The sequence below is a fragment of the Schistocerca piceifrons genome, chromosome 3 (assembly GCF_021461385.2).
Source record: "Schistocerca piceifrons isolate TAMUIC-IGC-003096 chromosome 3, iqSchPice1.1, whole genome shotgun sequence".
Classification (NCBI taxonomy): domain Eukaryota; kingdom Metazoa; phylum Arthropoda; class Insecta; order Orthoptera; family Acrididae; genus Schistocerca; species Schistocerca piceifrons.
In genome coordinates this window covers 127,486,612-127,630,790 of record NC_060140.1, presented here as the reverse complement: position 1 = coordinate 127,630,790, position 144,179 = coordinate 127,486,612, and positions in this window count along the sequence as shown.

The following is a 144,179-nucleotide window of genomic DNA, read 5'->3' as shown; positions in this document are numbered from 1 at the left end:
AATCATTTTGGAATTTGTTTTGATCTTCTGATGACTTTATTAGTCGCTAAACGACAGCGTCATCCGCAAACAACCTAAGACGGCTGCTGAGATTATCTAGGTAAGGAACAGCAAAGGGCCTGTAACACTACCTAGTAGAGCGCCAGAAGTCACTTCTCTTTTACTCGGTCAGTTACTACTAACTGTGACCTCTCTGATAGGAAATCACAAATCCAATCACAAAGCTGAGACGATATTCCATAAGCATGCAATTTCACTACAAGCCGCTTTTTTGGTACAGCGTCAAAAGTCTCCCGGACATCCAGAAATACGGAATCGATATGAAATTCCTTATCAATAGCACTCAACATTCCATGCGAATGAAGAGCTAGTTGTGTATCAGAAGAACGATGTTTTCTAAACCCAAGTTGACGGTTTGTCAGTGGACTGTTTTTTTCGAGGTAATACATAAATTCGAACACAATATATGTTCCAAAATCCTGCTTCATATCGACGTTAACGATATGACCCTGTGATTAAGTGGATTACTCCTATACCTTTCTTGAATATTGGTGTGACCTGTACAACTTTCCAATCTTTAGGTGCGGTTCTTCCGTCAAGCGAACAGTAGTATATAAGTATGGAACTAATGCATCAGACTACTCTGAAAGGAACCTAATTGGTATACAGTCTGGACCAGAAGACTTGCCTATATTAAGTGACTTATGTTGCATCACTACTCCGAGGATATTCACTTCTACGTTACTCATGTTGGCAGCTGTTCTCGATTCGAATTCTGGAATATTTACTTCGTCTTCTTTTGTGACGGCATTTCGGAAGGCTGTGTTTAATAACTCTGCTTTGGCAGCAATGTTTTCGATAGTATCTCCATTGCTATCACGCAGAGAAAGCATTGATTGTTTCTTGCCGCTAATATAATTCACGTATGATCAGAATCTCTTTGGATTTTCTGCCAGTTTCGGAACAAAGTTTCATTGAGAAAACTGTTATAAGCATCTCGTACTGAAGTCCGCGCTAAATTTCTAGCTTCTGTGCAAGATCGCCAATCTTGGGGATTTTGCATCTGTTTAAATTTGTCATTTTTGTTTCGTTGTTTCTGCAAGTGTGTTCTAACCCGTTTTGTGTACCAAGGAGGATCAGCTCCTTCGTTTGTTTATTTTTGTGGTATAAATCTCTCAGTTGCTGCCGATACTATTTCTGGTCTACACTTACATTATTAATTTGGAAGGAGTGGAGATTGTCTCTCAGGAAGGTGGCAAGTGAATTTCTATCTGCTTTTTTTGAATAGGTATACTCCTCGTTTACTTTTGGAGGATTTGGGGCTTACAATATTCAGTCTCGCTCGACAGCCCTGTGTTCATTAATCCTTGTATCCGTTTTGATGCTCGTTATTAACTTAGGATTATTTGTTGCTAAGAGGTCAAGTCTGTTTTTACAACCTCATAAACTAACTGCTCGAAATAATTTTCAGAGAAAGTGTTTACCACAATTTCGGATGATGTTTTATGCGTAATTCCGGAATTAAATATTTATTTTTGCCAACATACCGAGGGTAAATTAAAGTAACCACCAATTATAATTGTATGAGTCGGGTACGTGTTTGAACTCAAACACAAGTTTTCTTTGAGCCTTTCAGCAACTATATTGTCTGATTTGGAAGGTCGGTAAAAGGATCCAATTATTATTTTATTCCGGTTGCCAACAATGACCTCTGCCCATACTAACTGACAGGAACTATCTGCCTCAATTTCGCGACAAGATAAACTACTTCTTACAGCAAAAAACGCGACGCCGCCAACGGTATTTAGCATATCCTTTCGGAACACCGTTAGGTTCTTCGCAAAAATTTCGGCTGAGCTTTCAGAGCCTATAATGATGCTTGCACTCTATTAGCGCTTGGAGCTCTGGAGCTCTGGTACTTTCCCAACACAGCAACGACAGTTTAGAACTGTTGTACCGTTGGTTCCTGTATCTACGTATCTACGCTCTTCCTGTGTTCGGCCTGCACCCTTTGTGACTGAAGCCCTTATTGTGTTTCCCGAGACCCTCTAACCTAAAAAACTTCCCAGTGCACGCCACATAGCCCCTGCTACTAGTGTAGCCGCCTCCTGCGTATAGTGGACACCTGACCTGTTCAGCGGAACCCGAAACCCAACCACCCTTTGGCGCAAGTCGAGGAATCTGCAGCTTACACGGTCGCAGAATCGTCTGAGTCTCTGATTCAGACCCTCCACTCGACTCTGTACCAGAGGTCCGCAATCGATCCTGTCGACTGTCTTGCATATGGTCAGCTCTGCCTTCATCTTGCAAGCAAGACTTTACCACTTCTGTTAGCCGCTCGAAATCCAGAGAGAATCTCTTCTGATCCAAAGTGATACACATAATTGGTACCGACGTGAGCAACCACCTGCTTTTGGCTTCACCCTGTGCTCTTCATGGTATTTGGGAACACGTTTTCCACATCTCGATTGACTACACCCAGCATGCACACGGAGTGGACACTTGCTTTCGTACCCTTCTTCGCAGCCATGTCCCTAAGGGACCTCATGATGCGCCTAACATTGTAGCTCCCAACGGTCAATAATTCCAACCCACTGTGATTGTCTGGATCTTGCAGGTTGAGGAGTTTCACCTGAAACAGGACAGGTGACAGCGTCTGGCTCAGCAACATTGTCAGCCACAGACAGCACCTGGAACCATTTTGTTTGGGAAACCGGGGAGGTTGTACGTGCGGCCGCTCGGAAGTCTTTCGCCGCCTGCTACGCTCCCGGGCGACCTCCCATTCGACCACAGGTGAGGAGTGAACCTCTGTGCGAGCAGTAACTGGACTGGCCTTTGGTGAGGAGCTATCCGAGGACTCGCCGGCCCATAACAGTGGTGCCCATAGACTGCTGCCTCAAGCTGTGTAAACGAATACATCACAGCCTGAAGCTGAGAGCGAAGTGTCACCAACTCGTCTCGCATCCGCTCACAACAATCGCAGTCCCTGTCCATACTAAAGACCGTGGAAAACTAAACTATGCAGGTAAACGGACTATCGGCACGCGCTGAGCAACTCTACTCTAGAACCTGGCGAAAACGTAGGATCTGTGTTTAATAAATTAGGCTAATACGCAGAGATTCAGAAACCTAACTTTCGAAGCACTCAGGTGAAACTAAATTATTCGCCACTGATTAGCAACTTGTAGTATGTCACAAAATCGGTTTACTTTTCCGACGCAAACGAAAACGCGAGAACTGAGGCACTTATATATTAAATTTACCCGCAGAAACTCAAGAGAGAACTATTAAAGCACACGGATGTTATAATAAAATTCGGTCCTTGTGAGGAACTCGTAAATGTCACAGTATCGGTTACTCCCTGTTGCTGCTTGTGTTTCGGCCGGCTACTGCTGCCTAAGTAGATATCATTGTATTTTCGTTATTTGTCGGAGAAAAATTGTCTGCCTTTCGTGCTGCAAGTGTAACGAACCTAAGACAATTTACTGACTGATTCTCAGTCACGAAAATCTGTGCACATATTTTGTGGTTCGCTGCTACGGATTTTGAAGTGCCATTCTGACTCTTGTAATTCGTGTTGGCGTCTGCGTCGATATTCTGTTTTATCATTTAAACCTTGGGGCTTACTGTGTATTATGTCCTAATCTTAGTGTTCAATCTAGTTCAGAAAGCACTGTGTATCTTTGAACAGATCGACGCACCAATGCATTGCCATTCCGCCAGATCTTTCTGTGGAATCTTGAATTTTTGGGTCCATCGAGGATGTGTAATAATTGTAAGGCTAATTTATCATTTTATATCATTTCTTGAGGTAGTAATATGTTAGTGTGGTTTCAATTGCTTGTTTAAAATACCTGTGGTTTGATTGTGATTTGATTACTGCTTGGATGCAGTGTGCAGTGACAATCTGTTAATGTGTTTTGGTTAATTTGATGTTTTTTTTTATCCAATATCGTTCTAAGTTCAAATGGTTCAAATGGCTCTGAGCACTATGGGACTTAACTTCCGTGGTCATCAGTCCCCTAGAACTTAGAACTACTTAAACCTCACTAACCTAAGGACATCACACACATCCATGCCCGAGGCAGGATTCGAACCTGCGACCGTAGCGGTCACGCGGTTCCACCAGACTGAAGCACCTTCAACCGCACGGCCACACCGGCCGGTCTCGTTCTAAGTGCACTGCCTTAGGTTTATTAGGATAGGATTATTTATTTAAGGAGCTTAAGCTGCAGAGCGTTTCTTTTTTTTTTTTTTTTTTTTTTTAGTATTGGGGCGAGCGATTTATTGGACCGTGATTTCATACGATTTGTTGTACCCCTGAGCCTGGGTTGTGGTTTTGACCTACGCCTTCGGCCCCTTGCTTGTCTTTCTTACTTAGTAGCCTCTAACGTTCCTGTATGCTCCAGGTACATCCAATAACACCTACCTGTTTTGAAGTTAATGCTGTTTAAGGTAGTGTGTGTGAGACAAAGTCCGTCTGAGAGTTGTACTCGTATACCTCACGCTATTGGTTGGGCTAACAATTGGTGGTAAAGCGTGACAACTGGCAGTCGTCCAAGTGGCCTGTTGTGTACGGTGTTCGTCTCTGCAACTGGTTGACGCCTGGAGCTCATATATAAGGTACACTATGTGATCAAAAGTAACCGGACGCCCCCAAAACATACGTGTTTCACATTAGGTGCATTGTGCTGCCATCTACTGCCAGGTAATCTATATAAGCGACATCAGTAGTAATTAGGCATAGTGAGGGAGGAGAATTGGGGGGGACCCAGGATTCGAGAACAGTAAGCAGGTTCGGGTGAATATGGGTTGGTAGTTATGCAGAGGAAGCGGGACTTAATTAAACGTTGTTACATACGTTGTTTATGCAAAGTGTATCATAAGTGACAGCTAAAACAGAAACGGGTGAAATATACGATAATAGAGGCAATACTCTTTTAGTAAACTCTGGCACACAAACAAGCTGTAAATCCCAACTCACTGGACTCAGATTTCACGGTCACCAACACGCTTTTCGGAGTCTCCCTTTAGCAAAATATCTCATTCAGTATGTAATTAGGGGTATGTTGGATCGTTTCATTGTGTCACACAAATTCTTCCATGAATACGTGATGAATTAGTTTGGTCTCTACGATTCAGCGACTGCCGGACTTTCCTGCCTGTAGTCATCTCGAAAGTGTCGGGAAGACCACTAGCGCTGAAACAATTAAAGGACTCGAGCAGTGGAATGTACTGTCTTGGCAAAATCTACGAGCTGATCTGGGGATGTTTGAATGAACTCAACGCAGAGACGACTGCAGTATTGCGTTGGAAATATTTGAAGTGCAACACCTGCTTTAATACTCAACATGCTGAGATTCAGCTGCATTCTTTGTTAAGGTAGGCCATGAGTGAAACATGAACTCACTTATAGGACCCTTTCAAAAATGATGGGTCTCAGATGTATGAGTACTATCTGACACCATATTTCCTACTAAAATTCGTAGCGGTTCGTTGCGACCCTTGAGTAGAGTGTGCTGCCAACGACTTATTACTGAAAAGTTTCAGCTTCTATTATCTGTTTCACCTGACACATTTCTTGTTATTAATTATGGCGTACCCCGTACAAGAAAGATCTATTACCTGTCATATGACCATAAATACTTTCATGATGCACGGTACCGGGCTGATGACGTTCTTTAAGAGCTTTTACAGACAAATCCGATACGTTAATGTCAGTAAGTAAGAGAAATGTATTAAACTGCAGTAAATGATTTTTGTAACCTCCATGTGAAACAAATATTTTACAAAATTTAAACGAGGACACAATAAAGGCCTGGCGATTGGTATTCGCAGAGGAAGTGTTACAAATGAAGAATGTCATGGTGCGTACGGCTTCAAGAGCTTGTTGCTTATTTGAAATGTAGATTTCTGTACAAGCGTTAGTGCGTGACTCCGTACTGTGCGTTATGCTACTACGTTCTAGTGCTGTGCTACGCTAGTCGTCACTGAATATCTGGTAGTAACTGTTCGAGCTGTGGCGGCTCATTTCACCTTCCCACAATCAATAGCTTCTAGCTGGCGTCTCACCAGGGGCGTGTATTAGCATCTTGTGCAGTTATCAGTGCCCCGGCTAAGTTTTAAAAGTGGCGCTAGATCGGTGTCGGGAGAGACTTTCATACAGCGCAGTGCAAGCAGTTTATGAATCGTCTTCGCGCAGCATGGAGCTGGGGCCGGCGGCAGTGCTTGGAGAAACGGAATCGAGGTGCGGATCGGCACGACGCTTTCCCGCGTCGTCCTTCACTCTTCTTCGCCAGGACAAGGTAGAAGGCAAACGATTCTGTTCGTGTCTGATTGTGCACTGATTTCTCGCTCCTCAAGCTGTTTATGCACACCTTCATGTTTATATTCATTGCGTCGTCATGCATGAGTTCGTTATTTGACTCTATGCGATTGTAGAACCAATTTATTGGCCTTTCTGCTGCGTGTGTTTTTCGAGATCACTTGTATTAATTTGCTGCTAGGGTTCTCTCTAAAAATGTACCGTGGTTGTTGTTATGGAGTTTTATGTTATTATGTAATGTGCGCAGCTTACACACATAATTACAGCAGGGCCCTGTGAATTATCTAGTTTCTTAACATTTTGCGTTTGTTTCTAAGATTGTTTTACGCGGGATAATAAATTACTTCTGAATTTTAATATTTGTTTTCACTATGTTTCAGAAGGCCAACGGCCTTGCCGCAGTGGTCACACCTGTCCCCGTCGGATGTTAAGCGCTGCCGGGCTGGGCTAGCACTTGGATGGGTGTCCATCCGTTCTGCCGAGCGCTGTTAGCAAGCGGGATGCAGTCAGCCCTTGTGAGGCAAACTGAAGAGCTACTTGATTGAGAAGTAGCGGCTCCGTATCGTAAACTGACATGCGGCCGGGAGAGCGGTGTGCTGACCACATGCCCCTCCGTATCCTCATCCAGTGATGCAAGTGGGCTGAGGATGACACGGCGGCCAGTTCGGGCGGAATTTAGTTTAGTTTTATGTTTTAGTAGCTGGTGTGCTCTCGGGTATTATTATTAAGTTTTGTGTGTTATGACATTCAACTAATGGTAAAACCTCACCGAGTTGTGATTTATATTCCTTCCTGGAAGAATTTACAGCTGCCTTTGAGTGATTCTTTTTTACACATTACATTTTTAGCAAGGCTTATTTACTAGGACATATGACCTTACTCGAAAGGTTTTGGAAGTGCAGCAGTGGTTAAGCAACTACTTTCGGTTGTAGTGTAATTCACAGGGACATTTTATGTTTGATGCTTGTTGACAGCTACAACTAAGTTACCGGAAGAGCGGTCAATGTGGGCTGCTTCATGCCGCGTGGATCTGGCATGGTTGCGGCTGTGTTGATGGCTATCAAGCATGTCCTAGCGCGGCTTGCTATTGGTTTGCAGTCGCATGTCCTAACTGTCTCTGCGCGAGCCTTATTTTATCTGACTTGCACTGTAAATGCAATTTTGCTGTCTGTCAATGGGTCTTTATATGATTAATTGGCTTGACACAGGAAACTTTCCCTTCAATGTTATTGTTCTGCTTAACCTTGTTCTTATTTTATTTTAAATTATTTGGTGTAAACCTTGTGTGTAGAACGTAAAGGCGAATTGTTATATCTTGTTAACTAGTTAATATTTACCTTTATGCGGTCTGGCTGGCAGAAATTTATGTATAGCACAGTTTCAATTGTTTTCTTTTTTATCTAAGTCTTTTTTAAATTCCAGTATTGTTAAAGTCTTATTTTCTTGCATCTTGTTTAAGGCCATTAATCGGGTAACTGTGTTATTCACCATTTTTAACGCTTTTCAAGTGATTAAGTTAATATGGCAAATTAACATGGAATTTTCGTACCTGTTTTTCTTAAACGGGACCTGTTGTTAGTAAAAAACATAAATGTTTGTTGCAAACGGTAAATGATGTTAGTTAAATGGACTTAGCCCTTCCATATCATTTTCCTGGTCATGGTGATCCCGAACACGGCTAATATTTGACCACAAGCTACAAACGCCCTTGCCACGCCCCGTTTTGGGCACTAACTTCTTAGCGTACAATGCGTCCACCATCTCTTGAGTTCTGGTTTCCATCTGGTAGAGTGCCACTCTGACGTAGAGCATTTCTCAAGCGCTTATAACAACAACTGTTGTGGCTTGCTTCTTGACATCTTATACACAGAGAGTATGAAATCTTTTCAGTGCCTTAGTATTCCCATTCGAAGTTCCTATTGAACTGGGCAATGTAACAGCCGAAGCACAGACGTATTGATTTTTTCTTCCCTAAGAATTACACTTTTAGCAGCAGTTTTCTACACAATTTCAATAGGCTGTTTCGAAAGTTAGATGCTCAGTAGTTCTTTTTATTTTTTCAGCATTCCTCTGTTATTTGTTGGAAATACCCTGTCAGTCCCAAAAGTTTCGAATATGGATTAATAAAACAAAGAGGAAATTTCAGATGATTGTTTTAATGCTGGGGATGCTGTAGACAGTCCCCCTTCCGCGCTCCCCCCCCCCCCCTCCCCGCCCCACGTCACCCACCTCCTCATTTGAGTAGAACGCACAGAACGTTTACAGAATCGTGTGACACTGTCAGAAGAGTCCTCCTTCGTGATGTTGCTCTTCTCAATTGTCAAACTGATTTGGATGTTGCTGATGTCGTCAAAGCATTCACCCTTTATGTGTATTTGTGAGTTTCACCGTTTTGTGGTATTTCTGTCTTGATAACACCTGGTCTCGTCACACGTGATGAAGTTTGCACCCACTTCACTCTTCTTCACGACTTTGTGGAGAATACATTGAACATTGGAGAATCTATTGAACACTTTATGCAGATATTTTACGCCGTTGCGATTTGTAACAGAACAACGCTGACACAATACGGCTGCACGTCCGCTACATAAAACTGCCTTGTCAAAGCTGTCTGCTCGAATACACATCTGTTGTTTACAGCTGTCGCTTCAAGCTCAAAAATGTTCAAATGTGTATGAAATCTTATGGGACTTAACTGTTAAGGTCATCAGTCCCTAAGCGTACGCACCACTTAACCTAAGTTATCCTAAGGACAAACACATACACCCATGCCTGAGGAAGGTCTCGAACCTCCGCCGGGACCATCCGCACAGTCCATGACTGCATCGCTTCAAGTTGCTACCACAGTTGCGGAGATTCTGTTGCTTGTACTCCAGGAATAAAATTAGTTTCGGAATTTTTTTGAAGAACAGTGTATTCCAATCTCTGTGTTCGCCTAGGGCTTTTATCGTTTTCACTTCCGTCAAAGGTAGGAAGGACAATTGGGTTTTACGAACCGTCGACATCGAGGACACTAAAGACGTAGCTCACGCTCAGATTGTATTAAGCATGTGGAGGGAAATCGCCCGTGCGATTTCAAAGGAACCATCCCGGCATTTACCTGGAGCGATCTAGGGAAAACACTAGAAACCTAAATCTGGACGACCGGAAGCAGGTTTGAATCTTCGTCCTTCCGAATGCAGGTGTCGGCAATACCCTCTACCCTCAAATCCCATGTATTCATGACAATAACCATGAACGTATCCCTTGATATCTTAACGCAAGTGCTATTATCCTGTCCCCTCGTCTTGTCAATGAATGTTTTCCTCATGTTCCTCGCCTCAACTATTTTGCGGAGAATCTGTATCTTATCAGTCCACCCAATATTCAACATCATTCTTCTCTTTACCGATTTTCGGACAATCTGTGATTCACCTTCATACGATGTTGTGTTCCATACGTACACTGTCAGAAATTTCTTCCTCTAAGGCATATGTTTGATACTATTGGACTTCATTTGTTCAGAAATGTCCTACTGGCATGTACTAGTCTTCTTTTTCAGTTTGTGTCCTCCGTTTTGATTAGGAAGTACCAGAATTTGTACACGTCGTCTACAGCGTCTCCCTCAGTTTTTCTGTACTCACCATTTCTTACGTATTTGTTCGAATCAGTCTCTATTCACAATGTGTGTTAATTAGGCTGACCATTTCGACAGTTTCTACACTTCTTCCTCACTTCAAGTACTGTCATTAAAGGATCTGTATTTTTATCGCTTTCGAACCACTATTAAGTGCTGACAGAGGATGCAGTTTCATTATTTTTTTACTGTCGTTTCTACCATATTAAATCTAGCAGAAGACCTTCCAAATTAGTGACAACACATGGTTCTCCTATGCAGAGACTGGACATGAAAATTTTATTATCTCAGTACTGTATAATCCTATGCATTTATTACACGTAAGGTGTCAAACTAAATACAGGTTTTAAATTTTATTTCTAGATCTCTACATACACACGGACAGTAGCTCTAGTAAATGATTTCGTATTGTTGTGCCATTTGCTTCTCTGTGGTACCGCTACAGTGTTTTGAGACACTGAATAATATGTATTTATACGTTTTATGCCCGTGGAGATGTGTCTGAGAGGTGCAACTGAGCGCTAGAGAAGAACTACTACCTACAGTGCTGCATACGGTTCAGATGTCCTTGCAGAACTGCCGTGTAACCAGTTTAATTTGGTACCCCATAATTGGGACATATATGGGCCCAGTGTCGGCGCCACACAACCCCGTCTGCCCCTGCCTGCTGCTCTGAGCTGTCACTCTGGAGGTAATTAATGCGCTGCTGGGCACACCCAATCCGCCGACCGCAATGTAATTACCGCCAAACAGCTCGGGACCTACAGGAAGGAACAAAGTAATACACTTCCCTGTGTTTCCAGCAAGCCATATCGCGGACTAACGCGTTTATTTCGGGTCTAAAAGTGAAACTGGATTAACGATGATTCAGTTGATAATGGTTGATTAATCTAGTGTTTCATGATCAGTCTCTTACAGCAGCTTCCGCTCTGTTGCCGTCGACGATTGACGATGTTCCCTGCGCAGTCCGAACAACATCTCTCCTAAAATACACACCCTTCGGTTGACAGTGCCTTTCTCAAGGAACATTAATTTTCAGTAACAATTCAGTGAATTTTGATTGGCAATGTTTCTTATGCTAATGCATTTTAATTGGGAGTTTTTCTCTCAGTTGCGAATGGGTAACGTTTAGTTTTCAGGGCCCCCCTTCGTGGTGCTGTTTCTTTTTTGCCCCATAACAAGCATAAGACAGCTTTCACGAGAACTGGATGGCACAGAGTTCTTATTTTTCTTAATTTGATTCTGAATGAGATGAGACTATCACACAGACATCGACAGTTATCGTTCATAAAACTGGTGCAGGTGCATCTATATTCTTTTACATAGAAATACGATATTATTTTAGTCAATGGGAGAGCTCAATTGCTTGTGCGGAAAACTTGATATTTTATAGATAAATAAAAGAATCTACAAACATTTCATTACACTCCGGAAGCGCTATTTATTTAGTTTTTTTTATAATAACTTTAGGCAGTGTATTATAAAGTGTTGACCAGTCAGAGTCAGATTTATATTTATGATCCCTTCTTGCTATGCCATTAAACAAAATTTAATACTGGTCTACTAACTTTGCGTTGATGCCTTCGATAAGAGACAATAGCACACTTCTACATAAAGGCCTTACAGATTAATGTTATTAGAACAGTGTCCAACTTTTATGCTGAACTTTCCTATGCACTTGAGAAATTTATTCCCAGTAAAATTTGTACTGTTCTGAATATATTAACGAATGTTCATTGGTTCACTCATTGGGAAGCGGCTTTTTAGCAACATTGCATGGAAGAATATTTTTTACAAATGATCAGCTGGTTTTATTTACTAACGTATATGTTTCATTCCTGTACGTACGTTGACGAGCTCAGAAATGATACAACTTTATGGAACTGTTTATCTTTAAACACCTAGTAAGAAATAATTTCCTTTCCAAACTTCCGATACAGTACCCAGTACATCTATATCGCCACCGATCACTTGAATTACTACCACTCTAGTCGCAAGTTAAATTCCCTAATCTCCTGGAAAGCGAACAGATCAGTACCTGGCATGATTTCTCAGAAGGGAAAGAAGTTACACCAAAGACAAAAAAGGCCTTTGCATGCGAACTGTATTGCGGCGGAACCTTCAACTGATATTTAATTTGGTATCCCTTCTAGAGTCATGTGTGTCAGATGAGGAATTGGTCAGGGTCCAGAATCGGAGTAACCCGCAATTGTAATCGGCGTGTGTTGCATACATGGCGCAAAGCCTCGACCGCGCGGACTCCAGCCGTTCGCATGCTCGCTCGAGCCCGGATCTTGTCTTCAGCTCTTTGGATAAATTTAAAATTTTTTCCATTTCCAAACTTTCCGTGTTTGTCCCTGAGCATACCTTCGGACACTCCGCTCGCCAGTTAGGCTGACAGATGGTATTTCTCGAGTGCCCATATGCCGTGAAACTCCTTATTCACATTGAGCGTTTTTCGTGATCGCTTTCATCTCACTGAGCGAGAAAGGCGGAAATCCTTATGCATCGCCTGGGCCCATAAACACAGATAATGGACTGTTGATGACTGGAAACATGTTTCCTGGTCGCAAGAATCTAGTTTAAATTAAGTTATGCCAATGAGGTGGACGTGTACGAGTATGGAGACAACCTTATGAATCCATGAACCCTGCATGTCAGCAGGGGACTGTTCAAACTGGTAGAGGCTCCGTAATGGTTTGGGGCGTGTGCAGGTGGAGTGATATGGGACCCCTGGTACCTCTAGGTACGACTCTGAGAGGTGACGCGTACGTAAACATCCTGCCTGATCACTTGCATCCATTCACGTCCATTGTGCATTCCGACGGACTTGGGCAATTCCAGACAAAGCGACACCCACACGTCCAGAACTGCCACGCAGCGGCTCCAAGAAATCTCTTCTGAGTTTAAACTCTTACGCTGGCCACGAAACTCCCAAGATATGAACATTGTTGAGCATAACTGTGAAGCCTTCCAACTCGCTGTTCGGAAGAGATCTCCAGCCCTTAGTACTCTTACGGATTTATGGATAGCCCTGTAGAATTCATGGTGCCAATTCCATCCAGTACTACTTCAGACATTAGTCGAGTCCATGCTACGTCGTGTTGTGGCGCTTCGTGCTCGCAGGGGCCCTACACGACAGTAGGCAGATGTACCAGTTTCTTTGACTATTCCACGCCCGGGTTCCCGGGTTCGATTCCTGGCTGGGTCAGGGATTTTCTCTGCCTCGCGATGACTGGGTGTTGTGTGCTGTCCTTAGGTTAGATAGGTTTAAGTAATTCTAGGGGACTGATGACCATCGATGTTAAGTCCCATAGTGCTCAGAGCCTGAAGAAGTTTGACTATTCAGTGTATATTGCACTCCTAGAAGACGCACAAGATGCTGACATCTACATCTGATGTCTTTACCTGGCTGTTAAAGTACATAAATTTCCTAATAATGTTCAAATAAATATCATTTATAAATTTTTCAAATGTTACACATCTTCTAAGACTGAAAGGTAATAAAGCAAACTAGTCCTTGTACAATATCATATTTCCAAATATGCCTTTTACCGATTTTTAGTCATTGCAAGGAACACGGAAGGAGGTCACTAGTTGCATACTAGTCTTACACATGATGTGAACCAATGTAAGATACATATTATATAGCAGGAAGAAGAAATGTATCATCGATGATCAGAAGGCACTCAGGAGACCTGTATCAGGACCTTCTGTTGCCTCTTTGCTGACAGCAACTATGATGACTGTAAATATCATCAGTGATTGCAACATTGATTCACGCCTCAACAAGTACGTACACCTGGCGAAAAACTGCAACCGTTTGAACGAGGTCTTGTGGGGGTGCGGAAAGCTGCATGGACGCATCGACGGATTTCTGCACATCCTGGGCACAGTGTATCGGTGATGTGTTACCGACTGCAGCAGGGGCATGGAGAACTTTCCCACATCTACAGATCAGGTTCTGGACGTCTGCGTAGTACAGGCGAACGTCAACATCGGCTCTTTATGCGAGCAGCGGTGGCCGACCGAACGTCATACATGACGGAAATTCGGGCATATATTGCGCCTACTTCGTCACCAAGGACAATGCTGCAGGACTAAGATCACGTGTGACCCTCCGACACCGCTACTCTGGTGTCGTTGAATAGTCGAGTGGAAGGTGGAATCGGGCTCTGTCGTCTTCTGTGATGAACGAGGGTTCAGTCTGTGTGCGAGTGATGGGCGTACACGTGGAAGCGTAGACCCACCGGCCTAACCGTGAGTGCATGCGCTCACAACGCACCACGCCCCACCCTCATGGTGTGAGGGGCCATCGGTTATAACTCGCCGTAACTTTGGTATTTCTGCAGGGTAACCGGTGCGCGCTACATTGCACGGGTTGTTATCCCCGTGTTACTGTCATTTCTTGGACAGGATGGTGATGCGCTTCTTCAGCAAGACAACAAAGGTCATCACACGGCGCCCTCTGCTACGTAATGTGCTGCTCGTGGTGTATAACAACAGCCTTGGCCACCAAGAACACCAGGCCTCTCTCCATGGTGAAGTGAGGACTTTGCCGTTCATCAGAGCCTGTGCGAACCACTGCCGAATTGCAACAAGGAATGCAAGATACTTGGCAAATTCTTTGCAGTATGTCATTCGGCACCTTTCTGATCTTTACTATGCGAGGATACACACTTCAGTTGCCTCCAGAAGGGGCTATACTGTGTGTTCAAGCAACTGTTGGGCGCCCTTTTCTGTGACATGTGGTTTTAATTTGATCTGAATTTGTTATCACACACTCCTACAAGGTGAACTACCTGTCACATCAATTTTTAATAAAATAACCTCACTCTTACGGGCGCTACATTTTTGCTCTGGCCGTTTACACGTACATGATACAATGAGTGCGACAAAAGTGATGGGGTATTTCCTAATATCGTGGCGCGGCAACTCGACGTGGCGTGGAAGTCCACTGCAGAAATGTTTAGCCAAGCTGTCACTACAGCCGTTCATAAATGCGAAAGTGTTACCGGCGCAAGATCTTGTGCACGAACCGATCTGTTCTATTATTTCCCATAAATATTCGATGGGTTTCATGTCGGGTGATCTGGCTGGCCAAATCTTTCACTCGAATTGTCTAGGATGCTTTTGAAACCAATCGCAAACAGCTATGGCCTGGTGACGTGTCGCATTGTCACCCAGAAAACCTCCGTCGTTGTCGTGGTATATGAATTCCACGAATGGCTGAACATAGCCATTTTAGGTCAATGATCGGTTCAGTTGGATCAGTGGACACAATACACTCAAACACGGCTCACACAGTTATGAAGCTACCACCACCTTGTACAGTGCCTTGTTGATAGCTTGTGTCTTGGCTTTTTGGCGTCTGCGCCACATTCGAATACCACCATCAGCTCTTACCAACCGAAATGGGGACAGCTGACTTGGCCTCGGTTTTCGAATCTTCTAGGGTCCAATCGATATGTTCCCGAGCCCAGGAGAAGAACATCAGCCAATGTCCTTCTTTTGGAAAGGGCACTCCACGTCGGCCGTCTACTGCCATAGCGCATTAACGCAAAATTTTGCCACACTGTCCAACGGGTAAGCTCTGAAACGTCCTCTTACAAAATTTACAAATTAGTGTGCTGGTGAACTTCTACGTTATTTGATACAGAGACAGCTGAGTAAAACTAAACGTACTCAGACATTTCTCTCTTTACTTATTCTGCTCATCAATAAACTGACACACAATATTCTTAGCGCAACGCAATCTGACTTTCAATAATCCCTACAAAAGAATGGCCCTGACTAACAATAACCTATACCTTTCATGAATCAATCACCTCACAAAAATCTTCGTTACTCGAACTACTGCAATACATCGAGCGCCAATACTACCAGATTCTAACTACGGAAGGCACTAACTACTGATAGGCATAGTTTTAGCATATGAAAGATTTTGGTAGAGAACAAACAATGTATTTACCTTAATAATGTTCAAAAGTCATCATATATATATCTATCAAGTCATCATATCCATCTTTACAAATTTACTTTTTCTGGCGGACCAAAGTCCAGGTCGTCCTCTCAAAACTCTCACACCTCTCTCTCCGCATCCATCACTCCTCGCGGCTCACCTCTAACTGCGCAACGTTACACGCCGTTCACATCCATCTGCCCAACACTACACTAGCGAATATTCCAACAACGCGAACCAGCCACAGAATGCACACAGCACAGTCAGTGATTTTCATACAGAGCGCCACGTGGCGTTACCAACATAAAAACCTAAACAGCCTACTTACAGCTCGTCGTACTTACCATACTGATTTCTGCGGTTATTTCATGCAGTGTTTTGTGGCGGTGTTCGTAGCGACAAACACTTGGGTGTGGAAATGGCTTACGAAGTCACCGCCACACTTTTAATAGCGGGCCGACCGGTCCGCTGGAACAGTGAACAGAAAGATGAAAGCCCAAACACTCAGATTAAATAAAAGTCGGTACTTATCTTTATTCACTAAGATACAGAAACAAGGTCGTGAACTCCGTGTCTACGGAAATCTGTCTAGTTCGAGTCGGAGCGGCTAGGTCAGCGTCGGCTGACGACAAACAACAACTCTGCTGCGATGAACACACAACTGACTAACAAGTACACAATTCGGTGGCGAGTATACAACTGAGCGGCGAATACAGAACTGTCCTAGCGCTCGCGACTCCAGCGCTTAAGAAGCCAGAAGCCAGCGGTGGCGCGCGCAGACTTGCGGCGATTTGCTGTCTCGCTGGCGCTGCTTGTGCGGACGGCGTCCGGACTTTGATACTGCCAACCTTTTGGCAGCGGGCTCGGGTGGCATTACTGGCTAGGACATAACACAGTGGTGATTGATTTTTGCAGTGACTACTCTACGTAAACGTCACTGCTTTCGGTCGTTAAGTGAAAGCCACTGGTGAGAGATAATGCAAGAAATTTGGTACTCTCGGCACACCTATGGCTCTGTGGATCTCGAAATATTGAATTCCCCAACGATTTCCGATATGGAATGCCCCACCGTTCTAGCTCCAAATACTATTGTTCGTTCAAAGTCTGTTTATTCCCATCTTGAGACCATAATTACGTCGGAAACCTTTCCACATGTATCACCTGAGTACAAATGACAGCGACAGTGCACTGCCCTTTTACACCTTGTGTACGCCTACTTCCGCCATCTGTATAAGTCGATATCGCTATCCCATGACTTCTGTCACATCAGTGTATACCTCACTGCATCATAGTAACAAGCAGGTTAAGACATATAACTGAATACCGAACTTAAAATTTTTTAGTCAAACGAATCAGCGATACCTACATTAGTTTACCAGAGACTTGAAAAATTTGCTAATAGTTTTCATACAGGTGACTAGCCCTTTTTGTGGTAAATGACGTACGTATTATAAACATTATTGAATATAATACGTTAAATATGTAACAACGTGACCCTGGGGAATCTGGCTCGATGCATTGGGGTGGGGCACTTATTGCAATATGCTGACCCAGCTTTGCGCCACGGCACTCACTGGGTATCGTCGTATGTCTTCCACGCAGTGTCCGGACTGTTAACGTATCCAGGGACACTTAGCACATAGAATACGTGACTTCCGCTACAGCAGCCACACAAGAAACCAATTTTTGATACGAATAAACACTGGCAGTCTAGCCAAGCTGGCAAATATTAAAGCAGCGGGTCTAGAGTCGTCATATTCGCACTCGCCGCCTTTATATCGCAAGCGCTCTGCCGTCATCCTGTCAGTACTCCCTGCCTAGAGGATCTGCCACCTGATGACCCGAGGGTCAAACTAAGGCCCTCTTAACCACAGAGCCACTGAGGCACTCGACAGCGCCAGTCTCAGTCAACCAGGATTTATTCCCTTAATACTGTAGTGTTTTTGTTTATGCCAGGTAAAGATTCGGTTGTGGTACTAGGGAACAGCACAAGCTGTGTAAGCTGCCAGGTCATGTGTCCATGTGCACCGAATCACACAACGTACTGTGGTGAATATTCCGGTAAAGAGTGTGTTGCGCCAGACGGTGCAGGGAACATGCTTGGAAAAACATTGAAGGCAGTAGGTAGTAGGGATGATTAGTCCAATGTAGATAGTAGGTGATTAAAGAGATAATTGGTGAAAACAGTGTTGATACATGAAATACAAATATAATAATTCTCCACGGGTCTACACTAGAAAATCTGTGGTTTGATGTACACCGAGAGTGTGAGTCCTCTGAGGAGCTTTTCTCTACCTTTCCGTTTCTGTGTTGCAGTCATTATGTTGTTACGCTGCTGGGAGAACATACGCAAGTGAGCATCATAATTGACATTAAAATCATCGCTTCAATTGATACAGACTTTTTTGAAAAGACCTTACTCCAAATTTTTACGGAATTAGTTAACAACGGTACCAGGTTCTATGCTCGTAGACAGGTCTTTCGCCGGTCGGGGTGGCCGAGCGGTTCTAAGCGCTACAGCCTGGAACCGATACGGCCACATCTTTGTTGATCTATTTATATGGCTCCTTCGGAGTACAGCTATTTTACGACTATGATGAGTGGGGCCTGAAGATGGCATCAATGTAATGCCGAAACTGGTAGCACATAGGAGTACATAAAAGAAAATAAATTTCTACAATACATACGGCTGTTCGTATAGTATTGAATCAAGAAGCTACGGTCACTTGTTAGAATCCTGCCTCGTGCATGGTTGTGTGTGATGTCCTTATGTTAGTAAGGTTTAAGTAGTCCTAAGTTCTAGGGGCTGATGACCTCAGAAGTTAAGTCCCATAGTGCTCAGAGCCATTTGAACCATTTTGAAAAGGTCTTTCTTTAAGTAAAAGACTTCATTCCAGACACTGTAAATGTAGTTTCATGATTTTGTCACAGAGAAGTAATATTTTAGAAATCTTGACTCCAGGAATATCGCCTATTCAGTAATAATCTTCGGCTGCCATCTACGGAATACTATCGCACTATGCGTGTGTTAAATGTTGAATGATACTGCTTAATTGTACGCCTAACATAAAGAACAATGGATCTGTGATACGTCTATACCACGAACGCATTGCGAAGAAAGGAACAAATAAAGTGTGCTCCTTCCGATTTGATTGCATATGTGTACCAGAAAATTTCAAAAAGCTAAGTTTGATTTCGGTTGGCTGCGTAGGGCAAAATAAGAATCATTATAAGGTTCTGATGTGTGCATCTTTAGTGAACCATAATCATTCTGATGAAGTAGAACACATTTCTCCTGCTCGTAGACATTCGCATAACGCGTGTGACGGGAAACGTTCCATGGTGAAATGAGTTAGCAGAAGAGCTCGTGGAGTATATACGGTGAAAGAATACTGTAAAATCATTCCAAGTGCTTCCAAACATCTTACGATCACCATAAAGCTAATAGAAACTGTAGATATCCACAAATCCTCTAACTGGTGACCAACTTATTACAGGAAAGGGCTGTTGTCGAACGAAGTAAACGTAGACGTGATCAAAAATACAAGAAAGTCAGGTTTCAGCCAACTCCTTCATGCGTTTTGAACATGGCAAGTTTCAATCACGTGTTGTGGCTTCAAAATACATAGGAGGATTACAGAAGCATAATTCTACTTTTTATTTCAGGAAGTGACCTTCAACGTTTACTTGATTTTATTCCGCATGAATATAGGTATTTCTATGATGATTTGATGAAATGGCCTGTATTGGACATTGCTGCTGCTACTGCTGCAAATCATGATCAATAAAACCGTTTTGGATGAACTTTGGTTAGAGTAAAAATTCTGTGAAAATGTACGAGTAGAAAAAAAAAAGAAACAACTTAAATCAGTATTAAAAGCAGTATTAAAAATGTAACTTGACTAGGCATGTGAATTACTTCCTCGAAAAAAGGACCTTATTCCACCATTTTGCGATTACCTTTTTCAAATAGACTGCAGAGTCTATCAACTGCAGTAACAGCAAAATATCCATTTTATTGTGTTATTTAAGAATTGGGGAGCCTTTCCTGCTACATTCCACAGAAGTTCAGAAGTTTTCCTTCGTTCCTAAAAATCTGAGATTCTGGAGTTTCAAAAATGACTGTCAAACTGTAAGGCTTTTATTTTTAAATTCACAACAGGTTTCAGGCTAACAAATACCCATCATTAGGTGCCGTTACTTAAAAGTAACAAGTGCGCTGCAAAATAGTCTTTACATACGCTTGTATCCATGAAACAAAACAAATGAGTAGCACCATTTGTAAAATTCCAACAGCTGTCGGGCCAGACACGGTGAAAAAAGTGAGAGGTATACGTCGCAATATAATGGCGAAAACTCATTATAAAACAGAGGCACGCCTAGATGCAGCACGTTTTAAAATAATGTAAACGACGCGAAAAGCACGTACAAAAGTATTATAATATAAATTTTAAAGTATCAATGAACACATTAAAATGAGAAAACGAAACATATAAGTGAAAAAAGGCCACTAAATAAAAAGCTTGTATCTTAAAGAGACCTGTGCAGAATAAATCCTAAATAAACAATAAAGCTTTTGCCATAAATGATAGGAACATGGCATTTAGTGGCTGTACATTTGGCAATGTTCCAGTAGTGTCCTAAGACCGGAAGTTAATAAAACCATTGAAAGTGTGAAAAATCCGATTGGATATAGAACTCTTAGAAGTGTACAGAATATAAACTAAATAAACCATGAAGTATTTGCCGTTAATTGGTGAGGGTATGCTAATTGTGTGGCTATATAGTTAGTAAAATTGCACTATATGCATAATAATAAGTTCATAAGACTTAAATGTATATATTCATCAACACTTGAGAATAAAACTATATTGCTTTCAATCCAGAACAGATGTGTATTTTTAATGAAGAGCTATACCATAACAATAGTTCATACCTCAATAGATAAAAAGCCTCTCCATTAATGGCTCATACTATAGCTACCCTAAAACACGCTAAATGCGATGACCCTCCAGAGGGCGCCAGCTTCTGAAAACTTAACGAAATCGTTTCACTAGAACTAGGAACAGTAAATGGTCAACGCACGGAACCAGTCTATCTAAGGATAGTATCAATAATAAATGCAGGAGAACTAAGTTGTCAGTGTGCACACAAAGGTCGCACATTGGTAATCTTGCATAATATCAATTAGGTACAGAAAATACCAAATATCCTCTCCACCTCTGACTTCACAACGTACCAGTTCAGTCTGACAGCTAAGGTGCTTGCAGAAACAACCCTATCACCATATTTCTTTTTATTTTTTTTAAGAAAAAACACTTTATTACCAATGAATCCGAGAACTGCCGCTTTCAGAGGAGTACTGAAACCACAAAAACCGCAGCCACCTTTAAGGCTGGTTATTAACGCCATTAATTCGTTGGATTATTTGTTGGCTACGGAACTGCAAAATTTCTTCACTAAACATTATAATTTTCATATATTAAGGGTAGTGGTGATTTAATTATAGATCTCAGTGAGGTAAACGTAACCAACAATACAAATCTTTCAAGGGTGCACAAAAATATCCCCATTAATGGAGTGATTCTTATGATAGGATCCAAAGCACAGCGGCACTCTCCCTTAGACTCACAACGGTTAACGAATTTCTCATCTCGCTCGGAATTATCCTCCATCGTAGTTACTATGGCTTTCAAATCACTGTATACAAATTAAGTGACGGGTTAGCTATGGGATTCCCCACTGGCAGGAAAACGAGTAATATTTACAAGAACCACGCCTAAAATCGGTACTTCTCAACCCATCCCGAACACCTTCAAAGAACAGTCTGGTACAGAAGATCCGTAGATGACATTTTACTTCTTTATAATGGGACGGACGCATTTTTTCAACAAGATTTCAAGAAAATGTACCAGAAAATCCAGTGTAAGTTTGAACATTGCCTGGTTTCGTTCTCCAGTTCGTGAATCTGGCAATAGCGACATACTAAAGTTCGTTTTAATATATTTAGGAAGTAAATAACATCTAGTTCTATTATTCATTGCTCTTAAAATTATCCAAAGCATTTTAAAATCGCTACTCTCCGTCGAATGCTTCACCGCGCTAATCGAGTCCTGCTCCCGGAACAAGATTACCAGCGTGACACGGATAGAATTAAATTCATAACACATGGCAATGGTTATCAGCCAGACGTTATTGATGTACTCACTCACAAAATCCAATCGGATGCTTTCCTCTACAAGATTACCCTACCATCCATTAACAAAGGCAACTTCCAAAAAGTTTATTGTAGGATACCATACTACATATTATATCAGAAAAGGCTGATAAATGGCAAAGGAAAGCGGGGGCTGTACGCACCTTCTGTGCCTCCAATAAAGACAGGAGCACCACGAAACTAGAGAATGCAATTGATACCCTCAGTCAGGTATCTGTCAGATTCAATGCAGCGATTGCCCATCAGTTTATGTAGACCAAAGCGCCCGCTTCTCTAATGTACGTTTCAAAAAAGTCCAGCAGTTCAAAATCATCTTTGACTAATCACCTGGAAAATAATAGTCATTCTGTCTCAGATACATAGGTTGAGTATTTTATATCCTCAGAACAAGGTCAAGGTTTTAAATATTCTAGATCGCACTGAAATTTTCCACAGCATTAAACATGATCCGTTGTACACTTTGAATGAACAAACTTCTCCTTATGCACACATCCCTTTTGAATAATTTTTCTTTAATCGAGCAGAATTCGTCTACAGCTTTACTCCCTCTAGTTTCTGATAATTATGCGTTGCATATGTACTTCTAACAGTCTGACTAATTTCTCATTATGGCACACTACTGGAATTTTGCTAAATGTGTAACCACTAAATTGGCATATGATTACCACTTACGGCAAACACTTTGGTTCATTTACTTTTATTCTGCATAATTTAAGTACTCTTTCCAATTGAATTATTACACTTTTAATCGTTTTGTTAACTTCTAGTTTTGGGGCACTAGTGGAACCTAGCTAAGTGCGTAACCACCAAACAACATCTGCGTATCACTTACGGTAAAAACTTTATTATTCGTTTAGATTTTATTCTTCACAGATCTCTAGGAGCTACTACCCTTCCATTTAGTGGTTTTTATTACCTATTCGTATTTTTCCCTAGTTTCAATTTATTCATTAATCCTTTAAATTTGTGTTATGATACTTTTCCACACCCATTTCGCTTCGCTTTTGTAATGTTTTCTCTCTTATTCTACATTTGAAATTGTCAGATTAGAAATAAACGACTGGGCTAGTCGGTTTCAAGCCACTCAGGTCCTGTCGTCATAACAGTTGTCCATAGTATCGTCTCACCAAAGTTTACAAACGTTATCTTAGTTTCTCCTTCGTGTGTGCTACTTCGTGGTCTGCTCTCTGTCGCCTCCGCCCTACCCAGTCTCGCTGTACTAGGGATCGCGGTGCTCGGCGCGTTGTCATTCTTTCTTTACCACGGCTATTCACCTAGGCAGTTTCTCTGTTTTATTATTAACTACCACCATTGCGACATATTGCTCTTTCACTTTTCACCGTACCTAGCCCAACCGCTGACAGAACTTCATAAATGACAGGCCTCACTTTCTTATTTTAAGCGTGTAAGGATATGTAACGATTATTTTTTGGTGTAATTCTCTTGTTTGTTTTCATTAATTGCACCTGATGATGGGAATTTAACCCGAAGCAAGTAGTGAATTTTAAAAATAAACGTCTTATAACAGGAGCTGTGATTTCCAAGTCTTTTTTGTTGATGTAGTTGTAAGTGAACTAAGTAAAATCATAGATGATTGCTGGAGCAGTATCTTATGGTATGGATTTTTTGTGTTTAGATCCTGTGATACTGGCTCAAAGCAGTGTATCAAGGCGCTGCGATACCATGAACGCGAGATGCGTCACTACGTGTGACGTCACCGTTTTACCATTCAACGTCTCCCAAAAATCATTGAGAACGATAGCACAAACTCTGTGTAACGAAACTCTCCACACCAGTGTAAGGCATATTCATCACATGATGTGGGTTGTGATATGAGCTAGTGGGTGTAATGAAGAGGGTTATAATGTTCCTGGGTGTCTTTTGACTCATCCCGACCCAACATCTTTAACCGAAGCATACCCACACGCTCTGGAAACGATATACTATTTTCACTATTTTGCCACACACATTGAATATGTATACAGCATCAGAGTCTTATCAAGCTGACCAAGTTTACGTGACAAATTACAGTAAAATTAAACAAATTTAAGATTTAATAAACATGTGGAACTGTCTCAGTTACTTGGACGAAGCGTAATAATAGTTTCATTGTGTTTTCACTTAGTCATACTTGTATTATCACACCATAATGACACACTACATATTTGGTTGAATTATTTACTTTTCTAATTGGTTTTTACATTTTTTGAACACAAGTAATTAAGATGCAAGTGGCATACAAATTTGAAATCCTATTAAATCAAATACGTTAACTTCGGATTTTGTAACCATCAATTTAAATGTTCCTTATGTTCCTTTTCTACTCTAATTTTCTAGCGTAGTAGTGGTAATTGATGTCAATAAGACAAAAGCACCAAACTCTCAAAGATGTCCATAGCAATGCATATAAATAAACTTGTAAACATTTATTGAAATTGTATGAAACTAAAATGATAGACCTGTTCGGATGTTAGAGTGATATAAATGATTCAATTGAAGACTTCTTCGAACTTTTATACAAACATGAAAATGTAAAACTTGATAGTTACATGTCGCAAAATTTCGAGAGTGCAGCCGCAGCCGCATAAATATCACTTCATATTCTGATGTTTCGGCTGTATACCTACCGTCCAGCCATCTTCAGAGCGAGGAAGGGTGACTAACGTTCCAGCACTTGCTCCGTCCTTTTAAACCCGCGGACCGCGCCATTGCGCATGCGGTCACAGATACATAAGTCGCCAGAGACGTTGATCGCCGGCAAAGAAGTACAACACTGTATAACATTAGATCTATATATGCACGGTCGATCCACACACTGATATCGATGTATTACTGCGAAATGCTCCGTTGCGACGTCTTTGTGACTTTATTACAGAAAGTGCCGGATCTCATGATTTTCCCATGATGAAACGACTATCTCTATTAATTAATTTTGTCACCAACCGAATTTCATTTGCTCCTTTCACTACTGAATCTCAGAAAGATAAAGTCTAGGCTGGAATCTCACCATTGAGTGCCCAGAGTCAATACAGTGCTCTGTCACCACCGATTTATTAGTTTGTAAGAGCCAGTCGTACCTGCGGTGCTCTGTGCACCTCTCATGGACTGGGCGTGTCGTCTGTCCGATGTACGAACTGCCAGAAAATAACTTTCACTTTGTGTTTGCTGATGATCTCTCCTGTTTTAGACGATAGGCTTCCCAAGTATGGCAGAAAAGCCATGGAATTTCCACTTTCCGTGTCTTTTTCTGCGTTCCTTATGCCCACTGTTGTTTTAATTCCTAGTGCCTTACATATCTGCTGTGGGGGAACACCTGTTGGCTTAAACTCTTCTCAAATGTAGAAGCTCGTTCTCCAGACTGCTCTCGTCGGCAATGTGTGTTCTTGTACCTGATTCTGAGAACACTCATCGTCTGCGAAGGATGGTGGCAGCTTTATGGACTTAAATATAAATCCGTATGGGTCGGTTTCCGATGTACTGCATGTCCCAAAAGTGCCATCATCTCTGCGTAGTACCAAAACATCGAAATATGGAAGGCATCCACTTCTTTCGACTTCCATTGTGAAGTGAATTTGCCTGTGGAAGGAATTCAGATTATCTAAAAATTCTTTTAATTTATCTTCACCTTGGGGCCGCACAACAAACGTGTCATCACCGTACGTCCAAAGTACTGTGGTCTTCAAGCTAGCAGATTCCAGAGCCTCTTCCCCGAGCCGAAATATCAGAAGGTGAAGCGAAATTTATACGGCTGCACGCCCGAAATTTTATGGAACAAACTTTGTCACGCTTATGACTTTTTTTTATTGGTTTCTGTATTCATCTGTTGCCACACACGGAAAATATACAGGTCTAGTAATACAGATGAATGCTGCAGCATCGATTTTTTTCTTACTTGGCTGCTAGTGACTTCCCCTCCTACTGGCTGTAAATACTACATCTGCTTAATCATACGGCGATTCGATAGCACAGATTCAATGAAATTATCAGAACTTATTTATTCGAATAGCCCGTTTACAGAGCACATTAAATCCATTTTTAAGTACTTTCTACATTGCGTTCTTCTTCTTCAGCCACATTGTTATGAAGATCTTTCTTTTCTTTCTTCTTGGCCCGTGAAGACCACTTTCTGATCTTCATTTCTAAATAAGTTTCAGATAAATATCTTAATATTAATGTTTGCTGCGATAATTTAGTGTCTGTGAACCTAGTCAGTTGTCCTTTCAGTTTCATAATTATACCGATGATTTACTTGTCAGCCTGTCGTCATCTATTGTGGCCAACTAGCCGGAGAACGACATTCTTCCTCCGTGCATTGAATGTGTTATGTTCTCTATACGTTCATAGATTTGTTTGTCAGGTCGTGGCCTGTCATTTTCTGTTTCTGTTGTCCTTCGGCCAAGTATGCTTCTGAGCAGTCGTCTTTCTATTTACATAATTTTGTTTCTCACCTTACCCCGCCACCTTCGTTGTTTCGTCTCCATATGCAGCCTCAGATCTCACTACTGTTTCTTGATGTTTAAGTTTACTATCCCACGATAAACCCATTTCTTGCATATTTTTATGGTGCTTACTTGCTCTTATCCGTAGACTGTTAGTTTGATTGCTGTTTATGATTAGCCACTAGCCTAAAAATTAGAATGAACTGACTTTCTTGATTATGTTTTGATTTTTGAGTAATTAGCTGTTTCCCACGGCTGTGTTCGCATATCTATAGGTTTATTGTGATGTTATAAATACCTGAGTAATATAGTGACGTAGATATGGATGATATTCGAATGAAGCCCCACTAAAAGCCTCCACGTTCTACACCCAAAGGGAGATGGGCTCTCTGCTTGTCGGACATCATTTAAATGAGACCGTCGCTGCGAGTCTTCAAGCAGCTCATTGGGCATAAGAGACGCGTCGCCCTCAGCGTCTTAAGTGCGACGGGCTTGTGGATGTTCGCATGTCTGTAGCTCTTAAGACCGCATGATATTCTTCATCCAAGCTCAGGCGGACCTGAGATTGCCCCGAAGTATATTGGCCTCGAGTAACATTAGCAGCTCCCTTAGAACTACGCACTAAATCTGTTTTACGTTTGCGAGGCTTATAGTAAAATAAATTGTGTTAATAGTACTTTTCTTAATGCTTACCCGATGTAATGTTTTAAAGAGGATTGTCTGGCTTCCGTCAGATTTTATTACTGTATCTCTACACCATTTCGAGGGAAAAACTGGCCAGCTTCGCTAGGTAGTGTGGAAACTCATTTTAAACTGTTGGAAACCGCACACACTACTAAATATTGGATTCGCATTGTCATGGGGTAATCTATACACACTTCGAGTCAGCGGCATCCAAGCAAGCGTCATCTGCATACTATACACGTATGCTATATTTAAAAATACACTCCTGGAAATTGAAATAAGAACACCGTGAATTCATTGTCCCAGGAAGGGGAAACTTTATTGACACATTCCTGGGGTCAGATACATCACATGATCACACTGACAGAACCACAGGCACATAGACACAGGCAACAGAGCATGCACAATGTCGGCACTAGTACAGTGTATATCCACCTTTCGCAGCAATGCAAGCTGCTATTCTCCCATGGAGACGATCGTAGAGAAGCTGGATGTAGTCCTGTGGAACGGCTTGCCATGCCATTTCCACCTGGCGCCTCAGTTGGACCAGCGTTCGTGCTGGACGTGCAGACCGCGTGAGACGACGCTTCATCCAGTCCCAAACATGATCAATGGGGGACAGATCCGGAGATCTTGCTGGCCAGGGTAGTTGACTTACACCTTCTAGAGCACGTAGGGTGGCACGGGAGACATGCGGACGTGCATTGTCCTGTTGGAACAGCAAGTTCCCTTGCCGGTCTAGGAATGGTAGAACGATGGGTTCGATGACGGTTTGGATGTACCGTGCACTATTCAGTGTCCCCTCGACGATCACCAGTGGTGTACGGCCAGTGTAGGAGATCGCTCCCCACACCATGATGCCGGGTGTTGGCCCTGTGTGCCTCGGTCGTATGCAGTCCTGATTGTGGCGCTCACCTGCACGGCGCCAAACACGCATACGACCATCATTGGCACCAAGGCAGAAGCGACTCTCATCGCTGAAGACGACACGTCTCCATTCGTCCCTCCATTCACGCCTGTCGCGACACCACTGGAGGCGGGCTGCACGATGTTGGGGCGTGAGCGGAAGACGGCCTAACGGTGTGCGGGACCGTAGCCCAGCTTCATGGAGACGGTTGCGAATGGTCCTCGCCGATACCCCAGGAGCAACAGTGTCCCTAATTTGCTGGGAAGTGGCGGTGCGGTCCCCTACGGCACTGCGTAGGATCCTACGGTCTTGGCGTGCATCCGTGCGTCGCTGCGGTCCGGTCCCAGGTCGACGGGCACGTGCAACTTCCGCCGACCACTGGCGACAACATCGATGTACTGTGGAGACCTCACGCCCCACGTGTTGAGCAATTCGGCGGTACGTCCACCCGGCCTCCCGCATGCCCACTATACGACCTCGCTCAAAGCCCGTCAACTGCACATACGGTTCACGTCCACACTGTCGCGGCATGCTACCAGTGTTAAAGACTGCGATGGAGCTCCGTATGCCACGGCAAACTGGCTGACACTGACGGCGGCGGTGCACAAATGCTGCGCAGCTAGCGCCATTCGACGGCCAACACCGCGGTTCCTGGTGTGTCCGCTGTGCCGTGCGTTTGATCATTGCTTGTACAGCCCTCTCGCAGTGTTCGGAGCAAGTATGGTGGGTCTGACACACCGGTGTCAATGTGTTCTTTTTTCCATTTCCAGGAGTGTATTAATAATACTAGGAAATATAACCTTAAGTATACTCAAGTTGTCTCCATTCATTAAAATCATTTCATTTCCATAAAATCAGTTCAGGGATATGGCTGTGAAAGCGTAACACACACAATTACTTTCGCTTTTATAGTACTAGTGTGGGTTAAACACACTGAGAGCTGTATAAGCAATGTATTCATTACGTTGAATCGTATTAAGCAGAACTTATCAACCAATAACTAAGTTCAGAAGTCAAAGAGTAGACACATTTCTCAAAACGAAAATATTTTTTTCCTAATTCGCTTTATATTCTCCACCTTAATAAATATCTTGTACCGCATACTTTCTAAGGTATCCAACGTTCTTCCTCAGAATTCAACCATCTCGATACCAAATTTCATTGGTACCAGTTCTGCTTTTTAGCCGCGAAAACGCAACAGAGTTACTTCAAGATTTATAACATTAATATTGATTTATGTGGACAAATTCTAATGTTTGTTACAAAGTCTGTATTTGTGAAAGAAATACCAAAACTGATTTTCCGGCTTTCACAATTAGGTTATTATCTGTATTTTGGTATTTTTGGTGTGTCTGTTACAACGTGAACGAGTGCCAGATAATTGACATCGCTATCATAGTTTTCATTTTAAAAACTGATGCCATTCGTGTAGGATGTGGTGCACTCTTTTATAACTATCTTCATGAATCCTCTTACCATCTCAAATTTTTTGAGAATTCTTGACAGACCTAACTTTAGTTCAGACTTTTTAAAGTGTATTGGTTAACCTTGATGTTTCATCTTCATTTACGAAAGTATATCAGTGGACTCGTTAGGGCTTATCAGCAGGAAATTTGAAAAAGAGGTTATGGCAGTATTTAAATATGTGCTTACCTCAACTTATTTCTTAGTCAACAACCAGTACTTTGAACAAGTGGAGGGTGTCGCCATGGGAAGTCCTCTGTTTCCCGTAGTGACCAATTATTTTATGGAAACTTCGAGGAAAGAGCAATACAGTTGGCAAGGCTCCAACCTTCCTGCTTCTGGTGATATGTTGTCGATTACGGAACAGCGATATTATCTGTGTTTCTCCAGCGTCTGAATCGCTCCATCGGAATACACAGTGCACACAACACATGTGACCGCAGATACCGACAGTCTGCCTGTGAATACAACACCTAAGACCGATTTTCCAACAGAATGGATATTCTAATAGATAGATAGGCCATGCATTCCGTTCCAAGCAAGTGCAGAGTAGGGATGTACGAGGGCAGTTCAATAAGTAATGCAACATATTTTTTTTCTCGGCCAATTTTGGTTGAAAAAACCGGAAATTTCTTGTGGAATATTTTCAAACACTCCCGCTTCGTCTCGTATAGTTTCATTGACTTCCGACAGGTGGCAGCGCTGTACGGAGCTGTTAAAATGGCGTCTGTAACGGATGTGCGTTGCAAACAACGGGCAGTGATCGAGTTTCTTTTGGCGGAAAACCAGGGCATCTCAGATATTCATAGGCGCTTGCAGAATGTCTACAGTGATCTGGCAGTGGACAAAAGCACGGTGAGTCGTTGGGCAAAGCGTGTGTCATCAACGCCGCAAGGTCAAGCAAGACTGTCTGATCTCCTGCATGCGGGCCGGCCGTGCACAGCTGTGACTCCTGCAATGGCGGAGCGTGCGAACACACTCGTTCGAGATGATCGACGGATCACCATCAAACAACTCAGTGCTCAACTTGACATCTCTGTTGGTAGTGCTGTCACAATTGTTCAGCCCTTGGGATATTCAAAGGTTTGTTCCCGCTGGGTCCCTCGTTGTCTAACCGAACACCATAAAGAGCAAAGGAGAACCATCTGTGCGGAGTTGCTTGCTCGTCATGTGGCTGAGGGTGACAATTTCTTGTCAAAGATTGTTAAAGGCGATGAAACACGGGTTCATCACTTCGAACCTGAAACAAAACGGCAATCAATGGAGTGGCGCCCCACCCACTCCCCTACCAAGAAAAAGTTTAAAGCCATACCCTCAGCCGGTAAAGTCATGGTTACAGTCTTCTGGGACGCTGAAGGGGTTATTCTGTTCGATGTCCTTCCTCATGGTCAAACGATCAACTCTGAAGTGTATTGTGCTACTCTTTAGAAATTGAAGAAACGACTTCAGCGTGTTCGTAGGCACAAAAATCTGAACGAACTTCTCCTTCTTCATGACAACGCAAGACCTCACACAAGTCTTCGCACCCGAGAGGAGCTCACAAAACTTCAGTGGACTGCTCTTCCTCATGCACCCTACAGCCCCGATCTCGCACCGTCGGATTTCCATATGTTTGGCCCAATGAAGGACGCAATCCGTGGGAGGCACTACGCGGATGATGAAGAAGTTATTGATGCTGTACGACGTTGGCTCCGACATCGACCAGTGGAATGGTACCGTGCAGGCATACAGGCCCTCATTTCAAGGTGGCGTAAGGCCGTAGCATTGAATGGAGGTTACGTTGAAAAATAGTGTTGTGTAGCTAAAAGATTGGGGAATAACCTGGTGTATTTCAATGCTGAATAAAACAACCCCTGTTTCAGAGAAAAAATGTGTTGCATTACTTATTGAACTGCCCTCGTAAATGAAGATACGGAGGCACCCACTGCAACGGCGTTCTTGCTGTATTTTTTCGGCATGTATTCAAGAAATGCAAGAATCCTGCTACTGCGAGTTACCATCACCCTGAGCCACGTCAACCAGAGTTTTTTGAGCTAGCCAGTCTAAGGTGGAGACCACTAAAATAATATTTTATAAACTCATACTCTCTACCATAATTTACCTCCTCTTACTCTGTATCGTAGAAATAATTTGATGAATATGCATTACTGCTTCTCAGTAATTTTTTGTGCTATCTTTCCATGAGAGAACTGATTATTTTTCCTTTTAAAACACGTGTCACCACAACAAACTGCGCTAGGTGACAGTATCACTGCAAGTTGTCTTTGTGACGATGACCTAGATTTGTAATGTGCCAATACTCGTAACCATCTGGAGAATCTTCCCACAATTTGCAGTATATTGCAGATTGCGGACCCGAAATGCAGTGTAACAAAATTTCACTTTTTGAAACTATCTGCAAAATAACTAATGATCAGTAAAAGTGTTTTATTCACACTCAACAGCATGTACAAGCCATTGAAAGCATAACTGCTTATCGAAATATGAAGGAACTACAATCCTTCAGGGGAATATACAGTAGGTTCACTGCCAATATAAGGGATCTGAACGAAAGTGCACATATGATGACTGGTGCGTGGCGAAAAATTTCGAAACCTCGAACAATCACTGCAGAATACACCAGAGAAACCACTAAAAATTGATTTCGTATTTGTACATTTCCAGAATGCTTCCGACACTGTTCCTCACAAGTGCCTTGTAATCAAACTGCGTGCTTATGGAACATCATCTCAGTTACGCGACTGTATTCGTGATTTCCTGTCAGAGTGACCGCGGTTCGTAGTAGCTGAAGGAAAGTCATCAAGTAAAACAGGAGCGATTTCTGGCGTTCCACAAGGAAGTCTTGTAGGCCTCCTGCTGTTCCTCATCTATGTAAATTATTTAGGAGACAATCTGAGCAGCCATCTTAGGTTGTTTGCAGATGTTGCCGTCGTTTATCGTCTAGTAAAATCATCAGAAGACAAAAAAAATGACAAAACGATTTAGAAAAGATATCTCTTTGATACAAAACTGGCAATTGACGCTAAATAATGAATCTTGTGAGGTCATCTACATGAATGCTAAAGGGAATCCTTTAAACTTCGGTTACGACAAATCTGTCAAACGTAAACGTCGTAAATTCAGCTGAATACCTAGGAATTAGAATTACGATCAACTTAAATTGGAAAGAACACACAAAGGATGCCGCGGAGAAGACAAACGAAAGGCAGCGTTTTATTGGCAGTACACTTACAAAATGTAACAGATGTACTAAAGAGACAGCCTACACTACGGTTGTCCATCTTCTTTTGGAGCACTGCTTCACGGTCGGGGATGCTTACCAGAAAGGATTAGCGGAGTACATCTAGAAAGTTCAAAGAAGTGCACCACGTTTTGTATTATCACGATATAGGGGCAGAGTGTTACTGACATTATATAGGATTTGGACTGGACATCATTTAAACAAAGGCGTTTTTCGTTGCCTCGGAACCTACTCATGGAATTTCAATCACCAACTTTCTCCTTCGAATGCGAAAATACTTTTTTGACGCCGATCTACATAGGGAGAAACGATCATCATAATAGAATAAGAAAAGTCAGAGCTTGCACGGAAAGATATAGGTATTCGTTTTTTCCGCGTACTGTACGAGATTGGAACAATAGAGAATTATTTTGAAGGTGGTTCGATGACCCCTATACAGGCAATTAAGTGCGATTTGCGGAGTACCCATGTAGATGTAGAAGTAGATGAAAACTTGCAAGAGATGCATCTCAGTACAGCATGGAGGCAATCTAGTGATACTATGAACAAGACAATTCTAAGCCTGCTGTAGCATGCATTTCCAACAGTTTGAACTAATATCGAAATTGTGTAAAAATAAAAGAAAGGTTCCCTCATCTATAAATTACATAAATTTCAAGTAGTTTCATTATGCGATGGATCACAAATCTCTATTTTCGTTGTTTCGACCTCATCGCTTACAATAGGCTTCGTTCGCATCAGCGAAGGACTGTCACATGGAGTACAAGCCTACCATCCATCATGACGATGCGGATGCACTGAAGTCGATTTTGACCAAGAGGAGACCGTACGTTTTAAGACTTAGGGGCTTATGACACGTTGGTAAAATTTCTCATTACTGAATCCTCAAATTAAACAGAGTTAAAGAAGAATACGATGCTTTGAGAAATCTGTACATGGGTGAAGTTTGGTTGAGGAGACCATTTACCATCATGGCGCAACACGACACTGAAAGTTTGATTTTTCTTAAAGACTTGACCGGACAAAATGGCGTGACTTTACTAGGTACCGAATATGAGTTCCACTGAGTGGTCGTACCGCCTATGCCCTGTGCAAAGATACTTTATTTGCTACAAATTTGATATTGAAATTACACCTACATTAAGATACCAACCGTGCCACATCTAATGATCAGAAACAGACATGAAGACTGAGCGTCTGGCCAACTCATATTCAGATTGTACTCCTCAACCAGCCTCTACCCCGAAAGAGGCCGACCGAAGTGGCCGTGCGGTTAAAGGCGCTGCAGTCTGGAACCGCAAGTCCGCTACGGTCGCAGGCTCGAATCCTGCCTCGGGCATGGATGTTTGTGATGTCCTTAGGTTAGTTAGGTTTAACTATTTCTAAGTTCTAGGGGACTAATGACCTCAGCAGTTGAGTCCCATAGTGCTCAGAGCCATTTGAACCATTTTACCCCGAAAGAATTTTTTCTCTGTAGCCTCAACAATCCACTCCTTGGGACTGGTTTCACATTCATTGTATAGGCCCTTTCTTTAAACATGCTGGTGATTTTGGTGAGCACATCTTTGGCTATTTCTAACGTTATGCATTTTCTGCGCTACTGACTCACTCAACCGGTCACTCAGTTTCGGTTGCTGGCTGTCTGCCACGGACTTCCAGGGGCAAAGAAAATTGTTTTTAGAATTAATTATAATTATTGAGTGAATTTAAAAATTTTATATACTGTGGTAGTCTATTCATTATAATCTAGAGTCTTACGTTACGTTTTAACACCGTATTACAAGTACAAACTGTGTAAATGCTTGAGGCAGCATCTTCACTGACACCCCACAAAACCATAAAAGGAAAAGAGTTTATCACTTATTGATTCTTTCTGTTGCTGCAGAAAACTTTAAACTCAGGCACGATGTTTTAATTTGTTACTTTACTACTTTACTACTACTCGCAACAGATTTTACAGACGGTGTACACATAAACCAATGAATATAGGGGAGAATGTTGCACCTGGTTTGTAGAGTGTCTAGAAACTCATGTTTCCCGGTCTTCGTCTCATTCTCAGAACTGATTTATGAATCACAAGAAGGAACGTTTCCTAGAGACTACCATAAGCAGTTTCCGGCATTTTCTACTGTTTTCGCTGTTGATACATGAAACTGGTTTTTTTTTTCGACGAAATTTCTGGATTGCAGCCGGTCATCGTAAGCTTCACTTCACGATATTTCGACTGGATGCATGCCACTCATCCCCAGGTGAACCATCGAAGACTAAGACGTTCTCCGCTCTACCCTACAAACCGCACTGAGAGTATTGCCGCCCATGCGTTAGACTCAGGGTGAGAGATGGGCCACACTGCCCGGCGGCAGCGCCCTCGCTGGTGGAACCGTGAAGGCCAGCTGTCTTCGGTGTTGCCACTCACCGCAGCCATAGGAGTATTCTAGCGTCTTCCTCTGGAGAAAATCTCGGATATAAGGGATTCCACGCATTATCCAGCTGCTAGCCGTGGTCACTGTTCATTACATTTTCTGTGGTGAGTATTTCAAGGAATTCTTTTATAATTGAGTCCCAAAATTAATGTTTTGCCCTATGCCATTGACGGTCCGTTCGAGATACAATGTTCCGCAATTGCAGACTTGCTGGGTTCAAAACGCGAGTGCAACGTTTGTGTTCCAAGCAGCATTCTTCCACAGTGCGTGTTAGTTGTCCTATATGGGCCATACCACACTGACAAAGTATCTTGGAAGTTCCCGCCTTCTGCAATAACAAGTTATCCTTCGCTAATCCCAGCAGGTCCGAAATCTTAAATATCGGGCGGATAATGACTTTCACCTGATAATTACCAAGGATTCTTGCAATTTTGAAGGAAATATTTCCAACGAACGGGAAGAGGAACTAGGGACTTTGTTGACGCGATTTCCTTTGTATCCACGTCCCGGTTCTTAGTTTTAGCTGAGAATGCCCTGTTAATTTGCCAGGTTGAGCACCTTTGATCCCTGAACACTGTCTTTGAATGTGCAAGCTCTTTAGGCATGCTATCGGCGACCGACACTGTATGGGCGCTGTGTACGAGGGTTTTGAGCACGCTCATGGCTTCGGATGGGTGATGGCAGCTTCAAGAGTCGAATTACAAATCAGTGTGAGTGAGCATACCATAAACAGAATGTCCCAGAGAGCCGTCACTCTTCCGTGTAACCGAAACATCCAAGAATGGGAAACAACGACCTTTCTCTAATTCCGTAGTGAATCGAATGTTCTCATGAATAGAATTAAGATATTGTAAAAACCCCATTAACTTACCTGCTCCGTGGGGCCACCCTATGAAAGTATCATCCGCGTACCTCCAAAAACAGTTGGTTTAAGAACCGCTGATTCGAGTGGTTTTTCCTCAAAATTCTCCTTAAAAATTTCGCCACCAGAAGCGACAAGGGGCTGCCCACTGCTACGCCGTCAGTCTGTTCAAAATATTCCCGACTGAAGATAAAATACGTTGAGAAAAGTGCGCTCCGAAACAAAGTAGTGATCCCCTCCTGAAACCATTTATCAATTAGTGCCAAGGAATCACGAAGAGGCACCTTTGTAAAAAGAGATACTACATCAAAACTCATTAAAAGATCCAAACTACTTAGGTGGAGAGCCCCACGTCCGTTGACAAAATAGGTTTAGTTCCGTATATGTTGTGGACAGTTGCCACATGATGGTCTCAGCAAGAAACAAGATGTCTGTCATGTGTGGGGCGTCAATATTTCTCACCATAGGCCGTAAAGGAAGACCATCTTTGTGCCCTTTAGATCTTTGTGTTACGCTACTACGTGGCCTTAAATGCTTGATGGTCTCTGGAGGTAAGGGGGAAGAAATCTGGAGTGTACAAGCCTTCATTTGTACACGTGCTGTTGGGTCATGATCAACCATCCACAGCAACGGCTCATTCCTAAGGATGCTGCCGAAGAAAAAAGAAGGGAAACTTGTATACAGAGCCCATACTGTGTCGGATGCGAATAGTTTGGCTAAAGACTACTACATTTAGAGACGGTGTTAAGAGGCAATGGATACCCTACCAGGGAAATTAAGAGGGCATTCTCAGCTAAAAGCACGAACCAGGAAGTGGATGAGGAAGAGAACGCGCAAATTCCCTATCTTTTCTTGTCTTCGTTGGAAATTTCTTTCAAAATAGGAAGAATTCATAGTAATTTTCAGGTAAAAGTGATTATCCGCCCACTGTCTAAGATTTCTGTATGAAGGTGGTATCTGTACAGATATCATTGGTAATATTGCAGCTCTCGAAGAATGAAGTTATAATGAAATCTTGACCTTTCGCTGCTTACAGGCGTTGATAAATATCAACGAGGGGAGTTGAAAAATGCGTGCCCCCACCGGGACTCGAACCCGGGACCTACAGCTTACATAGCAGACGCTCTATCTCTTTTATTAATTCATTTTGTTCGGTATTATTCGTTGCGTTTGGTCTGGGCGGACGTCTCATGATACCCGTTCAAGTTGATCGTTGATTCCTTTACACAGTTTTTTTAATTACAGAGGGGCAACGCCTCTCTGACCGAACACGCAGAGCTACCGTGCCGGCTTTGACAGATGTCCAGTCGAAATATCGTGGAGTTTACGACGACCGGCTGCAGTCCCAAAAATCTCTTCGAACATTGGATTCGCCGAGAAAAATTTTAAATTTCACAGGTTGTGTTTTGTATATCGTCTATAAATGTTACAAGTTCTTCATATTAATCCATTCGCTGCTGTGGGCGTGTATACACGTCCCGCTGCCCCTTTACCCAGGTGTTGTGCAGGTGTCTAGGCCGACGAGAAAGACAGGCCGTGACGCGTATGTCACGAAGATAGACCTGCGCTCGCTCGCTCAAATCAGCAGACAAACTACGTTTCTACACCTGTTAACTAGGTGTGTCCGTACAAACGAAAACTGAATCTTGTACTGGAATCCTCTATTATGGAATCTTACTGTTATTAGTCCTATAATGATGGGAAGTCCACGGGCCTACTTATTATTTGTTATGGCTATACTGGATACAATAAAATAAAATCGTGCTACAATGATTATCAGTTGCGTAAGGCACAACGTCCAGCATGTAATGAGTACTGTTAAGCAGAAGAGACTAAATGCTAAGAACAAGCCGTTATACCATTTATATCGAGTATTGATCTTCAATTAAATTTTGCTGCAGTACTGTTAACCAGTAAGACTCCATAATAGCAGATTCCAGTGGAAGATGCAATTCTCGTTTATACTTACACGCCCAGGTGCGAGTTAACAGGATAGAAACGCATTTTGTCTGCTGAGCTAAGCGAGCGAGCGAGTTCAGGACTTCCTTCGTGACGTACGCGCCGCGGCCTGTCTTTCTCGTGGCTCTCGGGACATGCGCCACTTGGATTTTCCCACAGAGCTATGGACATCTAAATGCGTCCCGAGCCGCCGACCTGTCACTACCGCGGACGAGTTACTTGCATATCTCGGCTTTTCCAGTGTTTATCATACAACCTATATCCCTCATTGTGTGCCGTCATTTGAAGAGAACGTCGTTTATGATGTATGACGTTTGCTATATGACCATGATTCGCGATGCGCAAGGGACTGAATGGGCGAGTCGCGAGCGACCGCCTTCGGATATAAAACGTAATAATACGAGAACGAAATTAGATATCATTCTGCTCTCAATTTGAATTAAAATTTCGAAATCTTATCTAACTTCAGTTAGTGTAATGCGTGGTCTAAAACCGGTCATATGTAAAGTTTAAGCAGTGCGTTATTACTTATGCAAATTCTTTAAAATTTAGCACAACGTTTTACTTAATTTGAGTCGGCATATAAGGAAAAGAAATCCAGTCTCTTATCAAGTGATTTATCAGACTGTAAGATACGTGAAAATCAAAGTTTTCAAACTACTAGCTTTCTTAAAAGCGGAGAAGTGTTTCATAGCAGCCGGCGAGTCAGCATGGACGGAACTGAGTGTGTTGCGCCAGACCGTTCATCGGATATACACAACTGCCCATTAAAATTGTTACATCAAGAAGAAATGCAGATAATAAAAAGGTATTCATTGGACAAATATATTATACTAGAACTGACATGTGATTACATTTTCACGCAATTTGGGTGCATAGATCCTGAGAAATCAGTACCCAGAACAACCACCTCTGGCTGTAATAACGGCCTTGATACGCCTGGGCATTGAGTCAAACAGAGCTCGGATGGCGTGTTAGGGTACAGCTGCCCATGCAGCTTCAACACGATACCACAGTTCATCAAGAGTAGTGACTGGCGTATTGTGACGAGCCAGTTGCTCGGGCACCATTGCCCAGACGTTTTCAGTTGGTGAGAGATCCGGAGGATGTGATGGCCAGGGTAGCAGTCGAACATTTTCTGTATCCAGAAAGACCCGTACAGGACCTGCAACATGCGGTCGTGAATTATCCTGCTAAAATGTAGGGTTTCGCAGGGATCGAATGAAGGGTAGAGTCACGGGTCGTAACACATCTGAAATGTAACGACCACTGTTCAAAGTGCCGTCAGTGCGAACAAGAGGCGACCGAGACGTGTTACCAATGGCACCCCATACCATCACGCCGGGTGATACGCCAGTATGGCGATGACGAATACACGCTTCCAATGTGCGTTCACCGCGATGTCGCCAAACACGGATGCGACCATCATGATATTGTAAACAGAACCTGGCTTCATCCGTAAAAATGACGTTTGGTCATTCGTGCACGCAGGTCCGTCGTTGAGGACACCATCGCAGGCGCTCCTGTCTGTGATGCAGCCTCAAGAGTAACCGCACTCGTCGTCTCCGAGCTGATAGTCCATGCTGCTGCAAACGTCGAACGTCGTCGAACTGTTCGTGCAGATGGTTGTTGTCTTGCAAACGTCCCCATCTGTTGACTCAGGGATCGAGACGTGGCTGCACGATCCGTTACAGCCATACGGGTAAGATGCCGGTCATCTCGACTGCTAGTGATACGAGGCTGTTGGGCTCCAGCACAGCATTCCGTATTACGCTCCTGAACGCACCGATTCCATATTCATTGGATCTCGACCAACGCAAGCAGCAGTGTCGCGATACAATAAACCACAATCGCGATAGGCTACAATCCGACCTTTATCAAAGTCGGAAACGTGATGGTACGCATTTCTCCTCCTTACAGGATGCGTCACAATAACATTTCACCAGGCAACGCCGATCAACTGCTGTTTGTGTATGAGAAATCGGTTGGAAACGTTCCTCATGTCAGCATGCTGTAGGTGTCGCCACCGGCATCAACCTTGTCTTAATGCTCTGAAAAGCTAATCATTTACATATCACAGCATCTTTCCTGTCTGTTAAATTTTGCGCCGGCCGAAGTGGCCGTGCGGTTAAAGGCGCTGCAGTCTGGAAGGCGCAAGACCGCTACGGTCGCAGGTTCGAATCCTGCCTCGGGCATGGATGTTTGTGATGTCCTTAGGTTAGTTAGGTTTAACTAGTTCTAAGTTCTAGGGGACTAATGACCTCAGCAGTTGAGTCCCATAGTGCTCAGAGCCATTTTGTTAAATTTTGCGTCTGTAGCACGCCATCTTCGTGGTGTAGTAATTTTAATGGCCAGTAATGTAAAACCCAATAACTCGTGAACGAAAAGAGATATTGTTCTACCCTTAGTTTTAAATAAAATTTCGATATCTTATCGCCATTTCATTCAATGCATTTATGAGTTAAACTCAACCATACACAAAGTTTACGCAATGTGCTTTTACATCTGCGAGCTCTTTAAAATTTCATACGATGTTTTACTTAATTCGATAATGTGCAAAATCAATTTCTTTCAAGTAATACTTTTTAAAAATGGGATGACACGTTTCTCAGCACAGGCACCAGAATTGGCAAGCAATAGAGCCAGAAGAGCAGCCAAAGCGGTGAACTCAAAGAGCTCGTCTAAAGCAGAAAAAGGTTTGACTGATGTGTAATATATCAAAACTAAATTGATAATGTTGTTTCTATTGGCACGGAGTCATATGATCAGAAAAAGTTTCTATATTTGTAGAGCTATTTTCATAATAAGTGCACCGTTAAGGAAACTTTCGTTAGTCGCTCTTCGTACTGTATCTTGAAATGGAAAGTGTCTTTAACAGGCAACAAATGATATTTCAAAATGGAATAAGTTTCTTTGATGTATTAATAACTTTCCCTGTCTCGAAAATGGAGCTTTGTATTAGTTTCCAATAGCTTCTATTTCAATATTGTTGTGTACATAGTTCCGCGTAGTCAGCGCATACACAACATTCCCACTAGAGCGCGCCCTGCTAAGCACAACAGCGAAGGCGCAGCGCTCGTCCGTCTCCGCACTACGAGATGGCGCTTATTTAGAGAGGGACCAAATTCTGCTTCCGCCGATCCGCGTATTAATATGTAACGCAGCCAATGTGATTTCTGCTAACGTAGAACCTTTCCTCCTCGCCGATCACACTCGCGCAGTGATATCTGAACGCTCGAGGTATATAACGAGTGTACAGACCTCCGATTAGTAAGTCTGCATTTGTCTGTATCAGTCTGCATTAGTATGTACCAGTATATAGGCAAGTTTCAGCTACGCCTAATAAGATTACCATATTCCTGTACACAGCCATGAACATAAATGAATAGACACTTGAGATATGCGAGAATATGATTAACGTACCAAGACCAAAGGAACTTCAGAATGTCAATTGTAAATAGCATCCAAAACCAAGTTAAGTTATTTTTATGCTCGTTATTATTTTAATAAATATGTTTGAAAATTAATCAAGTTCTGTTTAAAGTTGGTCACCGTGAATCTGCTACTCTAAGCGTGCAAGTGCCATTTCTATTGTCTGACCTAAAGGCAGAAGATAAACACGCCACTATAAGACCACGAGACATATTGATGACACTCGCCTACTTCGTTAGAGCGACAAGTCAAATAATCTGATGGTGTGTGTACCGAAGGTCTTGCAGTACGCACACCACAAATATGTATTTAACTTCTGTCTGTTTTTTGATAATACATTGATTTCATTGCACTTACTAATCATTGGCGTGTAGAAGAGTAATAAAATAATTAATTACAGTATTTACAAGATTTTATCGATTGTAACAATTTTAAATGTGAGCTGAATATTCGTTTTCAGCTACATGATTATGGAACAGTTTTTGATGTTTGGAAAAACATTACCTTTCTGGACAAATTTCTGTAATTTCGAAACGCTATCACTGAAAATGAAATAAGAAGAATAAGAAGGAAGTCAGCAATCAGTCGTGATTCACTCTTTTTATTGCAAATCTAGGTTTCTGAGTTTGAAATATGCTATACACATGCTAAGATTGTGTAAAAACACGTGCATGTGCAAGCGTATTGAGTCTATATGACTCACTTCGTACACACTGATCATAGCTACCCTGTAGCTGAAATCCCGATCTTTAATAAAGTACAGACTGAATCACGACTGACTGCTGACTTTCTTCTTGTCTGAATTACATGACAGTCCCTGTGCACAATGGTTCAGATGGAAACCAACCTGATGCAGTAAGAAGATATACACACATCAAAAAAAGCTCTGCATCACCCCAGTTCCCAGAACTCCTGTAGATAGATGTTGACTGTGGATATTTTATCACAGACACAATCCCATTGACTGTTTAGAGATGTCACTAAACCCCAAAGATGTAAACAACCATACATGAGCAGTGCCTATTAGACGGAGGGAGTCAGACAGCCGATCAGTTCCAGTCATTCCACCAGGAAGGAGGTACCACGTCTAGACGGTCAATACCGCGGTTCGATGGCGTCCGCATTGTTACTTCGTGCCAGGAAGGGCTCTCAACAAGGGAAGTGTCGAGGCGTCTTGCAGTGAACCAAAGCGATGTTTTCGGACACGGATGAGATACAGAAAGACAGGAACTGTTGATGACATGCCTCGCTCAGGCGTCCAACGGTTACTACTGCAGTGGATGACCGCTAACTTCCGATTATGGCTCAGAGGAACCGTGACAGCAACGCCGCCATATTGAATAATACTTTTCGTGCAGCCACAGGACGTCGTGTTACGGCTGAAACTGTGCGCAATAGGTTGCATGATGCGCAATTTTACTCCCTAAGTCCATGGCGAGGTCCATCTTTCTAACCACGACACCATGAAGCGCGGTACAGATGAGCCCAACAACATGCCGAATGGACCGCCCAGGTGTAGCACCACGTTCTCTTCACCGATGGGTGTCGCATATGCCTTCAACCAGACAATCGTCGGAGACGTGTTTGGAGGCAACCCAGTCAGGCTAAATACCCTACACACACTGTCCAGTGACTGCAGCAAGGTGGTGGATCCCTGCTGTTTTCGTGTGACATTATGTGGGGGCGACGTACGCTGCTTGTGGTCATGAAAGGCTCCGTAACGGCTGTACGATACGTGAATGCCATCCTCCGACCGATAGTGCAACCATATCGACAGCGTATTGGCAAGGCATTCGTCTTCATGGACAACAATTCGCGCCCCCATCGTGCACTTCGGTCGACTAGTGTGGCCAGCATGTTCTCCAGACATGAACCCTATCGAACAGAACTGGGATAGATTAAAAAGGGCTATTTATGGACGGCGTGACCCACCAACCACTCTGAGGAATCAACGCCGAATCGCCGTTGAGGAGTGGGACAATCTGGACCAACAATGCCTTTATGAACTTGTGGATAGTATGCCACAAAGAATACAGGCATGCATCAATGCAAGAGGACGTGCTACTGGGTATTAAAGGCACCGGTGTGTTTAGCAGTCGGGACCACCACCTCTGAAGGTCACCCAGTATGCTGGTACAATAAGCAACGTGTGGTTTTCATGAGCAATAAAAAGGGCGGAAATGATGTTTATGTTGACCTCTATTCCAATTTTCTATACAGGTTCCGGAACTCTCGGAACCGAGGTGTTGCAAAACTTTTTTTGACATGTGTATTAGACTTCTATTATAGGGCTGCTACAGGTAAAAGTCTGAGAAATGACCGAGCGAGGTGGTGCAGTGGTTAGACACTGGACTCGCATTCGGGAGGACAACGGTTCAATCCCGCGTCCGGCCATCCTGATTTAGGTTCTCCGTGATTTCTCTAAATCGCTCCAGGCAAATGCCGGGATGGTTCCTTTCAAAGAGCACGGCCGACTTCCTTCCCCGTCCTTCCCTAATCCGATGAGACCGATGACCTCGCTGTCTGGTCTCCTTCCCCAAACCAACCAACCAACCATCTGAGAAATGTTCCAAGGTTAAACACCCTCTTCTGCCTGCAAAGTTATATCACAGGTCGACACATAGTTCAAGATATAAGACCTCATAAACATTGTAGTTCGATACTATAAATAATCAGGGTGCTGGTTTATTTGCACGTAATTAAAAAAGCGTACCACCGCCTCTTATCAGCTGCATTTTTACACCATTTCAAATGGTTCAAATGGGTCTAAGCACATCTGAGGTCATCGGTCCCCTAGACCTAGAACTACTTAAACGTAACCAACCTAACTACATCTTACACATCAATGCCCGAGGCAGGATTTGAATCTCTGACCGTAGCAGCCACGTGGTTCCGGACTGAAGCGCCTAGAACCGCTCGACCATAGCGGCCGGCTTTACGTCACTTACCAAAGATTATTCACACTAGATATGGTGCGAATTAGGACACAAGCAACCGAAAGGTATAATGATTAATTTCGAGAGTTCCGCTTCAGTTGTACTAATATTTATTCAGTGCACGACCGGTTTCAGGGTTTTAAATTCCCATCTTCAGGTGTACGAAATTAATTGTATTTGTTACACATAACACGTGTTCGCGCCAGTCAGTGCAAGAGTAGAAGCACCAACCACGCCGTCGGTGGACAGGTCTGCCAACATGCAGTGCAGTGATTGAGCTCTTGTACTCAATGGCCCGAAGGCAAATGATATGTTCCCAAATACAATTTACTTCATACATATGAAGAAGAGATTTTAAAATCGCGAAACCGGTCGTGGTAAGAATAAACATAAGTACAACTCAAGCGGGTCTCTCTTAATTATATTCTGTTGCGTCATAAGATTAGCTTGCGAAAAGTGAAAACTTTTTCAGGCGTCGTACAATCTGCAGAGTTGTCCCTGCGTCATATTGTTCGAAGAATGACGTGTGTTGATTTATTCTTGTCATGTTCTCATGGATAATACGTAAAAGGGAATACAGGAGAAAAACGAAGAATATCACACGGTTGATCAGGAGGAAGAAAGTTATGAAAGAGACATATTTCTTAAAAGGGAAACAAAAAGTGACGGAGTTCTGTAAGCTTTCAGCTATGTAATTCTTAGATATTGTGTTGGTACTTGAGATCGTAGAGCTTTTCAATAAGCTTAATAAAAACAACAGATACACATATCAGAGACTTTAGACTTCAATGACATATTCTCCCTCACTATTTACAATAGTTTGCCAACGCTGGGGGTAACTTATCGATGGCACGACTGTAGAAATTACGTGGTTTTGAGACGAAGAACTGGTCGAGCCATGTTCGGAGCGCAGTTTCATCCAGAAGGGAAGTTTCTTGAAGATTGTTCGATAGAGAGCTCACGGATGCTGAGGGCAAAAGATGAAATGGTGTATGCGGAATGACTTCCCAACCCAAAATCCAGTACGCATTTTTTGTCACTCTAGCAGAATATGGAGGGCGTTATTGTCGAGTAGCATGAATTCACCGCAGTCTTCCAGGTCTGCAAAATGTCTAGTGGTTGACAATAAATAACAGCAGTGATGGTTCCACCTCGGAGGAACAATTCGCAGTAGACCACACCGTCGTTGTTCAACCAGAGGCATAACACTCTCTTTTGTGGATGAGCACAGGTCTATGTACGAGGAGCTGCTGTTTTGTTTGAGCCCGGTCATTCCTTTCTTTTCCTTGTTTTAGCATAAGAACACATTTCTCGTAACAACAAACGATACAGGATACGAATGGTGGCTCACGAGCCACTTGATGACGCGCTAGCAGATATGATCACCAGGTGATTTTTGTGATTTTGGCTTTGAGCATGCGGTACTTGTACGCCCGATTTCTGAACTTTCCCCATGGCATGCAAATGTTGCCCAACGGTGGAACGATCTCAGTTCATTACAGTTGATAGTTCTCGAGTACACTGAGGTGGCGTATTGTGGATAAATGCGTTTTAACGATCTCCATCAAATCCCAAATGTCTTCTTCATCGTGGAAAGTCACTAACTTCAGAACGATCTTTCTTAAAACGAAAAAACCATTTTCTTGCCGTGCTCGTCGAATGGAACTATCATCGTACACTGCGAAAACGTTTCTGGCTGCTTCCGCTGCTTCACGCGTCCATTTAACTCAAACAGACGAAAACGTCGGAAATGGTCCGATTTATCCATTTGGCACTCTATGTTCTAGCGTAAGCAACTCCACTCACTATCTGCGAACGAAAAATGACGATATGTAACTGAAACTGCAACAGTGAACTACAATTGAAAAGTAACACTCGCCAAAAAGAAAAACAAAACAAAAGGAAACATAAGGAAGGTAATACCAACATTCAAAGCAGAAGCGCTACGAATTTATCCAGCAGCCTAATATATTGTCCTAGCCGTAGCTACTAGTAGACATCTGTCACCAGAGTACTTCGGGGGTGATATGACGGGATTCGATGCACCATCTGAGGTGTAATCTGTTTATCCGGCCCGGAGGGGACGCCGGCCACTGCGGAAGGCATTCCTCCTGGGGAGGATGCCTCATCTCCGCCGTAATGACGTCACGTCCCACGCCGCTGCTCTGGAGAGCGGGTTGACGTCATGAGATTGATGCTACATTTGCTTTACCGAGCCGTAGCTACCCCACGGTGCGGTATGCATTCTAACCACGCGTTGTTAATTTAGAGACTGCTACATAGTTATAAATCGTTGCAGATGTTGGAAATTATCCGTCAAATAATGATGCACATCTATCGGTCTGTCCACCCTCATTTTTTCTTGTAAATCTCATTAGAACAAGACTGTCATCAACAGACAAGCCATCTGCTGAAAGTTATCCGGGTGCAATAGTATATACATTCTTAAAACAAAGACTGTAATCCTTATATCACGATAAGCAATTTCTGGAAATAAATCCACCTTGATTGTAGATACAACTTCAGCGGGTGCAGTAAAATACCAGTGGGTGCCCCGTATCATAGGAGTCAATGGATGCCCACATGGACTCTGAGAATCACTGTAGATACATTGTAGAGGCTAATTTGTAGTTCCATCTCTACATATTTCTTCCAGTTTACGAGTCACATCAAGGGTGCTGGCTGTGGTGTCACCGCCAGACACCACACTTGCTAGGTCGTAGCCATTAAATCGGCCGCGGTCCGTTAGTATACGTCGGACCCGCGTGTCGCCACTATCAGTGATTGCAGACCGAGCGCCGCCACACGGCAGGTCTAGAGAATCTTCCTAGCACTCGCCCCAGTTGTACAGCCGTCTTTGCTAGCGATGGTTCACTGACAAATTACGCTCTCATTTTCCGAGACGATAGTTAGCATTGCCTTCAGCTACGTCATTTGCTACGACCTAGCAAGGCGCCATTATGGATTAAAGTTAAGTATTCCAGCAGCTACGTACTTTTTTTACTAGACTCAATTACTTTACCTGTTCCAGACCTCACGCCAGCCTGCGTGAGCTTAAACGCGTGCCTTTCGGCTTCCTCTCATTGTGGCTTGCTTGTCTTGCCAAGTCACAACACTGGCAGCCACATTTATCCTTGGCCCATGCGCACGTCACCACATATCTCACCTAGTCGCTACGTAGCACCGATCACACGTGAATGTGAGTGAACCGTAAGCTATATTACAGGATTGTCGGCTACTCCTGTAGCTGATTCCACCTTGTCCCTGCAAAGATATCCCAAATTATTAAATCAGGCTGTTGCGTTCTTCACTTATTGTGAACGACCATCTTGCGACTCTGGGTCCAAAACAAAAGACTTTCTATTTGCACCTTACTTGGAAGCACCCTGAGGCATTACACATATATTCTATATAATAATTTCGGTGTGAAGACTGGTCTTGAAGTAATACACTTTATGACACAGTGAATTGACCTGCACAAGAAATGAACAAGACACTGTACTTTTGATATCAAAAGCAGAGTCAGAAATTATAAGATGACTTGAATATGTCAAAATCGCAAAACTGAGAGTGGTAATATAGTATTCCGAGGGCCGTGAAAACGAATGTTTCATGAGTCTAAGACACCTGCGCGACAACGCGATAGATTTGCCTCGAAATATCCTAAGTATGGAAAATGGTGTAAAATAAAATAACTGCATTCATACAGTGCTTATCCTGGATAAGCGAAAGCGAGCTAAGTGTCGAGGAAGAAGAAAATGGAACGATAATAAATGAAAAGAAAGGAAAGGAAAATAAAGAAAAGGAGTATGAGAAGAAACACGAAAACGAATATGGAACGGAATGAACGAAATCTTTGATCGCCAATAAGGAACTTAAGAGGTTGTAACTGTACTCATATAGAAGTTTTCTCAGCAACAAGACTCGAATTTTACCTGTATGTTTGGGAATTTTTGCGAAAAAATGCAGATGTGCTACATGCTGGCTTCAGAATCAAGTCAAACTACTAAATGAGAGAATCAAACCAGTTCCACAAGGCAAGTGAACCTTACCAGATTTGTAGTACGGCAGTCAACAGAATATGAAACTCGTTTGATGAACGGGTGTACCATTCACTTAGAGCATAAAAGTCAACTTAAATTTAAATTTTGTTTTAAAGATTTCGACAAGTGTTAGACAGGAAAGCGGAAAAATTTTGATAAAAGTTCTGATAAACAGGGACTTCAATAGGCTTGTCAGGTAACCTATTTTTTACATACTCATTGGCACATATTCCAAACTGAAAATTAATGGGTGACTAACCCATGTGCTAAGAAGAAACCGTTTCATAAGTTAAACCAATCCATTCTAATGGGCTATGTACGCCATAAGCGGAAATTCGTTAAGGAAATTTATGTTCACCAATCCTGTGAAACTGTAGTAAAGCAAGCGGCAAAAATTTGGGTGTGTACGTGAAAATTCAACAGACACGGTTCCAACTTGTATAATCTTATTGGAGTTAGGAGCCGGGTCCTGGAAATGAAGTACTCAAAAAGAACAAAATTTTCAAACTTCGTTTCAAGTGAATTTTCCTATGAATCTGGTTCGGTGTTGTAGAGTTGACGACGCGGATTGCACTCATATCACTGTCAATTTCCTGAATTTGAGCATCGCATGCCACCCACATGACGTCATTGCACAAACAATGAGAAACTATTTTCCATGACACATACGTCTCGGCAGTGAGTCAGCTCCTTACGAGAAAGGTGGTGGCAATCATCGAAAGATGATGAAACTCACACAAAACGTGCATTGAAAACCGAGAAATATTTATGTATGTATATAGCAGCAAAACAGTCTGAGGCCACATATATTTTAGTATGTTTAAGCCGAGCCTTTATGATATACACAAATTAATCTGGCATGCTCTTAACGAACTACTGACGTGTTTGGCACTGCTATACTCGTAGTAATGGTTTCATTTATCGTTACATAGCTAAAACGCGTGGAACACCAGAAACTACCTCCAGTACCCACCTTTCAATACGACGCATTTTTAACAACAGTGCATGATGTGGCGAAGGCTCTGGTTGTAGAAATCTGTATTTGGACTGTTCAGGGAACGGTCCACCTCAAAAAACACTAAGCCGTCACTTTGGAAAGGCGTGCCACCAAATGTTTCCTTCATCCGAAGAAGGACGAAGAAGTCACTGAACGCCATGTCAAGAACATATGGAGTATGAGGCAAAGTTATCTTAGAAAACAGATTAAGGAAAGGTAAACCTACGTTTCTAGCATTTGTAGACTCAGAGAAAGCTTTTGGCAATGTTGACTGGAATACTCTCTTTCAAATTCTGAAGGTGGCAGGGGTAAAATACAGGGAGCTAAAGGCTATTTACAATTTGTACAGAAACCAGATGGAAGTTATAAGAGTGGAGGGACATGAAAGGGAAGCAGTGGTCGGGAAAGGAGTGAGACAGGGTTGTAGCCTATTTCCGATGTTACTCAATCTGTCTATTGAGGAAGCAGTAAAGGAAACAAAAGATAAATTTGGAGTAGTAATTAAAATCCATGGAGAAGAAATAAAAACTTTGAGGTTCGCCGATGACATTCTAATTCTGTCAGAGAGAGAGAAAAGGACCTGGAAGAGCAGCTGAACGGAGTGGACAGTGTCGTAAAGGAGGATATAAGATGAATATAAACAAAAGCTAAACGAGGGTAATGGTATGTCGTCGAATTAAATGGGGTGATGCTGAAGTAATTAGATTAAGGAATGAGACACTTAAAGTAGTAAATGAGTTCTGCTATTTGGGGAGCAAAATAACTGATGATGGTCGGAGAGGATATAAAATGTAGACTGGTAATGGCAAGGAAAGCGTTTCTGAAGAGAAATTTGTTAACATCGAGTATAGATTTGTGTCAGGAAGTCCTTTCTGAAAGTATTTCTCTGGAGTGTAGCCATATATGGAAGTGAAACGTGGACGATAAACAGTTTAGACTAAAAGAGAATAGAGGCTTTCGAGGTGTGGTGCTGTTGTAACCGCAAGAACAAGCCAAGTCTAATTACAGATGTTTCAGGCAGTACCTTGAGAATAGTACGTAGGAAGAAGTCAAAGTTGTAGCGCTGGACGCCTGGCGTGGCCGAAGGGTCAGCCGAGGCGGAAGTCAAACTGTTGGGCAGCGGCGCTTGATAAGAAAGCAAACAGCCAGCAGATACAAACGAAGGTCTGTGTAGGGACTCATGATAAGCAATCAGTTAAGGAGTATCAACAGAAAGCATTCCTGGCTAGAGAGAGAGGTCTGGGAGTGGAGGGAGAAAGAAAGAGGACCCTTGGTGGAGACAGCGCTACGTCATGAGGAGCCAATGAAGGGCTCAGGACGCAGTGCGTGGCCATATAGGAAGAGGCGCCTCTATCCCTCCACTCAGCCTCTGAAGAACAATAGCAACAACAATGCTTTAACGATACCAAATAAGGACAAGTTGCCGTCGACGCTATGTCATGCCAAGCGCTGGCGGGGTCGAAGGGGGAACGCTAACAAAACACGAGAGCACGCCGCTCTGGGAGTCTTGTCTGGTCGAGTAGTTTTAGAGTGACAGCAGCGGCCGACTTGGGCTGAGGAACGGGCTGTAGGCAGGCAGCCGGAGATAGTCGCTGGAGAGCGTTAGTGCGTAGCCGCGGGACTCTAACGTAGGGTGCTAGGAAATATTGCAGAGCTTCTAGTAGGCAGTCGGAACGCTGGAGTCAGTCACCGTCTCTGTGTTAGACTTGGGCTTCCTGTGAATGCAATCACCTCACAGTTAGGGTGAGCTGTAATCATTCAGAATAAACTGCAATTTGTTAAAGTTAGCAAGACTTTAATACTACCCGCTTCCTAGCCTTGTACCTTCACACCAGGGATTTCTACATCTTAGCCAGATCAAAAAGTCTCCCTCTCACTAAGGTCAACTGGCTAAATCCCATTCTCGAACCGTGTCGCTCAGTCCCTCTCAATACCCACGCTTGGGATGCGACAGTGCTACAGAAGAATGCTGAAAATTATATGGGTAGCTCACATAACTAATGAGGGAGTATTGAACAGAATTGGGGACAAGAAAAATTTGTGGCACAACTTGACTAGAAGAAGAGATCGCTTGGTAGAACATTTTCTGAGGCATCAAGGGATCACCAATGTAGTATTGGAGTGAGCTTAAAAATCGTAGAGGGAGACGAACATACTAAACACATTCAGAAGGATGTAGGTTGCAGTAGGTACTGGTAGATGAAGAAGCTTTCACAGGATAGAGTAGCATGGAGAGCTGCATCAAAGCAGTCTCTAGACTGATGACCACAACAACAACAACAACAACGAGGCAAAGTTCAGATCACAAAGAAGTAGATTGTGTGATGGCATCTAGTGCACGATGAGCTGTGTCTTTGTCGTGGAGCAAAGACATAGCCGTGGACAGATTTCCGCAGCATTTCGTCTTCAAAATTCCCTGTAACGTTGTCAGGAGATATCGATACGTTGCTCCTGTGACCGTTTACCACCTAGAGGCATAATCTGTTGACACCACACAGTGGCAGTCCCAAAAGAAACCCAAAGTCACCTTGCCCTTTAATGACCGGATCTTGGTCATTATCGGTGGTGGTGAATCCACATCTTATTATATTGTTACATTGCTACTCTGTCTCAGGATGACAGTGATACTGTACTGCCAGTCGTACTTTGATGATTAGATGGCTAAGGAATTCATATACATGGTCTCCCAGAAATGTTATGACAAACTGCGAGGGGCTTTAGAGGGTGTCTTGAGGAACATATCGTGGATAGGAACCAGCGTTCGGTAACGTCATGCAATGACGCTGCACAACGTCGAAGCTATAATCGGAGGCGCCTACCACCAGGCCACCCCTTGGCTTTTCTCGCTGACGGACCGAGCATCTTCTCTATACCAGGAAACAATGGGGCTTTACATAGTTCCATGATAAAAATAAACTGTGAATGATAACCTGTATACGAAACTGTCATCCACCAAGGCAACAGGGCATATCATTCATGGGAGACAAGGCCTTTCTAAGCAGCAGCTAGCTCCATCACTGGCGATCGCGTTAATCAGTCGCGATCGCTGAATAACAAACAATATGGCAAGACGTTCCGCCTATGGTCCGCCAGCGTACGAAGTCACTTTTGCTGCCGAAGGGGTGCCCTAGTGACTGGCGCCGGTGCCTATAGTTTCTAGGCTCAGTAGCTTCATTGGATGACATATGTGGACATGGGCTCCTATTTTCAACGCTTTCCTCTAGGCATCGTCTACAACATCTCTAAGTTTGACGCTATATTTCTGGGATACCCTGCGTACTGTCTGAAACAGCTCAACATGTGTACTGCTACATTGGTTTGGCAAACTTTTCGTACGAGAGTGAACAGACGTGGGTCTCAGCGGGAGTCGGCCTATTGCATGCTCAAAATTTCATGTAAAAAACTAAAAAGTAATGTTCGATTCACTTTCGTTTTTAACCCTGTCGTCTTGAAACTGATACCCTACCCTTCGAGCACCTGGCTCTCTACTTTTCTTGCGATTTCCTGTTCTTTGCAGAATAATGGACTGCCACTTCTTTCTTCATCATTTAGGCTTGTCTCACCACACTGAAAATGTTTTTGCCACCGAAGAACTCTGTCACACGATGATACATTGGTGAAGTACAGTTCCACCAAATCATCATTGGTTTGTTTCAGCGAAAAATACCTTGCAGAGTGGGTGACCACACGATACTCAACGTTATGAATGGACTAAATTTCGTCACTTCTGTTTTATGTCTTCTGGTGTTGGGATACAGTAATGTGGCGCAAAGATTTAAATGTTTCCATGACTGCAGACATATAGCTGCAAATAAACAAAAAAAAAATTACTTAACGTCGTTTATTCGTGGTGAGAATCAAGACTTTAAGATTATTCTTCCCATATACAAAGGAAGTATTTCCAATCAGTCCAGTTGCAACAGACGAACTGCATCGGCCATACACGCTGTAAATTTTCCATGTAACTTATCTATATGTGAAATAATGAATATTACTTTTTCATAAACTTGCTCCTAGGGTAACGTGTGTTTGAGACATCTTTTTCAACTGCTGAGAAAAACGAGCTGTTGTTTGGCCATGTGTTGCGCGTGTGAACAGTGTCATGAAAGAAAACTTAAATCTTAATGAAGTGCTGTATTTGAAATAATGAAAATGAATCTAATTAAATCCTAAGAGAAACTAATTCTGTACTCAGCGGAAAGTCTTTACACGAAACTCAATACCGAAGTACGTCATGAAAGTTACGTAACATGAAGTGTAGCATCTGAATTGAAGTATCCACAAAATAAAATACTGCTCAACACGCTATATAGCTGTTTAAGATAACCTACACCGTTCACTGTAAATAAATTTACTTACTTAGCACAAAACCTAGTAACCGTGACTACGTTCTGTTTACTCACAAGAATGTAAAGTGAGATCTGCCATGGAATGAAAGCAGCATGGCTCATGCTCGTACTGACGTTCCTGAAACCAAATTGAAATCAGCAAATGCAGCAACAAAAGAAAATGATATACTCTAAATTTTATTTTGCTTTTCTGAAACAATATGTGTTTGCATGTGGCATAAGGTACAATGCACGTACGAAAAAATATTCAAAACTTCGAGATATTAAACTCTGATTATTGTGAGAAAAGACTGTAGTATAAGAAGACTCTAACAATTACGAAATTCACTCACTTAAAAAAAAAAAAACAAAAAAAAAAAAACATTTAAACCAGTGGCGTTATTTGTGACATAATGAAAACAAATACATCTCATTAACGTTACTCACGAATATTATTAATTATCTAAGGTTCAAAGATATCCTTCAGTAATTGTTCTGGAAAATAAACATTTCATTCTTAAGTGTGCATTTTTTATCCTGAAATACTACTTGAAAAATCTTCTCCATCCACACAGCCAAGAAAATATCTTTACAAACAAGGATCCTCTCGTGATAATTTTTCCCAGATTCACAAATATCGGACCAACTTCTCTAAAACTCAAATGCTCGCTACTGTGCCTCAATTACCAATGCCCCAACGCTGCACCACTGACTGGCGACCAAGCGCATCACCTAATACATTACAGAGTCCAGGATCTTATCCACTGCTCGTGCAGAGCGCTCATGTGTCTTTATCCAAATACAGTAAAAGTTTATTATTTACAAAGGTAGAACACATAAGAAAACTTCAAAATGCGCTTTTTCTCCCTTTGAAGTCACTAATGATGAGTTTACACAGTAAAGTTATTGTTTTTCTTTAAATTTTATTGATACAGTCCAATAATAATTATACAAAATAACCGCAGGCCAGTGTGGCTGAGCGGTTCTAGGTGCTTCAGTCTGGCAACGCTCAACCGCTACGGTAGCAGGTTCGAATCCAGCCTCGGGCATGGATGCGTGTGATGTCCTTAGCTTAGTTAGGTTTAAGTAGTTCGAAGTTCTAGGGGACTGATGACCTCAGATGTCAAGTCCCATAGTGTTCAGAGCCATTTGAACTATTTGAACAAAATAACCCACTACCTAAAATAGTTAGTAGGCTTTGTAATTAATACAACAACAATGCAGCTATATACTTTAGTTAGTGGCTATTACTATTGCTATGGACAAGGTAAATGCAAATCTATTAGTCTACTCTACAAAAGTGTTTCCTGAGTGATCGAATTTGGGCTGCTATTGGGGGTTTATCATTTATTAATTGTTTTGGAAATCTGTTTCACACTTAGTAATGAGTCGCCAAGCAGTGTTTCAACCGGTCACGGAATGGAATACTTGGGCTGAATAGACGTGCACGCTGATAGCAACACCGAAAAGACCCAAGGAAAACACAACTCGCAGAAGCTATCACCGAGCAAAACAAGGAATCTCTAATAATTTGTTAACAAGAGTCTTAGCTATGTGATCTTAAGTGACTAACGTATTACCTTAAGATGTGTCAGGCCAGAATAATTGATACTGAACTTATCATTGTTTGGTTTGTATAAAAGTTAGATATTACTAGAAGCTGTTTTTATAAGGGTGACTTCAGAATGTACGTAAGATTTACTTTTTTTCTTACGGGATGCGAGGACTGAGTGATTATTTAATTCTGCGTTTATTACCATACACCGTAATTTTTCTTTTTATTTAATTAGTATTAATATTTAAATATAATATTTTAATTATATAATATAATATAATATTTTAATTATTCTCTGTTTGTGGTTATTAATCATCAGAATTGTTATTATGCTGAAGCAGCGGAACGCCAGCTGTTATAAGAACTGTATTATGTCTGTTTCGGTTATCTGGTGCGAATTTAGGGCCCCCATGATACCGGGTGATCAAAAAGACAGTATAAATTTGAAAACTTGATAAACCACGGAATAATGTAGATACAGAGGTAAAAATTGACACACATGCTTGCAAAGGCACAGGGGTTTTATTAGAACAAATAAAATACTATTGCTAGACGCGTGAAAGATCTCTTGCGCGCGTCGTTCGGTGATTATCGTGTACTCAGCCACCATTTTCGTCATGCTTGGCCTCCCAGGTCCCCAGACCTCAGTCCGTGCGATTATTGGCTTTGGGGTTACCTGAAGTCGCAAGTGTATCGTGATCGACCGACATCTCTAGGGATGATGCTAAAAGACAACATCCGACGCCAATGCCTCACCATAACTCCAGAAATGCTTTACAGTGCTGTTCACAACATTATTCCTCGTCTACAGCTATTGTTGAGGAATGATGGTGGACATATTGAGCATTCCCTGTAAAAAACTTCATCTTTGCTTTGTCTTACTTTGTTATGCTAACTATTGCTATTCTGATCAGATGAAGCGCCATCTGTCGGACATTTTTTGAACGTTTGTAGTTTTTGGGTTCTAATGAAAGCCCATTTAATTCCAAGCATGTGTGTCAATTTGTACCCCTCTGTCTACATTATTCCGTAATTTATTCAGTTTTCAACCTTTTGACCACCCGGTAGTTAAAGCTCTTATCAGTCACGCATAATCTGGGATGTTTGTGTTAGATCTTTTTTTACGGAAAGTTCATCCGAGTGAGGCTACTACATCTGATATTTACCTCGACGTAAGGGCTTAGGAACTGGAGTTTGGACATACATCAGGAAAACCAAGTCTTTCAAGCCGTTAAATACGAGAACCGCCACATGGCATTTGATTGGTTATATTGAAGGATGATATAACTCGAATTTTAAGATTTATCTTTTAACTTTCATTTTTCGAATATTTATTTTAGTAGTATTACATTTCTTATACCTAAACATTCATATTGTGCTTTGAATGTAATTATATATTATTTTTGTGTTGATTATTTTTCTGTTAATTTAATTTTATTGAGTTTTGGGATTTGTTCTCAAATAATTACTGATCAAAGGTTACTATTTCTAATCGTATAGTAATTGCCGTCGCAATGAAGGTTACTGCCCCAAGAACAGATAAAACTCCTCCTAAGTGTAATGAGATAATGTTTAGATCTAGTTAATACTACCATGATTGTAACAATGGTTGTTGTGTAGTTTTTTATAATTGATTGTATGGCAATTGATTTTGGCAGGAATTCAAGCAGTGGAGGTAAATCTCCAAGGGGGAGTAGCGATAAGAGTATCATAAATTTGATTTCGATTTTCATATTTTTTGCTGAATACATTTGATTTATGAAGAATAAAATTATTTGCTTAGATAGTAAAACCATAATTAGTCTTATTAGCGTGTAGGTAATAAAATATAACTTTGAAGTGTTTTCTCTGTCATCTAAGTACGAAGGGTACTTAGCTTGCGAAACTGATAGAGTAGTGGCTCATTCCATTTAGGAAGCAATATTTGGAGACAGCGCTACCTGTTCTTGGAGCTTGTATTTGGCTGTGAAAACACGTCGCCTGACAGATAGTATACAATATTTATGCCTGATGGGGTTAGAAAGCCACAAATGGAAAAATAGCTCACGTTTAAGTTTTTAAGCATATATAATGACGAGAAATTTTCTGCTTTCAAAAATTTAGCTTGGATTTCTTTATTTCTTTATTTTAATTTTCAATATTGTATACGTTCTCGGGAAAGTTGTCCTTTGGCCATTCTTCGAACATGTTATAAAATAGATAATTCTCCTAATTTGATTCACACACTGCAATATCTTAAGCACGGCGACCAGTGCCTTGTTGTCACAGTTCACTCAGGAGTGTGACGTCCACGTCACAGAGCACTACGTGTCCTGCCTGCCAGCTGACCTAAGCTGCCCCTCTGCAGGTAATTAACGTGCCGCCAGCCGACGCAACGCGCCAGCCACAATGCAATTACCGCGCATCAGCTCGACACCTTAGGCAGTAGCTAAGTAATTCACTGCCCGGTATTTTTACTGCAACAACTTTGTACACCAGGTCATACATTCTGAATATAAATCGCCAAACAACGTGTAATTTAATGGTACAAGGATAGAAGAAATACTTCGGAAGTGAAAGTTCAACTTCAATCCAAAGTTAATGCAAGTGTAACAAATGAGTCTTAATAGCCAGTTTCATTTTGAACACCGTTTCTCCCTCAGTAATAGCAGTAGTTCAACATTATTAAAAATTACGTGATTTGCAGGTGTCACTATAGTTGATATAACCATCTTGACAGAATTCAGCAACTGTATATGAGTAGATGTTTAAGATAATACTCTTTTAATGTAGCGTCTCAGTTCCATTTTTTTTAAATTCAGCTTACATTTTTCCATCGCTTTGGATCAGTAACCCGTCTTGTCTGCTTGGAAGAACATATCAGTGTACTGAAACTGATCCATAACGATCAAAACATGTAATAGAATTAGAGAAGTATTCATCAGCGACGAACAATGTATAAGAATTATTTTAAATATCTGTTTGTTGGTATATTCACTTACTCAATATTTCATTTGTTCTGACATATTCATTCCATTGCAAGAACCATTTCCCTGGACAACTTTCGCTGTTATCATTGGATACGAGTAATCTCACGCCGACTGATTCGATTCATTTGTCGTTTCCGTGATTTTAATTCACAACCACTTTCAGTTCTTATAACAAAGTTAATTGAAAGCTCCACTTTCGAACAAAAGTCGACTGTCTCATAGGTGACAGTTCGTTATAGGTTTTCTGCGTATCATGAAATAAATATTGCCCAGGATTGTAGACGAAAAGTAATGAAACACACATAGCATCACACAATTAATTTAGTAACACGACAAATCTAATATGCTGATAACAGATTTCTGTTTGGTGAATGGTATCAGACTACTGTATATTTTCTCTATTATTCAATTAAAAATACATAAAATCTACACGTACACTGGTTCATTTATGACATAAATTTCTGATTTTTTACGTGCAACATGCTGGTTTCAAAGACAGCAGATTAATCAGAGTTGTATTGAATTAGCCCAATTACACTGAGCAACAAAATTAAAAGATCACATTTTCGGCACCACCTATTTGTCTCCCATTTCGACGTACACGATTGAAATTTGGCTCAAAGGTACGCACATTCTTCCTCCCTAATGGTGCAAAAGCGTGGTGCACTACAATATCACTCTCGCACTCGGCGTCGCTTTAGACAGCAAGATATCGATACGTGCGGCAAAAGTGGACGCTCAAAAGTTCATGTGACGTGTAAGGTTGGTTAATGATGTCCCATTGATACCAAACTTCAACACAATTTTATTCGGCGCACCGTGGACGCGTCACATGACGATAATGTCATCAATGGCGCTATTACCCACATTTCACCTCTAGTTTTGACATCTCTGCGATGGAGTTTAGAGCCTCGACGCCCATTGTCGAAAGCACGCGGTTTCCTTGTGAGTGTGCAGTGAAAACATTTCACACACATTGCCGGTCAGAATGGGCACGAAAAAGCCTTTTGAGGTGCCATAAGGTACAGCAATGAAACCCCTTTTCATTTCCTTGGGCGTTGATTCCCACACATTTCGCAGTCGAAAACGACAGTTCGCGGCACAATGAGCAACAAGAAGACGATCATGAAAACGTTTAGCGCCACTGACACCCTCTCGCGTTTTCAGCCCTTCTCTAGGGACAGTGACCGGCTGTATTCCTATCAACCGAGGTTTGACTTCTTCGAAGGGCAGCTCTTGTATTGTTGCTGAAACCACTAGGGACCACTCCGGATCATTCGACGAAATTTGGACGTCATTTGTGGCAGGAAAGAGTATTTATGCATTTCCATCCCTCCATTGTCACGCCCTCCTATGGCATGATCATCTACTTGGTGCAAAGGTGTGAGTACATAAGGGTCCCTCAAAGGGCTCTCCCCCCACTCCCCCAGTTTGGCAACACCCTGGGTTTCACACCGTGTATGAGCACATTACAAATGTACCTGTCTGAAACTTCGACACAAATTAAGCATCGTGACTGCACTAGCGTCTGAGGATTTGGTAACCGCTTAGACTGTCCTCAGGCGGTGTTTTACTGCCTGCAGCTGCTAGAATAGCCGCAAGATCGAATTTGTGTCGAAGTTTCAGACAGGTACATGTTTAACGTTGCCAGTTACGGGGAGGCTTCATTGATGCCTTTTATGCCGCCCTATAAAGCCTTTTCGTGTTGTTTCTAAGCCGTAGTGTGAGTGTAATGAGTGTGAAATGTTTTCCTTGGTTACTCACAAGAAAACCGCTTGATTTCAATATTAGGCGCCGCGGTTCTAGCCTCCATCGCGGAGGCGTCAAAAGCAAGGGTGAAATGTGGGCACGAGCGGCTGTGATGACCTTCTCATCGTGTGACACGACCTCCGTGGCGCCTGGCTTATTTTTGAATGTGGAATGTGACGTCAGTAATCCACCATACACTTCACATGAACTCCTGAGCTCTGGCCTTTCTTTGGCGTGTGTCGACACCTTGCTCTCTGAAGCGTCATCGAAGCCCATGGGTCAAGGCGCAAGGCGCTACACTTTGGCACCGTTCGAGAGGAAGGATATACGCACTTTTCAGCAAAACTACAAACTTATGTGTCGCACTGGATCGTAAATACGAGATTTCGAGAAAACTATTCTTCAGTTCTGCTGCGCAGTGTATGGCCAGTCCCATGTGTTGTTTATAGGCGATTTGTGGCACTCTTCAAGACAAATGTCGGATGTGTTCTCTTTTATGTTTCAGAAATCGGAATGTACAGACATTTAAAATATGAAAAAACGAAGAACACACATCATAAATTTGATTTAGATTTGGCGCAGTGTAACTGATAACTGCAGTGACACCATGTTCATAGGGACACCAAGTTAAAATGTGTAAGTGATCATTTATGTAGCAGACCAAACTAGTATAGGCAGGGTAAATGTTGTGATGCAAAAATAAATTAACGTTATAAATACACCAATATTATAAATTAATTTCATGAAATATTAGTGATTTGGTGACACCTTGTGTCAGAACTGACACCATATGAAAATATGTTCTTGGTATCAGGTTGTCTGGGCCACTCATGTGTACTCAGACAACACCAAATGAAAATTGTTTTATGTAACTCAAGGACGACTAAACAAGGTAAATTACACTTCAATTGGAATGGATTCCATCCCAGTTTTCAAATTTTTCGGAATAAAGTATGGTTATAAAAACAGAAACTTTCGTAGCTCTTTTGAAAGTGAGAACTGTGAATTGTATAATAAGTCAAAATGTTTACAGATTTTTGTCTCTCAGCTTCAGAGATTCTCCTACCTGTAGATCACCAATATGGATTGTGAAACATTCAGAGGAAATAAAATGTGATGTTATTTGAAAGGGCACTCACTTTCTCACAGTTTCACTCACGTTTCTCTGCATTTACACTTTTATGGAACCTACTCGATGCCGTTTTTCGTCAAACCTTTTATAACAAGAATAATATGGGTAGCGTCTTTGAGTCATAATCAAAACATCTTCAGTCCCTTGTTCCAATCCCGCCAGTGCTTACATTTTGATAAATAATCAACATTGGCAGCCGAAGGCTTCCAACATAAGAAATAACCCTCACTCTATCAACTGCATTGTCAAAGGGGCGCAGGGGCGGACAGAGTTTCAGGACACTCTCTTGTCCTAGGGGTGGGAAACTGCCCCTAAAGGCGGAAGAATCAGCAATAATCAACGGCTTGAGGATGATAAAGGCAATGGAAACCACAGCATTAAAGACGTGCATCCACGGGACATGTGGAATGTAACTGAAGAAGTGTCAAGATGATCTCTCCCCCACTCCGATCTCGGGGACTGCCAAGAGCGAGAATATCATAAGAAAAGATTGAATAATCAACGGAAGGATAACGTTCTACGAGTCGAGGCATGGAATGTCAGAAGCTTGAACGTGGTAGGGAAAGTAGAATCTCTGAAAAGGGGAATGCAAAGGCCCAAACTAGGTATAGTAGTGGTCAATGAAGCGAAGTGGAAAGAAGACAAGGAAGGTAGGGCAGAGAGGGTGTTACTGTGAACAGTTCAGTGACAGAGTTGTTCTTATTACAATCGACAGCAAACCAATACCGACAACGATAGTTCAGTTATACATGCCGGCGCCGCAAGCTGAAGCTGAAGAGATAGAGAAAGTGTTGGAGGATATTGAAAGGGTAATACAGTATGTAAAGGGGGATGAAAATTTCATAGTCAAGGGGTACTGGAATACAGTTGTAGGAGAAGGAGCAGAAGAAAAGGTTACAGGAGACTATGGGCTTGGGACAAGGAATGAAAGAGGAGAAAGTCTAATTGAATCCTGTAACAAGTTTCAGCTAGTAATAGCGAATACCCTGTTCAGGAATCACAAGAGAAGGAGGTACACTTGGAAAAGGCCAGGAGACACGGGAAGATTTCAGTTACATTCCATGATGATTAGACAGAGATTTCGATATCAGATACTGGATTGTAAGACGTACCCAGGAGAAGATATAGCCTCAGATCACAATATAGTTGTAATGAAAAGTAGGCTGAAGCTTCAATCATTAGTACGCAAAGATGTGAGATACGGAAATGCTAAGGAATGAGGTACGCTTGAATTTCTCTAAGGCTATAGATACAGCAATAAGGAATAGCTCAGTAGGTAGTATAGTTGAAGAGGAATGCACATCTCTAAAAAGGGCCATCACGGACACGGAAGTTGGGAAGAAAAATGTAGGTACAAAGAAGGTAGCTGCGAAGAAACCATGGGTAACAGAAGAAATACTTCAGTGGATTGATGAAAGGAGGAAGTACAAAACCGTTCCGGGAAACTCAGGAATACACAAATACAAGTCGCTGAGGAATGAAATAAATAAGAAGTGCAGGAAAGCTAAGACGAATGGCTGCAGGAAAAATGTGAAGGAATCGGAAAAGAAATGATTGTCGGAAGCACAGCCTCAGCATACAGGAAAGTGAAAACAGCCTTCGGTGACATTAAAAGCAAGGATGGTGACATTAAGAGTGCAACGGGAATTCCGCTGTTAAATGTAGAGGAGAGGTCGGATACGTAGAAATAATACACTGAAAGCCTGTATGAGGGAGAAGATTTGTCTGATGTCATAGAGTAAGAAACAGGAGTCGATTTAGAAGAGATAGGGGATTCGGTATTAGAATCAGAATTTTAAAGAACTTTGAAGGTCAAATAAGGCAGAAGGGTAGATAACATTCCATTAGAATTTCTAAAATCTTTGGGGGAAGTTGACACAAAAGCACTATTCATGTTGGTGTGTTGAATATATGAGTCTGGCGACATACCATCTGACTTTCGGAAAAGCATCATTCACACAATTCCGAATACGGCAACAGCTGTCAGGTGCGGGAATTATCGCACAATCAGCTGAACAGCTCATACATCCAAGTTGCTTACAAGAATAATAAACAGAAGAATGGAAAACAAAATTGAGGATGCGCTAGATGACGATCAGTTTGGCTTTAGGAAAAGTAAAGGCACGGCAGAGGCAATTCTGAAGTTGCGGTTAATAATGAAAGCAAGGCTAAAGAAAAATCAAGACACTTTCATAGGATTTGTCGACATGGAAAAAGCGTTCCACAATATAAAGTGGTAGAAGATGTTTGAAAGTCTGAAAAAAGTAGGGTAAGCTATAGGGAGAGACGGGTCACATACAATATGTACAATTGACAAGAGGGAGTAATAAGAGTGGACGATCATGAACGAAGTGCTCGTATTAGAAAGGGTGTAAGACAAGGATGTAGCTTTTCGCTCCTACCGCTCAATCTGTACATCGAGGAAGCAATGATGGAACTAAAAGAAAGGTTCAGGAGTGAAATTGAAATTCAAGGTGAAAGGATATCAATGATACGATTCGCTGATTCCTGAATATGAACAGTCTAGTGAGTACACATTATGGTTCAAACGGTTCAAATGGCTCTGAGCACTATGTGACTTAACATCTATGGTCATCAGTCCCCTAGAACTTACAACTACTTAAACCTAACTAACCTAAGGACATCACACAACACCCAGTCATCGCGAGGCTACACATTATGGATTGAGACTAAATCGAAGAAAGACGAAGGGAATGAGAAGCAGTAGAAATGAGAACAGTGACACAGGAGGGCATCAGAAGCAGACTAGCTATGGCAAAAAAAGGCATTCCTGGCCAAGAGAAGTCTACTAATATCAAATATCGGCCTTAAGTTGAGGAAGAAATTTCTGACAATGTAAGTCTGGAGTACAGCATTGTATGGTAGTGAAACGTGGACTGTGGGAAAACCGGATCAGATGGTGCTACAGGCGAATGTTGAAAATTAGGTGGACTGATAACGTAAGGAATGAGGAGATTCTACGCAGAATCGGAGAGGAAAGGAATATGTGGAAAACACTGTTGAAGAGGACAGGATGATAGGACATAGGTTAAGACGTAAGGAATGACTTCCATGGTACAAGAGGGAACTGTAGATGGCAAAACCTCAGGAGGATGACAGACATTGGAATAAATCCGGCAAATAATTGAGGACGTAGGTTGAAAGTGCTACACTGAGATGAAGAGGTCCGCACAGGAGAGTAACTCGTGGCGGGCAGCATCAAATCAGTCAGTACACTGCTGACGAAAAAATTATATGTGTGTGTGTGTGTGTGTGTGTGTGTGTGTGAGGGTACAAAATTATCAGCAAAAGAAGAGGACGGAACATAATTATAAGAGATACTGAAACGACACGACAAAGTGTTTAGAAGATAAATATAACGATTATGGATATCTTATGAACAATATCCGCATCTTTAAAATCAGTTAAAGAATTACGAGCATTAATCTCAAAGGCTCTGAGCACTGTGGGACTTAACATCTGAGGTCATCAGTCCCCTAGAACTTAGAACTACTTAAACCTAACTAACCTAAGGACGTCACACACATTCATGCCCGGGGCTGGATTCGATCCTGCGTCCGTAGTGGTCGCGCGGTTCCAGACTGAAGCGCCTAGAACCGCTAGAGCATTAATCTCACATTATGATCTGCATAACTCGTGTGGTGCTGTTTTTGTATGTGATTTATTAACATCGAATTTTGTAAATTACGTGGAGTACTATTACTTTTACAAATGTCTGTGAGTTAAGTTATTTTTTCTTTTATTATGACCTATGTACTTACAGCTGTTATCGCATATATATTACTTTCGACATATAACTCTTTGATTTGTGAATGGCATCATTCGTATGACTGGAAGTATTTGGAAGCTTCTGGACTAATGGGTTACTCAAGGCATTTCCTCTTAGTTATCTACAATTTCGTCACGATGATTGAATTCATAAAATAATTTCGGAGGCTCTGTCGGTACTTACAGCTTACGTTAGCTATGCATACTTTATGCGTAAATGAACCCATAATTAGTATGATTAAATCGTCTCTGCAATAGTAGTCGGCCTTTCTTTCTGCTAGCCGTAATTTAAATATTTGTGTTTACTTTCATACTTCCTGGTACTCTACAGGAGACGATAGCATGTTTTGATGCTCTTCATCTACAGAGAGATGCAGTGTGAAATTCCACTTGTTTATAACCGTAGGCTTTCGCGGCCATTCTCACAGTCAATAGAATTTTTCTGGGTTTGTGACCGCACTGTCAATATGTAAGACTACCGACGTTTCGGTCAGTGTTGCAAGTGACCTTCTTAACTGTGTTTCTTGTTTACACAGTAAGATGCTCTACAGTATAATTATCTCGTATGCAGTTAGAAGTCTGATAGCTCGTGTTTGTATTTGCATTCAAATGGCTCTGAGCACTATGGGACTCAACTGCTGAGGTCATTAGTCCCCTAGAACTTAGAACTAGTTAAACCTAACTAACCGAAGGACATCACAAACATCCATGCCCGAGGCAGGATTCGAACCTGTGACCGTAGCGGTCTTGCGGTTCCAGACTGCAGCTCCTTTAACCGCACGGCCACTTCGGCCGGCGGTATTTGCATTACTAAGCTCCTTTTCCAGTCACTAATTTTGGTACTTATTACTTCTATAACTGCAACAGACTGTCTGCAAAGCATACACATTGACATAAGTACAGGTGTGATGCTCCACCTCATGATTCTTATTTTTTACGATTGAGCGTTGCTGGTGAGACATACTCGTTTCAAATGGTTCAAATGGCTCTGAGCAATATGCGACTTAACTTCTGACGTCATCAGTCGCCTAGAACTTAGAACTAATTAAACCTAACTAACCTAAGGACATCACACACATCCATGCCCGAGGCAGGATTCGAACCTGCGACCGTAGCGGTCGCTCGGCTCCAGACTGTAGCGCCTAGAACCGCACGGACACTCCGGCCGGCTCATACTCGTTTCAGCAGTCCCCATTATTTCCTCAGGTTTGTTTGTTCCAGACGCTGCCCTTTCTCCTACACGCTCGCCGCGTAAAGCATGTCGACACAACAGAACCACCGGACCGAAAGGTCATCGCGTGCGTTCTGGCCATGAAAGAAACACCGATATCTGCTCGTAACGACCTGAGCCGCGCCAAACATTTCCATAATAAAGAATATTCCGATAACACTCAGCTGCCACTATACCGTTGCATTCTTATGTGAACTACACCTGTAAAAGTCAGAAATATACTGCAGTTTGTAACGAACTACTGTATCCAAAGTGCTTTACTTGCTTCTGTCGTTTCACCGTTCATATCTGATAATTTTCGCATTTGTTTTTATAGCTGATTGCTTACCTACCACTGTTGGAGGACCATCCTTAATTTTAATGAGGGATTATGTACTTTTTTTCCAGCTGTCTATTTTGTTTTTCACTTTAGAGATTAATGTGTGCTCTTAGGTTTTTTATCTTCGAGAGCCGTATCTTTTGAGAACTTTGGCAATAGTCCTTATCAGTGGCTATATAGATGTCGAGCCATGCTCAGTGTTTGTACGGCCAAATCCAAATGCAAATTACACGTCCTTCAATGACAGTTTACATGAAGCACTGTTACTCATTTCGAAAGTTGTACTGAAATGGCGCTGCTTTCCGGAGTTTTGTTACGGTTAGGATTTCAAGATTTTTATACGGAGGATTAAATGCGTACTCATTGCTCACATTGTCTGTCCTTGGTGTCCTTAGCGTTTTGAGTTCAGCCATAATGCAGACGCTTTCAGACCATGACGGACGTGGCTAAAATCATCCAAGACCAATTTCTATACAGCAGTGCCGATAACACGTAGTACGATTCTAGAAACTGTGATAAATTGAATTTCGTTATTAAAACACAAGTGTTAAATTTTCTTAAAAATCGTCCCACGTATTGTCGTCCTAATTTTAATCCCTTAATATTGGTTCAAGTTTTTCGAAGAAGGCGGAATAGAGGAAACTTCTTGAAGAGAAGGGGAACAAATCATTACCGGTAATATCTCTATTACGTAAAGGTGAATCGTTTTCTGATGCAGCGATATACCTATAATATTAACACGTACCAGCGTCAGTTCCGAAGTATAGACCTGGCTTTTCACTATGATGCTCGTGGCAGTATTGACTCTGTCCAGGTCCAGGAACACTGCTGTGAATGAACGGTGTTGCCAGTTACGCCGTATTAAAAGCTCTATACATGCTACGATGCCGTTCAGTCATTATGAAGTTCCTACCAGCCACCGATACGAAATAGGTAGCTGTGATATGTTTAAGAATAGATCACTATCTACGTCTACCAGCTGAGGTACCTCCAACTTAATTTTTAAATTCTCAATGAACTTCTTACATTTTGGGAACGGACAAAATTTATCTGGCATAACTCTTTAGTTATGAGGGTGACATTTCAAAACATGATTCTATAACTGAGAACACTTTAGGTTAGGCTTTACCTTGGGTGTTATTAACATTAAATTAAACAACATGTTTACTGTTACTAGTCACTCTTTATTTATCTCCACGACGCGTTTCAAAGGCTCAAACCCCCATCATCAGGTGGATTTACATTTTCAAATATGACATTTCTGTGTGTGTTGTGCTACGATTTTTTGGACGAACTTGTGGCACTAGACAGTGTCACAAGTTCGTCCAAAAAATCGTAACACAACAGACCCACAAATGTTATATTAACAAATGTAAATCGACCTGACGATGGAGGTTTAAACCTTTGAAACGCGGCGTGGAGATGAATAAACAATCACTGGTAACAGTAAACTTGTTGTTTCATTTAAAGTCTTGCTTCTATATAGACTCAATACGCAGCTCCAAAGCGACAAGTGATTGCGTGTTCTACATTGACGGAAAAAGAATCGCAATACGAAGAAGGAATAGTGCGACATAAAGGAAAGTTTGTGGGTGTGTTTCTGAACCTGAAAGATCATGCCTCTTCAAAGTCAGCGCCAATCGAATAGGAGTGACGCTATTACCGCCACCATGAGGATGCAGACCAGATGTGCTTCAAATACATGCTGTAACGGTCCTGAGCCTTAGCTGCCTTTGAGACTGGAGGTGGTAAGTTTATGATTGTCAACAATGCTTTTAAGGTGACAAAAACACCATTATCGACACCTCACTGAGATTGAACGAGGTCCTGTAACATGGCTACGAGAAGCTGGATATTGTTTCTATGTATTGTAGAAAGACTTGGCAGGAATTTAACCACTGTACATGATTTACGGCACTGACGTTCATGAGAATGTACCGTCGCTAGATGACTAGGCTACGGACGGTCACGTGACATTACTGAGGGGGAAGACCATCGTTTCCGGCGTATGGATCGGGCGCATCGTACTACTTCTGCAGCACCAATTTGAGTAGCAGTCAGCACCACAGCGCCACAACCAACTGCTACAAATCGGTTACTTCAAGGACAGCTCGGAACCAAACACACTGTAGCGTGCATTTCACTGACCTCAAACCACTGTCATTTGCGACTTTAGTGGTGTTAAGCGAGAACTCGTTGTAGGGCAAGATACTGCATGCTACACACATTCGACCTACACCCGGAGCCGTGGTCTGGGGTGCGGTTTCGTAACATAGCAGGAGCACTCTCGTGATTATCCCACCCACCATGACTGCAAATTGCACGTCAGTGTGGTGATTCGATCTAGTGCACTACCATTCATGAACAGTTTTCCAACAAGACAACGCTCGCCCGCATACGGCCGTTGTATCCCAATATACTGTACAGAGTGTCAACACGTCGTCTTGGCCTGCTCGATCACCAGATCCGTCTCCAGTCGATCACACATGGGACATCAGCGGACGACTGCTTCAGCGCCATCCACGACCAGCGATTACCGTCCCTGTATTGACCGATCAAGCGGAACAGACATGGAACTCCAATTAACCAAGGTGCGGTGCCTATACAACACAGTGCATGCACGTCAGCATGCTTTCAATTCAGTTCTTCGTTCTGAGTTCTATTGCATATTCAGTTAGAGCTGTATGTCCATATCGTTGCCGCACACCAATAACGGCTTTGCGTTGTCTTACGAAGGGCACCTGAAGCCAATCTATAGCTTAATATTGCCTTAAGCAGTCTAACAGACAGAGTAGGAAACAAATACTGGTCAGCACGGCAACAATATTTGTCGGTTTTCTCTATTAACAATCCAGCCCTTCTGCAAACGGCCTCAAAAAATCATAAACAACACATGTGACCTACTAAACAGAACGACTACACTACTCATGTCCGTTCTCTTCTAGAATACTGCTGCGCCGGTCGGTGTGGCCAAGCGGTTCTAGGCGCTTCAGTCTAGAATCGCGCGACCATTACAGATGCAGGTTGGAATCCTGCCTCGGGCATGGAAGTGTGTGTTGTCCATAGCTTAGTTAGGTTTAATGGTTCTGAGTTCTAGGGGACTGATGACCTCAGATGTTAAGTCCCATAGTGCTCAGTGCCATTTGAACCATTTTGAATACTGCTGCGTGGTGGGGGTTCCTTACCAGATAGGATTGATAGAGTACATCAAGAAAGTTCAAAGAAGGACAGTGAGCCGTGCTGGGGCTCACGTTGGTGCCGTGTGTAGGTTTCTGCCAGACCGTATCGGTTAGTTGGCATGGTTACGTTCTTTGTCTTCTTCTCGTGTTCACTGGGGCCACTCGGTTTCGAAGTTTTGCCTGTCCGGTAGTGGCAGCAGCGGCACTTATCGACACGTAGTACTGCTGCCCTATCCTTGGGGCGACCTCGTCCTTCTTCCGTATGGTGTGAGTGAGGAGTTCAGTTGTGAACGCAGGAGCTAACGCCCCAGTTACCTGCCCTGGGGGTTAGTGTGTGTAACGGCAGTTAACATTTCCTCGCCGCCGCTGTCTTGTGAGGGATGTAAGTTTGACAGCTTCTTGATTCTTGATTGTACGTTGGGTGGCGTTCTTCTGCCTTAGTGGTACTCACTCCTTCTGGTTCCAGGCGCTCTAAGCACAGTATTCTGTGGGCGGAGCCCTCCCTGCCGGTTCCGGCTTTGGCGTAAATTTACATCTTGCATTTGTTTTGATGGATGTCAGGTAGCCTCACTAAGATTATCATGAGTCGCTCGTTAGTCTGCCACTGGTCCGAGTTACCATCTTGTGATCTAAAAGCAACTTTTGGCTGCCTTTTCTTCGTTCGCGAAAGTGTTTAGGTGTGACCTACTCAGAGGTCGATTCCTGGAGCACCGTCTGTCACTGGCCCTTGTGTTTTATTTTATTATTGTATTATTAAGTTACCATCATTTGTCTCACCTGTTTAGTGATCTATTGTTGTTTTTTTTAATTAACTTTTGCTATGCCACTAGCTGTTTGACAATATATTTGTCAAATTTTTTATAATTGCCATTTTGGCATTAAAGGCCTTTAGCCGTGATTGTGGTTACATGCCTTAAAAGTCTGATTGCGACCTCACTGGCTTGTTTTCAAAAATTGTTTATTATAATAAATGAGTGAAAACGGAAGGCAAACCAATAGTAATTGATTCGAGCCCTGTCCACAATCGTAACCCAATCCTGCCTTCCTGAATTGCCAGGTATCAGACAGCACGTTCAGTATTATCGCGAAATGGTGGAGAGAGTGTCACTGAAATGATACAGGATTTGGGATGGACATCATTAAAACAAAGGCGATTTTCGTTCCGGAAGAATCTTCTCAAGAAATTCCAATCACCAAATTTCTCCCCCGAATCCAAAAATATTTTGTTGACGCCGACATACATAGCGAAAAAGATCATCATGACAAAATAAGTGACATCAGAGCTCGCAAGGAAATATGTAGGTGTTCGTTCTTTCTGCGAGCCATACGAGATTGGGATAATAGGGAACTGTAAAAATGGTTCGATGAACCCTCTGGCAGTCACTTAAATGTGATTTGCAGAGTATCCATGTAGATGTAGAGTAGATGTGATCCATAAATGTTATTGAAATGCGATATTTAATCTGGTGCTCTGAAATTAAGCACAGTTAGGTAATTAATGTTAACTTATTATTCCGTAAGCAGGCAGCACAACTTACATGTTGCTTCTACAACGACAAGACAGAAATATATGTAAGTATGCAAGTGACAAGTGAAGATAAAACACTAGTTGATTAAGCAAGGTAATATAGCGTGTGACTAGCCTCTAAGGCTTGTACTAGTTTAGGTATTCAGACATCGAACCATTAAAGTTTTGCTTATTTCCTTTACTTTAAATACCGCATACGCAGAAAGAATAATTTTGTCACATATTTGAGTTTGTGACTAAGACGTAATGCTACAACGCAAAAAAAAATTTTTTTAAAATGAGAACACATAGGCATTTGTCGATTCTGATCAACATATGTCACCTCTGAGGTAATGGTTTCAACGTCGGCTACCACCAGAGTGTGTAATAACATAGCTACCAGAGCGCCACCTTTTAATAGGGAATGCTATCATCCAGAAGGCTCAGTGCAGTGCAAACGTGTGAGTCAAGGGGGCACCCACGCCACAGTGACGCACTCGGGCTTCTGCTGCCAACTGAGCTTATTTGAAAGGGATCAAATTGTGGGCCTCCCAGAGCTAGGATGTTCCTTTCGGAGAATTGCCACACAAGTTGGACGAGCTGCAGCATGTGTGCAACGATGCAGCAGTTGAGTCCCATAGTGCTCAGAGCCATTTGAACCATCAGTGGTCACGTGAACATTCTCACACACGTCCACGCACAACAGATGCCCACCAGGATCGTCGTGCTGTAGTGGCAGCAGTAGCAGATCCCACAGATACGACAGCAAAGATAATAGAGGTTGTGAGCCCAAACGAGTCAACACGAACTATTGCGAACCGGTTATTAGCAGTGTGACTATGGGCACAAGCACTTGTAGTCCGTCTTCCACAGCATCGACGAGCATGGCTCGACTGATACCGACAGAGGATCACTTGGAATAGTTCGCCGTGGTCTTCAGCAATGAAAGCAGATTCCGCGTGCACGCAAATGTCCGTCGACTGCATGTGCGACATAGCCTGGTGGGTACTGTCTCGCAGAGTGTACCCGTCCAAGATACACTGGCCACCCGGAGGCCTTACGATCTGGAATGCCATAAGCTTACACCTCTCGTTCACCTTTGGGGTTTCTGGAGGGGAAGCTAACCACTGCTCGATATGTGCATAACGTACATTTGCCTTTCTTGCAATAGGAAGATGATGTGTTGTTCCAACAGGATAATGCTAACTTACACACAGCCCGTAAAACTGAACGTGCTCTGCAAGACGTGTATCAACTTACCTGACCAGCACGTTCTCTGGACTTGTCTCTAATTCAGCAGATGTGGGATATGATGGGACAAGAAATGACTCGTGCAGCTGGTCAACTAGCAATACTTAGCGTAGTATGTCAACAGGTCGAGCAGGTGGGCATAACGTAAACCTGGACAGTATTCACCATCTATACGATCGAATAGATGTCAGAGTCATCCCAAGCAGTGCCGCCCGTGGAGGTTACATCATGCACTAGTACGGGTCGATGCCTAGTACCTTATGACCACTTGTGCTACTGATCAGTAAATGTAATTACTTCAAGAACTCTACATGCACTTTTGCCACAATAAATCTTTAGTGAACTGAGAACATGTAAAAGGGTGTACCAGTTCTTTAGCCGGCCTGTGTGGCGGAGCGGTTCTAGGCGCGTCAGTCTATAACCGCGCGAACGCTATGGACGCAGGTTCGGATCCTGCCTCGGGCATGGATGTGTGTAATGTCTTTAGGTTAGTCAGGTTTAAGTAGTTCTAAGTTCTAGAGGACTAATAACCTCAGATTTTAAGACCCATAGTGCTCAGAGCCATTTGAACCATTTTGAACTAATTCTTTATGTGGCACTGTGTAATGTGACGTTCCCATAGCCTAGCGCTTCTCACCATAGGGTTTCAATGTTCCTGTGTCTTCAGCCATTACTGCTTTTCCTCCAGAAAATGAACAAGGACATAATTAAGCAAACTGAAGTGGCAATAAGCAGACAGTATATTTATTAACATCAATATGCTAATTGAAATTATGAATTGACCGTAAACAGGTACGTACCGGTTCTCCCATGAATCAGACACGCAGTACCTGATGTTCCGGCAAACTTTCTGAGACCGATAGCCGTTTATGTAAGAAGTCTTGAGACAATGAGTAAAAATACAAAGTGTAGTACTTGAGGAAAAACGATATATTATAACAAATTCAATTTATCTGCAGCTGCACAAAATCAGAAAGCAATATCCCTTACGTGCTGGCGTAAGCTGTCACCAGCACACCAGTCGGCATCGTGAAGATCGATAGTGGGCGTCCGATCAAAACAGAGAGAGAGAGAGAGAGAGAGAGAGACCAGAGAAACTCTCAAGTAACATGCCGCCACCGCCCTCTCGACCCTCGACAACAAGTATTTAGGCCACCACCGCTGACCGGGTGGCCTCATTAACTCAGTCACTGACAGACTAAATCACTGTCACTTGCTCACTGACGCACTCTAGCATGGTGTCTGTCTTTCATTCACAGAGCTGGCTTAGGCTACTACAGTACATAGCGGGACCAGATTAGTGTAATAGCTGTATTGCCGATAATGTCTGCAAGAGGACTATTGTGGATGAACTTCCACCACAACAAATGAATACAGTGTTGCCAACTCAGTTGTTTTTACACTAAAACTGGTAGTTTCTAATCTCCTTTTAGTGGCGAAATATTGCTTCTAGTAGCTGGTGGATTTTGTAGTGGTTTAGTGAAAATCAGATTCAGTTACTGAAAATGCGATCCGTCAACCATTAATACATTTATTCGTTTTGAAATACATTATTTCTACGTTATTTGATTTCAGCAGTATTTAACTTTTACTGCGAAGACAACAACGATGCATTACAATGTGACATCAAATGAACCATCACACTCGGTAGACTAAATGCGGGGATTCTCTGTAGAATGAACAGTATTTAAGAGCACCTAGTTACAGTTCATTTCACGAGCGAAGGCCGCTTGCACAGATGCAGGGAGTGCAGCAACCGGCTTCAAACAATGGGTGCTCACTTATTTCATTGTCGCCTCGATAAACCAGTGAGCAGTGTTGCCAATTTAGCGACTTTGTCGCTAGAAATGGCGACTTTTGCCTTCGTCTTAGCGACAAAAAAAAAAAAAAAACGTTTTAGCGACATAAATTATTTAGCGACTTATCTGGCGACTTATGCAGTACTGACGACTTTTGAAGTACAAATCAAAACTATTTTGGGCCAGTATTTTCATTAACAAAACTAAGATTTTAACTATCGAATGAGTACTACACTGACTTTGTTCTAGATTTACTAAGTTAAATTAAGTTCTTAGCAGATCATCTAGCATTGTTCAACATTTAGTAAATCTGAATGTGGGAATTGCCTACAGAGTAAGAAAACCTTGACTATAGAACAATTCATTATTCATTACCCACTAGCCTGTTATCGTCGATAGCGATCGATCTATAATTATTCAACTTTTGAACTCCCTTTATTTTTCGAATTGACAAAAAAACATACGTAATATTAAGTATAATAAAATACATTACTGTCCAGCAACCTCTAATTTTTCGAAATGTTAACTCGAGTCAAATTATTACCACATGCACAGTGGTAACGCAAGAACAATTCGGTGGGGGTACCTCATACATTATTACGTTTTAAACAATGAACAATAGGACTGATATCGAGTTCCCGAGTGAGTAGATTGTTTCATGACCTCTAGTTCGCCTGAGTCTTAATGTATTTTCAGTGATTATAAATTGGTGGAACTTATGTTGTGGTGGCTTACATAATGGATTTACCGCAGAAGAAGAAGCAGAACCTGAATTCAATGGGTGGCTGAAACCAGTCGTTGGAGACTTATCCAAGGCAAGATGTCAAGTATGTGCAACAGAGTTTTATGCTAAATTGTGTGATATTAGAAAGCATTCGAAAACTATTGAGCATAAGCAAAAAATTTATTTAAAAAAAACACAAACGACCTTACCTGTGCAAATTGTTCCAAAAACTGCAGTTAGAATAGCAAGCAGAGCCGAAGGTGCCCTTTCTTTATTTATTGCTGAACATTGTTCTATTTTAGCTGTAGATCATTTAGGAATACTGTGCAAGAAGGTATTTTCCAGTGATGAGGGCGCTAAAAACATGCACTTACATCGTTCAAAGCGCACTAACATTATAACTGAAGTTTTGGCTCCATATTTTACACAATCATTGGTTGAAGATATAGGTAACCAAAAATACAGTGTACTAATAGATGAATCCACAGATGTATCAATATCTAAAATGCTAGGTATCGCTATACGGTACTATAGTTTAAACAACCAAACCATTAGATCAGCATTCCTCAAACTCGCTGTAGTAGAACCTGCAGATGCAAGAAAGCTGGCTGCTGTTCTTGTGAATTATTTGAAAGTTCTCAAACTTCCAATCGCTAATATGGTAGGAATTTGCACAGATAATGCTTCTGCAATGGTTGGAATAAACAATGGGCTCTTCGAACAACTCAAGAGAGAATATGGTTTGAAGCATTTTGTATTGATCCGTTGCATTTGTCACTCTCTTCAGCTTGCAGTTTCGCACGCCTCAGTGAATACCATACCTAGAAACATAGAGTTTCTTGTACGGGAAACCTACAATTGGTTCTCCATTTCACCCAAAAGACAAGAGGAATATAAAAAGGTTTATGAGACAATAAATTGTGGAAAACAGCCACTAAAAATTTTGAAGGTCTGTGCAACACGTTGGCTTTCAATTGAACCAGCAATACGAAGATTTCTGGAGCAGTGGGAAGAACTAAAGCTACATTTTTCACTTGCCGTGGTTCAAGACAATTGTTACACTGCCGATCTTTTGTACAAGATGTATTGTGACGACTCAAATCATCTTTACATGTTTTACCTTAAACATGCTTTAAAAGACGTACAAATAGCAATCAAAGCTTTTGAAGGAAGAAGACAATGACCCCACTAAATTACTAGATACACTTGTATTTCTCGTGTAATCACTCGGACAAAACATAGTTTCTCCAACCGTTGATTTGTTGACAACAGCAGTTCCAAGCTAATGTATGTACGCAAATCCGAACCTTGGCTTTATTTTTGAACAGAAATTGTCTGAATCAAGTTTGTCTGAAGAAAATAAAGTTTATTTGTAGAAGAGATGCATTAAGCTTAGTCTGAAACTAATAAAAGTAGTTCAACAAAGACTGCCGAGTAACGTTACGATCCTGGAAAAATGTCAATGCTGAATATTGAAGATACACTAGAAGTGAATAAAAACAATGCTGTAGCGGATGTAGCCAAAGAATTGGGTTTTAGTGGCGATTTCATAGACCGTATGCTGCAAGAATGGCATACTATCAACTTCATTAGGTGGAATAACACTACTAACATTGTTCGATTTTGGAGTGAGGTTTTGCAGTATAAAAATGCCGCAGATGAGTACCGTTTTTCTTTGATTTCACAGCTAGCAATGACTGTTCTATGCCTATGGCATTCAAATGCAGAAGTGGAATGAATATTCAGTTCTATGGACGTTATAAAAACTACACAACGTAACAGATTATCGTTAAAGACAATTAATGCTTTGATCATATTGAGAGACTAGCCTAAGAAACAAAATTAAGATTGTGCATCTTTTGACATACCGTCAGACGTATTGGAGCTTATTGGAATGAACAGAAGTTACTCTTTTGCGACAAAACCAGTCGAACTGCAACATAATATTTTAAACGACGTTCAATCCTGTACATCAACACATCAACTACAGTTCTGTCAGAGCATGAAACAGAACAGTTGTTCGTTCTTCTGAGTGACGACGATGAATAGCTCACATACCGGTATGGATATATTTTGTAACCTAAATTGAGTTCTTGCTTTCTTGTGTTACAAATATAGTTGTATATTTCTAGTATATTTGACTACTGTGATTGAAACAACAATTTATGTGTTGCGTTAATTATGATAACATGTTTAATTAAAGTTAGCGCATTTTATATGTATGTTGTTGCAAGCAATGCGTCATTAAATTAAGACAATATAGCAATTACATATGAGACAATTTTTATTAATATTTTGTTACCCCCCCCCCCCTCCCCACTGGCTTATTGCAACGTTCACAGCACGAAATTTTCAGTACACCTCTAGTAAAATCAGCATTAGCGACTTTCTAGCGAGTTTTGATATTGAATCTAGCGACTCGGGTTTTTTAGAGTTGGCAACACTGCCAGTGAGCGCTTGTTGACTCAGGCAGGGAACGTCATGTCGATGCGCAGAAAAAGTAACTCGACTGTCGTCGTTCGTGGTGTGCAGTATACAATTGTGATTCTCTGTGTGTCGTATTATTTCACGATTTCATACGTGTATAACAATGCCGATAGCGCAATATAAGCGAAAGTTTTGGGATTCTTGGCTTCAAGATCCACATTTAAAAGATTGGTCTCACGTTATTGGAATTACTATGAGCCAGGTAGCGAATTGCAAATTTTGTGTTACAGTTTTAGGGAGTCACTATGGAGACTTGAAGTCTGATCGGAAATCAAAGACGCATCTGCAAAATAAAAAGGTAAGCAACCATTTTTTTAAAATTGATTAGTCATTCATTGATCGGTTTTACACCTTTGACCACTCATTGACTAAGTAAACTGTTGCAAGTTGTAACTATGCAGCTTTTAAGTCAGAGACCATTGGGAATAAAATAAAGGAAGAAGCAAGACTTGCATTATTCACAGCCATGCATACTAGTATACGTGTCGTCGACCATTTGGGAGAGGTAATTAACCATATTCATGAAAACGATATAAAAAAATTTCAGCTGCACCGAACTTAGTGCACCTCACTTATAAAAACGTGTTATTACAGCATTTCACTGACTTTCTGAAACGAGATTGCAAAAATCAACCATTTACCTTACTAACTGATGAATCTACTGATATTGCTGTACATAATTACTTGGGATTAATTATATTTTACTACAGTAAATTACACCAAAAATAGCATCTACAAACCTTGACCTTGCTAAACTGCACGAATGTAACGCTGAAGCTATTGTCTTTGCTATAAAGAAGACACTTCAACGACTCCATTTGCCACTTCAAAATTTAATGCGCATTGGCACAGATAATGCCTGTGTCATGGATGGAGTAAATAATGGAGTATTTACCAAACTGAAAGAAGAGGTACCACACCTGATTTTAGTACGTTGCTTGTGCCATTCCTTGCAACCGGCTGTTTCAGCTGCTGCTAAATAATTTTTACCGAGAAACTTGGAATTTTTAATTGAAGAGACATTTCATTGGTTTAGACGCTCCTCTTCCTGATAAGCTCTTTGTAAGGAGCTATACAAAACCATCAACGATGGACAGAAACGGTTAAAAATAGCTCAAGCGTGCCAGCCACGGTGGTTATCAATAGAATACGCTGTATCAAGGATATACACGAAACGGTCAGATCTAAAATCACATTTTTCCGTAGCTAAAATGTGTGAAAGGTGTAACATGACAGAATTAATTCACGCTATGTATGCGAACGACATTAATTACGCATATATTTCATTTTTATATCCAATATTAACTGACATAAAATGTTTGAGTCGAAAGATAAAGATCACACAAACTCTTTAATGCGTTCACCATCCTGATAGATATGCTTCTCAGTAAAGTTACCGTACACGCAAATAAAGTTAATATTTTTACAAAAAAAATTCGTGACTTCTTCAATTGAAGATGTTATCTGGGAGTCTCCTTTGAAAAGCAGTTGTTTGAAATGAGAGAGAAAGGATTACCAAGGGAAGACGAAGAAATGTTGCGTAATCGGTGCATAACACTTATATTAAGTCTGATTGAAGAAATAAAAAACAGGTTACAAGAATATTTGACGTTGATGAAAAAAATTACCAGAATAAGCATTGAACAAGAACTTAATAAGAACGAAGAAAATCTAATTCATATAATGGCTCAGTTCAATAAAAGTGTAGAATTTATAGCAAGAGTGGATGGTCAGTAGCGACAAGTTCATTTGTTGAGCTGGAACGAGACCAAAGATACAAAAAATTTAGGAATGAAGTACTGCATTTCAAAGATGCTCAGGGGGAATCCAGATTTGAGGTATTAGCGACTTTTGCGATTACTCTCCTAATACTGCCTCATTCCAATGCCGACGTTGAGACACTATTTTGCAGTATGAATGTAAGAAAGACAGAGGAATGGAATGAACTTAATCTTTTAACTGTTATACTAAGAATACGCTGTGGTTTGAGGTTGGAAGGAAAATGCTGCAACAAATATGAAATTTGAAATTTGTAAAACAAATTATTACCAAAGAATCGTTTCAATCCGAAACCGACGACTGTAATGATGAAGATAAAAATGAAGATGAATTCATTTAAATAATTAACTGTCGTTATACAACTTTATGTATGTTCCTGAACTTGACTTGCTGATTTCTTTATTGAATGTTTATTTAATGATTGTGAATGTTTGTTACTTAGTAATGAAGGAAACTAATTACTATTGTACTTATTGTTTTCTTTCATAATAATTAAAAATGTTAGTGGACATTTTAGCGATTATTGGAGTAGGGTCAATTTTGTTAGTGGTTTTCTGGTGGTTTTTGCACTTGAAACTGGTTGGGAGCTGACTAACTGTTGGAAATGCTGCATGGATTCCATTCAAGATAAGTAAAAACTTATAGTTCTTGTAAATAAAGAACTTTCTTATCTAAGCGTGCATTTGTTTTGTAAAAAAAGAATACCGGCCACTCATAATAACTTCCTCTCCCTCGCACCCTACGGTACAAGACTCTACGGCTTAAATGTCTCTGTTGGAAGTTACTACATTTATAACATAATGATATTCACAGATGTGTAATGACAATGGGTTCAGCTAATACCAGTATTGCAGAATATAACTCGTTTTTTTAAAAATAAAATCCTTTGGTTGTTAGGCTGAATCTTTACCAATCCCTAAAACTACCATCAAACCGATGTTTCATCGTGACGCGTCCTAGAAGAAAAAAGTTTTTATTCTCATACAGTTCACTTATTTCACGGTTTTCGTCTCGTGTGCAGTAGACACAGGTTAACTGACAAAATTTTGTCTCCCTTGAACACTGAAAGGCATTCGAGACTGTACCACACATAAATAATCACGCGGTGCGTTTCAATACGTATAATCAATTCAACAGATGCAGTCTGCATCTCAGGGGTACAAAGAATGTTATCACGGGATTATTTTGAAGAAAGGTAGAACATCTTCAACAGTGTTACTATTTAGCGTATTGAATGGAGACATAACCAATAAATAAAAGAGGCAGATTTTGCCGATTCACAGGTAGAGCAAATGTCCTGCATAATGACGTATCCTATATCAATGTTATGAAAACACCATGAAACAATAATACATGCATTGAACTCGTGAAAGCAGTAGTTCAGACTGAAGATTTAAAATTTTCGGAGTATTCTGTTGCCGTAAATTACATGTGTCAGGGAAATTGAAAATAAGTAAATAGTGCGACCACTTAGAAAATACTGTTCCGCACTTTTGAATCTCGATCTACAATGACTCACCTTAGACATGGAAAGAAAACAGACAGAAAAGAAGACAGGATCATAGCAGATCGGTACACCACATACAAAAGTGTTACCGAGGTGTTCTGAATATTCCTTCAGTCACTATTCAGCTTAACAAGCGTAGTTATAAAATTACTGGGTACTCTGTGCAACATTACTCGTGGTAAGGTCAGACGGCTGGAGACGCACTGTTGCGAAAGTGTTGCGGAAGTGACGAAATGTGATTTGTCGCTCCATCTGAGCCTTAATTAATTTATCCGGGCGCGGAAAGGTCGCTGGTCCCTGCGGAAAGCAGTTCTCCCAGGGGCGACACCTCATCTCCGTCGTAATGGCGTCACGTCCCGCACTGCAACTGCGGCGGGCAGAGTGACGACACAGCAAAGAAACGGGCCTCGTTCTCCCACGTCTCACTATTTTCTCAGCTCTCAAAGACAGCTGGGCGAAACAGGGAGTAAGATGAAGATTTCAGTAGTCTTGTACGTTTTGTTTCCTATACATTATTTACTTTATTGAGTGGGGCAAGAAGGAACAAAAATGGTTCAAATGGCTCTATGCACTATGGGACTTAACATCTGAGGCCATCAGTCCGCTAGACCTAGAACTACTTAAACCTAACTGACCTAAGGACATCACAAACATCCATTCGCGAGGCAGGATTCGAACCTGCGACCGTAACAACAGCGCGGTTCCCGACTGAAGCGCCTAGAACCGCTCGGCCACACTGGCCAGCAACGAACCATCTGGTGAATATGATGTTCCTCCTATTGCGTCCAAAGGTGCCTGTCACTCTACTGACTGGTTTGTCATCACACGTTATGTCCATGAAGTCGTACGGTCATTTCAAAAGCTCATAACTTGGAAACTGTTAGAGATAGATAATCTTAGTATGTTGTGATACGTTTAGCATCTGTGTAAATTCTTTTTCTTTGTCGTCTGGCACAGATTTGACTTGTGATGCATCGAAATTGTGATATAGCTGAAGTCTCAGTGTGTCATGTGGCATGCCCAGTCCAAACTTGTGAAACAATTCTACGGAATTATCCACGTCAGTATGGGAGGACAGCACCGTCAAAACAAGCATAATGAAATTGTTCACGAATTTTTTAAGTGTCAAAGATATTCCTCAGTCTCTGCACCCCCCTTGTGTCTTTGAGCCGTAGTAAAATTTGCTGTTTTGAAGAGCGCGCCGCAGCGCGTGATGTAAAGTAGTCGCCCTCCGTTTCTGGCGGTGGCGCCGCTGGGGCAATCGCCGCTTTGGTGTCTCACTCTGGTGGAAAAGGGGAAAGGTTGCCTGTCCACGTGTATTTAAGGCGCGCTATGAGCTCGGCAGTTGGTGAGTCTGAGTCGCCGAGTCTGGTCAGTTGGTCAGTCAAGTTAGTCTGGGTCTGCCTCTCGTCCGCATTGGTGAGGCGGTTAGTTTCTGTCTGTCGTCCGGAGTGCTAGAATGTGTTAGGCCGCCAGTCTGATCCAGTTTGCGCAGGCAATGGGCACTGGCGGTTGGATCGATCGATCGCTTGGTCGGTCGCGCACTGGGACACAACATGACTAGTCTGCCTGGAGCGTCGGCGAATGTGAGGTCTCCACGTGAGACCAGTGGGCCGCACCGTATAGCGAGGGGTAGTGGCTTCGCAGCCAACACGAGAGCAACACGAGTCAACCCACGACTTTGGTCTGGCCGGGGCGAGCTGCGACGCCGCGAGACGGAAGATCGGCGCGCCTTCCTGCGTCCGTTTAAGCGGTTGGCAGCGGACGGTTCGGGAGAGCGTTTTGGGTGCACTGCACCAGGTCTTCGTCAGACATCGCAGTTTATTAAGTGACTCGTAATGTGTTGTTTTATTTACTTGTAAATTCTACTTGTGTTCTTGGTCAGTCTGTCGTCCCCAGATTGCTCGTCTGTCTCTCGTCCGCATTTGTTAGGCAGTTAGTGTCTGTCTGTCTGTCAGTCGGTCTGCCGTACGTTAATAGCTACCTCTGTTATGTTTGTCGGATTCGGTGTTAACGAATTTATTGATTGAAATGTAAAGGCCGAATTCTTGAAATATCTTTTTATCTTGCCTATCATCTTGCGAGGTGGTATATGTGTAATGTAGAGCATGTTGTACATTTTATGTAAGTTTGCATTTCACGGGTTTTATTGAAATAGTCATTTTTATAAAGTTGCCACTCTTCCACCGTAAAAACGATTTGCACTTTTATTCAAAAAGATTTCGGGCTTGCAGCCGGTCGTCGTTAGCTTCCATCCACGATATTTCGACTGGACACCTGCCAGTTATCCTCAGGTGAGCCATCGAAGATGGCTGGCAGTTGCCAGTCGAAATATCGTGGATGGAAGCTAACGAGGACCGGCTGCAAGCCCGAAATCTTTTTGAATATTTAGTTCCCCGGGAAAATTTTCAAATTCACAATTTGTACTTTGGTGGCAAATAATTTATTAGTGTGAGTGTATGTACCATTTCCATCCCTGTTACGGGGTGCATAGTTAACGTGTTTGTGTGAGTCGTTAAAAATTTTAGTTTAAAGTATCTGGTGTGTTGCAGATTTGCACCAGTGTAGTTTTCAGAGGTCGTTGTGAGCGATCGTGACTACGGCCGTGTTGAAAGGAAGCGGAAGCTTCTGAGCCCACAGACTCCTACTGAAAAAAAAAAAAATATTCTGCCTCTAAATAATTGTAACTTGATATTTCGAGGGTGCCCTTCTGCTTATAAATTTTAAATCTGTTTTTGAAAAGGCTTTTATGAATAAAATTTCCGTTGGTTGAAATTTAATTTGCGTCCATCAGTTACTCCTTTGCAACTACTTCCATGCTCACATAGTTTGTTATTATTCTTGATGAATCGCTAGTAAATAAAGTAAATTCTTTAAGAAAAGATTTTGAAAGTCTAAATCTACGGTTCAGTCTCAAGCACATGTTGACAGAATGCAATATGTATTTCAATGCTGCCTCCAAAAGCCATTTCGTCATAGTATCACACGAGCTGCAGGAAGTCAGGTTAACAATCCACAAAATGTTACATGAGCAGTTACGGCTTCTATCTTGCAGTGTGTATATAGTCTAAGCATTGCGGCCAAACTATGGTTCTCTGCAGTATGCTTTGGCGTGTTCCATGGTGGTCTCCATAGGTGCTGTCAATGACTGCCTGAAAATGTGCTTGTTCTCAGATGAAGCAACATTCATTTCTGGACATGTGATTCGCCTTTAGGATGTGGGGCTCCGAGATACCACACAACAGACGGAACACAACAGTAAAGTGACAGTCACTACCCGGAAAAGTTTCTGTTTTCAGATGATTGAATGTTCCACATTTCCTAACGTGTGAATCGCCACATTAGGCTTTTGGATTCTTAAAATTCACACAACACACGTGCACACATCCGTGATAGCCCGAAGATTGGGGGTTAGTGTGGCCTAATGCAGATAGGGTAATAGGTCTTTCTTTGTTAGCAGAGAAAATTATAACGAAAAACTTTTATCAGGACATGATGAGACAGTTCGAAGACCTGAGGCCGCCAAAAGTCTTCCAGCATGGTGATGCACCACCACAGTGGACTTTATACGTGCAAGTATAGCTCAGGGACACATTTCCCGAGAGGCGGATAGGTCATGATGGTCCAATCGTATGGCACTTGCGTTGTCTCAGTCCGCAACCCCGAAGTATCGCGTGTATACTACACCGGTCACTGACATTGTTAACCTTTGCGGAAGAAAAGGAGAAGCGATCAGAACTGTTGATGCTGTAATGCTGACGAATGTGGGCAGAACTCGAATACATTTTTCGTGTCTACGAATGATGACTGGGTCACGTATTGAATCCTGGCATAACAGGAGTACACATCGGGATATCTACTAAACGCTTTACAACACACGTCGATGTGTCTGTCTCTAATAGGTCCCACGTTATGGGTTTTTGAAATGATAGCGGCAGTTTCTGGACACCATGTATTTCTTTAAGCGCAGAATATTGTTGAAACACATCAGAGTATCATTTAATTAATACACTCTCGGAAAAGAATGCAACACACTGAAGGACAAGATGACGTGACATGTATTTCATCATTCTAGGAGTATATGGTAATTAATTCAGATCAAATGACAAAGACATGTCACAGTAGCGGATATCAAAATTTTGCCGTCAGTACACAGTGCACCCGCTCCCTGCCCTGCATCTGACAAGGGAACCTCCCCATCGCACCCCCCCCCCCCCCAGATTTAGTTATAAGTTGGCACAGTGGATAGGCCTTGATGAAAAACTGAACACAGATCAATCGAGAAAACAGGAAGTTGTGTGGAACTATGAAAAAAATAAGCCAAATATACAAACTGAGTAGTCCATGCGCAACATAGGCAACATTAAGGATAATGTGAGCTCAGGAGCGCCGCGGTCCCGTGGTTAGCATGAGCAGCTTCCGAACGAGAGGTCCTCGGTTCAAGTCTTCCTTCGAGTGAAAAGTTTACTTTCTTTATTTTCGCAAAGTTATGATCTGTCCGTTCGTTCATTGGCGTCTCTGTTCACTGTAATAAGTTTAGTGTCTGAGTTTTGCGACCGCACCGCAAAACCGTGCGATTAGTAGACGAAAGGACGTGTCTCTCCAATGGGATCCTAAAACATTTGATCGCAAAGGTCATTGGTCAACCGATTCCTCCACAGGAAAACACGTCTGATATATTCTATACGACATTGGTGACGGCATGTGCATCACATGACAGGAATATGTTGTCGACCCACCTAACTTGTACACTTGGCGCGAATGGGTAAAAAATTCTTCTACCTTGCCCGATTTATGTTTTCTTGTGGATGTGATAATCACTCCCAAAAAAGTGATGAAAACATAAGAGTTTGTCACATAAACTGCAACAAATGAATGCAACAGTTTCACAGTCGCATCGGACGGACGGACGGACAGATAATAATTGTCTGAAAATAAAAAATTAAACTTTTTACTCGATGGAAGACTTGAACCAAGGACCTCTCGTTCCAAAGCTGCTCACGCTAACCACGGGACCACGGTGCTCCTGAGCTCACATTATCCTTGATGTTACATATCTTGCACATGGACTACTCAGTTTGTATATCTTGTTTTTTTCGTAGTTCCACACAACATCTTCCTGTTTTCTCGGTTGATCTGTGTTCAGTTTCTCAAGGCCTATCCACTGTGCCAACTTATAACTAAATCTGAGGGGGGTGCGATGGAGAGGTTCCCTTGTCAGAACAATGTAGGTGTATTCTCACATGCCGAATATGCGCCTTTCTTTGAACTTCACCAAAGGCTCTTGCCGGCCCTGGAGAACGAGTAAGTTCCCTCTTCATCATGTCTGATACATGTTCAGCAGGTGATATATCAGGTGATCTTCCTGGTCAGAGCAGCTGCTGTACACCACGAAGAACACGGTACGTCGCAGCTGCCGTACGTGGATGTGCACTGTTGTGCTGAAAAAGCACGTAACCTTCCCTTTGATGAAATGGCACTAACATCTGAGTAACAGCCGGTGAAATGTAGCGGGCACTGATTATTTTACCCTGCAGAAACACCAAATGCGACCGCGAGTTGTGATGGTCACCCGCACCATGAATCCTGGGATGGGACCTGCGTGACGTGGGCCAGTGAAACAGGCAACGGAATAGGCAGCTGACCAAGTCCAAGCCATACGCATGTACCTTCATCACCCGTATAGAAACAGAATAACCCTCATCACTGAACAAAGTGCGATTCCACTATACAGTAGTCTCTTGCACGACACCAGAGTGTGCGTGCCTGATGCTGTCGTGGGTGAAAGGGTGCCTGCTGGTGAGATGAAACCAGTCCCCTGATTTGAGTAAAACCTATATCTCAATGTTTACACGCCAGCCCCAGGAACTGTCACTCTCTTTATCCTGCGCAAGGTTGTCTGAATGCAAAAGAATCTATCTAGGCCTCTCTTACTGAAAATTCATGGATGGAACCCTTTACATAGTTTGTAATACCCTGAAGGAAAAAACTTCGCAGTACTAAAAAGTTATTAATGTGGGGTAATGAAATTTCCTTAACACATTTGTCTATGTTGTTGATCATGATGATGATGTTGGGTTTATGGGGCGCTCAACTGCGCAGTTCTCAGCGCCCGTACAATATCTCAACCGTTGCTCAGTCCAATCTCGCCACATTCATAAATGATGATGAGGACAACACAAACACCCAGTCATCACGAGGGAGGTGAAAATCCCTGACCCAGCCGGGAATCGAACCCGGGACCCCGTGTTCGGGAAGCGAGAACGCGACAGCGAACCACGAGCTGTGGACTACATTTGTCTGTGTACCATATTTAAGTGATTACCATTCCAAGTTCACAAGTTAATGAAAGCGGGAGATAAACCATTGCTTGAAATGCAGGTACATTAATACAACCGTAACTATCATACAACCGTTGAATGTAACCAGGCAAACGTGCATGAATTGTGTTCTACAGGTGCCGGATGGAGTTCCACGCTTGTTAGATTTGGCCGGACAACGCAGGGACGGTTAGTGCTGTTCGTGGGTGACACTGCATTTTTCGTCCGATGATGTACTGTATGTCCTCGATCGGTGACATACCTTCTGATCGAGCATTCCAAGGTGGAACGTAGACACTCTAGAGGGAATGTTGGGCCACAATGCCTGTTAGTACTGCATCTGCAGTAGCAATCAGAGCAGCGGTTGGCACTACAGTGACAGAATGAACTGTTACAAATCTTTACTTCAATGTCAGTGGACGAACGTTATCCAGTTGTAAAGTACCCCCTGGAATGTTGTTAATGAATGGTAGCACAAAAAATCGAAACACCAGAATAACGTAAAAATTTTCAGCCAGGGCGCGTGGCATAACCACGAGAGAGCTCCTCCAGACATACGAAATCGCAAAACGGATTGTAACTGCAGGTGTCATTCGAGTGAGTCTCGCACGCACACAGGGTGGCTGCAGACCGTCCTTCTATCCTACACAAGGCCTTCATGGCAACCGAGGAAGAACTAGCTTTCATGAGAAATCGAAACAGACCTCCTCCCTTCCCTCCGATGACCTCACGCTTGACACCACCTAAGTCGCCAATGACGGTTCTTCTGGGTCGGTGGAATGCACTCTAGGAGGTGGCCTTGAAGTAACCGATTTGTAACAGTTCATTGTGTCATTGTGGTGCCCACTGCTGCTCAAATTGCTGATGCAGATGCAATACTAACCGCAAGCTCCAATCGCCAAACACGATGGTTTTCGTCTCGGCAGTGCTGTGTGGTCGTCCGGAGCCCGGTCATCTTGGCACCGACCATTCTTCCAGCAATCAGGTACAGGTGCTATATGCCTGCAAAGTCCTTCTCCAGTATCGCAGAATGATCAGTCAGCTTTTCGTAGCCCCATTACACGAGCTTTTTCGGATTCAATGACGCATTGATAATGACGTCTTCGTCGCGTTAAGGGCATTGTTGGCCAACAGGCAGCTCACGACGTCCAGTCTCAGAGGTAACTAATTGTCACGACAATTAGAGCGTGTATTTGGGACAAACCTAATTTACACCCTCATAGTGGTGCTACTAATGTTACTCCTATGTGACTGGTACGAAATCTGAATAGACATAATCTTTCACGTGTACAAACACGCCTATCAACTTTCGTTTGTGTCGCGCAACTCCTCGTTGGTAATGCTATTGTTTCCCGTCAGTGTGTACGGAATATTTACTCCCAGATATGTGCAGGGTGTTCTAATGTGGTTGTGTAATAATTACTGAACTGATGGTGGGATTGTATATCGTAATGAAATTTATTGATTTAAAACGCAAATGGATCCAGTGTTAAAATATTACCACATTACTTGGCTATTCAAATACATGACACGTACAACTTGTTTCCATGATTAATTAGTTGGCAAAGATGAAGTGGGCGCCTATCAAATGACTGCAGTTCTCTTCCATCTATTTTGAGTGTGCTGAATATCCTAACAGATTGCTAATTAACTGAACTGTTATACATTCATCGGGTAACATAACTCGTCTACAGAATCCCACATGGAAACGTAATCTGCTGTGGGCACTTTGTGGGCTGGAGTAGTGCTGGGGGTGCCCAAATAACGGACTGAATCGCTATTTCGCCTGAGCTGCCAAATACTTTACCAAACGCCGTGATCGATTAGCGTGGAGTCAGATATCAGCGACAGACTGCACTGGAGGTTGCAGTAAGTACAACTGACCAACCTGGCAGGATGCAGCCGTGGACGATAAGTCGGAAATTCAAAGTTATGCAGACCAGAGAGCCGGATCCACGCATACGAGAGACTGTCTGGGCTACCGAGACATCGAATGCTCTAACCCGACCGATTTCTGGTCTCCATGTCTTATCTCTCCAGCTGTCCAGAATATAGTTCACCAAAACTCCGAAAAATTAAGAGGAGCCGACCCCAGCAAGCCGCATGCCTGCCGATACTGCCCCGTCGCGGATCTTACACGTAATGTCAGTCACAAGTGTACACATCACTGCAAGAACCCCTCCAAAACATTAAGAATAATCCTATTTCAATTGAGATTCTGCCACCAAAAGCCAGCAGCATGTCGTTACGCCAGCTAGCGTCACCAACTGTCCACCAACTATGCCGGCTTGGCAGACATCTTGCTCTCACAGAACCACCATTCTAAGAACGCAGTAACACAAAGCCCGACTGCCCTGGCCCACACGAGACGACGTCGCAGTGACAGAGTCTCTCCGGTCTGGAGGAAGCTGAGGGCGCATTAGAACTTGAGTGCCTCTGACCATCGCTGTTGTCACCTGGGCCCGACCTTCCTGGAACCCGATGGATGCCGACATACGCAGCGCCTTCGTCCCACATGCGTCTCCCACACAGATCTTGGAAAACGTAGCAAATGGAGTAACACTCATCACCTGATTTAATTCAAGCAAAGAGTGAATAATACCTCTCATATCAGATCACTTTCCTATCATCAATCGCCCGAGAGGGCAATTAAAGAATATAATGAGAGAGGACAACTCAAAGTGGTTTAGCATCTCTCATGTTTCAGGGATAGCCAGACCAGAGGTACACGTAATCTAAATCCTGTTACATGTTGACGGTTCCGCAAGGTCCCTGATGACAGATCAGGTGTAACATGTACCAAGACTGTCTCCCACGATTGTGTTCGGTCCGCCAACATGCTCGCACGATCCGTCGATCTTGATGTGCGTCTATACTACGGGAACGTCCAGAATCTGGTCTACAGGTGAGGGAATGTTCCACAGATCACTGTTGACAGTGGCGACGAGCCACTGACGCATTATGTCCAACATGTGCAACAGTCAATCGGCATAGTTTCCTGCAGACACACATTGCTACCCCATTCAAATGGCGGAAGCTGAGCGACGGGAGTGAGATCCCCTGCTATACCTGCAGGACAGGACACATAGTTTAATTTGTGGAAAGGGGCCAAAATGAGTGGCTGTCAGTTGCACTCGAACACACATTATTCATTTGAGAAACATTACAAGCCTAAAGAAAACATTGAAAACAGAGCAAGCCAAACATTAATTTTAGAACCTAATTCCCGGCTAATTGCGCCATTCAGTCTCACGCTTCAAGGGCAAACCAACTTTAATTTAAAATCGGCTAAAAGTCATACATAAACAAACAACAAGGACAAATAAGAAAAGGCAGCACATCAAAGGGCGCTCAGAAGTTTCCAAGGCTTGGCCTGGAATTACAACACTAACGCTCACTTAGGTGAGACAGGCTGTCGGTTCAGCAATTCCCAATCCGACGGCTACCCAACAGACAGACGGTCAACGGACCAAGCACACGGCTGGGAGTTCAATGGAACAACGCAGAAGGTATCGGCGCCCACAACGAATTACACATTCAGCTGTCAAACTACATGCTGTGCTGAACAGCCACAACACGACGAGGAAAATACACTGCCTGAATTTATGTCAATGTCCAGGGCAGGTAACCGGAACGTTAACGGCCACAAGGCAGAAGATTCCGCTGGTGCACTTCAATTCAAAAATAATCAAGTTAAGTTAAACTCCACAGGAGGGCAACTAGAATTTCGCCAACTAGAAAACACACGTTGTTGCTCATGGGAATGTCCCAAAAGCCCACAACGAAAGTCAAACGACAGAATGTGAACAGTTGGGACTGGCTGGTAGATTAAGTAAAGACTCAACTTTCGTGTCCGGGATCGGTGTGCCACGGACCTCGTAGCAATGGGAACAGCCCCTTTCACTCCGACCGAGCGTGGACACCGCCAACGGCCCGGCCAGACACGCGCCACAGAGACTTCCTCGCTGCTCCACGCCTACCGATCAACTCCCCGCACACGGCATAGCTGGAAACTATAAGCGAGAGGCCAAAGATAGTACAAGGGTGCGAATATCGATACATTCTGCTGCTGCGACTCGCACAGAGAAACAGCATAATCGCGATAACCACGTGAGACTAATCACAGAATAGCAACCAAGGATTAATGCAAAGCATAACACGAGCCAGTCACAGCTCAGGGAGTACATACTGATCATTGAGGCATGGTTGTATCCCAGGACGAATGTTGGATACACTGTTGACCTCTTAGCGTAACACTGTTACTGCCTGTATAGTCAAAACAGAGCATGCACAGGTAGCCCTACAGAGCGACATGCGATCACCGATGACTGTGACAAATGAAACAATAATACTAGTGTCACTCAGTACACATATAATAATCTGGTACCACTGACCATAGTCCTAGAGGGTGTTGCATTTTTTCCTACCCGTGTAACTGGAACGAATAAAATCATGCCTGACAATCTGAGAGGGTGATAGGAACATGAACGAGACTTCAAATATGGTTTCTCCATTATCTGATAATTATAATTTTTTGTGTGGCTGACAAAATATTTTCCTTGCAATAACAGTACATACAAAGGTACATTTTTTATTTCTCTGTTCGGTCCTAATTTTGGGATGGAATTCTCAAGTTCTCAGTCTCTTTCAATGGAGGCAATCTCTCATGTCAGGTTGCAGCATGATTACTTGGCTGATTTGGTATTTTACATATAGCAGAAACTATTGTCCCCCTTCATAACCTTATGATCGTGCAATATATTCGTTTCCGCCCTATGACACAGGATATTTCGTTATGTGGTTTTTAATTATCTTATTGTGTGACAGCAACTCCTTATAAGTTTTTCATATGTGAATCTTAGTGTCAGATTCACAATTACAATTTCTGTCTTAGGAAAAACAACAATAAATTAAGTTTCATGTCAAAATACTTAGTTTAATACGGTATATATTGCAAGTAAAAGGATCTATTACGTGTGGTGTCAGTAGTATCAAAAGCTTTTCGCTTGTCGTCTTCGAGTACAAATATCTTCAGCATATCTTCACTTTATCCCGTCGGAAATCTCACAAATATGTGAAGCAGTGTTCTCAATAGAGGATGAAACCAAAGGATTAAGAATAAATTATTCTAATGATAATATGAGGGTTACTCGGAAAGTAAGGAACAATCGTTCGCGAAATGGAAACCACAGTGAAAGTCCGATGGACTTTTACACAGGTGTGTGGGGCAGTGTCTCTAGTATGCCCGTCGATCGCATTGCTTTGTTCTTTTTAGTTCTGAGCACACAGGGAGCACATAAATGTACACAGAACGACAGCGTCTCCCTCCAAGTACGAGGGTCTGGTGAGAAATTTCGCCTGAAGCTATGCAGCCAACATTACGTAACTGTCGTGCGTGTTCTTCTTCAAGAATATTCTCAGCTGCATTCTGCAGGGGCAATTAAAATGCTCCTGCATTGTTTTCAGTTGCAAATGTTTGATTACCCACAATACAGCCCGTAATTGTCTCCCTCTTAGTTTCATCTCTGCTGGCCTGGACCGCTGACTATGAAGACAACATTTTAGCACAGACAACGAGCTGTAGGCCAGCGTAGAGAATTGACGGAAAGCACTGGCGGCTGCCTTCTATAACGAAGGTATTGGCAAGTTGGTACAACGCTGCGACAAACATCTAAGTCGGAACGGCGACAATGGAGATAAGTAGCTGGACGTTGCAGCTAGCTGTTGCAAATAAAACAGTTTTGATTTTAACTGTGGTTTGCTTTCGCGATCTATCGTTCCTTACTTTCCTAATAGCCCTCGTACAAGTGTAAAGTTAGAATTTTCCTCTTATTCTTTCAAGAGCACATTCAAAGTTCTATAACTCTCTATGTTGGCAGCATTGTATTTATTTCTTCCTTGTGATCCACAAGTAGTGCTGACGGCCCGGTGGAGCAACGACATTGTCCAATGCAAACAGCGCAAATGCTGCAGTCTTTACACTCAGTTCTTAGTGGCAACACGATTCCAGTTTCATGATATGCACTCATAACGCGACTGGAACGAGCTCCATCATCCTGACGAAGCTCATGACGAAAATCTTTCCTCGTTGCAAGGTGGGTCTCGACTGACGGACCCGAGGGTGAAGCGTTGTACGAGGGAAGGAATTTATTTATTTATTTACAACTCGTACAAAATAGATACGTGTTTCAAAGTTTTACTGAGCTTCAAAGTAGTTACCAGCATTGTGCATATCCCGTTGGCAGCGATGTGGAAGTTGTAAGATACTCTTACCAGTGCCAGGTGTGTTGACAGTTCTAGCGGCGCGGTCTATTGCCCGACTAATTTGTAGCAGTTCTGAAGCGAATGCCGTGAAGTGTTTCCTTCAGTTTAGAAATCGAGTAGAACCCACGAGCTCTTAAGTCAGGGGAGTGCAGTAGGTGGCATAGCACTTAGCAGCTCCATCAGCCAAAAAAATGAATAACAGTTTGCACTGTACGTGCTTGACCATTACCCTGCTGCAAAATGATGGTCAGGTCCAGCAGAAAGTGTCATCACTTCTGTCTCTATGCTTTTCATCTTTGGAACACAGCCTACGACCAGCTTGGACAAACAAAATTTATAAAAGCAAAATTAGTAAAAGCAAGAACCACTTCCACGACTAAGGAGGTGGATTAATTTCACCAAACAATATTTAAGTTTAACACCAATTAATGAAAAATATTCATAAAACCATAGCTACTAGAACATAACAATATGACAAATACCCCTAAAATGCGTATGAATCAGATAGACGCGAGCACACCAAAGGAATTTAACCAATACAAGAGATCCAAGGGACAGAAAATGAAATATAAATGTACTCAACTTTACACTGCAATGTAAACTTCCGACACCATAACTCTTCACCGGAAGGATGGAATCAGAAAACAGTAACAACATAGCCCTATAAGCAAGGGGGTGGGGGGCAGAGCCTTAAATATCACTCTGCCATGGGCGGTACTCGGCTCCCGGTTTGCTCGCGTCGACCACTGCCAATGATCTGCAACATAAAACACATCAGCGATAGACAATATTCTGAGGCATGAGACACACAATCCTATGTAGAGAACAGGTTATCAATAACTTTCAATGGTATACGTCACAACTAAATGCAAGCACAATTAACCTCCGTGAGTTTCTTGGCCAGTGACGGCCTTTAAAATTTAATGAACCAATTGCTTAAAACCACCAATAAAATAATGGCCTAGAAGATAAAAGACACAGAATTATCTCGGCGCTCATTTAAAAGCTAGACTACAATAATGAACTACAAGGTAGAATGGGACAAATATCCCGGCGTGGCTTGGAACTCCAGACACCGACTTACGCACTACTTGTTGGATTTCTAGCTACGTATTTAGCCATACTTCGTGTCTGTTTGTTGGACGTAGCTACACTTCCTTAACTGCCGTTTAGGTATCAAGTCACGTCACCGAATTTAGTGATAAACAACTAGAACAGTCCCAAATGGTTTTAGTACATTGGAATATTCAGTTAAGGTGCACACAACCCACTGAAGCAACTCGACGACTCCAATTCATTCGGCCTGTGTAGCTTGTAACAGACTCGAGGAATTTGTCCTTCCAACCTCTAGGAAAACCCCATCACCATGGGCAATGGATTTGCCTTACACGATTAAACACATCGTTGCGGCTGGTCACGCTCCTTCGTGATGCTGACTCGGCCTCTCGGCGTGCTACGTACATACAGTCTGACGTCACTCCACTTCACATCGCGTATACCCGCACCCGCCTCTGGCAGAGCGCACGCGCTGCCGTTGTATCCCGCCACAAAAGATGTGAAGAAGGCAAATAAAAGTCGCTCAAAATCAAAATGACAATCGATGGAACCTGGCGCCAGAAACGCACCAGCTCCGTAAGGTCTCTATAACTTTCCTGTAGTCGGCATCTATCTTTTCCCTAGTGACATGTGCTTCTGAATTTTTAGATTCGTCCTCTAGCCATTCCTGATCAGCCATTTAGCACTTCCAGTCAATCTCGTTTTTAGACGTATGTATTCCCTTTCTCCTGCTTAATTTACAGCATTTTTATATTTCCACCTGTCATCAATTCAATATCTCCTATGTGTCCCAGGATTTCTACTAGGCCTTGTTTTTTGCCTGTTTGACCCTCTGCAGCTTCTCTATTTCAGCTCTCAAAGCTATCCATTCGTCTTCTACTGTATTCAATTCTTCCGTTTCTGTCAGTTGTTCACCGGCCGGAGAGGCTGGGCGGTTCTAGGCGCTACAGTCTGGGGCCGCGCGACCGCTACGGTCGCAGGTTCGAATCCTGCCTCGGGCATGGATGTGTGTGATGTCCTTAGGTTAGTTAGGTTTAAGTAGTTCTACGTTCTAGGGGATTGATGACCTCAGCAGTTAAGTCACATAGTGCTCAGAGCCATTTGAACCAGTTTTTTGTCGATTCTTGTCTAACGCTCCACCTAAAACACTCAACAATTTCTGATTGTTACAAACAATACAGGTCCCATCTCCTTAATTTAGTACCTTTGTGCAATTTCTTCAGTTTTTATCTTCAGTTCATACTCAATACATTTTGACCAGAGTTCATATCGGCCCCTGGAAACGTCTGTTAGAAATCTGGTTCTGAAATCTCTGTCCTAACATTGTATAATAAATTTGAAACCTTCCAGTGTCTCCAGTCCTTCCATGTGTACAAGCTTCTTCACTATTCTTATACCAAGAGTTTAATTTGTGCTCTAATTTACCAATTCCATATACACCTACTATTTTTCCGTCTCTTCTCTCTCGTACTATCGAAATCCCGTCCTCCGTCAGTATTACGTTTTCGTCTCCTTCAACTAACTGAATTGTTTCTCTCATCTCGTCATAGATTTCTTCAACCTCTTCATCATCTGTGGAGGTGGTTAGCGTATGAACTTGTACTACTGTGGTGAGTGTTGGCCATGGGTCTGTGAAGGCTCCAATATTGCATTAACAATGCAATTCATGGAAGCCTAATGAGTCGTGCACGGCTCGAGTTCATGCAGTTTATTGTTTTTCACCTTCTCTTACCGTACTGCCGCCTCGTTTTCTTATTCCATTTACTGGCGTCACTAACTCCCTGCCTTAGCTGCCCGTGAGTGACAGCAGCAGCGCTTATCGATAAGTGCACTCTCGTACCATCTCTGGAGCGACCGATAGTATTTCCAGGTCGCCCTGTGTCTGGAGTTGAGTCGGGAGCTCAGTCGGGACGCAGCAGCAGTGAAATCGGGGACGGAGCGCCGGTGAGGAACGGATCAACTTTCCGACGGAAGGAGATTGGAGCGAGACCATCGTTGGTTGGTCGTTCGGCTGGTCGTCTCATCGGACGACGTGTATTTGGTCCTTTGAGCGTTTCCGCGCTTGGGCATTCGGTTGGTTGGGGCAGAGCAGCGACGAAGTCTCCGTAGCACCTAGTCAGGCAGGAGCCGCTGACGGCGTGTACGCGTGGTTGGTGTTATGAGGCGCTCCTTACGAGCGTTAGGAAGTTCGTCGCCCACCGATCCTGGACACTAAAGTTGAGTGCTCCCTTAACCTGCTATCAAGCCCTCAGCTGCTATCACATCTCTTCGTTTGATCCTGGTTGTCACTTTCTGTGAGATTCCCTCGAGCAGCAACGTGTGTGCATTGAAGTCGGCTAGAATTGCAGCCGTCTTCCTGTGCGGTGTTTAACTTAATTCATTCCTTCATTAATGAAGTGTACCAGTGCTGTCTTCTGCCTTGTGGCCGCTGACGTTCCGGTTACTTGCCCTGGTCGTTGACGTAGTTTTCGGCCATGTATTTTCCTCGTCCTGTTGATGCTGTCCAGCACGGCGTGGAGTTCGACAGCTGAGGTGTTGTTGGTAGTTTTGGGCGTTTATTCGGACTTGGCTGGATTGGGCACAAATATCCTAAACCTTATTGTCGTTTTTCTGGTTGGGTGGTGCAGAACCGATCTTGTTGGTTGGTTCGTCGGCAGACTACCGGTTGGGTTGCCTTCTGATTAAGAGGTTGTCCGTCTAGCAGTCTCTCACACTAAACGTGCGTTAGTGTTACCTTCCCAGGGCGATCCCTGAAACTCTCTTAGCGCCGCTCCTTGTGATTTACATAGTGATTTCCTTTTTAGTCGTAAGTACTTTGTATGGCCTTCCGCCGAGGTTTAGCTTATTAAAATTACAAGGCTTTTCTTCCTAGGCCTTAAACAGTAAAAAAGAAATAGTTTCTTGTATGGTAAGCAGCCTTCAGCCGAGTTTCAGCCTTTCAAAATTAAAATTGAAAATTCCCTGTGCTTAGGCCTTAAGCCGTAAATTGGTTTGAAGTTGGTATGTGGCCTTCAGTCGATTTTTCAGTCTTTCCGGATAAAAAGTTGAAAAATTTTGTCTATGCTTTAAAGCCGTAAGAAATATTTTCTAGGCCTTGAGCTTTGGGTTTTCGATGTGGCCTTCAGCCGATCTACATTAAATCAAAGAAGGTATTTCGTTACAACCTTGTGAGTTTTTGATTCTTGCTTGTGTGATTGTTTTAAGAAACAAAGTTTATATGTTGAGTGCAACTGACAGTAACTTATTTTGGCCCCTTTCCGGAAATATAACTTCATTCGCTCTGTCCTGCTAGCTCAGGGATTTCACCTATGCTGTTTCCTATTTTCTTATTCATTACTAAACCTCAAGCAGTATTGACGATATTCAGTTTTAGATCGTGCGAGTTTTGCCACAACATGTTTCCGTATAACATTATCCCATTTTCAAGTGATATAAAGAAGGAAACTAGGCAATAAAATCCACACTATGCTGAAAAAAATGGTTCAAATGTATCTGAGCACTAAGGGACTTAACTTCTAAGGTCATCAGTCCCCTAGAACTTAGATCTACTTAAACCTAACTAACCTAAGGACATCACACACACATCCATGCCCGAGGCAGGATTCGAACCTGTGACCGTAGCGGTCTCGCGCTTGCACTATGCAGAGAGACATGTGAGGATTACATACATCCTGAGTTATAACCTACATAAAATTTTTTTTTATTCCATTAGGCATCGTCAGAACCTAAAAACAAACTGCGAACCTGCATTATCAGCTTAGACCATAAAACATGAAACATGACAAACCAGTGCATCCACCGTTTCTGAGGTACAGTTGCAAACTGAAAGCAACTGTCATCCCCTACCAACGTTGACATTTACTTGAAGCTTAATACTCAGCATCAGCGATACTACTGTCTGTCATAAAATCGTTGAGAAATTCCTGTCTGGTCCTAGCCCATTTTAACTCAAAACTACCTCTACCCTGTAATATGTCACTAGGTAAATTACGTTGGTGGCTGCATCTCAAGGAGGATGTCGCTAAAGTGTGCCCAGGAATACCCTTTAGACACTTCCGTCCTCTCACTTAAGGCGCAGTCGCACCGCTCTTTCAAGGCATAATAAATCTCCCTCAAAATCTGATAGCAACCAACCTTTTTCTTCAACACGCAAGACACTCATTCTTTCCGTTATATCTTTCCACGAGTGCTGCTCATTCCTGAGACGCTCTGCTTCAGCTGACGAGCTGTTCTCTCTATTATTAAGCTGCTTAAATCTACCTTTAAAATAGTGTCCCGTCTGCCCCACAAATCTCGCTTCACAATACTGACATTTTACATCATGTAATCCAGATTTCCTCGTCGTCTGTGTCGATCTATTTGTTGAGCGTCTTGAAAGCAATTCTAACCCCTTTTTTGTTAAACAACCTCGCTAATATATGTAACATGGTTCTCAAATACTGCGTGATTCTATATTTGCTTGGATTTTTGTCATTTTACTGGTTACCATGCTTAGCTGCTACATTCAACTGAGCTATCAAACTCGCGTCACAACCATTTTCTGCCGCTATTTGTCTAAGGGTTTTCATTTCCTCGCTCTTGTTTTCCAGACTCGTATGTATGGTGTTAGCCCTGTGCACCGCAATTTTGAAAAATGCTAATTTATGTTTATGTGGACGGCTTGAGGACTTATCAATAACCCCCCTGTGAAGGCGAGATTCCTAAAATTTCCCATCTCAAGCTTGTTATTCCTGTTGCAATCCTGAAGTCCTGATATTTTAAGGTACCATATTGCCCATGCTCTACTATAAAAACTATGTCCTTATGCATATTATTGATGCCTATACTATGAAAATATCATGAATATACTTTCTGTATATTTGTATTTTATCACTGCACTTAACATTTGTCTTTGCAGACGTACTTCGTCCGCAGCTCGTGGTCGTGCGGTAGCGTTCTCGCTTCCCGCGCCCGGGTTCCCGGGTTTGATTCCCGGCGGGGTGAGGGAGTTTCTCTGCCTCGTGATGACTGGGTGTTGTGTGATGTCCTTAGGTTAGTTAGGTTTAAGTGGTTCTAAGTTCTAGGGGACTGATGACCATAGCTGTTAAGTCCCATAGTTCTCAGAGCCATTTGCAGAGGTACTTCTAATTTGTTTGTTCGTTTTACTTCATGTGACGGCAAGCAGATTGATACGAGTATATGGACAAATAGCGGGATATTTCTGTTTAATCCGCTATTCTGACCTTTTTTCAGGTACGTACCTCAAAGAACGGACTGAATAGCGGAGGTTGATCACCACACAGCTGCCCAAAACAAATGAGATGTATGCATGCAACTACATTCATGGATCCATCAGGTAACAGCCCAAGAGTCACAGGGCACAGATAACACTAATTTACAATTACTGGAAAGTATTCGCATTTGATATTACTCTTGTACAAAGAAAATTTTCATATCCCGCAGTATTATTACTGAGACACACTCGAGATGGAAACACAATACGTTTTGATTAACGCCGTTGATAGATGTTGTAACACTTTCCGAGTAATTAACCTCAGCGAGTAACTGATGCAGCGCACTCTGCCTTCATTACCCTCCCTGTAGATGTAATCCCACCAGTAACAAAGCACGTCCAAGGTACTCTACCTTCATTACGTTCCGCACAGCCGTCATCTCACCACTAACAATGTACGTCCAACGCTGATGTACGATCCGGAATTTGTAGGGTGTTTCTGTGGTTTCAGCTGCTAGTTATGCTGTACTTGTTAATGTTCCGATATTTTTAGTGGGGACCTTTTACGCTAAAGCTTTAATGCATCCACAATTAATGAGATTAAACAGGAATTTCCGGCTATTAGTCGAAATATTCGCATCAACCGGCTAGTCACCACATGAAATAAAACACACTCACACACACACGCACCCAATTAGAAGTGTTGAAAGAGTAACAGACCGCATAATAATAGACAAATCGACCAAAAGTCCTTGTGTGTGTGTTTCTTTTAATTAATAATTTAGTGATGGGGCGTTTAAAGTAATATCTGATCCATGTTTTCCAGAGTAAAACAAATAGCTTCAACATCATGGTTTTTCTAATGAACACATTTAAGACATTTGCTTGTCATGCTGGTTTATATGGACACCTATCTGTATAAAATGAAACCCGTACGCGTGTAATCCACCTCTGCACTTGGACTCACTGGTGAAGATTGGAGGAAAGTAATTCACTTTCATTTCGCTTATAAATAAACAGAACTGATCTATTTTCTTGAAACTCTTGACAACTTTTGTAGGAAATAGTGTCGCTATCACAGATCATTGATATACCCGCGTCCCACGACGAATGCTTTGAAATATAGCTCGTCCCATGTCAGTCACGCGTACTATCAATTCTTCGTCCGTAGCGCGAGGTCATACGGCTGGCTGGCGCTAAGCAACTCCCTCTTGTCTTCTCACTAGAGAACGCACGCGCGTCCGGTCGCGGTGCTTCAAAACACCGAGCTGCTCTGGTTCTTGGTCCGTTCCGTCCTGCCGCTAGCTGGAGAAGGAAGTTCCTGAACGGCCACAGGCGGTTGTTTTGTGGCTGAGAAACACGTCGCTCGGGTTCCAATACGGACTTGGTTCGTCTTTGCTGTTTAGTCCGTGGGTGCACGGACGGAGGGGAGCAGCTGACGCATGTAGATTTGTTCGGTGAGCATGTTGCTTGGTCCCTTGGCGTGATTGTGCTCAGCGGTCAAAGGTATCCACTTCCAAGGGAGCTTACCGGTAACGGAGTTATTGCATTCTTTTGCCTAGGTGTAAGTACAACACCGGCATTTCGGCTTGTAAAGCTGAAGTCTCCTAGTGACCAGTGATATTCATATTTTTTTTTTTTTTCTTTTTTTAGGTAGCGAACCTGGCCTTTGTTGTGCGGGGCAACGTCGAGATGTAGGTTTTTTTTGAAGCATAAGTCAGTTTTGTCTTTTGGGCTCTACTTCATTGGTGCCATTTTTAAATCAGTTAATATTTTTCAACAATGTTTAAACCGAAAATCCATTTTTTGAGTGTGAATTCTACTGGCTCCACAATGTCCAATTTTTTTAAAAAATTGGGTGTAAATTGGAATTTTGCTTGACGTTTATGATTATTGAAAAGATATTTTTGAGCTTTGTTTGGAGATCTGTATTTTGAGCAGACTTGTTCGTGAGATCGCTGCGTCCCCATTTCTTAATCGCACTTACAAGTTGTATTACTCCTTAGTTATGACAGCTCGCGGTTGACCTGGGCCGATTCTTATGTGGTGCCACCGCCAGACACCACACTTGCTAGGTGGTAGCTTTAAATCGGCCGCGGTCCATTAGTACATGTCGGACCCGCGTGTCGCCACTGTCAGTGATCGCAGACCGAGCGCCACCACACGGCAGGTCTCGAGAGACTTACTAGCACTCGCCCCAGTTGTACGGACGACTTAGCTAGCGATGCAACACTGACGAAGCCTCGCTTATTTGCAGAGAAAATAGTTAGAATAGCCTTCAGCTAAGTCAATGGTTACGACCTAGCAAGGCGCCATAGCAATTGATAGTTATCGTATGAAGCATGTCTCATCAAGAACGATGTATACAAATGATGGATTAAAGTTAAGTATTCCAGAAGCTACGTACTTTTCTTTATAGCATTCATTACGTATCCTGTTTCAGACCTCACACCATCCTGCGTGAGCTTATAGCGTGCATTTCGGCCTTCTCTAGCAATATAACATCTTAAACCTTCTTGAATGCTGCCTCTGATCAATATGTTTAAAGTAAATATTTTTCTCTGTTTTCGTATTCTTTGCCTGACCTAGATTGCACCGGGGCATCTTTATTTGACTCGGTTGCTTATTTGCATAGTTCCTGTTGTAATAGAGAAGTCGTCTTGCTGAATTAAAATTACCATCTAACTAGCGCCCCCAGTATTTAAGTTTTTACTAATTCTTCGAAATTTAAGAATTATTCATTTTGCTGCCATAAAGAAGAGTTTTCTAATAAAAAGTAAAGTGGAATATCTGAATTTTTATGGTAATTAATTTTAAGTGATGTTTTCAAATAAATGCCTTTTCTGGTTTAAATGTCAAGTTTTATTTCTCATATACATGTAAATCTACATGGGTACTCTGCAAATCACATTTAAGTGCCTGGCAGAGGGTTCATCGAACCACCTTTTCAATTCTATGTTATCGCATTCTCGTATAGCGCGCTGGAAGAATGAACACCAATATCATTCCGTACGAACTCTGATTTCCTTATTTTATCGTGGTGATCGTTCCTCCCTATGTAGGTCGGTGCCAACAAAATATTTTGCAGTCGCAGGAGAAAGTTGGTGATTGGAATTCCGTGAGAAGATTCCGTCGCAACGAAAAACGTCTTTCTTTTAATGATGCCCAGCCCAAATCCTGTATCATTTTTGTGACATTCTCTCCCATATTTCGCAATAAAACAAAACGTGCTACCTTTCTTTGAACTTTTTGGATGTACTCTGTCAGTCCTATCTGGTAAGGATCCCACACCGCACAGCAGTATTCTAAAAGAGGAAGGACAAGCGTAGTGTAGGCAGTCTCCTTAGTAGGTCTGTTTCATTTTCTAAGTGTCGTGCCAATAAAACGCAGACTTTGGTTAGCCTTATCCACAACATTTTCTATGTGTTCCTTCCAATTTAAGTTGTTCGTAATTGTAATACCTAGGTATTTAGTTGAATTTACGACTTTTAGATTAGACTGATTTATCGTGTAATCGAAGTTTGAGTTCCTTTTAGCACTGATGTAGATGACCTCACACTTTTCGTTATTTAGCGTCAACTGCCACTTTTCGCACCATTCAGATATCTTTTCTAAATCGTTCTGCAATTTGCTTTGATCTTCTGATGACTTTATTAGTCGATAAACGACAGCGTCATCTGCAAACAACCGAAGACGGCTGCTCAGATTGTCTCCCAAATCGTTTATATAGATAAGGAACAGGAAAGGGCCTATAACACTAACTTGGGGAATGCCAGAAATCCCTTCTGTTTTACTCGATGACTTTCCGTCAATTACTACGAACTGTGACCTCTCTGACAGGAAATCACAAATCCAGTCACATAACTGAGACGATATTCCATAAGCACGCAATGTCACTACGAGCCGCTTGTGTGGTACAGTGTCAAAAGCTTTCCGGAAATCCCGACACACAGAATCGATCTGAAACCCTTGTCAATTGCACTCAACACTTCATGTGAATGAAGAGTTAGTTGTGTTTCACAGTAACGATGTTTTCTAAACCCATGTTGACTATGTGTCAATAGAGGTATATCATAATGTTCGAACACAATATATGATCCAGAGCGCTGCTGCATGTCAACGTTAACGATATTGGCCTGTAATTTAGTGAATTATTCTTTCTACCTTTCTTTAATATTGGTGTGGTCTGTGCAACTTTCCAATCTTTCGTCGAGCGAACGGTTGCATATGATTGTTAAGTATGGAGCTAATGCATCAGCATACTCCGAAAGCAACCTAATTAGTATACAGTCTGGAACAGTAGACTGGCTTTTATTAAGCGATTTAAGTTGGTTCACTACTCCGATGGTATTTACTTCTACGTCATGTTAGCAGCTGTTCTGGATTCTAATTCTGGAATATTTACTTCGTCTTCTTTTTTGAAGGCATTTCGGAAAGTAACTCTACTTTGGCAGCACTGTCTTCGATAGTATCTCCATTGATATCGGACAGAGAAGGCATTGATTACTTCTTGCCGCTAACATACTTCACATACGGCCATAATCTCTTTAGATTTTTTAACAGGATTCGAGACAAAATTTCGTTGTGGAAACTGTTATAAGGTTCTCGCATTGAAGTCCGCGATAAATGTCGAGCTTCTGTAAAAGATGGCCAATCCTGGGGATTGTAACAGTGTTCAAACCCGTCTTGTGCACCAAGGAGTAACAGATACTTCGTTTGATAAATTATTTTATGTAAATCTCTCAATTGCTGCTGATAATATTTCTTTGCATTTAAGCCACATCTAATCTACACTTATATTATTATTTTGGAATGAGTGGAGATTGTCTCTCAATAAGGCGTCAAGTGAATTTTTATCATATTTCTTCAATAGGTACGTTTTTCGAGGTTTGGGGATTACATACAGTATTCAATCTCGCTGCGACAACCCTGTGTTCACTAAACCCTGAATCGGGTTTGATGCTCGTTATTAACACTGAATTATTTGTTGTTAAGAGGTCAAGTGTGTTTTCAAAACCGTTTACTATTCGCATGGGCTCATGAACTAACTGCTCAAAATAATTTTGAGAGAATGCGTTTAGCACAATTTCGGATGATATTTTATGCGTAGCTCCGAAATTAAACATGTATTTTCGCCAACATATCGAGGGTAAATTAAAGTCACCACCAACTATTATCGTATGAGTCGGGTACGTGTTTTAAATCAAACTCAAATTTTCTTTGAACCCTTCAGCAACCGTATTATCTGAATTGGGAGGTCGGTAAAAGGATGCAATTATTATTTTACTCCGTTTACCAATAATGACCTCCGCCCATACTAGCTCACAGCAAGTATCTACTTCAATTTCGCGACAAGTTAACCTACTTCTAACAGCAACAAACACGCCACCGCCAATCGTGTTTAGCCTATCGTTTCAGAACACTGTTAGGTTCTTCGCAAAAATCTCGGCCGAGCTTATATCGGGCTTTAGCCAGTTTTGAGTGCCTATAACGATTTGAGCATCAGTGCTTTCTATTAGCGTTAGGAGTTACGGTACTTTCCCAACATAGCTTCGACAATTTACAACTGTTATACCAATGGTTACTGTATCTACGTTCTCAGAACCTTACGGCTCCCAGCTCCTCACTAGATGTCCGAGTTCATCACATGCATTTGTGAAACTGAGAATCCCTGTTGATACCGCGCTGAAAGACTGGTGAAATTTGAATATACAATCATGGGTCACAATAAGGGCTATGCAAGATGAATAGAAGATTACTGCTAAATGACCCATCAACAACGTCAACATTGCAGAGAGAGTACGGGCTGAATTGACTGGCGAAAACGTGTATTTGGAAGGCCAGACAGGAATTGGAAAGAAGAATATCCAGATTGCGATTTCATTCTGATAGGAAGTTAAAACAAGAATTCGTAGCTACGGCGCCACTTTGCTAAGTGAAGCAAATAGGGCTTTCATTCCATAAGGTGATCTTGGGCTCCTCTTAGTAAAAAACTGGCCGCTGGCAGCTGTGGCCGAGCGGTTCTAGGCGCAACAGTCTGGAACCGAGCTGCTGCTACGGTCGCAGGTTCGAATCCTGCCTCGAGCATGGATGTGTGGGATGTCCTTAGGTTAGTTAGGTTTAATTAGTTCTAAGTCCAGGGCACTGATGACCCATAGTACTTAGTCATCTGTACCATTTGAACCATCCTCGCATCCTATTTCACCGGTACTGCCGAAAAACTGCAGAAAGCACCCAGAGCTTAAAACGAGCTACTCGCTGACCAGCGTTAGTTTTCCACAGAAAGGTAATAACTACAAACGACAGAAGGTAAGCTGAAATGCGAGGGTATTGTCTGATTTTACGCGAGGTCAGGGTCGGCCACGCCATGTCAAACTTCACACCTGCAGCGTCTGCTGGTCGCAGACATGCCAAGGTCCGGCCTTTCGCTTGGGTTAGCTCAGTCCTTCTCGGAAGCACCCGTAACAGCGCGATATTTCATTTAACAATGCGGTGCCGCATTTTGCGGTTGGGGCAACTCACTGAGTTCGCAGAATCGTGATATCAGCGCTGTTTACCTTTCGCTATTTGTTCGTGGTATAAAGGACGCTCACAGGTCTGGTGACTGTTTACACAAAAAGAGGGATTCTAGCGATCCTTCGTCACAATCCTTTGAAATAAATGGAAATGACAGGGATGAGAATTCTCAATACGCATACCGATGCGTACGGCTTATTTGCTGCGAAACAACATTATAGTACCATGCAGAGAGAATTTAAACTTTCAGATGATAATGAAAGAGCAAACAATTACAGCAATCGACAACGGGATACATTGTTCCGCACATCAAGAAGTCAAGAAGCACTTTTTGCTGAATTTGCAGGCATGGAGCACTTGAAGAAATTGGTGGTACGAACAATAAAATTGCTGATGTCACACACATTATTCCACCTTCAGTTGCAACAGTTTTCAACGGAAATAAGGAAGAGTATGGAGACTTCATATGTTACTGTAAAGTGCGTCGGTTAACTAAAGGGCCACACGTGCATCGGCTTTTTGATTTAAATCTCACTATTGTGGAACATATAAGGGAAAAATGAGTGCAGGAACGAAAATTAGAATATCTGGAATGGATTGCAGACTTCGCACATTACGTGCACTTGACTGCACAACTGCACACTGTCAAAAATAAGATAGTGTAAGGTAACATCTTTCTGATTTGATGGGATGCATTTAGAAAGAAAATCACGTTGTGGGAGGGACACATTCTCAAAAATGAAATCCAATTTCCTAAGCTCACTGGCGTTAAGGGGAGACGGAAGCCAAGTGGGCTTAAAAAATTCGTTTTTTAGATGTTAGCATACTTGAAATGCCTGGTCTTTCTTGCGTGAAACAGTTTTTGTTATATATAAATACGACAATTTATTCATGAGATATGATGGTTTTTCTGGCGCACGGTCCTTGCCCGAATGATCCTGACACTGGGTGCAAGTACAGGAGAAGTGCCACATATCATCACAAATATTCTTTACATGCATCAATAATGAATGAAATTAAACCCACCCGTCATTTGGAACCGGTTACTGAAAACTTTATTTGTTCTGCATATAACCATCAAATTTTGTGTTTATGATGCTATTTTATGCTTCAATGATGGTTTAATTAGAAAACTGGATATTTTGGAATTATTGAGCATAAAATCTAGTGGAAATACTGCAAAAAACTTTGGTGCAAAGAGATAAAGAGAGAATCCGCAAAGCAGATATTGCTAATTTAAAAAGCACCAAAGAAGCCAGGCAGAAAAGAAGAGGGACCAAGAGAAGGAAAGACCAGTACGATTCAGATGATGCTCAGTATGGTGCAGGAAAATATTACTGGTAAGTGATTCGTATCAATAACTATACAAGAATTGCAATATTAAACTTTAAAGGTATTTTTCTCAAAACTACATTTTTTTACTTTCATGTACCATTATTTTATAAACTAATGGGGTTAAAAACATGAAACGTGGTCAATTTGTACTACAGATGGTAATATGTTATTACAAGTAAATTGAGAGCCACCAAACAATCAGAAACTGTTTCATAATAACGCACAAAAAAGTAAAATTTTACTAGTGGAAGAATAAATTGTTTTCCCTTCAAAACCAAACGAGGTATTATGTTCATTTTCTTTGTAAATTGAGGCATGTATGTTATATATAGGCAGTAAAAATTTCATTGTTTCATCACTTATAGTTCTTTTGAAAAGTGTACCTATTCAAAGGGTGAAATAGCATTGGCAGAATAGGGATAAAAAGTGCCTTCCGTCTCCCCTTAAGGAAAGCACGAAGTTTCAAGAACTCATTGTGGCCTTGCAAGAATTACAACGTTGCTTTTATAGAGATTTTGAGGATACTGTCAATATTACATCCGTTTTCGAACCGTTCTCGACGCCGATTGCAGTTTCAGTTGCAAACGCAACTGTGTATGTGTAGATGCCATTGATTAACCTGCAAGGTTATTCCTATTTTAATTAGAAATATTTTTACGTTAAAACTGTCTAGGACGTTTACATTGCTCTTCTCAGGTAGATTTTCCAAGTGTCCATAACGAGGTTGCAAAAGCACTACAAATTTTCGAGCGACATATTTGTATGGAAGGACGTTTTTCGGCTATGAAACTAGACAAGTCACTCTTACACGCCAGCTTGAGTGCGAAACTCAGTGAAATAGTCTGCAACTATCCGTCTGCTGACAGTGTGACCAGCTAAAAGCTATATAATGTCTTCAGCACGTCAAAACTAATTAACTAATAGTGAAAACTAGTTTTGTTTGTGGTCTGTGTTGTTGAGAAATGTGAAATAAAAATCCAAACTCATACATAGTACGACTGTACAGCCACTTAAATGCAGCGCTTTAGCTGCGTTCCCCTCTTCCTCCTTCTCACGCTCAGAGTGCGCAGCGTGGCAATGGGGGAAGTTTTAGGTGTATTGGGTAATATACAAGATGGTAAATTTTCATACAGTCACTAACATTCCCCCATCCAGAGTGCAGTAAATCATAGTTTCCCAACACTCCGCAGCTTTCTCAGCATTGTTATTTCAGGAAATCAAGACCTGCTGATTCACAGCTTCACCGGGATCTGGAGTAGATGTCCTGGCGTCCGCATTTGCCCACAGTCGCGTTTCTACCTCCTACTTGACCATGTCACCCCTACATCTAGAGACCCAGTTTTCAGATTACTGAACGCTATTGCTTTATACCTGATTTTTGGGTGATTCCTCCTAACGTAGAATACGCCTGTCATTCAGTTATGTGATCTCTAGAACAAGATCATTCTCCAGAGTGGTTGTGCATGAAGGTAGGATAACTGCTTTTCCATCATGCATTCCTTCCAGTAACAGTTCTTACATCTAGAGGAGCAACGCCAACAAGATGGTTGAGTCTGGTTGCTGAGGTGGGTTTTGAACGGCCTATCACAATTCCTACCATTTCACTTTTTCTGACAGTGGCGTGCTTTGTATGGCCTGATGCTTCTTACATCAGGGACGTGTAATCACTTTCAAAATAACTCATACTCTTGGACATCGGAATTCGCTCCCCACTAGTCGGTCAACTCTCTAGGCACGCATTTAATTGAATAGACGGAATATTTCAATTACATACAGAGCATGGAAGAGAGGGCGCGCAGCTAGAAATATCAGGCTTTGGTGTTGCTGATTTTGGCTTTGATGTGACTCTACACTAAACACACTGCCTGAGGAAACAAGTGAAACACACAAAAGATATAGTCGGATGTCAATGAAACTTCGTTTTCCTAAGTGAATAGTCCCATTTTTCTGTGACATTTAAAACAGCCAGCGGAATACTTCAGTGCTGTTCGTATTTAGTGCTGTTAACGCGCTTGATAGGGTACATAAAGGACGTGGACAGCGTCGGATACCGAGCGATCTGTGTGAATAACATAAAGATTCCACGTACTCGTGAGAAAAAGCGTTATCAGTATCTGACAGAGTATTAAAGGGCCTCATAGCGGGTCTTAATTTGCCCCGCTGGTCGACTCGTGAAACATCCAGATTTCTGAGGCGTTATGATGTGACAGTAATTCAGTCTTTGATAGCATGCGGTTTTAGAGCAGGTATACTCATCACCAAGGTTCTCGTAGACCACATCTGACCACCAAATGGGCGGGTCGCCGCATTCCGCACCACCAACAACGTAACCGACAAACGTAGGCTTTCGTGGCTATTGTCACAGTCAGTAAAATTTTTCTTGGTTTTTGACCACAGTGTCAATATGTAAAACTACCGACGTTTGGTCACTGTTGCAAGTGATCTTCTTCAGGGTCTAACATATTGACAATGCGGTCACAAACCCAGAAAAACTTTACTGAACATCGTAACCCGTTCATACCTACGCCTACAACCAGAAAATAAGTAACAGACTCCTTTCCACTTTTTGCGACACTCTGCACCGTTAGTTGGACACTAGCAGTACCAGTACCAGGGTTTAACCAGCGTGGGCTGACGTCTACACTACAACAGAAGTTTGAAATGGTGCCGTGATCGGAAGCGTGGGCAGCTGATGAATTGCGATGAACTGTGTTCATCAATGGTTCGCGGTTCTGCAGTAGTTTGTTATTGAGAACCTGATGTGGCGGTGGGACAGAGTTGTTAGTGAGCAGCCATGCATACTACAGAAGGTGCTGCACATACATACAAAATCGGCAACAAAGCGAGCACGTGGCACTGGTTACAAAACTAAGATTGGTTGGCGGCTGGCCCCTGTCACTCGACTCGCTGAAACGTCAGTACTTTTAATTGGAGTACATCCCGGATGACCATCATCGGTGAGTGTGGCAGCGACTTGAGAAGTCTCTCATTCCTCCAATGATTTGAAGAGGCACGGCGATCTTATTCTTGCGTCAAGATGTGGGAGCCATCATAATGAAGACTGAACCGTGTATGACTTCAGATGGAGACAGTGATTGAGGGAACTCTGATAGATGACGCAATAGTACGTCACGGACATGCTGCTGCCTCGTGTGATACATTTCATGCGGCAGTACAACGGTGGCATTTTTCACTAGGACAATGCTCGTCCTTATACGGAAAGAGTGTCTATCAACCGTCAACGTGATGTTGAGATAGTGTCTTTGCCAGCGAGGTCGCCACATCTGTCTCCGACGGAATATGTGTGGTCTCAGCTTGGACATCAAACCCACTACATTGCCGGTATCAAGGTTATCAAGGATAAGCTACAGTAGTTCCTCTTACATTTAATATTTCCACAATTTCTGACAAAAAGTCAACATCAATCGAATGGTTGTCCAAAAATTAACTACCAGTAATAAGTAACAGGTACATATGTCTCCAGGAAATGTTGATGATTTTCATTGCATACCACGTTCTTCACCTTTTAGTTTTGCAAAGTATAAAATATTAACTCGATACCACGCTACTATAGAACTCTTCAACCTCCACAAAGACAGATGCTATTAGCGAGCTCATAAGAATAAAAGCGCAAGGAAATGAAGTTCATTCTTCACCTTTTAGTTTTGCAAAGTATAAAATATTAACTCGATACCACACTACTGTAGAACTCTTCAACCTCCACAAAGACAGATGCTATTAGCGAGCTCATAAGAATAAAAGCGCAAGAAAATGAAGTTCATACAGAGCATTCCATTGTTAACACTTAGCGATACCTCAAAGGCCATTGCCAACTGTCATGGGTATAAAATGAGTTGGAAATGCAAACGAATAATAACTGTGAACAACTGTATCACTGAAACTTTCAATTTAATTAGAATTCGCTTCACAAATTACAATCGCGTTGCGCCCTATTATTAGTCTGCCGATGTTTGTGTGCCTACTGTGTTGCGCCTGCACCGTCTGCTACAGCTACGGCAGGGGTCTACACATTCCTACCTACCTGTCGGGCTACTACTTTGGCAGTTTTTTTTAAAATACTCAAATAATCACCTTCAGTTTGAACACAAACACTTGGCCAATATAAAATTTCGTTTTATCCTTATTGATATGAAATTGTTACAGTCGTGGCAGATGGTCAGAATGCATGGATGAAGGAAGGATTATTTATTTATGAGAAATAATTTGAGTTTATAAAGGTATTAAGTTGCAATATTAAAGACCAAAATGGAAACCATAAACAAAAGACTGATATACGCTGAACGATGCAGGGTCCGCAAAGAGCCGACATACAGACCTGATAAACACATCATTTCATTCATATACACATCAACGTAATTGAATTTTCCGGGCAAACAGGAAAGCAATTATGTCCAATGCAGGAACGTCCAATTAGTCTCTCTCTCTTACACACACACATATACACATACACGTACACACACATACATACACACAAGTGGGTACGCATGAGCGTACGCATAAATGCACACGTCTACAAACAAGAATAATAAACACTCAATTACACGAAGAAACACTTCAAAAAACAGTACAAAAATTGTGTCGTGCAATGTTATGGAAATGAAAAGATTTTTTCCCTGATTGTAGTTGTCTAAAGTTTGTAATCATCGCAGGAAGATGTGAAGTAATTACACGTCACTGGTCATTAACACAAGTGTATTTTATAACTTTCCAGCATGTGGACTGAAGCAAAGAAACACGTGAAATATCCCTCAGGGACAAAATAAAGAAATTTAATGACAGCGAGTCTTTCATTCAGTAAGCTATGAAAGTTTTTCTGTTAGCCATACCTATTGTGTTTTAGATAAATCTTCTTACAGACTGTGCAGGTGACCTAGAAGCACCATAGTGGTTACCGGTGAGTAAATTGGCTGGTGCCACGTAAATTACTAATAAGTATACCACGACAAAGTCGTGAAACTAGTTGAATACATGTAATTAATGGTCTATTGCATTTAGAAATATTCTGGGGAGTTGAATCGTCTTCCGTTCATGATTGTATAGGGATCTCTAGAGACCAACGTAAGAGGTGGCGTAGCCGTTAGCAAGCAGCTTCACGAGGGCAGGAGTGTTCATCACAGTGGAAATTGTTTTCAGGCGCTTTCCCACATCCAACTAGGTTAATTTCAGGTGCTATCCGCGTCACGATTTAGTTCCACGATTCGCACAAATTTCGAAAATATTCTCATTTTTCCATGGGTACCACTGGTCGCAAATTGGTAGGGTACACAGTGAGCTGATGGGAGGAGACGGAAGAAGGGGAGGGGGAGCCGGGGTGGGGGTTGGAGGGGGGAGAGGAATCCGGCTTCTCTCTACCACTAACGTTGCGGCACTCGGATTACATGTCAAGATACGGGATAAGCTAGGAGAAGGATGGACAACTTTCAGAACAGTGGTGTGTATCAACACAATTAAATGCCTGGAATTATTTATAAATTTAACAGATTATCAAAATTCATTGAATTTATTGTAAACTCAATGCTCAACAGCACGTTATGTGTCATACATGTGGTCTGGAGGGCTATCTGTTAATGCAAAGATGTTGTATTCAGTACAGTATTCCCGCTAAAGAAAGTCATAGTCGGACCTTCATAAAGTAATATAAATGTCCACCACCATGTGCGCAAAAAAAAAAAAAAAAAAAAAAATAGTTGCTTCGTCCAACGATTCGCCCCGTGACTGTTAGAAGTTTACTAGGTGCCACGACTATAGAAGATTCTCACAGCTGACCAGAATTCGTCCTACAACGTGGCACTTTTAACGCTCATCTCCGAACGCGCCTCACTCATTCATATCATCCTTCAACGCTCACTAGCAGAGAAACGCCGTGTCCAGCAAATTACTGCCGTAATGCGCCCTTACGTTCGCTATTTGTAGTTGTGGTGAAATTTTTTCGATTCATCAACATCTCATTTTATGTAGTCATTTAAGGGTTTTACAGTCTGCTTGCGAATGACACATGTTATGTCGCTTCGCATATCGTTATCCATTTAGAGGTTTCCTGTAATTAATGCTTCTACCATTAAGCTTACAAAACTTATCTTATTCTTACCAGAATGAACGTTCGCACAAAAAATCTTGCTTAAAATTAGCACAGATTATTATATTTCGTCCCCAAGATTTCATGTCGTAAATATCACTGAGAGAGGGTGCGATTTCTGGGTGCTACGTATAGCACACAGTATCTGTGTGATTATCCACTCATAAATGAAGGCTACAAGGTTCTGCTCCTTTGTAGAAGTTGTAGCATTAAATAAAATAGGTGACTAATTCAAATGAGTCTGCTCACTGAGTAGCAAATTTTTTATGTGGCTCAATGACGGTTGTCGAACCAGTTTGAAGTGCCCCATTGGTTGTGGCACCTCAATCGAATCGTCTTGAGATCTAATTTCTGATTTGTAGTCTCTTTCTTAGTTGTAATTCGTAGCCTCGATAATTTTTACTAAAACAAAGTATGAGTTATAAAATAGTCGTATAACTTCCAAATAGACTTTAACTGATATTTTTTGATCTTGCATTAGTTTTATACATTGACTTTGCATTCTTTTGGGTCAAGTTTGTTGCTTTAACACAATTGAAGTTACAATTCTTACAAATTTACGATTAATATTACGTCTTTACCACTCTTTATCTTGGCGAAAGGGTATATATTGAATAAGCAGAACAAAAAAACCTTTTACATTTGTTTGTTAAAATTTTATTATTTCTGTGCGACATAGGTTTTAGATTGTAATCGTATTTTGCATGTCTATTCTCTACCTAAACTGGAAAATTAACTTTTATTCAATTTTTTGACACACTCAAATGTATATTGTACAGTACAATTTTGTGAAATTCAGTTGGATAGGAGTTATTCTACGAATAACACACACTGATGTAGAGCTATGTGCAAATGAGTCAGTATCTGTGTGATTACCCACTCATAAATGAAGGCAACAAGGTTCTACTCCTTTGTAGAAATTGCAGCATTAAATAAAATAAGTGACTAATTCAAATGAGTCTGCTCACTGAGTAGTAAATGTAGGAGTACACACAAATCTGTATGTTCATTTCTAATGTTTGTAATTGAGTTCAAACACAGCTCCTTGAACGACTAGAAATAGAATGTCCATATTCACAGCATATGTACATTAGTACGTTCTGCAGAAATGATTAGCATTTCAGTCACCTCGGTTCAGCATGTGTCCTATTGATGATACGTACTGGGTCCGACATGGGCGCTGATAACTTGTTCCATGCGTGATGGTATCGACGAGTACAAGACACGAATGGCGTCCTGTGGTATGGTCATTCATGCTACAGTCACCTTGTTCCAAAGATCATCTTTGAGGTTTGGCACTGGGTCACAGCGCTACACCTGTCGTTTCATCATATCCCACACATTTTCGATTGTCCACAAATCTGGCAGCGTGGTGAGCTGGGCTAAAGGCTAACATCCTGTGACACCAAAAAGGAACGTGTTTGTGCAGCAACATGTGGTCGTGCATTGTCTTGCTGGAAAATTGCCCCTGGGATGTTGTGCAGAAATGGTGTGGCTACAGGCAGCAAGATGTCAGTCACGTATGTCACACTGGTCACAGTGCCCTGAACATGCGCCAGCTGTTGTTTGTGGTTGTACCCAATAGCACCCCCCACCATAAGGCATGATTTGCCGCTGTGTATCTTGTGCGAATATAGTCACTGTGAAGCCGCTCACCGCATCTGCTGCGAACCAGAGTGTGGTCACCATTTTCAAACAAACAGGACCTGGATTCGTCCGAAAACACCATCTGATGCCATAACTGCGCCCAGTGGCATCGTTCCATACACCATTGCCGTCTAGCACTTTTTCTGTACGTTCGTCAAAGGTAGGCGGAGAAGTGGGATATGCGCACGTAACCCAATTTGTAGTAAACGACGACGGATTCTCATCCCTGATAGTGTAGGATGTGCTACGCTGTAGCACTGTTGTCCCAGAACCTACGAGGCTGTAGATCTGTCCTGCAGTGCCGTTCGGATGAGGTGTCGATCTTCCCGGGCGTGGGGGGGTGCGGGGGTGGGAGGGTGTGGTCTGGATGGTGCGTCCGACCCATCTCGTGTCCTACGGACTTCTGTGAAGCTCTCTGCACACACCCTTTGCACTATCGAAACTCTTCTTCTCACATGGGCAGCAATTGCTCGGAATGGATGGAACACATTCTCTAATGTAAACAATAAGAGCTCTTTAAAAATCACTGATTTGACGGTACGGTTCGCGCTTACGTCTGCCAGCCATCCTGCACGTCTGCGCAACTCACGATGACCCACTACCTTCGATGTATAGCGACAACGAGACCCGCAGGCACATTTTACCGTAGGTGGTGTTGCGCCACGATATCGATGTTAACCTTGAACCCGCGGGCCGACATGGTTCTAATGCTAATCATTCCGGCAGAACGTACGAATGTACATGTCCCGTCAATATGAACGTCCTGTCTCTACACTCTGTTTTTCCTAATCATGAGTATGTTTAGCACTTACACATCAAATACATATTTTTGGTTCTGATTTAAGCAATGTTCAGCAAAGGACGAGTTTGGTTTCTTTAATCTCTACATTATGAGGTCTCCTGTGAGCCTAGTCAGATTCATTGACCAGTCTGTTCTATATAATACCAGGATTGACGCTCTTGGCAGGTGATCTTATAAAACGCACTATATATGATGGCGGGATGATTTTCCTTTGAAATGAAGAAATATGTACCTAATTTCTGTGGTCACAGGAAAAGACAGAGGAAACCTATTCCCTTAAAATGTTGCTTGTATGAATAAAAGGTGAACTGTACCATTATCGTTTTGGTGTCCATACGTTGTTCACAGAGTAGAGTAGGGACATGGCTTACCTCTTAGTTTTTTTTATATTGAAAATATTATTACTAACGTTCGATTTGAAGTCAATATTGTTATCTATTGTTTGTACTGCATGAAGTTTTTGGGACATGGGTTAGAAAGGAGGCGGTGAATCATCTTGTAGAATACTGCATGTTTCTTAGCTGCTCGCTGTAGAACTGAAGCTGCGATGAAGATGTCAGTAAAGTATGCCATATTCTAAATTTTAAACTTTCCGTATCATTATGAATATGTAAGTCGATATGTAGGAAATGAGTGATGTTACCCTAACTCCAGTATCACCTTTATGATAGTTTATCTCTCTACACCTGGTAAACTAATTATGCTACAAAATCTAACGTGTGCTGACTGGTTTTATCTTGACGAGAGTGACGAGAGCTTCACTTTGATACGCTCATCTCTTATCCAGCTACTGGGCACCGTCCTTGCTGCTATAGCTGAGATTTCAAATGAATCACTAGACGGCCGCCTTCAGTCGGCGCGTACACAAAGGGACCGACCTCGTGTTTTCCGTTCAGTTCGCCGACCTGCTGCACTGCTACTTTTAGGGGAGTGGGGCATGTCTGGCGGTACATCACTTTGTACAGGCGTGTGACACTTTCTATCGACTGCATCTCCTACTGCAGTCGGCGCTCTCTCAAACGCGATGTCGAGGCGATGTAGCCACAGCGCTGCGATGCCACTATCGTAGCCGACCGAGGACCGCATTAACCCGCAGCACGTAATCTCTTGTTCAGACATTAACGCAGGTTGCAGATAACATTAATTACACGCTGTCTATACTTTACTACTCCCGTTACCAGCCCTTCCCCTTTTTTGCCCAAGGCACGGATAAAATCTATATTTTCTGTTACCTGCAGCTCCACCACAGTTAAGGGGCTCCGGAACGCCCTATACTTGCAATGTTAAAATAACGCTTATAAATTACATCTTTCCTCACAAAGTATTTGAGGTAGGAAGTTGAACATTTTGCAGATTATTTATTGGAATATGGGCTACAACTTAATACAGGGATTTTACAAAATTTTACTTCAGTTATTAAAGATGATTTTTTTTTCAATTGTAATGAAAATTCACAACATTTTTTTGCAATTTTTTATTTATATATTCAAAAATATACAGTTTTTTGGAAAAAGGCTGTGTTAAATTATGCAGAAGGTACTGTGTAACATTTACTGAAAGTTTGAAACAAATATGTTTGGAAGATCCTTAGAAAACATGTAATTAGTATGAGAAAAAAAAAGTTTTGGGAATCGTGCGACAAAGATTGGATTAAGTTTTTAGTGCATTCCAGGTCCATAGGATGGATTATCTTCATCCTCTGCAAACTCCTCCTCCAGCTTCCTCTTGTTCCTCCTCCTGTTTACTCTTGCTTGTATTTCTAGACTCTTTACAGCCCTGTCTGCAGCCCAAAGGCGTTCCTTGTCTAAAGCAAGCATCGCTCGTTGTTGTGTTCCTAGATTTTGCTACCATTTTCTTCAGTTGCAGTTACTGCAACACTGTTCGAAAAGGTGGTCATGTATGAACACTTATCACATGTCAGTTGTATTTCACTAGCAAGTCCTACGTGCTTTATTATGGAGAGTTCCAGACCAACTTCACTACAATGAATAGATCTTACACAGTTTGAAAAAATTCCTTTGAGAACCGACATATCAAATATTTCATTCACATCCGATTCGCCCATGAAACATTCATAGTTTTCACTCATTGAACCAAGGTTCTTCTGTGAAGTATTTTCTTTCCCACTTTGACTGCTATGGGCAGGTGTACTTGAGAGGTTAGGTTCACTCACTTGGTTATCGTCTTTATTGTTTACAGTAATAACACATACCTTTACCTTTCCAACATTTCTCCTTTTCTTAAAAGCCTTCAGAGGATTTCTAATAACTTTACTTTTACTCATTATTATACTTCAACAAAACAGAGACTCAAGAAACAGAATTAATTACGAATATTTTAGAGATAACGATAGAGTAAATAAACATGAAACGATCGACAATCACACCAGCGATATATATTGAACCATCACAGGTTAGCCACAACACATACTTTATCTCACATCACTAAAATGTACCTGATGAACACGGACGTTAATAATAACACCATTTGACAGCAGTTTAACAGCGCCACAGTGGGTCACGCCCATGTAGAACACATTTCAAAAAAAATTTAAAAATAGTTGTAGTCTTCGGAATTGAATAAATTATATATCTATTAAAAGGTAATAGTCTGCAGATTCAGAAAACGCAAAAAAGTAAAAATTGAACTTTTCATGATTTTGAGCCTTTCCGGAGCCCCTTAATGTAAAACGAGAAACTTTATTGCTCCTGAATATTTATAACGCTTCCATTTTTTTTCCGTTACAAGACGTCATAGCGAAAAACGGTGCCTAATTGCGTGAGGCCTTATGTAAAAATTTTGATTTTCGATCTTTATGCGACATCTGCAATTGCAGGCTATAATTTACTGCCAACGTGAAATGTGTGTCCCAACAGGAATACAGGAATGAAAGCGCTAATGTGTAATTCCTCTTCATTTCAACTTTTCCCTTTGTATTCATACCAGCGCTGTAAGTGATCTGTTTGCATCAACGAGCTTTGTATCTGTTACATTGTGTCGGTATTGAATTAATTAAGACTGACTTGTGAAAGAAATGGAACAAGATCTGAGCACATCAATTATTTATTTTACTTTATGGTATAACAGAGGCAAGTACGTGGTGTGTTCAAAAATTTCCGCAACATTCGTAATTTTGAGCCAATGGTGTGTTGGAGCGAAATGCGGTTGGCATCCCCACACACGCCTGTTTAATGTGTAACTACCGGAAGTTTCATTGTTTTATGACTGTTAGTTATTGTTCAGTGCTGTGCTGACTAGAGCGTTGTATCTCACAGTTTGCGAATATCGAGATGGCAGCGTTAGCATTAAATTTTGCATGAAACTACTCAAGAAAACCTTTACAGAGACACACCAAATAATGCAGGAAGCTTACGGTGATTAGTGCTTAAGCCGTAGACGGTGTTACGAATGGTTCACACGCATTAAAAATGGCTGGACGGAATATAAAGATGACTTTCGTTCAGGACGCCCTTCGACGCTCATGTCACGAACATCAACTAAAATGTGCTTGCCAGTCGAAGACTGACTGTCCGAGAGATTGCAGAAGAACGTAACATTTCAATTGGATCATGTCTGAAATCCCGACACAGCATCTTGGGATGCCTTGTGTTGCCAACAGGTTCCTCCCACGGCTTATAAGTCAAGACCAGAAAGACCCTCACCTAGCAATTTCTGAAGAGCTTTTGCACCGAGCAAGTGAGAACGAGACATTCCTTAAGAGAATCATTACTGGTGATGAGACTTGGATCTACGGTTACAATGTTTTGACCAATGTCCAATCTTACAATTGGTCGCTAAAGGTTCTCCAAGACCAAAGAAAGCTCGTCACGTCAGGTCTAATGTCAAATCTGTGCTGATAAGTTTGACAATGAAGGATTAATTCATCGCGAATTCGTGCCACAGGGACAAACTGTTAACCGATGGTACTACCGGAACGTGTTTCGACGCCTGCGAGAAAATGTGAGAAGGGAACTGCGTAAAAAATATGGCGAGAAAATTCATGGCCCTTGCATCACGATGACGCACGCGCACGTTCATCCCTGTTGGCGCATGACTATTGCACAAAAAACGAAATCACTGTGCTTTCTTATCTTCCGTACTCTCCAGACCTGGCCCCTGTCAACGTTTCTTTATTTCCAAAGCTCAAAACCCCATTGAAAACACAAAGATTTGCAACGACAGACGAGATGAAAGTAAATTCTCAGGCGACATTTCTCGCGGACCAGCAATAGCCGTAGAAAGACTGCTCCCAGAAGTGGAAACGGCGTTGGGAGCGATGCATCAATTGTGGAATCGAGTATTTTGAAGGAGACCACGTACAATAAGTAAAAGGCAAGAGTAGAAAAAGTTTGAGGACGAAGCTCCGGAATTTTTTGAACAGACCTCGAATTGTGCGTAAGTGCAGTTCACTTAATCTTGTCTGTAACTGCTTGACAGCATTCAGCCTCCGAAATTAGGTGTAGGAACCAAACGATGTGCCTTTGCATTTTTCAAGACATATCAATGATGACCCACGGTCTACGGAATATTTTACGATTGACATTAAGAAAGGTACACTACTCTTCCTGGTATTTTCTTTTTTAAAACGAGGAGAAGGCGTTGATATCAATCATCTAAAGTTCACGAATTTCAGTTCATACAACTTGAATTTGAAGAGCTTTTGATTCATTTAATTCACCGTGAAGTACTAAAAAAATCGCCCGCCTGGTGCAAGTCTTTTGATTTGACGCCACTTCGGCGACTTGCGCATCGATGGGGATGAAATGATGATGATTACGGCAGAACAACACCCAGTCCCTGAGCGGAGAAAATCTCCGACCCAGCCGGGAATCGAACCCGGGCCGTCAGGATTGACAGTCTGTCGCGCTGACCACTCAGCTACTGGGTGCGGACAAGTACTCAGAAAGCACTTTTCTGTGGTTTTCTTGAACCCCTTCCGTTGCGTAACCGATGAAACCTGAAAATTGTCACTCATAGTTAGCGTGCTAGAGAATCACTAGTAGCATAATTGTGGAAGACGACAGGAGTGAAACTGAATTAAAGTTTCCGAAATTTCAAATAATTTGTTACGGACGTTATGAAACAGATGCAAATTATATAAAAAAAATTGCCAGGACAACGATCTTGTTATTTCGTAACGCGGCCATATTTAAAATTATAAAGTCATGTTGTATTAGGAGATTTACGTTTTTAATCCCCTCTCGGAAATGGCAAATTTTAATATTAATTCATCAGGTGTCGTAGATACGTGTGAGGTAGAGCTACTCCATCATAAAATAACCCCATAATACACAGAAAGTTACTGTTAACGGCTATAAACTATTGCAAAGAATTTCAGTGCTGAACAAGGCCGGTGGCACATTGCAGATATATTTTGCTTTTAACTGATTTAAGTTTTGAGCCAAAAGAGCCTTCAGAATGTTAGCGGCTGACGGGATCGAACGGAAGCTGGCGGAGGTGACGTTACTAGCCGAAAATGACTTGCTTTCTAACGTGTTCTGTCAGGTACAACTAACTGCTAAATAAACTGAGTAATTTTTCCTTAAATGCGAGCATTAATCATAATCTAAATTTTCACGTAGTACAAGTTTGTTCTGATGTAATATAATAAAAACATTTGGCTAAAATGTATGATAATTTTATAATTTCACATCAGTCATTTGACTTATATTTACTTTTTCCGCTATCTTCGTATAATCATGTTTTGAATGTTGTTTCACTTTTATTTTCTGTGCTTGCTATCAAAATTTAAGAGAAACTCCACTATGTGCAAGACACCGTTTTATAATTTTCTTAACACCCAAACATATGTCAGCACTTTATCTGTTATCTTCAATAAGATTTTTTGCTTATTTTCTTTCTGAAAAGTTATTGTTACATGTTCTCTCTTACCTAGGGTATATCAATTACCTTAGGCTAAAAGGCATTTACTTTAAGAAAGGAGTGATAATTAGCTACAAATATTTTACGTTAGTTTACAGATAGCACACAGTTAAACGACTGATGACACCGACTTCAGGCATTGTATTTCTGTTATTGTACTGAGAGATTTATGTCTAGAATACTATACTGTGAAATAATGCGCATATATACTTACTTACTTATCGCGAATGGACCCAGAAGGATCACGCAAAGCTTTCTGACGTCGTTTCTTCCATACTTCTTTCATTCGTTCTCCATGTTTTCTTTTTCTTTCTTCTGTCCATTTTGTTCCTGGTCTCTTTAGTGCTTCCTTCTCCGACAATACAATCCACTTTTCCACCTTATTTCTAAAAGTTTTTCTATCTTTGACATCTTTAAGTTCAATATTTGCTTTTTGTAAATCTAATTTTACTTGGCTAATCCATGGTGTTGTTGATTTGACTTTTTCTATGTAAGTGAGAATTCTGTTGGTGAGTCGTGTGGGGGGAAGTCTAGTAACATGTCCATAAAATTTTAATCTTCGCCTTCTTACGTCTGCTGCCTGGTTTGATATATACTCCTGGAAATGGAAAAAAGAACACATTGACACCGGCGTGTCAGACCCACCATATTTGCTCCGGACACTGCGAGAGGGCTGTACAAGCAATGATCACACGCACGGCACAGCGGACACACCAGGAACCGCGGTGTCGGCCGTCGAATGGCGCTAGCTGCGCAGCATTTGTGCACCGCCGCCGTCAGTGTCAGGCAGTTTGCCATGGCATACGGAGCTCCATCGCAGTCTTTAACACTGGTAGCATGCCGCGACAGCGTGGACGTGAACCGTATGTGCAGTTGACGGACTTTGAGCGAGGGCGTATAGTGGGCATGCGGGAGGCCGGGTGGACGTACCGCCGAATTGCTCAACACGTGGGGCGTGAGGTCTCCACAGTACATCGATGTTGTCGCCAGTGGTCGGCGGAAGGTGCACGTGCCCGTCGACCTGGGACCGGTCCGCAGCGACGCACGGATGCACGCCAAGACCGTAGGATCCTACGCAGTGCCGTAGGGGACCGCACCGCCACTTCCCAGCAAATTAGGGACACTGTTGCTCCTCGGGTATCGGCGAGGACCATTCACAACCGTCTCCATGAAGCTGGGCTACGGTCCCGCACACCGTTAGGCCGTCTTCCGCTCACGCCCCAACATCGTGCAGCCCGCCTCCAGTGGTGTCGCGACAGGCGTGAATGGAGGGACGAATGGAGACGTGTCGTCTTCAGCGATGAGAGTCGCTTCTGCCTTGGTGCCAATGATGGTCGTATGCGTGTTTGGCGCCGTGCAGGTGAGCGCCACAATCAGGACTGCATACGACCGAGGCACACAGGGCCAACAACCGGCATCATGGTGTGGGGAGCGATCTCCTACACTGGCCGTACACCACTGGTGATCGTCGAGGGGACACTGAATAGTGCACGGTACATCCAAACCGTCATCGAACCCATCGTTCTACCATTCCTAGACCGGCAAGGGAACTTGCTGTTCCAACAGGACAATGCACGTCCGCATGTATCCCGTGCCACCCAACGTGCTCTAGAAGGTGTAAGTCAACTACCCTGGCCAGCAAGATCTCCGGATCTGTCCCCCATTGAGCATGTTTGGGACTGGATGAAGCGTCGTCTCACGCGGTCTGCACGTCCAGCACGAACGCTGGTCCAACTGAGGCGCCAGGTGGAAATGGCATGGCAAGCCGTTCCACAGGACTACATCCAGCATCTCTACGATCGTCTCCATGGGAGAATAGCAGCCTGCATTGCTGCGAAAGGTGGATATACACTGTACTAGTGCCGACATTGTGTATGCTCTGTTGCCTGTGTCTATGTGCCTGTGGTTCTGTCAGTGTGATCATGTGATGTATCTGACCCCAGGAATGTGTCAATAAAGTTTCCCCTTCCTGGGACAATGAATTCACGGTGTTCTTATTTCAATTTCCAGGAGTGTAGTTTCTGTGGTTCTTCTTGATTGTATCCGGTATCCTTCTTCTGTTAATTTTGGACCTAAAATCTTTCTCATAATTTTGCGTTCTTCTTTTAGTATTTTTTCTAAATCACATTTTGTGTGGAGTGTGAGCGTTTCACTAGCATATAGTGCTGCTGGCTTAATTACTGCGCAGTAGTGTCTGATTTTTGTGTTCGAGGAGATGCATTTTTTATTGTATATTTCATGTGTCATACCATATGCTCTCTTCATTTTCTGTTGTCTGATCTTCTGTGCAACTTTCTCTCCTCCGGTTGGCTCTAAAATTTCACCTAGGTATTTAAAAAGTTTTACTCTATTTATTTTTCCATATTTTGTGTTCAAACTGTGTATATGGAATTTCGTACAGAAAAATTCTGTCTTTTGAAACGAAATTTGTAAACCTACTTTATCCGCGCATTCCTTAAGGATCTCTATTTGTTTGGTGGCGATTTCTTCATCATCTGCAAGTATGGCCAAGTCGTCCGCGAATGCTAAACAAGATATCTCCACGTTGTCTTTGGTTCTACCAAGATGGATTGGTTTCCAGTAAGATTGATTTTTTAATTCTTTTTCCCATTCCTTAATGACTTTATCCAGGACTATATTAAACAGAAGTGGAGATAGCCCGTCACCTTGACGTACTCCAGTTTTTATGAGAAAAGGTTCAGAGATTTCTCCCCTGAATTTAACTTTAGATACAATGTCTGTCAGTGATTCTTTGATAAGCCTTAGTGTTTTGGAGTCAAGTCCAAGTTCCTCTAAAATGTTAAACAAAGATTGCCGGTCAATTGAGTCATAGGCTTTCTTAAAATCTACAAATGTACAAATTATGGGGGCATTTATAATTGTTTTGTGTTTTAATATTGTCTTTAAATTAAATATTTGTTCTATGCATGAGCGACCGGGGCGGAAGCCTGCTTGATAATCACCAATTTGGCGTTCCAGCTGCTCTTGTGTTCTTTTCAGCAGGCATGTTGAGAGAATTTTGTAGGTGACTTGTAAAAATGAGATTCCCCTGTAGTTATTGACATTTGTTCTGTCTCCTTTTTTATGTAACGGGTGAATAAGGGCACTTTTCCAATCCTCTGGTAATTTTTCTGTTTCCCATATTTTTGTTATTATTTTTGTGAGCTCTTGCAACGTCTTTGGTCCTAGGTTTTTTAATAGCTTTACAACAATGCCATCTTCGCCAGATGTTCTATTATTTTTTAAGTTTTTAATGTGACATTTGATTTCTTCCTGTGTTGGTGGTAATGAATCCGGTTGAGCGTTGGCACAGATTTCTTTGGGAAACCTTAAACTAGGTTCTGGGCAATTTAGTAGGTTAGAAAAATATTGAGCCAATACTTGACAGTTTTCCTGGTTTGTTAGGGCTAATTTACCGTCTGGTTTTCTGAAACATAAATTTTGAGGGATATATCCCCGTATTTTATCTGCGAACGTTCTGTAGAAGTCTCTTGTATTATAGTTTTGGAAATTTTCTTCTATGGCATCCAGTTGTGCCTTTGTGTACTTCCTTTTTGCTTGCCTAATAGATTTTGAAACCTGTTTTCTAACCTCGTTAAATAAATGTAGACTTTCTTGTGATTTTTTACTGTTTTTTTTATATATATATATATATATATATATATATATATATATATATATATATATATATATATATATATATATATATATATATGTTCTCATACCTCACACGACGTTATTAGTTGTCTAGGCTGCTAGTTTCATTTGTGACGTACATTCTACAGTTTGTTAGTTGTAAACAACGGAACGTTTTCTGTTTCATTGTTTCTCATCTGTTTCAGACTGAGTATCGTTGTACATAACGTCATTCGGAATATAAATAAATAGTACCGTTGAATATATCACATGAAGTGATGAGGCGTGTTTCTGTAATAACACAAGTATTTAAGGAGAAATTTGTGTCCCGTTATTCTTTTTATGATTCTAGCTTTCACAACTGATTTCCCTTTTATAAATTATCAGCAGAACAAGAATAATTGAATGGAAGTGTAAATCACCTCTTACCCCGATTAGGATAGTGATCTTTTTTGACGGTGGGCCAGGATGGGGAGGGGGGAGGGCGAGGAAAACACTGCGATTCCTGAATCAGAAAGCTATTCGCTACACTTTTAGCCACTATATTTAAAAACAATTTTATGGAGTTAAGGTATTACAATCGACACCAGATCTCAAAGTTTCTCAATGCTTATGGCCTGTTTCACCTAAAATATTATGAGTAAACAGTTCTGGAATGTATTTCAGTCAACTAGGTCAGTTACTAGCAGAGCGATGGGAACAACAGGCACTAGTTTAGTCCGACTGCGTCAGGTGACCCTGATGATCTCTGATTATAAGTGATGTGCAAACACTGGGAACATCCATAATTAAGTGGAGCAATATGTTGTAGCTGCATAGTAATAAGTAGACATTACAAGCAGTACCTCCTTGTTCCCAAAGTCATTCAGATCACCCCATACGAACACGTGCTCCTAAAACTGTACTCAAAAAAGGTGAATGGATCAACGGGAGTTGTGAATTCGCCAAATTAACGCATGTGGCCTCGATTTTGTGCCAACAACAAAACATAGGTAGCTTTCAGCGTAACGCGTGATAACACGAACACATCCCGTCTGTGCTGCACCACGAACTGGAATTTAAGCTAACGTTAATACGGCGGGATTTACTCTGTTTGAACCTATTGTAGGTCGTCAGTAGCGAAAATTAGACCCTTTCATGTTTTCTATTGCAATAGTTAATCCAACGAATATCCTTTCAGGCACACGTACGAAATATGCAGTACGGTTTAAGTGTTCATTTGGTATTATACTGACATGAAGAGACACGAAACAGTGACACTACTGCGAAACGTTGACGGACTCTTCATGTCATGTATCTATATTCCCAAGTTTGTTCACACTATTGGTTCAAATCATTTCCGGGAGATGATAGATAATCCAGCTTTTCTCACCACGTAACTATCTAATGACCTGTTGGAGTGCTGAAACTGAACTTCTGGCCTCCACGTAACGTGATTCAGATGTTAAACAAAAACATATCGTTTAAAATGCAAATGATTATTGTGGAAATCAAATGAACAAACTATTACCAAGTGAAAAATCATTACGTCACTGTTATTTGACATCTACAGGCTAAACATTCAGTCTTTCCGTGATCACAAAAAAGTAATTGTAAGACTACGCTAAGTATATCTGCGCAGTTTGTTGCACTGGTAGCCTAAGCCACACTTTCACATGTGCTTCATTTGCTGCCTATACACATACGCGACACTCACTTTATATCCACCTGCTTGCTAACATATCTACCGTCACTGCCTCTATGGGGTCTCGTATTTGTTTCGTAGGAGTCTGCACATCAGCAAACTTGAGCTGTAAAACTACCATGGGCTCCCACAGAATACCATTAGTAAGCGCAGACTACAGTACGTTTCCTTGCAGCTTTGGCCAGTTAAGGTTGTATCCGTGTTACCTGTATATCAGGTGTGTTGCAGAACTACCAGCCGTTACCTCATAATGATGGTTTTCGTTATGTATCTTACTAGGTTTCCCTAAAAACAGGTAGCGGCGAACCGTCTTGAAAATAAGTGAGGATAGAAAGAGGGTCTAATATTTAAAAATTAACAGTATTTACAGAACAACTGAAATTGTCAATGTTTAATTCAAGTTTTATTCGAAAATGGCTGATCTGTATCGTGAAACAGAGGGATTTTGTAATGAAAATATAGAAAACAAGCCGCGCGGAGAGGCCGTGCGGTTAGTGGCGCCATGACACGGATTGCGCGCCCCCTCCCGCTGGAAGTTCGAGTCCACTCTCGGGAATGGGTGTGTGTGTGTTGTTCTTACCATAAGTTACTTTTAGTACTGTGTAACTCTAGGGACCAATGACCTCAACAGTTTGGTCCCTTAGGAATTCACACACATTTGAATATTTTTTAAGAAAAGAGTACATAATTGTCATATACTGCTATACAACGCAAGTTCCTCAGCAAAAAGGTAAAATAGAGAAAAGGGAAACCAAATATGTATCAAACATCGGTTCAATACTTCGTAGAATTCCTATAAAACTTGTTTCTATAATTCATAAACACACATCACATTTATCAATAATAACGGGAAAGATAAAGAACACTGTACTGAGCACCAAATAGCAACAATAATATATGTATCTTTTAAGTTTGTGTGCGTAAACTGTACTTGCACCATAACGTTACATAAAAACGCAGGACATTATCGAGCTACTACATTTTATTAGGTATGAAATACAGTTTATATTGTGTAACGGTGTAAAATGGTCCAACACTAAATGACGTGCGGTTCTAATTATGTACAAGACAAATAAAAAAATAAACAGAAGTCGTCGGCTCCCACTTCCTCTCATACACATTCATTTATTTTTCTTTGTGTACGAATTCTACCAATACTACACGTAATTGCACCATTTACTGCGTAATTTATATAGTGTAAGAAAACTACCGAAGTGTAGTTTTGGCAACAGCAACTCTGTCCTTAACGTAATCCCACAAAAGAAAGTCACGAGAGGTTATGTCCGGTAATCTTCATAGCTGTGATGTTTGGATCGTCTGTACCGCTCCATATTTCCGGAAAGATTTCATTCAAAAAGTGGCGAACGAATAACCCCAAAGCGTAGCGGTGGTGTATTCGGTTGAAACATTACCCATAGCTGCAATTTCTGTAACTAATAGCGAGGGAATGTAGAAGTGTATACATACAAGTTGCATTAGTTAAGCTACCATTGGCAAAATACCTCATTGACATGTGGAAGAGTAGCGATAAAAAGCTGTATTATTTCAACTGCCATTTGAAACAAACCGCGTCGCTGAATCTAGTATAATACCTAAGGAATAAATTTTTGTAATTAGGAAAACTCCTTATGCTCGTCCTGTACTTGTAGGTGATCGTATGTTAGATGTCGTCTGTAGTCACTCTGGAGTAGCTCATTTTAATTTCCTCTGAAACCTGTCAGGCAGAGATAGGTGGAATAAATCGGAGCCAGTAAAGTGCTTCCCGTCCGATATCTGCCCTGATGCTAGGATTCCCCTGCGTGAAGCAGAGCGGCATTTGGTGGTGGCTTGTGGGAGAGGGGGGGGGAGGGGCGGAGTGGAGACTGGGGCGGGGGTTGGCTATCGTGGCGCAGCTAGTGAGCCGTGCAGCCAGGGTCACGCTGAATGCTGACACAGTCAGCGCACGCTCGCTGGGTCGCTGACGGCCTGTCCGGCGCAGACGTCGCCCTCTGACGTGACGTACACGCCACGCTGGGCTTCAGGGCCCTGGGTAATCACTCACGCAGCCGCGCGTGTCTGGCTCAACATTTCACTCGTGAATAGCGGCGCAGGGGAAATACTACACTGAGGGATGCACGTCTTTTCACGCACCGCGATTAATCTTCATACACCGTGCTCAATAGAAACGTATGTGATACAGAAGTTAATGTGTATCTCTCATCACACTTCTGTGAATTTTGTGGCCGGACGTACTGCAGTTTTAGTATCCGTACTGACATCCGTCTAAAGCTCGTGATTTTGTAAAGAGACGGTGCTGACGTCAACAACTGCCACAACTCTGAACGCTACCTACCATTTCCAAAAGTAACACTTAGCTGGTAATTACAGTTCAAACAGAGACTGGATATAATCTGCAGATATTTTTCTACCGGGATGCAGAAAAATAATTTACGGACGCTTGTCACAGATTTTTGTTGTTTACTAGATTTATTCACATTATTCTCAGAGACAGAATTTTAGAAGTTTCTTTGATTAATTTAGTTCAATAATAAACTTGTTCCTAATCCACCAAACATAACACATACAATCTGTGTTACACTGTTCTGATCAGAGACTGTGTGCTTCAATGTTCAAATGTTCAAATGTGTGTGAAATCCTATGGGACTTAACTGCTAAGGTCATCAGTCCCTAAGCTTACACAATACTTAACCTACATTATCCTAAGGACAACCACACACACCCATGCCCGAGGGAGGACTCGAACCTCCACGGGAACCAGCCGCACAGTCTATGACTGCAGCGTCTTAAACCACTCGGCTAATCCCACACGGCTGTGCTTCAATAATAGACGCCTTACGATATATACAGGGTGACTTTTCCACCGTGTACAACTCTAGGGATTGATCGATGAGAGGATACGGAACAAAAAATGCCTAGTGAACTTATATCCGGAAATGCATGATTTACATGCTAGACACCATTTATTCAATAATACATTCTAATAGAGACTGCGGTATAATACGCGCTTTACCATGCAGGCACAGTTACGGTATGAGTTGAAAATGGTTTCCTTGTGGCTGAACGCATGCGTGTTCGCGCCGTAATGTGTTCTGTCTCACACGTTCACTTCAGCCAGGCTGCATTAGAACAGTGTCCACATCTGGAATAGGCTCTGCATACACGATATTTTTGAGACGGCCAACAGCCAGAAATAGCTGAGCTGGAGACCCGGTGAACGAACAGGCCATACAACTGGACCGCCTCGTCCGATTCATCTACCAGGGACGCCACGACTGAGACGCGTCCGGACGTTAACGGCAATGTGGGCTGGAGCACCATCGTGTAGCAGCCATATAACCCTTCCATTCGTCATTTGCAGTTCTTCCAGCAAGTGCGGCAAAGCCACCCGCAAGAAACGCCAATAGTTCTGTTCCACACATTTCGGCTCCCCCGATGCTGATGATTCGCTGTCAACATACCATGTGGGTTCTGCATACTATTCCATAGATGACTGTCATGTAAGTTGAAGATACCACTTTGGGTAAAGGCGGTCTCATCTCTGAACAGGATGGATGACACAAATCCCGGAATCGTGAATTCCTAGTGAAGAAACGAGTGAAACAACTGCTAGCGACGTGGAAGGTCGGTCGCTAGTAACCTCTGTAAGTGATAAGGGTCGTAACTATTACCATGGAGAATGGCTTACCCTGTACTGGTGGTACCGACATGGCAGTCGCCTTCCACAGTGTTAATGACATTTTCCTCCAAGTATGGTGTCCGAACATTTCGGGTACGATCCGCATAATTTCCTGCTTTTTGAAACGACAGTGTCTCAGGCAAACGGCGAAACATTTTTGCAGACATTGAATGCTGTGATTAGTGTTGGCGGGGATAGGTCTCCTGATACAACCTTGCTGCCCGCCGCCCATAGCCAGTTGCCTTTCCGTAAGTAAACACCATGTCGGCAAGCTCTCGATTCGAAAAGGGAACCGTTGTGTGAAACGCAGTATCACATCCACTACAAGGTGAGTAGTGAATAATATTACCAATTATTATGGCAGGCAGGAAAGGGCGCTAGGGCAAGACGTATGAAGAACAGTACCACCCTCTAGGAGGAAACCATGCATACCGTAACAGTGGCAGCATGGTACAGCGCGTATTAGACCGCAGCCTCTGTAACATGCATTTCCAGACATGAGTTCATTAGGTACACCTTTCTTGTTCCGTATCTGTGGAAAAAATTATCCTATATTTTTCATTATTCTTTGGAAACATACACTCCTGAAAACATATCTCGCAGTCATGTGTTATCTTTTTTATTACGGTCGACGACATACGGCTCAAGTCGATCATCAGTCACACTACTGCCTGGGTCCCCCACAGGCTGTGTAATTTCTCAGTGCTTTTCTGCTATACATTCCCGGTTGATAAACAGTAATTACACCGTGTTTGCACACTACACGGCCCGTTCAGTCCGTATCCTCCCATCCATCAATCCATAGAGTTTGTCTGCGGTGTGAAATTTTATAAAACCAACATTTTATAATGGCAGGTTGTTTATCCTTACCAGTTTAGATGTACGTGGTACTAAAATGCTCCTCAACAATAAAGTACATATATAGAAATTTTCGAACAAATACCATCTGCAAAGAATATCATAAAAAAGACGTTTTTCTACATTCAGTTTTGGAGAGGATAAGAGTTCACAGTTTGGGATCCAAGTATTTTTCTCCCATTCAGCATTTATTTCAGCTATGGAAAAGATTCGTTCATGTGAAAACTGCCTACTTGTATCGTTGTTCCGAGTCCGTATCAAGATGTAGGCCACTATATACACTATGTGATCAAAAGTATCCGGACACCTGGCTGAAAATGACTTACATGTTCGTGGCGCCCTCCATCGATGATGCTGGAATTCAATATGGTGTTGACCCACCCTTAGCCTTGATGACAACTTACACTCTAGTAGGCGTACGTTCAATCAAGTGATGGGTAGTTTCTTGGGGAATGGCAGCCCATTCTTCACGGAGTGCTGCACTGAGGGGAGGTATCGGTCGATGAGGACTGGCACGAAGTCGGCGTTTCAGAACATCCCAAAGGTGTCAGATAGGGTTCAAGTCAGGACTCTGAGCAGGCCAGTACATTACAGGGATGTTATTATCGTGGAACAACTCCGCCACAGGCCGTACATTGTGAACAGGTGCTCGATCGTGTTGAAAGATGTAATCGCCATCTCCGAATTGCTCTTCAACAGTCTGAACCAAGAAGGTGCTTAAAACATCAATGCAGGCATGTGTTGTGATAGTGTCACGCAAAACAACAAGATTGCTGGCCCACTCCATGAAAATCACGACCACACCATAACACCATCGCCTCCGAATTTTACTGTTGGCATTACACACGCTGGCAGATAATGTTCACCGGGCATTCGCCATAACCACACACTGCCATCGCATCGCCGCATTGCGTACTGTGATTCATCACGCCACACAACGTTTTTCCACTGTTCAATTGTCCAATGTTTACGCTCCTTACACCAAGCGATGCGCCGTTTCACAATTACCGGCGGGATGTGTGGCTTATGGGCAGCCGCTCGACCATGAAATCCAAGTTTTCTCACCTCCCTCCTAGCTGTCATAGTACTTGCAGTGGATCTTGTGTGTGTGTGTTGAGGTTTATGGGCGCTTAACGTCGAGGTCACCAGCGCCCTGACACACATTAAAGGGAACGAATGTGGACATAGCTAATAAAACTGAAACACACACGCAAGGAAAGCAGGAAAAGAAGGAAAATGCGACATAAGGAAGTAGAACGTAAGGAAACGGAAAACGTTGCAACAAGAAGGCCACAGTAAATTGTCATTACATAAAATATGGGCGAGCTTGTGACACAGTGAGGAAATTAAGATACTTTCCCCAAAATCTTTGTAAAAACATTTGACATGGCACAGAACTTTAAAACTTTAACCACATTCGTCCGAGTGTTGCCTAAAAGAGATGGCAGGTCCTCTGGCAAGTCAGGCGCGGCCCGCTGGTCAGAAAATAAAACGCAATCCAACAAAACGTGGCGCACAGTGACCTGGACGCCACAAGCACCACACATTGGAGGGTCCTCCCGCCGGAGCATGAAGCGTCATATGGCTGTGGCCTATCCGAAGCCGAGTGAGGAGAACCTCGTCCCGTCGACGGGGCTGAAAGGAAGTACACCACACACGGGTTGTGGACTTGACTATACGGAGCCTATTGTCAGTCAGCCACTCATCCTCCCACCGACGCATGACCCGTGAGCTCAACAGCGAGGTGAGTGCGTGCAGGGGTATAGCACACTGAGATACTTGTGGATCGAGACACGCCTCCTTGGCTGCGAGATCTGCCCTTTCATTCCCAGCAATGCCGACATGCCCCGGAACCCAGCAGAAAGCCACCACCTTCCCCAAGCGCTGTAGGTGGAGGAGGGCATCCTGGATGGTCTGGACTATTTTATCTGCTGGATACAAACGTTGCAAAGAGTGAAGGGCACTTAGTTAATCGGAACAGACAAAAAATTTAGGACAGGAATAATGTCTCATCTGCTCCAGTGCCCGCAAGATCGCAGACAATTCTGCATTAATGTACGTAAAGAACGTAAGGAAACGGAAAACGTAGCAACAAGAAGGCCGCAGTAAATTGTCATTGGCTGGCCACTTACATAAAAGCTGTGAGTACCGGGCGTGAGTCGTGCTTCGGTAGCTCAGATGGTAGAGCACTTCCCCGCGAAAGGCAATGGTCCCGAGTTCGAGTCTCCGTCGGGCACACAGTTTTAATCTGCTAGGAAGTTTCAGAAAAATATATGTTTTTGGGGGTGTCCGGACACTTTTGATCACATAGTTTAGATGACTGTATCGAAGGAAATGCACGAAGTACTTTGATATTCCAAAGAGCATTTCGTCTGGGAGGTTATTACTGATTTGGGAGAACTTGGAAAAAAAAAATTCGGATAGAACGATAGAGAAAGTTAGCTGCTAGTGACAAATTATCTAGTATTATCAGCCTCAAAGTCTCCATAGTAGGGGTAGGAGGAGGACAGTTGACGCATTTATACTAGAATTTTATATCACGCACAAGAGTAATCCGTGGTAAATGGCTCAAATGGCTCTGAGCACTGTGGGACTGAACTTCTGAGGTCATCAGTCCCCTAGCACTTAGAACTACTTAAACCTAACTAACATAAGGACATCTCACACATCCCTGCCCGAGACAGGATTCGAACCTGCGACCGTAGCGTCCGCACGGTTCCAGACTAGCGCCTAGAACCGCTCGGCCACTCCCGCTGGCAATCTATGGTAATTGAACTATTAAAACAAACATTGAACTTAGTAATGAATCATTGCTAATTGCCTACACGCTCAATTCAAGTGGCTACAGTCTCAGTAGCACGCATCCGAATTCGAAGTTAAGCTTATTCCCATCGCTTCTACCCGACAGTCGTTCTTTATAATTAAAGTAGCCTAAGTGAAATATTATTACGTTTTCCAGTTAACCATTAATTTTCCTTATATAGTATCTCTTGCGAAAGTTTACACTTGTCTGGTCTGAAAGAGCTTCTCCGTTATGATGAAAGCAACAGACCAGTTTATGAGGCTAGTAATACGCCACGTTACGAGGAACGCCCCCATAATGCGAAGTTGGGCGCTTCGTCCAGTTTACGTACGGCACTACTTGCCGTCAAGTCTGTGGCGAACTTTATACGAGCCTCTACTGGCACAAACAGCTCAGACACGTGTTACCTGCACGAGTGAACACCCGCTTCTTACAACCACGAGAACCCGCACATTAGTAAAATCGAGTCCACAAGGTGAAAGTCTCTCGCTCTGTATCTTTTTATCATGATTTTTAAGACCTTCAGTAAACAACACTGTTGTTGAATACATTTTTGCAATGAACGTCCTCCTCCTTGCACAGCCATTGGGTTCATGGAATCATTCAAGAACAACTTTCTGTATTTCATATACGAAACGTCAAGCACCATCACTTAGAATAAAATACATATAGTTTTGATGTTACTCCTTTGGCAGGGGACAACGAGTGATGTCGGACTAAATTGCTGCACCTTTTCTCAGTTTCAAATTACAAGCAGTGATGATCGTAGCCAGGTGGCTGCCGTGATCTTTTTCTCCTAACCATTTGTTTCTAGATGATAAATGCAGCATATTGGAGCCCCACTTAAATACACAGCAGTGGATATGTGTAATACGAAGAACGACCGCAAAAATCGCCACATGTGTTGCAAACGTTTCCCATACTGATGTGACAGAAACCGCGTCGCAGTCACTCACACCTCTCAAAAATCGATCGAGAACACTGTGGCACGTGGTTTTTAATGCGGCAACCCACAATTATGCGATTTATTTATTTTTGATGTCGAACTGTAAATATTTCCATACTTCTGACTCTTTCTTAGATACGTATGATCCCTCCAGCACCTGAACCGCTCCCTGGTTCGTATGTTCGCGACATTCAAAAGGAATTAATTCTTCCTCAAGCAATTTTCAGGAATCATTTCGGTGTGTAAGAATCGCGTCCTACACACTCACTTCGCTACTTGACAGCTGACTACGAGTTCATAATACGAACCATAATATCTGTTACTCGCTGTAATAAGTTAACATCAGTTTCATCAGTTTAAAGAAACATTTCATACAGATGCACCTTGTAATCTGAAACGAGAAAAGTGTTTTCGCTTTCTTTCAGCTATGTTGAAAGATATTAACATGGAGGGCTTTGATTTACCGGCTTTATCTATATGGAATAGGCTCAGCTTGCGTCTTTTAACTTTATATGGCTATTGTCCAGTACACACTCAAGAGTTTGACAGAGGATTCGTCGAACTGATTTCACACTGTTTCTCTGCCGTTCCAGTTTCGAAAAGCGCGTGCGAGCTCTGATTTCTCTTTTTTAAGGCGATTATCGTTTCTCTCTACTTATATGAATGTCAACAAAATTTTTTCTCAGAAGATTATACATGGTGTCCCAGCTATCTTGTCCACCCAAAATATCTCTGGAACAATAACAGCTATTGGAAAACGACTTTCACCGGTATCAATGTAGGGCTGGGGTCCTTGAATGTACATATTTGGAAACATTCTAAAACGAAAGCATATGTGTTTTTTAACACAAACTTATGTTTTTTTTAAATGGACCTCCTATATTTTTTCTTCAGCAATCCATAGCATGACAAAGCACGTACACAATGGCGTTGATTGCATCGCAATATTCCCATTACATCCCGAGATATTGAGACGCGAAGTTAACGCTTGAAACACCCGACATGCGCTGCTAGCGCACGTCCTGAGGCTCAGGCGTCAACCCCATGCTGCCCGTAATCGCGATGTGATTGACTTGTGTAATCACAGCTCCATACTTATCAAGAGGTCCGAAACGAATAATACGGTCTGCTGCGATTACGGGCAGCATGGGGTTCACGCCTGAGCCTCAGGACGTGCGCTAGCAGCGCATGCCGGGTGTTTCAAGCGTCAACTTCGCGTCTCAATATCTAGGGATGTAATGGGAATATTGTGATGCAATCAACGCCATTGTGTATATGCTTTGTCATGCTGTGGATTGCTGAAGAAAAAATATAGGACGTCTATTTAAAAAAAACATAAGTTTGTGTTAAAAACACATATGCTTTCGTTTTAGAATGTTTCCAAATATGTACATTCATGGGCCCCAGCCCTACATTGATACCGGTGAAAGTCGTTTTCCAATAGCTGTTATTGTTCCAGAGATATTTTGGGTGGACAAGATAGCTGGGACACCCTGTATATACCTGGCGCGCCGGCCGAAGTGGCCGTGCGGTTAAAGGCGCTGCAGTCTGGAACCGCAAGACCGCTACGGTCGTAGGTTCGAATCCTGCCTCGGGCATGGATGTTTGTGATGTCCTTAGGTTAGTTAGGTTTAACTAGTTCTAAGTTCTAGGGGACTAATGATCTCAGCAGTTGAGTCCCATAGTGCTCAGAGCCATTTGAACCATTTTTTTATACCTGGCGTGCTAAAATCCAACGGTTTCTCCATGGTCACTACCGCTGTGGTTCTCTCCTTGCTACCTACAACGATTGTTCACTGCAGCAGGGGAGTCCAGGATCCATTCATCTACTATCTGTCTCTTAGTGACTGAAGATGTTATCATGTTTATGTAAATCTATAACTTCCCAAAAAACGCGGGTGTGAGCACTCTTTTCTACAGCAAACATTTCCGAGTCAGCGAATTTTACTATGTGGTAGATCTCACAATGCGGGTGCTTCGCCACGACCGATTTCTCCACCTACGCCAAGCTGCAATGCTGCTAATTCTCAGTGATTCTGGTGTTGATTGATCGCCCAGTCAGTCCAACATGGACATTTCCAAATATACTTGGTGTATGTGACACATTTCCGACACTGCTGGCGGTTCCCTTTTCTCCTTTGCCAATCTGAGACACTTTTTCATCTTTCTGTCGGTTAAAAAATTGTCTTTACGCTTTGTTTGCACAACCTATTAGACCATACGACAAACCGAGATATAACGAGAAGAACACGACAAGTGCAACTACCCGGTATCCCAGAAACTTCACTCACTGGAAGAGGGGTCAAAATAAGTGAGCATATGTCTCGGCTTATACATAAATACTCGAACGTTTCTGTGAAAACGAGGGTCAAAGTTCTCGAGGTATTTCATGTGCCTCTTAGCGAGTAAATAATTTAACCGAGGCGCACATATTTGGGCCCCTGATCGAAACCCGATTATTTTTTATTACTTTCTTTTTCATTATCTAGCCATGACCGCATGTCGCACCACCCGAATATTTTCTAATACATATTGAAATACTGTTGCCTTTATTCATCTACAAGTTGAATGTCTGGCGAATAAATTAAAAACACAATAAGAACGAGAAAATTATTTGTAATTGTTTTCGATGAATTTCTTGTAGTGCATCTTGATCCATAATCAACTGCAAGCACCGGTTTTCGGTAAAATGATCCATTAAGCATGGTGCCATGAAATTATTGCCAACCAGAGAAATATTCAGCAATGTGAAAGGAGTTTTTTTTCCGAGCGAGAATCATACGAAGAAATGTCATTGTTGCGAATTTGCCTTAAATCGTTGATTGTGGTGTTACGAATTTCTATGTTCAGAATGTTTCTACGATCGATATCATCCAAGGGAATGCACCGAAGTTTCTTGAAAGGTTAAACTATTAGAATTAATATAATAATTGATATAAGAATGAAGCATAAGATTATGAGAATTTTAAAAGATAGTAACCATTGAAAATATGAAATTTGTGGAATACATTATTCTAGATAATATGTTTAAGTTATTAACATTGAAATTTAAAATGATGTTACATTAATAACTGGTGCAATCGCTAGAGTGTTCAATGCGAGCATGGAAACGTGCATGTATTGTGTCGTAAAAGTGCAGGATGTCAGCATGCGGGATGCATTTCCATGCCTGTTGCACTTGGTCGGTCACCACAAGGGCGTCTAATGCTAATTATGGATGATGCCGGATTGTGGATATGCTCGACTGGGACAGATCTCGTCATCGAGTAGGCCAAGGCAAAGGGTCGACACACTCTAGAGTAAGTTGGGTCACAACAGCGGTAACTGATCGAGCATTAACCTGTTGGAAAACGCCTTCTGGATTGCTATTCACGAATGGCAGCAAAATAGGTCGAATCACCAGATTGACGTACGGATTTGCGGACAGTGTGCTTGACATAACCACGACAGTGCTCGTGCCGTCGTACAAAATCGCACTCCTGACCATGACTCCTATAGTAAGTTCAGCACCTCTAGCATGCAGACATGTTGGTTGCAGCCCCTCAGCTGGCCTTCAGACCACCATAGGGGCATCACTGGCACCAAGGCAGAAGCAGCTTTCGACAGAAACAACAGACCTTCACTCTGCCCTACATTGAGCTCCTGTTTGACGCCATTGAAGCCACAAATGGCGGTGGTCTGGGGTCAGTGAATCGCACGCTGTGGGGCGTCAGTAGACCCCAACTCTTGTTCAGGCAAATCGATTAACGAGGCCAAGAGGGCCGTCTGAACTCTGTCCACATACTGATGTAACTGCTCCTCATCCCACTGCATTTCCCAAAGGTAACGACACTCAAGCTATTTTGAACCCCGATGGTCAATCTCTGGCTAATGACGAGCTCCCTTAATTGCTGTAAGGGGAACCCTTCCACCATGGCTCGGGAGAGGAGGTTCTGCAACTCACCTCTAGCTAACGGGTACAACAGCGGCAGAATTACTTGGTGCTGAACGCGAAAGGCAGCAGCATGTTGTTCAAGGCGAAGAAACAATCATAATAATTCCTCGACCTGTACAAGCCTCTCCATGACGAATTCAGTAATATCACGAAAGAAATACGCCATAGGATTGGGCAACTTGGCAAACATTGCCTCTAACTTCACAGATGATATAATAGTACCTCTCCCGGGCTGGCTCTCGCCCCCTCCCTGACACAGCAAAATAGTTAAAATGGCTCTGAGCACTATGGGAGTTAACTGCTGTGGTCATCAGTCCCCTAGAACTTAGAACTACTTAAACCTAGCTAACCTAAGGACATCACACACATCCATGCCCGAGACAGGATTCGAACCTGCGACCGCAGCGGTCGCTCGGTTCCAGACTATAGCGCCTAGAGCCGTTCAGCCACTCCGGCCGGCATGACACAGCAAGTCCCGCTCTTCAGTCCTATTCCCATCCAGCTCTAAATAAGTAAGCTTAAACTGCAATGCCCTAACCAAAGACCCCAAATTGAGAGTTAATTTTTTGTGATGATTTTCAAAAGCTAACAAGCGCGAATCCGCTATCCGATTAGTTAAATGCATGAACTGCAGTCGCACCCTATCCAATAGACTGTCACTAGGTTGAGTGTCTTCCAAAACACAGTAGTCCTGAAGGCCTCTAACAGCCTTAAACAAACATTCAATTGCCGCTCCTGTCTCACCCACCACCGCCGGCGTGACGTCAACTGGATGAAGAACGACAGCACGCAAACGAGCCACTTAATCTGGAACACTGCCCTCAATAGGTTGGCCCCTTATTGCCAACTCGTAAACAAGATGGTCATTCCCGAGTAGGCCAATCCCCGGACACTGTATGATCGCCATTACAATACACCTGAAAAATCAACAAGGAAAACAATATGGTGCCACAGAACAGAAATAAAATTGAAACTGACAGTAACTAGAATGGCAAGAACACAAGCGTAACCACGGTCTACTACCAGTGAAATCACTGGGCTAGCAGGACACAGCGGATGAGGTTATATTTATGGAAAGAGGCCCAAATAAGTTACTGTCAGTTGCACTGAACATATAAACATTATTTGTTAAAACACACAATCACACAAGAAACAATCAGAAACTCTCAAGGTTTTAACGAAAGACCTCCTTCGATTTAATTTAGATCGGCTGAAGGCCACATCGAAAATTTAAAAAAATATCTTCAATATAAATAGGCTGAAAGCATTAGCTTACATTTTTTCCATAGAACTCGGCTGAAGGCCACACATTAATCAAGAACAGTGTTACGGCCTAGGGCCGAGACAAAGATTTTTCGATGTTTAATCTAAATAGGGTGAAAACTCGGCTGTAGTAACCGATTTGCGTCACTGTGGAGCCTACACGATAGTCTTCTCTCTTAGTAGTTCCCTGTGGTCGTCCGAAGACCGATCTTCTTGCGGCCCTGCTTTCTCGCGACCGCTAGTACCAGCAGTCATTACAGTGGCTACATTCCTGCCACGTTTTTCTGCAATATCTGCAGAAAGATCATCCAGCTTCTCGTAGCCCTATTACACAGCATCGTTCAAACCCACTGAGGTGTTGATAATGCCGTCTTTGTCGACTTAAATGCATTCTTCACTGGCATCAACGTGCAGTCTCCAATGTAACTAACGCTTAAGACCGTTACCGCGTGTGACAAGCTACCTGATTGCTTCCGTTTCTGGCTCTTCGACCGACATTTGTTTCGTGAAGTTTCTGACGTTTCACCAGCACGAGTGGCTGGCATTGCAAAGCTTCACCCTCCATCGCTGGTGGTGGACTGGAGTAGAGCTCGCAGTCGCAGATTACATGAACCTGGCGTGCCAACGTCCAAGGGCTTTTCTGCGGTTCTTCCCTTGTTACCTACAAAGGTCGTTCGCCGCAGCACGGGAATTAGCTATCGTTCACCTTGAGACTTTCTTCTTTCTTGCTGATACTATTGTCACGTCTGTGTATTTGTACAGTTTCTCTGAATAAGCGGATATGATAGCTCTTCTGTACAGCAAAATCTTCGGTGTTGGCGAATTTTACTATGTGGTCGGAGTTACACAGAGCGTGTTCTGCCACGGCTGATTTCTACACCTGCCGCATCCTGCGGTGCCTCGTATGTTCGGTGATCCTGGTCTTGATTGATCGTCCAGTCATTCCAAAAGAGACTTTTTCGCAATCGGATGGTATGTGGTATATTCCCGGCATTGCAAATGGTTATTTTTCTCCTTTGCAGATCTGAGACATTCTTCGATCTGCTTTGCCTATTTATAAATATTCTTTACGACGTGTTTGCTGCATATAGGGCCGATACTGGCCGTTACTCTGGGAATGAATGGCAGAAAAGCCGTACCAGATATTTCTTTCTTCGATGTGCCACTTCGCATAGTTTTTGAATCTGTGTAACTTCTTATGTAGCTGGTGAAGTACCCATTGTTCTCCAGAACGCATTCCGGGCGTTGCATGTGGCGCCGGAGGTTCTGCGGCTCAGGTATTCGTGTTGCTCGTGCTACGAGCGTATTAAACATGCCTCTTTTCTGGCTCTGGTAGTGATGTGACAGTCTGCGTAAGTATTGGTCAGTACGTATAGAATTTAGATAAATACTGTTTTCTCCACCCCTCATGACCAACCATATCTAGAAAGGTTAGCTCCATGGTAAATTTTATGTTGGCACTGAGGCTATTCAAGTGTCTTAGGAATTCACCAAGTAGTTCCTTACCATGGCTCTACACAACGAAGATATCATCGACATATATGTATTACATCTTAGGTTACGAAATGTCAAGTCTAGTTTCACCAACTGCGACATGGTCACGTATACAAACGGTGATTCAATACTGTCAAATGTTTTTTATTCCAGTCTTTGATCACAATATCAATTCTTTAGACGATGACCGGTTTCAGTCCATGATGACCATCCTTAGATCTTTTCGGGGATCTAAGTATGGTCATCATGGACTGAAACCTATCATCGTTTAAAGAATTGATATTCTGATCAAAGACTGGAATAAAAAACATTTGTCAAGTCCAGTACCTTCAAACGTCTGCTGTGGCTTTTCTGCCACACATTTCCCAGAGTGGCAGACTGAATGGGCCGTGTAGTGTGCAAACACGGTGTAAATGCTGTTTATCAACCGGCAAAGAAAATCAAAGTGTGTTGGTTCAAATGGCTCTGAGCACTATGGGACTCAACTGCTGAGGTCATTAGTCCCCTAGAACTTAGAACTAGTTAAACCTAACTAAACTAAGGACATCACAAACATTCATGCCCGAGGCAGGACTCGAACCTGCGACCGTAGCGGTCTTGCGGTTCCAGACTGCAGCGCCTATCAAAGTGTGTCTCAGGTCGCCAAAGGAGAAAGGGGACCCACCTGCAATGTTGGGAATATACCGCATACCATGTCCTTGTGTAAAGGTATATGTTGAAATGAGTGGACAATCAATCGACACCAGGATCACCGAACATACATGGCATTGCAGTGTGTGGCAGGTAGAGAAATCGGCAGTGGCAGAGCATGTGCAATGCCAGACGAGCACGTAGTAAAATTTTCCGGCACGGTAATTCTTGCTGAAGAGAAGAGCTGTCACACCCATTTGTTGAGGAAAGCTATAGAAATTCACAAACATTACAATAGCTTCAACAAGAAATAAGAAAGCCGCAAAGTGAATGGATCTGGAATTCCCGTACTGCAGTGAACGGCCGTTGCAGGTACCAAGGGAGAACCGCTCCGGAAATGACTTCGGAAAAGCCCTCGGACGTTGGCGCCCCAGGTACATACAAGCTGCGGCTGCGAGCTTGGCCGCAGTCCACCACCGGTAGTGGAAGGTGAAGCTTTGGCAATACCAGCAACTCGTGCTGGCGAAATGTCACAAAAGTCATCAAACGAACGTTGACGAAAGAACCCGAGACAGAAGACAACAGACAGTTTGTGAACAAGTGATCACGAAAATTTTAACAATTTTTTGACTGCGTGTTTTTAAAGCAACAGGGATTTTCATCTTCTTGGTGTTGTGATTTTTTTTCGTCAGTGTATTATGTAACAGATGTACGGCACAGGTACTGAACCTGGAACCTCGGAAACTAAAGGTGCGGTAGAGATACGACAACGATACCTTCATTGTGTGGAGCTATGGTGAGAAACAGCTCGGTAACTTCCTAGAGAACATGAATAGTCTCCATGCCAACATAAAATTTATCATGGATCGAGAAATGGATCTACAGCTGCTCTTCGTAGACGTGGTTGCTCATGAGGATTGCTGAAAACCTAGGACACAGAATATACCAAAAATCAATACACACGGATCGATACTTACACAAACTTTCAAATCACCTTCCGAGTCAGAAAAGAGACATGATTACTACTCTCGTAACACGAGAATGACGAATATGTGAGCCTCAGCACCTCATACGCGAGATGCGATCGCTAGAAAAGCTTCTTAGTAGCAATGGTTAATTCACTAGTTGAAGTGTCACAGAATCGAACAATCGCCAAAATGACAAATAGGGAAAACAAATCTTCCAGCAGTCAACAGCAAGTAGAAACAATCCTGATAGGTGTGCAAACCAACAGGCAGGTCAACATAATACGAATTCGGGGTCACCTGCTGGATCCAGTCAATACCGAGAGAATTCTGAGCACAGTAACGT